We start from the raw sequence: 144,179 nt of genomic DNA, 5'->3' as shown, positions 1-144,179 counted from the left end.
TTTGGCTTCATGTAACCAGTGTGGGAATCGAACCCTTCGGCATGACGAGCGAATGCATTAACCACTCGGCTACCCCGTCGCCCCTTCTATTATGAAATAACCAATCACAAGTTGAACCCTAAAAAGTAGGTGCTTAGTCAAGTCAATCTATGAATGCTAACAGTTATGACAAGTTCACAAGACGTGTTTACTGATGCTAATTGAGTAACGCTATTCTTCAGAGCATTACCATTTGCAGTAGTCTGATGTCTGCCACTGACTGCCCGACGAAGGCAGCAGTTGAACAGAGTGAGATTTCCTTAAATAATAATGCCCTGGGTGATTGATGATCGTAAGCCTATGTTAAAGTATGGGAGTTACGATCACCTTAGCGATAAGATCGCTTTGCACTCTGAAAAGTAGTGTAACCTTTATTATATAACAAAAGGATGATATCAGTCACTGGACTGTTTGATCCAGGCTCTATTATTTACAGATGACGTCATACGGCTGGAATATTGCCTAGTGTAGCGTTAAACAACACAACAAACAAACAATAATACCAAAGAAAATATTTAGTAAGTTGTTCATTCACACGCAAATCACGAACGACTAAGGTCAGTGTGACACTGACTTTAGAAACACCTCATCAGCATAACGCGTAAGCTACGTGCAGACCTGACACACTTGCAAAACAGGTATAACAATAAATGCCTGCAGACGCGGATCTAGGATTATACTCAGATTGTGAGGCTAATAACCGGCAATTGATCATTCAAACCAATCAGAACAATAATTACATATTTTGCATTGTTAAAACAATTATTATTTTTAATATACTTATTTTATCTGTAAACATATAACGGACATGTGAGTAGATATGGGAACTTCCCCTTCAGCAAAGACGGCATATTGTGTCGCCAAGATCTATAGTGACACATTTACATGTACCTCCATATCTCCCAATATACCCATTGCCATTCATTTTGGAAAACCATGTGAACAACATCTGCAAAAATGTATACCATGTGATAAGGAATATGAGACCAACATATGGTATGGAGGCAAAGACTTTGTCAGCTTGGTGGCTTTGTCCAGGCATTTGTCAAAATCGTTTTGTCTCCTGCCTGGTCTTCAGCTAAAGCATCTGGACAAGCTAAAGCATGTGCAAAATTCAACTGCTATGCTTATCATAGGTTGTCGACCAATCATCAAAGATCTACATGGGCTACCAGTGAGACAGAGAATTATGTTCAAGATGCTGGTATGTGTCCACAAATCACTCAATGGTCTGATTGCAGTGTACCTACCAACCTGAACGGGCATGACGATCTGCATTCCAACAACCGATAGTGGTACCACCAGCCCAGAAACAACAGGAAACAGAACCTTTAGCAGAGCTGGCACTGCTCGATAGGAAGAGCTTCCAGTAGATGTCATGAGATCCAAGGTGGTCACCAGCTTCCGGTCAACCCTCAAGACCATCCTCTTGAAAAGAGCATATGACTGAGCGCTCTTGAGCAGGAACCACCTGGATAAGATGCACTGTATAACTCTATACTTTATAATTATTTCTGTTTATTAACCTAGACATCCATATGTATAAGATTTCTGTGCATCCATTTTATGCATTCGTTACCCTGTTTTCTTTAACGTTTCTGTCGTAAATAGAAGCAACAAAACCCTATCAATATTCATAAGAAATCTTCCCTAATAGCAGATTTGATTTCTAGATTCCGATTATATCATGAGCATGCATTTTTGAATCTCTATAGAAAAAGGCGTGAGGCTATCCTGACCTATCGGCGGCAGCTGTCGTAAACACATGCAAATATAAAACGTCAACGCCAGAGAATAACCAGCCTCGATTTTCCGACGAAACAGATAAAAACGCGAAATAGCTGTGCAAATTGCATGAATAGATGACTGAAAATCAGTGATGGCACACGGTGTGTTCCCGAAAAGAGTAAGCATGTCCTGTCCTACCGATAGCATCCGCCACTCACACAAATTGCATAAAATTGCTACTTGAACAGGTGATGTAATGTGGCTTGTGGCTTCCAACATTATAAACCTTCTGCTACTTTTGCCTATCGTATTGTTGGTATCTTGCTATCTCATAGTAACCGTGTGAGAGATCTTCACGGGTCATTTGTTGCAATGACTCATACATCACTGAACATTATGACTCACTAATCTATTATTTTTTGTTTTAACACATTGCATACAGTGTTCGTTTGTATAACGTTCCGTTTTTCATTTTCATTCAAACAATACCTTTACTGTAAAAGCGTTATTGCCGTTAAGAGTGCAAATATTCGTGAAATTAAATTTTGGGTGGATTTGTCCATATTTATTTATATATACTCAACAACAAAAGTTCAAGTGACACCAATATTTAAAGTAAAGTAAGTAAAGTTTGGTTTTCAATATTGTAGTACATGTATTGAATCAAGTCACAAAAACGCAACTGCTACAGAAAAGCATGCATTCCACGAAAAAATTGACTTTTACGCAAACTCCATGCATTTCACTACCCAAGAATGGGTATAAAAACATGTCCGTTAACGGGATTCCATATGCATTATTTAGCATCTTGCTGACAACAACCACTCAGAAAAACAGCAAAATTACGCAATTATTCAACATTTCGAAATGCCACACCTGTCCGAAAATGAGCGACTGCAAGCCATTGGTATGCTTGAAGCAGGATCGAGCCAGTATGATGTTGCAAGACAATTTAACGTCCACAGAAACACCATTTGGTGTTTATGGCAACGTTGGCAACAGACGAATGCAGTCAAAAACCATCCTCGGAGTGGCAGGCAATGCGAAACCAATAATCGACAAGACAACTGGATTCGAACAACACACCTGCGAAATCGATTCCAGCAAGCAACAGTGACTGCAAGAAGCATCCCTGGCCTTGACGAATATCTTCACAAACCGTACGTCGTCGCCTCAGATGTGCAGGGATTGTCGCCAGAAGACCTGCCAGACGTCCCATTTTGACAGGAAACCACCGTCAACCACGTCTACAGTGGTGCAGACAGCGTCTACGCTGGGCGGCCATCCAGTGGGGACAAGTTCTATTCACTGACGAGTCTCGTTTTCACCTCAGCCACAGCGATAGACGGATTCGAGTGTACCGGCGTCGAGGTGAACGTTACGTCAACCATTGTGTCATGGAAGAAGATTATCTTCAACAAAACAACGTGAATGTCATCCCCTGGCCGGCTCGCTGATCTCTCACCAATCGAGCACATGTGGGGTGAGATGGATCGGCGCCTTCAACGTCAACCACGTATTCCACAGACACTCCAGGAACTTCAAAACATGCTCCAGCAGATATGGACAGATATCCAACAGGACTTTGTGCGACGCCTGGTCCATTCCATGAGACGAAGATATGTTGCTTGCATCGCAACCAGAGGTGGACACACACGCTATTGATTTGTAAATTGACATTTTGGCATGTTTTTATGAAATCACGCATTTTCTGAAGTCAGTGTGGCAAATTAAACCATTTGAACACTTACAGAAGTCTATTATCTGTTGCAAACCGAAATTGTTTCAGATTTGGTAAAAAACATAACTTTGCATCACAGGAACTTTTGTTGTTCAGTATATGCATACGGTGTATGAAGAGACACCAGAGTATGTTTTGAGTATGGGAATTATTTCATATATGTAAACATATCGTCAGTTATCATTAGGAGACATACCTTTAATGTAGGGGTTTCGTATGTTGACTCCTTGGCTATAAGTTTCAAAGCGTAAAATCAGTAATAAATAAGATTAGTGTTTGAAATTGACTGTTCTCGTTCCTCGGTGTAAGCCACACTGTTTCTGAGTTTTTAATTGTTTTAGTGACACCTGTTATCTGTAAATGTATTTTCACCTGAAACACCTTGATAAATGAGGGTGAAACTCCTACTCTTGGTCTTGGAACGGCACTTTGAACAATAGTTCCAAGTTCAGATTGTATTGAGATTTCGAAACTTATCACAGCCTGAAAAATATCTCTTTGTAATCTCAAAGAAAACAAAACATCATAATATGATTAAAAGACTTAATAGTCAGATTGTTAAAACTGAAGGTAAATGAAGGTAGATCGTCAAGACAAGCGTTATTATCATGTACATGTACATGTCCTGTATGTAAACTTTGAGTAGAGGATGAATATCATTTTGTCTTATATAATATCTAATTATTATGGTGACCTCAGAAAATATTACCGAAAATGTATTTTCAATATCCAACCCTGAAGGCTATTATCTTGAAATTGTGAAATATTGCTAAAAATGTAATTTCTTGCCACAAAGAGAAGAAAACAGAAATGAAATTATACACGCAGGTTTACCATGATGTGTTAAAATTGTATGTATATATTTAGGTAAATATCATATAATTGGGACAGTGGCCTCTACACGAAATAACGACTTGACCTGTTACTTATAAAGACGTCGAAATTATTTTAAAATTCGAATCTGATTTATATATTAATTGTGTATTTACTTTTGTTTTGTGATATTTCGAATGATGACCTTGAAACAATAACAGCCTTTATGCGGTTTTGACACTATACACACCTCTGGCCGAAGCTGAAGTCTTGCACGGATGTTCTTTGTTATTTATCGTATTTCTTTGTTTAACACCACACTCTATAGCTATATGACATCGGTCTGTAACAAGCGTTAGACAAACGTAAAGTTTGTTACACATGAAAGCAATGAAGGACAAACATATTCAGGAGTGCACCGGTGGCTGAGAACAAACATTTCCCTTTGCAAACCTTTGAAATTACTAAGTATAACAACATTAAAGTATTATTGCAAACACCTGGTATTCCCACAATTTGATAATGATTGATAAATATAAGCGACAAAAACCTTTCCATAATCATAAGAAAACTGCTAAAAGCAGAGTCCTTTGTACGATTCCAACTATATAATACGTAAGCATGTCTTTATGAATCGTTTTGTGATTCCAGGTCTTACACATGCTTATGACAAAGTTGGGATCTGAGTGTGGTTTTTAACAGAGATTTCCTATAATTATGGAAAGGGTTCTTAGCTTTTATTGGTTTATGAAGCACTTCATAACACCGTCTCTGCAGTTCCACACGTCCTAGTCGCAGATTTAAGGAAATGTTGAAGTTTTGACCTAAAGACACTAATTATCTTGAATTTTTTTTGAATGTCTGAAACCAAACAGGAGAAAATGTTCGTATGATACATTTGCATACATTGATATCCATATACATGTAACTTTCTTTTATTTGGTCTTTTGGTTGAAACGCAAGAACTGTAGGTCTCTCAGGATAACAATGAGTGGGAAGAACATAATAAACCTCAGATCTGAACTGATTTTGAGTAAACTTTCTGATCTGAAAGCCATGGTCCGAAAGTCCGAAGACCATGTATCGGTCTCGAGTGTGAGTCATGTCTCTGCCCGACATGTTTGTTTATTTGTTTGTTTGTTGTTTAACGCCGCACTATATGCAAGCTATATGACGGCGATCTGTAAATAATCGAGTCTGGACCAGACAATCCAGTCAATAATATCATGACCATCGATCCACGCAATTGGAATTGATGACATGCATCAACAATGTCAGCGAGCTTGACCACCCGATCCTGTTTGTCGCCTCTTACGACAAGTATATTCGCCTTTTACGGCAAGCATGGGTTGCTGAAGACTTATTCTAACCCGGATCTTCACGGGTCTCTGTCCGACGTGAGATATACTAGGTCTCCAATTGTTACATCTGCAGGGTCTGAACGGAGATGCCTATATGCCTTGTACTTCCTGCTTGAAGGATGATTAAGTTGTCTGGAAAGCTGCGCCAGTAATCTGGTCACGTTGAGTGATCACCTCCCGCGATGACAGCCCGCCCTTTCTAATGCTTGTATTCAGGTTGGCTGTAGCTGAGGTTAGAGTAACTGGAGAAAAAGGACCGCCTTCTGGGCTCAAGTGGTGATATTCGACACCCAGTTCCTCAATAGCCCATTCAGCGACAGGGTTCTTGTTTACGCTTTTAGGGGATACCAAGTCTAGGTGAATACCATGCTGTGAAAATTCTGGTCTTTGGCCAGTGAAACGAATCCAGGGCCAGGATCCACACTGATTGTGCAACCATCTGGGCCAAGGTGCTTAAAATCAGCAGTAAGCATGAGAATGACATTGCGTAACTGATCTTGTCGTTCGATATGTACAAAACAGGTTTGGCTGAAGTATGAAACAACTTCCCTCAACACAAACACTAATTGTCCATAACGCTTCATGATATCAGCTGCAATGTGGGAGCCAACAGTGTCCGGGGAACAAGTTGTTGACTGTGGATACAATTGTGATGGGATCGATTTCAAAGATTCACAATGGTGATCAGTGATTGCCTTGTCAATGTCAAGTGCATAGATATGCCTGTTAAACAGTTGTTTCAGTTGGCAGCATGATGGATAGTTGAAGCGAATGTGCAGGGCATTGATGAAATCATTGATGACAGTCCTTGGTACGAGGGCCATTCAATATATAACCAGCCTAAGCTATTTATCAGATCTTAACGGTTGAATGTTTGTCACGTGTTGTGCACCAATGTATGTCACGTGCATAGACAAAGTTTCACTGAGGAAATTGTATTTGAAGTCACACACGTGATCTATTAAGATGGCAAGGGTAGATTCTGCCACATTTTCGTCAAAGGTTGAATACAGGGCTGTTATTAGGTACCTATACTTAAAAGGGAAACCGGGAAAGGAGATACATGATGAATTGTCAGATGTTTATGGTGACAGTGCACCTTTGTATGCACAGGTCAAATTCTGGGTTGCAGAATTTAAGAGGGGTCGGGTGAACCTGGAAGATGAGCCACGCCCTGGCAGGCCTGTAGAGGTCACCAATGACCAAACCAGTGAAGCTGTGAGACAACTGGTTGTCAAAGACAGGCGAATGAAGGTGTCAGAAATGGCCAAGACCTTGGACATTTCAGAGGGAAGTGTCCATACCATTTTGCATGATCGTCTGGGTATGAGGAAGCTGTCTGCCCGATGGGTCCCGAAATGTCTGAGTGATGATCAGAAGGCTGTACGTGCGTCAATGTGTCAGGCACTTTTGACGCAATGCAGTCGAGATGCAGACAACTTTATGGAGAGAATTGTTACTGGTGATGAAACCTGGGTACACCACTATTACCCAGAAACCAAAGAGCAGAGTAAGCAGTGGACTGGCTTTGCTTCACCCCATCCCAAAAAGTTTAAGACTGGCAAAGTCATGGCAACCATCTTTTGGGGTACCAAAGGGGTCTTGCTCATTGACTACTTGCCACGTGGCCAGACTATTACTGGAGAGTACTACTCCGATCTCCTGGACCGTTTGCGGACTGCTATTCTTGCCAAACGTCGTGGAAAGATCACAAAAGGTGTGCTGCTCCAACATGATAATGCCAGAGTGCACACCTGTCGACTTGCGGTTGCTGCAGTGAAGCGGAACGGGTTCAAAGTATTGCCTCATCCACCTTACTCACCAGACCTGGCACCAAGCGACTACTTTCTCTTCCCACACTTGAAGAAAGAATTGCATGGACGTCATTTCCGGTCCGATGATGAACTCACGACAGCAGTGGAGGGGTGGTTACACGAACAACCCCATGGTTTCTATCACAACGGGCTTTTAGCTCTCACACTTTGCTGGACAAAGTGCATAGACCTCAATGGTGATTATGTGGAAAAAGAAGAAGTGAGTAGTGGTAGCAAATAGGTTAGACTGGTTATAAATTGAATGACCCTCGTATTATAATGCGATCATGGTTTTGTTGATATGGTTTTTCATCTGGCACAATCAAAAGGTTATCACTGGCAATGGAAGCTACCCTCAAGTAGCGTTTGACATCCGGGATGTTTGTAATTTTCTTTGACGGTCTGGTTCCTTGTGACAGCTGTGTTCTGTTGAGGTCTGGGTATTCCTGTTGAGTGCTCTGCCATACTGCTGACCGCACGTTACTAGAACTGTCCAGTCTAGGTTCCAGAGCCTAATTTAAGTCAGAAGGGGTATTATGTGGAAGATTGGAATATACTCCACAGGGAGTATGATTGTCTCTCTGGATGTTGCTCTCTGTACGAAGGCCTGAGTACGTTGCACCGAAGCACTTGTGTCCGATTGCTGGCCGTAGTAGACGACTTTGGATCCTCCAATGACGATTTGGTTCTTGGCTGGTCTAGCCTCGATGTCGTTAAGCTTGAGGAATGGGTTTCCTGCAAGAACATCTACATCCAGCTGTTTCACAACAAGGGTGTCCAGTTGGAACTTGAAGTCTCCATGACCGAGAGGACACTGAACCTCGTCTACCACTTCTAATGGGGTGACACTATCGGCCTGATGGGCTCGTTGAGATGCCTTCGTGATCGGGAGGTTGATGGCGGATATTCATGGTAGCGCCAGTTTCCACAGTAAGACGAATAGGATGCCTTCCATAGAATGCATTCAGGTACGGTGAAGGTTTAACATTGACACGCTTGATACTAAGGTGGTCGAGGAGGAAGTTTAATCATGAGTCTCTTCCTCACCACTACGCTATGAATTCTCCTCTTCCTCCTCGGGGAGGAGACGGGAACTGCCATACAATACACCTCTGTCAGAGAGTATGTGTTATAAGAAGGACGCCCCTGTCCTGCAGAGGATGCATTGTGGCATCTTACTCGAGGATGCAGGCTTTCCTCCACGAGATTGGGTATTTTGCCTTGGGTAGCAACTTGGGGTGTACGCTCGTAAAGCCTTGGTGTCCTCAATACTGCGAATAATTCATCCAGCAATGATGATAAACCTTAAGGGAAGCCAAAGTTTGGTTGCGGAGTTGAGCTCCATATCTCTCTTTCACAATGGAAGGGATCCACAAAGCCACTGTCATATTTTCCATGGTAGGTGTGAGATCTTCATCAACAGTTATTGCCTGACCATGGTGTCTGATACTGCAGTTAGTTGTCAGGAGGTTATCCTCGAAAAATGCCATGATTCTCTGATACAGGGCCTCAGGAGGCTCATCCATTTATAACTTAATACCAGCAATGTCCAAGAAATAGGAACCAGTAGACTGGAAGCCATAATGTTGCCTTACTTTCTGCTAAATAACCTGAACGGATGTTGAGTTTTTGATTACAGAATTTTTGTTGTTTTGTTTTTTCGCTTCGTTAACTGCCACTGCTTTAGTGCACGTTGCTTGGCCATAATGCTAACACAACGCGAGTTCCTTCACTAGCAGGTACTGTAACGAACTTACGTGCACTACGATACAACGGTCGACTGACAGTTCGTTTGATGTATGAATTGCTCACTGATTGAAATAATTTGAGGGTGTACGGTTGAAAAGTCACTCCTGTGTGACGGAATGATATTCCGACGCGGATTCAAAGCCGCTGCCACCACGCCAAGGATTAGTCAACACCGCAGTCTCATCTCAATGCAGTTTATTCTGCAACCATAGCATCAACAGAAAAACCGGAAGGCCCGGTTTAAATAAACAAAAATATACAAAAGCGAACGCGGACGAATGTAGTGACGCTATAGGATGTCTTTCTGTGAAAGAGAGGTTGGTATCAGGATATATCTTGTAAGGATTGTGACCATCCTGGTACTGACTTGTTCAAGTCCATTATACATCTTGCATATATCTACTCCTCTGGAAGAGGAGTGGCTCAGGACCCAAATCGCTACCATCAGGACCCTCACACAGAGCATACCCAGGCGAGTTAGGGAGTTGTCTGGGGACAGGGGGGTTACAATCGTTATAAGCAATGACTCATTGATGCTACAAAGCTGTTTCCAATACCAATTACAAATGATATTTCATTCAATCCATGTGATCAAATGCAAAATTGTGATATTTTGGTTTTAGAATGCCCACACATCCACGTTTAGGTTAAGATATGATGTCCGAGATTGTCTGTGGCCAAGGACTTTTATCACTTGATACATCTGAGGTAAACGTGCACTATTATAAAATTTGACCTAATTATTAGGATGTGAAACACGCTATTTGTCTGATGCTGAGTATATCAAGAAGGGAAGACGAAGACTATTGAATACGTCTATAATATCACGAAACAGAATTTAGTCGAAAGAAAAGGTAATAGTGTGTGGAACAATGTCACAATTTGGAAATATATATTTTTTGCCAAATAGCTAAAATAGCTACATTAAATGAGAACCAAATAAGTCAAATAGAAAGATGATGTGTTTATCATTCGCGAAAACACATGCAAAGCACATAAACGTAGCGTTTGGGGATCAATTTTACAGCTTCATCCAAACGCAACCGTGCAACACAGGATCCTGCATTTAGGCATGCAGGCCTCCCTGCTGAATGGTTATAAATATCCACATCAACGGCTGTTCGTAACGTCCTTATAACGGTAGTAGAGTCGGTGACAGAATGCCAAGACTGAATGCAGCTCAACGGAACAACGCCATTGGGAGATTACAAGCTGGAGCAACTCAGCAAGAAGTGGCCACGCACTTTGGCGTATCCAGACAGACAATCTCCGCACTGTGGACCCGATACAACAACACCAACAGAGTTGACGACAGACCAAGGTCAGGAAGACCAAGGGTGACAACCCAAGCACAAGATCGATACATCCGGCTGCGACACCTCCGAGACCGCACTACCACAGCCACGTCTACAACCACACAGATCCCTGGGATACACAGAGGATCAAATCAAACGGTACGCAACAGACTGAAGGAGGCTGACCCCACGTCATCTGGCGGACCGTCTGCTTTGGTGCCAACAGAGGATTAGATGGGCACGTGCAAGGTGGAGAAATGTATTGTTTATTGACGAGTCCCGTTTCCTACTCACACGTGCTGGTGGGCGCGTACGTGTCTACAGACGTCGGGGTGAACGTTACGCCCCCAACTGTGTGCAGCAGGTTGTCCCATTTGGCGGCGGGAGTGTCATGGTATGGGCCGGAATTCATCACGGTGGTAGGACGCCTCTCGTGCATGTGGCAGGTACATTGACAGGTGTGCGTTACAATGACTTGATCCTACAGCGTTACGTTCTTCCTCACGTCAACGTTCAACGCTTGACCACATTTTGCACGTGTTTGTCAGGACTTCTTACAGCACAACAACATCCAGACATTACCTTGGCCAGCCGGTCACCAGATTTGTCCCCGATTGAGCATCTGTAGGACGAGTTGGATCGACGCGTTCGCAGAAGGAATCCACCGCCCCAAACACTTCCGGCGCTTCTTGATGCACTTCAGCATGAATGGCAGCACATCCAACAGCGTGTTATTGACAACTTGATTGCATCTATGGGTCGTCGGTGTCAAGCGGTGATTGATGCACCATTTTCTGTACCCCTGTGACAGACTATAGACCCCTAACTGTATCGTGTACGTGTGTCTATCTAGGTGACACGATTAATGTTTTGAACATTGTGTACATTGATCTTCAAACAGTGTTTCAATTATGGTTTCTGTGTCCTATTTTGAAACAATGGCCTTATATTACATTTTGAAAGTCAATGTCAAGTTTCTTTTTTTGAAGAGTATATATATATATATATATATATATATATATATATATATATATATATATATATATATATATATATATATCAGTGATTCAACTATTTCCTGTTTGGAGACATAAATAGTGTTATTGATTATGGCAATTCCAAGTGCAGAGATCTTAAGACATGCAACAGTATGCAAGTGCACCCAGACACAGATATGTCGGATCATTGCTCTCTGTTTGTGAATGTATCATTCCCTGGTTTACAACAGACCAAAGTCATGTCTCAGGCAAGTAAGAAGGATGATCCCATATTCAAACATATCTGGAAGAAAGACTCTAAATACCGTTATTCCCTTAAATAATGTTCAAGACAAACTTCCTTTCCGGCCAATTCATCATGACTCAACATGAGAGCTCACAAAGCTGTGTTGATGATGAAACAGCTTGTCCCACTAATACACTCATAAATGCTGCTAAAGGAGCATTAAAACCTGAGCCTTAAAGACGCCGACCGAAGTGAAAAATAAATGGTTCAACACGAACTGCATGGAAAATCATTCTCCCTGACCACGATCGTGAGAGCTTATCAGCAACTTCTTTCGCCCACACTGCAAACACGAAAACGTCGTTTTTTTCCGTATATGGTCATTGGACGGAAAAACGACTAAAAATTCATTAAAATTGATTAATTGGTCAGCGTCTAGAAAGTGTCCAGAAAAGGGTCGAGTTTTTCAAGCGTAAAATGGACGGAAAAACGATGCTTTTTGCTCCGCCTTGTACAACTGTTAACGGCCAATCAGATGGCGCTGGTCCCCCGACGCACGTGATATCCAAGGCTTCCTTTCGGAAGCTTAAGGTTTCGTATTTCTGGCATGCCTTGCTCTAGTATCTGTCGCGCGCAGTGCAGCGAGATTTGCTGATAAGCTAGTTTTAGGATATGTAACATGTTAATGGAATTCAGACACGCGCCAAGAAGTCAAACCAAACAATGTTACTAAGTTTATTGTGGTAACGGCTATGTACAGTTACCCTATCGGATAATGGGTTGTGTTTCATTTGGTTATAACAATAACTAATTTTTTAATGTGAAGTTTACAAGATATACGACTTGGACGCGAGGTCGGTCACATGACGTTCTTCACGTGACTGTATTCTTGAAAAGGCGCAAACACTGACTACTTCCACATTCCTGGGGAAAACCCTTGGAATTTCCTGGTACGAATTCATACAGAAGCGTGGTTGCAAGCCAATTTAAGGATACCCTCGCCACAACCCATCCCAGAGAGAAAAAACACGAAAAAAAATCCAAACTGTCGCAGTGACAATTTACAGAAATCTATGAATTTACCTTAGTATCTATTTGACACATCTTCACAATCACCTTTCAATGATCGGCCAATTGATCAGTGATGCCAAAGGCTTGAAATAGCCACAGGTTAATTAACAATTTCGGAAATATCTCCCGTCACGTTTATCGTGTCGGCCATTTTGACGTATTGTACTTGATGTAAATGTATTACAACGCTCTGTCATTGTAATTGACTTACTGAGGTAATTCTGTAAAAGATCTTCTCATCTAATGAGGATATTGTTTGGAATATATTTCTTGTAAACATACTAAAACATATGTTCCTCGCTTTGGGGGAACTATTTTATTCCGGGGTGGCCCATTAAATCTAGTAGTAAGTCAAGGCACCATGCGTGATCTGTTATTTTATGTGTTTAAATTACGATTTGGGGCGTTAATAAAATACACTGACGCAAGTATATTCTATTCAAATCAATTGGATAATTGAATATGCTTTCTTTTACATATTACATAACATCACTGCACAAAATATGAACAGTTGCAGTAACACACTACGGTAATCGCATTAACCATCTTTTTTAACTGTACAGTATTTCAGTATTTCAGTTATATCATGGTGTATCAGACTGATGTGGGATAAAAATCCGAAGTGGTTCAGGTAATCCAATGGGTGTTCGGGAAAAGGTGAGCGTATCCTGCCACACAAGTGGCACCCGTCACAAACACATGCAAGGACAAGTCAAATGTTCACCTGAACAAAACACGGAAACACACAGTGATGCCCGTCCTCACTTTTACCGAGCATGTAAATTATTTTGTCCGTCAAAAACATGGACGAGTATAAACAATATCTTCATTCACGTAATACATGTCATACATTTGACAAACTGTGTATTGACTCGGAGCTTTATTGTTAATCACAGCGTATGCAGTTGAACTCATCACCCGCCCCATTATTGATAACCCTTCTTGAAGATCTATGCAACACTCTATCTTTTAACTGGCATGTCAGACTTCTATTTAATAACTCAGTTTTATTTGCACGGATTACTATGGAAGGGACATTGTCTCGTTGTCGCATTGTCGCATTGACGCCTTTACAAAAACAAGCAAAACGTGTCAAAATTAACAAAAGCGCGACAATTGGCCATTTGTCGCATTGTCGCGTGTTCGCATTGTCGCTCTTTGATAATCCTTTTCTTTATTTTACAAAAGGGCGACGATGCCGTATCGCGACATTTTCAAGGTCAAAATATGTCTCGTTGTCGCATTGTCGCCCCATCCCAAATGTGTATAAAAGGCGTAAAGCTCAGTTATTGTTACAGTTGGGAAGTTCAACCTGATAAATGTACGTCTTGAAATGAAAACACAAGTCCGTCCGCGAGTCCATAACGGTTTATTGTGAGCTCTTCTCTAAAAGTGCTTAGTGTTCAACTCCCAGTTCCAAACACGTAGTACCTCCTCAATAATCCACATACCTCCAGTGCAGTGGTCTTCCGGAAGATCTTACTCTTGACCGTATTAGACAACTGACGAGTGCACGCCTGACCTGTGACCTCGTTGCAACCCTCGTGATGTGTTTGCCGAAGGGAGAGGTGTAGGAAGTGTGTGCTCCAGCCCAGCGCAGAGCTCGCGACACACGACATACTGAATGTTGTATACAGTATATTGCAGTTGATATACTGTATACTGCATGTGATACTTATTTGCGGAAATTTCAAGATTCAAGATTCAATTTGCATATATTTCATATACAACAGACCGCCGTCATATATCACTGGAATACTGCTGAGAGCGGCGTTAAAACAAATTGTTTTCATAATGGAGCGCTGCAGTCATTTAAAATAGAACCGTATACATATGTACTTGTAGTACCAACTCACTCTATTTGTTTCGAATATTCAGCAGAAAATATATTATTAACCAGGTCTTTGGGAAAAGATATCAGATTTTTATAAGCAGCCACATAGGGATGATAAAGGACCCCTCGCTGATTAGGTTCTTGTTTACTTAAGAGCAGAGTTGGCCATGTTAGATGATATAACCAAAATCCGGGAGCTCCGGCGGGGGTCAAACTGGTCTTGTTAGTGTATGGTATGAGCTGTGGCGTTGACCCAAGAGAATAAAGTAAAACATGAGACCAACTCAAGTCTATAATGATTGGGAAAGTCTAGATTTCCACAGCTCTAGCCTGAAATTAAGAATTGTTCTATGCTCCATTCTAATTGTATTGTTTTCATTTTGTAGACATGGATGGACCAACCAGGAAAGAAATTGATGGAATATTAATATCACATGTTACAACTGATCCAGTTAAATTCATCACACAATAATAAATTAGTATTTGACATTACGGCATTTGATTATTAGGGCATGATCATGTACATGTTCACTGTAGTAATGTACACACCAGTCAACTTGATTATAATTTTTATCAAAGTGTAGCGCGGCATCAACGATTACTTTATGATATCCTCATTTGTCATCGATGTATTGACATCGAACAATGGACGGCAATTCGAAATTCTTATAAATAGCTTCAATAGGGACAGCGCCGGTGTCAGTACAATTTTCCTAGTTAAAATAAGTATCTACAAAATATAATCTGAAGCAGACAAGAACAATATTTTTTTATTAATGCTTACTTTCATGGATAGAATTAAGGCAATCTAGGCTTGCCAAATCGTTCTAGACTTGAGCTGGATTCCTTTTAAATTTATTCTGTATGGTCTGGGAGACGAACGGGCGTCAGTATCGCATGGAGAACTGGGGCAGCCTTAATCAGTGTAATCGGATATGTTGTGGAGTTTCGGTTTTGGGCTGTTTGCTGAATATATAGAATTGCGAGTTATGTATACTCTGTATTCTTTCGTCATGGTAGCATATGTATTTTCTATGTTGCTTTTTGAATTATCCACAAATAATAAGAACTACAATGTAAACCTCTCTCTGGAGATATACAATAATACTACTGAAGGGCATATCTGAAAAATGGGACTTCTCGACAAATATTTCTTTCTTAAATACTACCCGTTACAGGCATTCTGATCATTATATCATACTTTGTACAGTTTAAAAGTCAAATAATGGCAAATTGTGTATCTTTCTACATTTTGAATTAATTATATTTTCTGAAATAAAACCTTAGCATCAGATAGTGGTATACACGAATATGATCTATACTATGATAAATGAATTATCAATTTCGTATTATGAATTAGATAAACAGAAATATGATAGTAAAACAAATTATTTTAATATATTCTTGTGAGTAGGTAACGAGAGATCTAGGCAACTCACTAACGTAGCCATTTATGAAAAATGAAATATTAAAAGTTTAGGGGTTTGAACATGCACATTGAATGACAGGGAAGAAAGCAACGTACGCAATAATTAAATTATGAATCAAATTATGTTATAAATATAATAGAATATTTAGAAAATATAAGTTTAATTTCTCTTTGTTGGAAGGTGTTTAATAATTATATAGATTTTGTTTGATTGTTTGTTGTTTAACGCCGGACTCAGCAATATACCAGCTATATGACGGTGGTTCGTAAATAATCCAGTCTGGACCAAACAATTTAGTTATTATCATCAAGAGCACCGATCTACGCATTTGGGATACGATGACATGCATCAACCAGGTCAGCGAGCCAAGTCGCCTTCGTACAAGCATGGGTTGTTGAATGCCTATTCTAACCCGGATCTTCACGGGTATTTTTTTAAATAATAAGGTACAATGAAATTCTGTATATGTCCATAATAAGTGTGTATAAGTAGATGGATAATATGTCCATACACGCCAAGTAAATGGTATATGCATTAATTTAAATGCAAATGATTCAATGATGAGTTCTTTCACAAGTCCATATTTCAAGACATGTATTTGATATTCATAATAACTCCACAAAAGCTACACAATGGCAACAAAACGGTACCAGCATCACAGATACCAATAATACATGAGATACATATAATTACTATAAAGTTAAAACATGTATCTAAATAGAAAATTAGAAGGATACACTTCCGACATTTTTCGTATTTTGTTTTCGTTTGGAGAGAGAAGTTGTGATTGGTATCTGATGGGTGCAAACAGGTGTTCCCTTCCGCCCAGGCCTTGCGGCAGTGCTATAGCCCAAAATGAAACAAGCCTTGTTCAACAGGTTCAGACTGAAATTTCCATCCCACTTGGGCTCCTTTTAAATTTAAATTATAGTTTCTCGTGTCGATATGTGTCAGAAGAAATGAAATATTACAGCACTGGTGAATAGGTTATATGCGCATGCCAGCGTCGATCCTATAATATCCTTTTATGCAAAATACATATATACTGATGAATTAAGGTAGTAATACTACACAGATATATGTCCAGATGCATACATCAGTATCATCTCGTGATCTTAATTCGTGCTTTGAGCCCTTTTTCTACCGGAGATTCTGGGGTGTTACATCACACCAGAAAGCCAGGTCCAAATTCAAGTCATAATTTCATGGTCCGTCTTGTATGTTGGAAACCAATATCGCAATATGGCTAAATATTGCTGAACGTGGTATTAACCCGATTACTCACATAATTATTCCACTTTCTACAGTCATCTACGAACACTATCTTTGAGGAGGTATATCTGTATCATCCAAATGTCCATACATATATGTCCACATTTATATGTATAAAGCAAGTCGTCCTGCACTCTTCCTTAAAAGATAAATGTTAAGTATTTCCTCTGTATAGATTTATATAATGTAATATCGTTCTAATGTAATGCTGATGCAGTAAACGTACCACAGACCTAATGCTAGAATAACATCTAATTTCTGAAATGAACATATTTTACAGAAAAAAACAGTTGTTTAAACAATAGTTATAAAATATAAGAACAAGGAGCCAAGAGCCAAATATTGGGCTGTGTTGGACATATTTGTTTCGGGGTCTTATGACAGACAAACCTGATGCCTTTAAGTATAAAGATAAGTAAGTATAGATGTTGTACATATTCAAATATGTTCGTGATTAACCAAACCTTGAAAAATATTGAAAGATGAGTGGTAACTATTTATGCCATTATTTCAAATTAGAATGAGAGCACATCAGGAAAGCATGGTACTTTAATATACGTATCTTGTTAACCCGATATTCTTTTTTAAGTAAGAGCAGCATGTATATCGAGAGTACAGGTTTGGTGCGTGACTTATCACACAGTACTTTCAGAAAGTGCGCATATTCTGTTTATCGGCAATAAATAACATAAGACGATTCATACGGGTAAATACGATTGACTTCGGAACTTGTATAGATTATTTAAGGTTAGGGGGAAATATATGTAATTAACAGAACTTTGGCCGGGTTTGAAGGATTTGGGTCCTGGCTTGGGCTTTGTGTTGGACGTGTAGACGGCATTTCAAGGTTTGACGTATCAATGACAAAAATGATGTTAGATGCAATTCTCTGCCTTTTCGGGTGAACAATTGGCTTGCCTTTGGATGTGTTTTTGGCGGGTGCCACTAGTGGATCGGAATGAGCTCGCGTTTTTGCGAGCATCCAATGTCATCATTTATTATGATGAATCATGAAACATGCCCCTGATGCTGTCGCAATGGTGCAGTTGGCGCTACTTTTGGCAAGGGTTTCTCATGATAATGGAAATGCTTATGTTGCTTTTGTTGACCGATACACATGAAAAGATATAATGTTAGTGTATGTGGTCATGTAATTAAGAAACAAACGACGAGTGGGAGTTGTTTATTGTACGATAAACAACGACAGAGACATGTTTATTTCTATATGAGATATCAACATTACTTACAGCCTCTTTGAGGGTGTTAAATTAGGAAAAAATACACGCTTTACAATATTTACCCGTACTTAAATAATGATGATTCCTTGAATAGAATCCGACAGCGGCCATGCTAGATAAATCCATTTTAGGATTTGAGTTTGGTCCCGCATATTCTCACAATTTTTCTCGTCAATCATCTGTACCTTTTCTCCCAATACCAATTGTCATATCACTCTCACTTTCGGATTCTCCAGCAACATCGCGTAGCTATCTTATGTCATCAAATGCCAATTTCTAATTGCTTTATCATGACGTATCCGTGTCATGTAGCAATAACATACACAAATATCGTTGACTTCGACGTTGAATAGTGTCATGAAATATGATTATCCTCTTGTTGGCAATATTTCTGGTTGATAAATCTAACATATTCTTACTTTAAGAATAGCGACTATACATTATTATATCCCTTATCAGGTCTCTGTAACATTTGCAAAATGATACAAATATAAAAATACAACTGAACCTAAATCTAATGTTTTAATATCCTTACGTTGCTGAGTGCAGCATTAAACAACAAACAAACAAAACATAATATCTTTAAGAATTATGTTAACAATTCCGATGCTAAAAATAATCTCACAATCTCCATACCTCTTTCTCTCTATGAAAACATAATAACTTTTTTTTAATAATCTGTAAGAATAATAATGGCAATACTATCATAATTATCATCATTATTTATGTTACTTATCCTCAAGTGAAGTAGTCCTCCACACTATACATTAAGTGAAGAAGCCCATGAACATATGAACTATGTAACATACATTCATGGAAATTAGATGAACAGTTGAAGTTAGCAAATGATATTATTCGGTCGAACGTCTATCAGCCATCTATTCTATTCATGAAGAACATTTCACGTGGGACCAACAGAGGGAATTATGACTATCGACTTGCTAATTATTTTTTTTATATTCATGCCAGCTCAAACGATCTATTGGCTTGATTTATTGTTATGGTATCCACAAAATAAGTAGGATCCGATTTTGTCCGTTTTTGTTGAAATAAAACTGAATTATATTTGCTGTTTACATATCAAAGTTTGCCAAATTGTTACAAAATGTTTGCCCACAGCAAGGCTACGTATCCCCAACATATTGTACTAGGCACAGTATCACTGGACTGAGGGAGGGCGGTATTCCTCCTTGTGGGTCACCTGCTTGGCAATATGGGACGGGAAATCTGCAGGGGGTGAGGGCAGTTAAGTTGATGGTACAGACAGATAAGAGAGATCATTTTACAAATGTGAAACCTCAGTCCACAAAGGAAGAGGCGAAAGCTGAAACTTGGTGAGGTTTACAGAACAAAGGAAGTTATTTCTAGTTTCTTACTGACTCTCGAAGATACATGTAATAAAACAATTAATGCGTGTGTGTGTGTGTGTGTGTGTGTGTGTGTGTGTGTGTGTGAATTGTACACCATAAAAATGGCTACGTATGTAGTTGGGGTAGATATGTTAAAAGCCCGGCCAGTATGACCTTTGAGTCACTACAGTTTCAGTCATTAAAATGCGTAAAACAGTATTTGAGTGAAAGAAAACACTATAAGTGAGTGAAACAAAAGATTCACATTCTTCTTTCCCCACCATTATGTCCACGTCAGCCAGCATGGATCTATGCGCATGCTTTCATACATAATCCATCCTCCCACCATTCCCCTACATCCATCGCAGTATAACTATGACTATAACCGCCTTCGTGCATCCGCACTTATGTTCACGTTGCATTGCATATGCATCGAATTACACGTTTAAAATATCGTAAATATTTTACACCATGTACATATTATATATCAGCAAACATAGAGTATTATAACGCAATAGATATCATCCGTCAAAACATCACAGAAAGAGGGGCAGCCTGGAATTTTACAATGGCATCTGAATGCACTAAGACGTTCAACTGGTCAGGAGGTGAGAGTTGCGGAAGATTACGGTAAACTTCAGTTACAGATCTCCATTACGAATATCGAAGTATGAATAAAGATCACAGCTTGCTATGACGTGTACTTCATTCCTGCAGAATTAGCAATGTCCTTAGCTCTAAATTATATGTCTAAATGCTTATGTAGACAAGGACCCAAATGTATATAGGCATGACCATATTATATTCTACGCAAATATCACCACATTTAAAAAGAAAGCTAGATTGAGTCTTTGAAGGGCATTAAGAACTGATACACACAAGGAAAAATATTTATGGATGTCAACGGAGGAACACTGCGTTTCGGAATATATACTTTCTCCTTCATCAGGTGAATATTATTAAATGCTATGAGGCAGAGAACATATATTTGTACCTGTAAAAACAACAAAAGTAAAAAGATAGCAAAGAAGGGAACGCAACAAGGGAAGCCAACAGATAACTGGCGCTGATTTACCCGCCTCCCGTTTGCCCATTGTCCATTTCCCATTACCAATCATTCATAAGTTAAGTTTTGGCTTTAATTTGTCCATTGATAATCAACCATCAACGTCTATTATCTCCACCCTAAAAATATGTAGTGTACTGAGAAAGTGGTATCCAAATATAATGTGTGTTACTGTTGACAACTTTCTTAAAGGCATTGTTGGTTCAAAGCTTTCGGCCATAGAAGCCGTGCCATTTTTCTCTTGTCAGAGGAGAACACAAAGTATACGTCATCTGGACTAACATTTTTGGTTCGGTGGCTGGGTTAGATTGCCAACTTTGTGTTCTGGCGATTGGGTGCCCCACTCACAGTGTGGGTTCAAATCCCGGACGGGACTCAACCCAAGAAAGTACGAGAATCTGTACTTTACTCCGAAAGTGTTATCCCATTTATAACATTTGTTGTCAAGAAAGCACAATAAATGTATATTCGGCTTTGGATAGGTAATGATATCACAGACATATACGGATATTGATGATGACTTGGAGGAGCTTCGTAGCGCACGTCTTCTCAATTCAGGGATTGGTAAATCCAAATATGTGTGTGCGCGTGCGTGCGTGCGTGCGTAAATGTGGGCCTGTTGGATGTTACATAAAACATTCATCTTGAGCGTGATGGTAGTTCGAGTTGGATAAGCATGTTAACTATATGATCTTCTTTAGGCAGAGAATGCCGCGCATGAATGTATTGATGAAATTCCTAGGTACATGGGGCCTTTTCGTCCCCAGGAATACCCACAGTGGAGACTTCAATGGGGATAGGGTGTACACAATATGCTGCCTGGTAGATTGTGTGTCATCAGACCGGACAACGTTGGTCTTTGACTGATTGTGGCGTAAAACACACTTATTCATTTACTTATATCGGAAATTGAATGTTCATCTTAATTGTTATTGTTGAACATGTATTATATTTTTAAAGAAATAAAACAGTGACATAATAACTACAACTTTATGTGAGTGCGAGTAGCTTTTTTGGAATGAGATGAATAAGTCTTATAAAGTTGGAAGCTACTTCACAACCGTGTAACTATGAATTGACTTTATTGGGTAATCAAAAAAGAGATAGGACCTAAAATAGCCAAATTTCATACGATTTCACTTGTCCACCATCTTGGATGCAAGGCGAAAACATTTCAGCGCGTTTGAAGCCACTGAGAATGCCCCCTGCAGAGTTGGACGAACATTCTGCGGTGGCGCGGCTGAGTTGACTAGAGGCTATCAGCAGTATTTACTGTCCAGGTTATTTAGGTCAGTTGTTTGTGTGTGTGTTTGTGTTTGTGTTTGTGTGTGTGTGTGTGCGTGCGTGTGTGTGTGTGTACGTGTTTGCGTGCGTGCGTGCGTGCGTGTGTGGGTTGGGGGCGTGGGGATGAGATGGGGGGGATAGATGATAGATTTAGCAACAAGTAAGGTCATCTTGAGTGGGAGGGTATTCGCAGATGGATTAACATATGAACTATGGTTCTCTTTAGGCAGAAAATGAGGACCCACGATGTTCGACCTGGTAAGAGTGTGTTATCAAACATCACAGCATTGTTTTTTTTACTGACTGTAGCGTCAAAACAAACTCATTCATTTACTTGAACTGAATGTTCATCTTAATTGTTATGGATAGTCACGGAGCAATGATCCAGAAAACAGGGTGTCATTAGATAGAAATAAACTAAGTAATAATAGGATTACCAGAAAAACGGGGTTTTACACATAAGCCAATAAACTTCGCTCATTAACACCAGATTAAGTCAGTACAAGATTGAAAACTGCCCCATAATTATGTATGACATGCTTGTCGGGTATTGCTACATACATATGTGAAAACACAGTTATTAAAATGAAGAGCAAAAGTGATGAAAGTTACCAATAAACGTGTATAAGTGTTATATCGTCACTGCAAAAATAATGATTGTTTGTCTTTAGTATTAACATTCAAATACGTTATATCTGTATTAGCGATATTGTCTTCGTTCCCCCGTGATTCAATCGTTAGCCGTACTATCTCGTAGCATAATAAATTGAATTTCTGAAGACATCACGATACAGTTTTTACGATGCATCACGTCTGCACTAGCGCTTGATAACAGCCTTGTGTTTGGGTGTATCAGTGGTTTAAATTGCTGCTCTTGATATTGTTGATTAAACTTTGATACTATGAACAATATAATGTTATGTGAGAGGTTGACTTTAGAACGGTAACATACTAATAGTATATAGGATGACATAAACAGAACAATGAGAAGTTCGTCCAGATTAGTGTATAGGCAACATTTAATAATTAAAATAATTACATTCAACAACTCCCCTTTTAAGTCTATTTTCCTGACTTATAAGTAAATGCAAGAACAATCGGCCGGAATACATTGTATAGTTCTTGTCCACTTCTATATGACTATATAGCATACAATAAGCTATCGGGTCCCGTTTAGATCGGTTTGGGTGGCAGCCTAGATAGCCATAGAATAGTTTCATCTTGGAATCTCCCATATCACTGGGGATCCTCTTCAATTTAAATGGAGTTACTTGTTACGATTCCGAACCTTCACGTGACTGTGTTTATGAAACATTGTCAAATAGTGGTGACATTAAATCTAGGAAACAATACGCAAAATCGCGCATGCACAGAACGGAAATTTGGTCAAGGCATTAAGTAATCAGCATGCGCAGAACGATTGATTTCAGTACTTCCGCTTAGCGCTTCGAGTGCAGCGTCAAACGCGGTCCTGTAATCTAACACGCGAGGACTGACCAATGAAATCTGAGAAGTAGAAATACCGGTAGACGCTGTTGCTTGATTGACAATGTCAATCAAGAAAGGGAGGAGCTTAACGGTATCGTTCTCTCCCAGTAAATTCCGATGTCAAATAACGACGTTATTCGGACGGAAAAACGATGGTTTGAAAACGTCCAAATAACGTCGTTTTTCCGTCCAATGACCATATACGGAAAAAAACGACGTTTTCGTGTTTGCAGTGCCATGGTCTTCAGTCTAAATTTGAAGCTTTATTCCTTTTTTAAAGTAATAAAATTTACAGTGGGAATAACAACAAACCCTAGGCATATGGGAAGTATACATGACAAATTCAATTTCAAAGTATACCTTTGTAATGTAAAATGAGAGGGCATCAAATTGCCCAGACCAAATTACGTCACAGCTGTGACAGTCTTGAACTAGAAATGTCAGACACCAGCAGACCTGACATTATGGTTAACTTTGCCATCCAAACAGGATAAAAGATGAAGCCCATTTTCTGTCAGTGTACAATATATTCTGCTTCTGTAAACTTTAAATGTAATAAATGCAGACAACAAGACTGAGAGTTCTGATACAAGATGATGGCCCATATTCAAAACTCAGGACCAGACCATGCCAGAGTCAAACCCAACAAAATGCATTACATATTTAATACATGAGCAGACTACATAGTCCAATAGTAAAATAGTAAATTACGTGCCTCCCTCTCTCTCTCTCTCTCTCTCTCTCTCTCTGTTTCTGTCTCTCTCCCTCTCTCTCTCTCTCATCTGTGCTGGTTATAAGCCATCTCTTCACTTTTCTGAGTATTCACAGATCCGCCTGCAGCGTTTATTCTTATACGTGTCTTGCGAGTGTGTCATTGTGTCATGTCCCATTGCCTGCTCGTGGCCTACATACAGTCCGACCCTGGATAGTCAATACACTTCCTCAACTGCCATCTGACAGTCTTCGAACGTCGATCGTCAAATTTGCTTCTATGGGTGGTGTACAAATTGGATGTGTTATCCTTACCCTGGTAACATTTTGTAAGTATGAGTTAACAAGATACTGTTCATGCTGACTTTATGACACACGGTTTTCTTCATCTAAGTGAACATTGCCTTATAGACGGGCCCAAGTCTCAAAGCCCACTTTCCACAAAAAAAAACTTAGCGCTAAAATGTTGGCATACTGAGTTAAGATCGTGATGAAGTTGTTTTGTGAAACTGGTGTTACTTCGTACTAACCTTAATCCTAACCTTACTTGGAAAAAATAACCTTACCAAAAGTTGTTTTGAGACACGTCCATCACGGAATGGCCATAGGGAACCCAGTATTAATAGATATGTACCATGTGTTTCGTAATCTGCATCGGTAGCTATAATGGATAGGATTATGATAGAACGTTTATCTATTATTGCTGATGAGGTGTGTCCACACCAGTGGCACACTTGCCTTAGTCTTTTGTGATTTTCTTGTGAATATCTCACCATACATTGTTGTTTGATTTTATTGGGTTGGTTCAGGGATATTACCATGGCAGGGAAACATTTGAACTGTAACTATGTCAACTGTAACACATTGAGCTCTCAGTCTGTCGGGCAGTTAATGGCACATGTTGAATGACAACGCCCTGAAGAACACATTTACCCTCATAACATCAGTAAACGCTCTTGTGAACTTGTCATAACTGTTATTAATATTACTAGATTGACTTGACAAAGCACCTGCTTTTAAGATACATGTGTTATTGATTACGTTGCTTTCATAATAGGTAGTCAATAATTGTAATATCACGTTGTTGTGAATAAGCTTATGAATAGCCGCGTAACATCTGTTATGTCATAATAGCATTTGTTATGTCGGTATGAACAACTGGTCTCGCGCTATCATGACTACATGAGTCATACAATGTACACCCCTCTTAATGTATTAATTTCTTGATCATTTGCAGCTTATGCCATTCAATGCTACGAGAAACAATTTGATGGGACTTCCAAGACAAAGTTGTGTCCTTATTTGTGCTGTGGCAGCAGCACATACTTTAGGTACTGTTGTGGCTCCTCGAGGTGAGTCTTCAATATCTGGTGTAGAGAACACTAGTCCCTGTAATAAAGTATAGTTGCACATAGCATTTTGTGATATTGTAGCTTGAGGTGAATTTTTAATATCAGGTGAATATTACACTCGGCTTCATACAAAGTAGAGTTCGCTTACACAAAACAGAGAGTGACGTTGTCATTTACATAAGAGCCCCACTTTGGGTTAATGTGAAGTTGGTAATGGGTCTGAAATAGGTAGCCCTTCTGGCCCCTTTCGGTTTGTCCAAGGGTTCGAACAGGGTCCCATATGAGCATACATTTTATAGCCCATTTGGGACCTGGATGGATTGTGTCTGCGAAGGAGTTTATGTTTTATCCCCTGCATGGATACGGTATGCAACCCTTTTGGGGCACCACTCGATCATACGTTCACATTTATTACTTATCATATGTATTTTATATATAACAAATTTAATGAGTTTAAAAATTAGGAATGAACATGTATAATTACTGCGCAGGCTGCTTTTTAAATTATTTATAATGTGCAACACTTTTTTCGAGCAAATGTTATAATTCAATAAATAAAAGTGACACGACCCTTTTCATATTTATCAGAAATCTCTGCCAAAATCAAATATGAATGTATAATGCCGACTATAAAATAATCATGACATTGTGTTTATCAATCACTATCAAAGAGTGATAATACCAAGTGTTCGCGAAAAGGTCAGCGTATCCTGCCCCATCGGGACACCCTTCACAAACACATGCAAAGGCAAGTCAATTGTTGACATACAGGAACATAATTATGGTACAGGTCATAATACACGGTTTTACTTATTCCTAGTTCAGATGGGTAAATCAGTGAACGATATCAGATCGTCGATATACATAAAGCTTGAGTTACCTTTTTTTGCGAAAATACCTTGTTTTGACTTCGAGCAGACATTACGATTCATATGCATAAGAATCATATCAGCAAAAAGGGGAGGACAATACGTGCCCCCCGGGATGCCTACTTCTTTCCTAAATGTTTTACCCCAAAATTTTACATAGATATTATCAAAGGGTATGTCAAGCATTTCACGAACAATGTGTTGTATTTTCAGGCAACTTTAGATGGCATCTGCTTTCGGTTTTGACAAATTGCCCTGAACCTCTGAAGATATATGTAACTGTATCTGTGGTCACCACGTCCTATACTAAGAAAAACATGTATCTAAATTGTTAAGAAATTGATAAATATCAAATGTTGTAACAGAATTGAACTCGGTTATTTCTTGAGATTGTAAAAAATCAAGCAGATCCTTTCAGTTTTTAAAAATTCAACACGATATGAATTCCACTTGTCTGATATTCTTTCTGTGATTATTAAGAAAATCCTTGATTATATTGAGGATTATGAGTAATCTTTGAGACATGGATTGGGTGGTGCATTTGCTAGACCCAGCAAAATGTCTCTCTTTCTACGGATTTTGATGCTTCTTAGGAATCGAGAACAGAAAGGGAATAGACATATCTTCATGTTGTATCTGTTTCAAATACGGCCTCGTAATAGGTGACGCATTAGATCGTTTCAAATACGGCCTATCTCGTAATACGTGACGCATGCGATCGTTTTAAATGAGAGGATCGACGTTGAGGTCGACAGTGCAGTCTGTGTGTGACGATCCCTTGACCACACTGCTATCTCTGATCATGTCCGTGTTTCAGCACCGTGGATGACACACTGGACACAGGAGCTATTGTCGGCATTTCCTTTGGAGTCATCGCGTTCACCGGCATCATTCTGGGAATCATCATCTGCCATTGTAGGTCACCGCGAGGACAGAACCAACAACAACTGAATGTAGTTTTAGGTATGACAACCGTTCATTTTTGACCTTATCCAAACCCTCCGCCGAGATATTTACTTTCTACTTCATATTTACACGTGTCCAATGATATATAACCAGGCTGATTTACAGATACAGTCTACCCACTAGGGTTGCTCAAGAGATGTGGAGACAATGCACTACACAAAGTCGACCAACAAGGTGTCATGTTTGAGGATATCACAGTATTGAGAAGGATACACGTAGACGTTGGTGGGAATGGTATTTTACCACCTCTTCATCTGGTTCACTTTGTCTGCATCACAAACTGTGCCAGATAATTCGTCACACACAATGCTCACTTTTAGTCCTTTGTATTTTTCAACTGGTTAAAATACTAAATAAACGTATTGTTGACATGTCTATGAAGTGTACAGCACTTTAAACAACGTATCTCCGGGTATTACTTAAAACGTTAATTGAAATGTTTTATGGCAACTATAACTGTTTAATATTTTACCATTGACACATCATGGAGATTGCAATTCTGGGTCCTGTTTGTGTCGTGTATGAAGAGACTGGCGACGACCAGAGAACTCTCACTCATCTCCTGGCTTAGTGTGTCGCATCGTGCCCGGCTGACATGGATCAGGTGTGTCCTGGTACCCAGAATACAATGATCACATGTCATTTTCTGGGGGTATTGATCATGCATGACGTTGTACCTTAATGGATTGGTTACTGTTTTATCGACTAATGTTGTGTCCGATCTAGGATTTTTACTACCGGTGTGAAAAAACATTCCCTTGTTCGCTTGATGGTTCTATATGTAATTATCGCCACTTTCAGGCACAAGAAACAGAGCCTATACTCCCGGGTATGGCTCCCCGGTTCAATCGACTTCAGGAGCATACCCGCCTGCTCCAAACGACCCTAAACCAGCCTATGCTCCATAGAAGCATGGAACACACCCGTACTAACAGAATGCAGTATACCCGACCCCACAGAGTGGAGTATATCCACCCCAACAAGGAACTGCTTCTGCCCCCACTGGGTGAAGTTTGCCATCCTCTTGTTTACAGCGAAAACACAAGACCCAGTTAATAATATGAATTATTAGTTTTGGCCAATGTGTGCCTTCACACTTCAGTGTGCTCTTATTATTGTATACAATTGTATTTATCACGTGTAAATGTGTAATCAACACGTCCCATTTTAATGGCAGGCCCATGGGTGACAATATGTTCCTTTACTTAAAACTCATGTTTTTGTTTCGCAAATACATAAATATATTTCTTTCAAGTATCATGACCCAAAACGTAACTCATTTTAACTTAATTCAACGATTTTATAGTGATTTTGAAATATTTCGCCCATGGGCGAGAAAAAAGGTTTGGCGCATGGGCGAGAATATGTTCCTTTACTTAAAACTCATGTTTTTGTTTCGCAAATACATAAATGTATTTCTTTAAAGTATCATGACACAAAATTTAACTCATTTTAACTATGTCAACGATTTTATAGCGATATTGAAATATTTCGCCCATGGGTGAGAAAAAAGGTTTGGCGCATGGGCGAGAATATGTTCCTTTACTTAAAACTCATGTTTTTGTTTCGCAAATACATAAATGTATTTCTTTAAAGTATCATGACACAAAATTTAACTCATTTTAACTATGTCAACGATTTTATAGCGATATTGAAATATTTCGCCCATGGGCGAGAAAAAGGTTTGGCCCATAGGCGGGAATATTTTCCTTTGCTCAACAGTTTTTGTTTCGCAAATACATTAAGGGATTATAAGCATGACACATGATTAAAATCATTTTAACTTAATTCAACTTATTTTTGGCGTTATTAAAATATTTCGCCAATTTTTTTTTCAATCCCTTTAAAGCATCAACTAACTGTGTGCAAAGTATATTGTATCATGTGAAGCATACTGTATATTATATCATTACATTACTATTTAAAAAGGCCTTTGGTTGGATGTTTCCTTGTAACGATCTTTAATGAACCCAGCCTTACGTCTCAAAACGTTTTGACAGTTTATCGTACGAATTCATGCGCGTGTACTCCAATTCATTGGAGTTATTTTCCACAAATAATTTTCCAGAGTTTAGTTAGTTTCTTTTTCATTTCCCATTTTATGTCCCGTTGATACATCACACTGGGCAATAACGTGACACTAGGTATGAAGTATACAGGTACACGTGCGCTTATTTTAATGGAAAAAACCCATTCGTCTCTTATTGCATAATGTCTGGCTGAATATCTCACATTCTAACGAAATCTCGAAATGATTATTTAATTACATGTAAATAAGGCCGATACTGTAATTCGATACGGTTCTGGGCCAGAACAGCGAAACCTAGCCATAATCAACTCTAAAATCTCTTCGCTTTCGAGAAGCTACAGTAAGACTGGTCACGCTACAGTAAACACAGGATATTGCTATACCGGGACTCTAAAATTACAAGAAAAACACAGAAATGCGTATACCGTAATCACAGTAGTATTTTAATAGATGCTGAAGTATAGTATAGTTGCACAAAAGTACTTTACATTTAACAAATTTAATAACTCTAATACTTTAATATTTCATAGATGTACATTGTAATTTCTACAAAAACAACAATAACTTATATCTTAAAATACAATGGTAAATGCATAAATACATTCTATAATAAATTTGCTGTTGCACTGGCATACACGTTGTGTTCAAGTCATTCACTCCAGGTGGATCAGGTCACCAACGTGATCTGTGTACTCAACTTCACCGATGACGTTGTTGACGAGATGGTCTTTCAGAGCCTGAAGACAGTTGTCAATCAGCGGGTATCTTCTCTTTCTGGGTGGTGCTGACCAGTGTGCTCCAATTCGTTGAATGGCGACTTCTACGTTGGATTGTTCTCTTCAATCTGTTCGGATGGCTCTTCCTGGCAAGTTTGTTGAGTTTGTGATTCCACCCCTCGACATTTTGTTAGTGCGATGCCCTTGGTTACGAAAATGGTTCCAGATCTCAGGTCCGAATTGGCGTCCTTGCACCCACGTTGTCGTGACGTAGTCCATGAAGGCTGCGACCTTGGGACCCTCGGGACTGTCAGCGATGGCTTGGAGCCAGACGTCGTCGACCCTGTCCAAGGGAAGCAGAGGCAAGGCTGCGGCTCTTCTCACCAGTCGTCGCACTTCATCATCGTTCTTGTAGTCCGTAGCCAGACCTACCTTCTGTACTCGACGCCAAATGCACTGGGTAAAGTGAAAATAACAGCCCCTGATCAAAGTGTTGGGAAAGGCACTCCGTACAGCATTGTGGGCAGCGACTTCAAAGTCTAACTGGAAAGTTCGAAGTGCTGTTTAGCCATTAGACGTAAATGTTCAAATGTCCTGGTGTACATATCTTCGGACTTGTTCGGGAGCAGACAGTACACAAGCGGGAACATGTGGCCTTGGAATTCAGCATGCATGTGTAGATCTGCTCAAACAGTCGTGGAGCCGAGGAGAAGGTGCCGTCACTTCATCTGCTGCACACAGGTGCTCAATGTTCTTGCTTGTGGTGAAGATGAGAATGTCGTTGTCGATGCGATGAAGGAGGTGTTCTCCTGCTTCGGTCAATGTCCACTGTCCTTCAAGATGAATCTCAGGTCGGGTGGCAGGAAGTTTAAGAAGGGTCTTGTGGCGTTGTCGGTACATAATGGTCTTCAGGGATGCAAAGGAAGAAATTTCCTTCTGGAACTACGTCGTGGTGGCGGCGAAGTCTGGAAAATTCATCTCCGTATATGGTTGGAACCGGCGTTGTTTCCGTCTTAGCACGGTGCATGAGCTTGGACTTGAAAGATTCCAATTCCATCTCATATGGGATAGGTTGGTGGGTATGGTTCACCTGCAATTAAATAATTGCATTTAAACTAATATTAACTATAAACAAATACATACATGTGACAAATACCTGTGGTATCTAAAAATAAGTAATAACAATAAGTAAAATAAATAACTGAATAGTTTGTTAAGCAAAGTCTTTTGAGTCCATGTCTTTAAGATTATTATCATCATGATCGACGCTCTGCAGGCAGCAACAACGCAGTTCTAATACTTGTTCTCACGGACCGTTTTCTTACAACGAAACTTGAATCCCTCATAAAACAAGTGCTGACCACCTCGCACGGTATCAACCATGGTCACTCGAACTTGTGCGTTAGCCAGTTTGACCATAGATAAATATGTTGTTGTTGTTGCATTAATTGTTTAAGAGGTCGCCTTCTGCCTAGGCAATTTCTGCTGACCTGTCCCTCTTTGGGACTCCTGTGTGTGAGTAGGGTACACATATCTATTGTGAGTTTGGTGTTCACATAATTTCTGTTTTTGTATTGATATGATTTCTATTTTCTTATATTGATATGATTTCATTTCTATCCTTGGTTGCTCTGTTTATATACGTTCGAGTAGCTGTCCATCTCTCAGAAAGTTTGGCCTTCAATATTGCATCTTTTGGCTTTAGGAGATCTATGACAGGTAGCAGATCTAACTGCAATTCTTGTTTTAACCTAGCCCAGGCTGGGGCATGGTCTTGACATTCTAGTAACAAGTGATTAATGGTTTCAGCCTGATTGCAAGATGAACAAACCTTGTCATAGTGCTTTTTGTGACCAAGTCTGAGGCGTGAGATAGCAATTTCAATTTTCCTTTCATTTGAGTATGAGTTTGGCTTTTGTTGGACCTTGGGTTGAATTTTGTATAGCCATCTGCCGATCTTACTTGCGTCCCATTGGGCTTTCCATCTTTCTGCTATGGAGGCTTTGATTTTGCTTTTTATCTCTAGTTTGCTAAGGGAATAGGCTGTATATCCGCTTTGTCTAGAGCTAGCTTCGCCAGTGAGTCTGCTTTTTCATTTCCATGAATATCTATGTGAGAGGGGATCCAACACAGCTCCACCTGTTGCCCTTGGTCCGATAGTATATTCGTATAGAATATTATTGACTGTGTTTGGCCTGGAGTTTGAGTTTCTGCCACTGATGGCTTGAAGTGCACTTAGCGAGTCTGATAGGACGACTGCCTTTGCTTCCGGAAGTTCCAGTATGAGTTTGAGAGCATGATGAATTGCCTCCAATTCAGCCGTGAATACTGACTGACCATCAGGCAGGCGAACTGAATGTGCTTGAAGTTTGGAGCTGTGGATATGGATCCTGTAACCAGCACTGTTGTTGATAGGATTCTTCGATCCATCAGTTTATATATGGGCCCAGCTGTCCCAGGTAGTTTGAATTTTAGTGATAGCTACTGATCGTAGTAGGGTTGGATTTTCTCTTTTAGTGACTTTTCATGTTAAAGCAGTGTCAACTTTGGGAGTTTTTAAAGTCCAGGGAGGGTGTCATCCTTTGTAGTGACTTTCTGGAGGCTGAATGTCATCACAATTGTGACTTCGGATGAGTTCACGTACTAATATCCCAGAGGGTTTTAGTGAGGGATTTTTTCGAGCTAGGGCTTCTCGAGTGTTTTTGTCTTGCCATATCTTTTTAACCAAAGGGTTTGATGTTCGTCCCCAGAACGATAATATTGCCTGCTCTCTTCTTAGTTTCAATGGGAGTTCCCCCGTTTCCACTTGTAGTGCTTCTAGTGAGGTGCCTGTTGCTGCGCCTGTGGCCAGCATTAGGGCTTTGTATTGTATTCTGTCAAGGCACCTCAAGACAGTATTTGATGCTGAATGAAAAGCCTCACAACCATGATAAATTTTTTATCTGATAGAGATTTGTAGATGTCCAGCTGAGTGTCCCTCGATGTGCCCCAAGATGTGCCTGAAATTGCCCGTAATACGTTCAGGTCTGTTTGACATCTGTTTTCCACAAATTCTATATGTTTGCGCCAAGTGAGGTGTTGATCAAGGATCACCCGAAGGAATATTGCAGATTTTTCGAATGTGATAGGTTTGTTTTTTTATGGAGACACGGGGTATCATAGCATCTTTCCCCTGGCGTTTGAATAGAACTCCAACAGTTTTTTCACTTGAAATGGGGAATCCCAATTTGTTGCACCATTGATCTACTCCGTCCAGAGCTGACTGGAGTTTTTTTTCTGATTTGTGAAATATTTCTGTGCTTTACCCATATTGCTCCGTCATCAGCGAATTTAGAAGTTTGGGAAGGAGAGTTGACATGGTCAAAACGATCATTGATCATGATATTAAACAAGGTTGGGCTTATAATGCTGCCTTGTGACCATAGATAAATAAGTTGCACTCTTTATATATACCATCAAATACATACTGTATGTATTCTTAAGAAACGACTCTCCTCTAAACTCATCGGTATCATAACCCATATCAACTAAGAAACTAATTGTTTGTTCAATTAAGAAACTGATCATCTGTTTTCCTGTGTTTAAACATCCAACTGTATTATTTTTACGAAACGACTCTCTAGTAAATCTCCTCTCCTCTCCTCTCCTCTCCTCTCCTCTCCTCTCTTTGAACAGCACGGGCGCTTATCTAAACTATGGTAATCCGGTGTTTTTATAGCAATTACTCATTTCTCACTTTCGTAGGACAAATACCCTAACTTGGGTTTCGCTTTACTGATACTAGGGAAAATTGGACTTTTGCTAACCAGGCACGACACCGGAAGGCTGCCAACAAAGAGAAGAAAATATCACAACCTCGTGGAAACCATTCCATCAAGTAAAAATGACTGCGTGACAAGACGAATCAACTATTTATACCCGATAAAAGGAACAGTGCTATAACATGACATTTGAAATTTCTAACAAGCAGATACATTAGAGACAGTGACCAGACTACATGTACATAATCCGTATCAATCAAAGGTGTAAAATAACTGAAAATCATATATGTCGGAGACCTACAAAATTTACCAAGTTTTATTATTACTATACTTATTACAATGGCAATACTATAGTGATACATTTTTCAGAGAAGAGGGCATACACACAAGTATGTTGCTTCCGTGTGTGAATGCAGGTTATACTTGGCATATCAGTTCTTAGTTTTGTACCGGTCGTATATCTGAATTTGTATATGGAACCATGCGTACAACATGACAATTACTTGCTAGTCGTCAGTCAGCAACGCACATAACACGGTCAAACAATTTTGGGCACCGCTTTTGCAAGTTATTTAGTACAATAGTGTTTTATTAAAATCTATTTCAATTTGTTTTCTACATTTTCCCTATTCCATTCCATGCATGTTTATGTTACTACATCTTATTGCTCATGTTCCCAAGTATTATAAAACACTTTAATGTTTCTCCTTCCTAATCTAACGTTAAAACATTTCAGGTCATTACCATCATCTAATACACAAGAGTTGATACCAAGACATATTTAATTCGGTTTAATGGTCTATGCGGTCTTACAATTGATTTTATTAGTCTTTAAATCTTATGTCTAGTGCATATTTTCACAAACAGGGCTGTTAGCTGATATAAGGAAGGTAACATCCAGTTGAATTCCCAGTTGACGTATTTACTTATTTTTATCAAACATGAGGACTGTATACGACATACGTTTGTCTCTTAACGACGTTTCTATAATTAATATTTTGAATAAGCCGTTATTATGCCAGTTGTGACAGGCATAGGGATGATGGTATGGTAGCTGTAGCAGACAGATTGACAGTCGTTGTTACGTGCGTCACTAGGTAATTAGTACGGCATTGACCTTGTTGATTGTTACTATACTTTGAGGATTTCTGTGGCCAGTGGCGGACGTAATTCAAACTCCTTCCACACTGACACCGCATCAAATTTATTTGTGTACCGATTACATAACTCTTACGGACAGGGTCGGGTGGTAGTTCACCGGACGACACTGTGTATATTGGGCGGCTCCTTTGATATCGCCTAACAACATACTTTTAATGAATGACCTATTAAACGATGATACACATCTCGTTGAATATATCAAGGCACTAATTCATCTTTCATAAACATTTTTTGTCTTTGTGCTTAATATATCCACATATCAACGAAAATATGTAATGCATGTATCCACAAACAAATATACATATATATGGCTAGGTATTTGCCCACAGCAACACCTGCATAACTGTTTATTCACGCGTGGTGTGGTAGATCGTAATTGACTGTGAGCAGGTATTGTAGAATCACCTGTAACTAATGCCGACACTGTAATTAGATTCAACGTACTAATGAGAATATGAAAATTATCATAAGAAGGCTGTTGTTTTTTCTGAACTGTTACCATTTTCATACCAATAGTCACAATGCATTTAAAAGTTGCTTTAGTGTCATTATATTCACTCAAGTTTTCCTCAATGGCCTGTAAACATCGCACCGCATATAATTAGATAATTATTTCGAGATTTCGTTTGAATGTGAGATATTCAGCTAGACGTTATGCAATAAGAGACGAATCGGATTTTTCCCCATTAAAATACGCACACGTGTACCTGTATATGCATATCTAGTGTCACTTAATTTCCCAGTGTGATATATCAACGAGACATAAAATGGGAAATGTAAAAGAAACAACCTAAACTTTATTTCGTTGAAAAATAACGCCAATGAATTGTTGTACACGCGCATGAATTCGTATGATAAACTGTCAAAACGTTTTAAGAGGTAAGGCCGGGTTCATTCAAAATCGTTGCAATATGTAAAAAAGGTGAAATTTGTAAAACTTCTGCAAAGGAAACATCCAACCAAAGCCCCTTTTTAAATAGTAATATAATGATATAATATAAAGTCTATTTTACATGATACAATATACTTTGTACACAATTAGTTAATTCTTTAAATGGACTGACGAAAACATGGGCAAAATATTTTAATAACGCCAAAAATTAGTTGAATTAAGTTAAAATGAGTTGAATCATGTGTCATGCTTATAATCCCTTAATGTATTTGCGAAACTAAAACTGTTGAGCAAAGGAAAATATTCTCGCCCATGGGCCAAACCTTTTTCTCGCCCATGGGCGAAATATTTCAATATCGCTATAAAATCGTTGAATTAAGTTAAACTGAGTTACGTTTTGTGTCATGATTCTTGAAAGATATACATATATGTATTTGCGAAACAAAAACGTGACTTTTGAGTAAAGGAACATATTGTCGCCCATGGGCCAAACCTTTTCCTCGCCCATGGGCGAAATATTTCAATATCGCTTTAAAATCGTTGAATCAAGTTAAACTGAGTTACGTTTTGTGTCATGATTCTTGAAAGATATACATATATGTATTTGCGAAACAAAAACATGACTTTTGAGTAAAGGAAAAAATATTCGGCCAAACCTTTTTTCGCCCATTGGCGAAATATTTCAATATCGCTATAAAATCGTTGAATTAAGTTAAAATGAGTTTAATTCTGTGTCATGATACTTAAAAGAAATACATTTATGTATTTGCGAAACAAAAACATGAGTTTTAAGTAAAGGAACATATTCTCGGCCATGGGCCTACCCATGGACCAATATTCGCCCACGGGCCACACTTCGCACGTGGGCAGGCCAATGGGTGACATAGTGTAAATATTGAGTTTTTGAACAATTTTTTTTCATTTTTTCTTCCTTGGTATGTTCCCATGAAAACAACATATTTAATTTTGTAAATACCTTTGACCGAGACTGGGCAAAGACCGTAGAGTTTCTGGACTATTGGGTTTCCAGAATTAAAATTGGACGTGTTGATTACACCTTTACACGTGATATATACAATTTTATACAATAATAAGAGCACACTGAAGTGCACACATTGGCCAAAACTAATAATTCATGTTATTAATTGGGTCTTCTGTTTTCGCTGCAAACAGGAGGATGGCAAACTTCACCCAGTGGGGGAGAAGCAGTTCCTTGGTGGGGTGGATATACTCCACTCTGTGGGGTCGGGTATACTGCATCTGGTGGTACGGGTGTGTTCCATGCTTCTATGGAGCATAGGCTGGTTTAGGGTCGTTTGGAGCAGGCGGGTATGCTCCTGAAGTCGATTGAACCGGGGAGCCATACCCGGGAGTATAGGCTCTGTTTCTTGTGCCTGAAAGTGGAGATAATTACATATAGAACCATCAAGCGAACAAGGGAATGTTTTTTTTACACTGGTAGTAAAGATCCTAGATCGGACACAACATTAGTCGATAAAACAGTAACCAAATCCATTAAGGTACAACGTCATGCATGATCAATGCCCCCAGACAATGACATGTGATCATTGCATTCTGGGTACCAGGACACACCTGATCCATGTCAGCCGGGCACGATGCGACACACTAAGCCAGGAGATGAGTGAGAGTTCTCTGGTCGTCGCCAGTCTCTTCATACACAACACAAACAGGGCCCAGAATTGCAATCTCCATGATGTGTCAATGGTAAAATATTAAACAGTTATAGTTGCCATAAAACATTTCAATTAACGTTTAAAGTAATACCCGGAGATACGTTGTTTTAAGTGCTGTACACTTCATAGACATGTCAACAATACGTTTATTTAGTATTTTAACCAGTTGAAAAATACAAAGGACTAAAAGTGAGCATTGTGTGTGACGAATTATCTGGCACAGTTTGTGATGGAGACCAAGTGAACCAGATGAAGAGGTGGTAAAATACCACAACGTCTACGTGTATCCTTCTCAATACTGTGATATCCTCAAACATGACACCTTGTTGGTTGACTTTGTGTTGTGCATTGTCTCCACATCTCTTGAGCAACCCTAGTGGATAGACTGTATCTGTAAATCAGCCTGGTTATATATCATTGGACACGTGTAAAAATGAAGTAGAAAGTAAATATCTCGCGGAGGGTTTGGATAAGTCAAATATGAACGGTTGTCATACCTAAAACTACATTCAGTTGTTGTTGGTTCTGTCCTCGCGGTGACCTACAATGGCAGATGATGATTCCCAGAATGATGCCGGTGAAGGCGATGACTCCAAAGGAGATGCCGACAATAGCTCCTGTGTCCAGTGTGTCATCCACGGTGCTGAAACAAGGACAGGATCAGAGATAGCAGTGTGGTCAAGGGAACGTCACACACAGACTGCACTGTCGACCTCAACGTCGATCCTCTCAAAAGAAACGATCGCATGCGTCACCTATTACGAGATAGGCCGTATTTGAAACAGATACAACATTACTCAGTATTGTAATGTTGAAAACATGAAGAAGTGTTTATTCCCTTTCTGTACTCGATTCCAAAGATCCATGAAAATCCATACAAAGAGACATTTTGCTGGGTCAAGCAAATGTACCACCCAATCCATGTCTCAAAGATTACTCATAATCCTCAATATAGTCAAGGACTTTCTTAATAATCACAGAAAGAATTTAAGACAAGTGGAATCGTGTTGTATTTTTAAAAACTGAAAGGATTTGCTTGACTTTTTACAATCTCAAAAAATAACCGAGTTCAATTCTGTTAAAACATTTGATATTTATCAATTTCTTAACATTTTCCTTGATACATGTTTTTCTTAGTATAGGACGTGGTGATCACAGAGGTTGAGGGCAATTTGTCAAAAATGAAAGCAGATGCCATCTAAAGTTGCCTGAAAAAACAACACATTGTTTGTGAAACACTGGACTTACCCATTGATAATATCTTTGTACAATTTGGGGGTAAAACATTTAGGAAAGAAGTAGGCATCCCCGTGGGCACGAATTGCGCTCCCTTTTTGGCTGATATGTTCCTTTATGCATATGAATCGGAATGTCTGCTCGAATCAAAACAAGGTAATTTCGCCAAGAAGTTAACTTAAGATTTATGTATATCGATGATCTGATATCGTTCCATGGCCTTAAGCATCATATAGCCAATTCACTTCCACTGATTTACCAATCTGAGCTAGAAATAAGTTAAACCGTGTATTATGATCTGTACCATATGTGAACAATTGACTTGCCTTTGCATGTGTTTGTGAAGGGTGTCCCGATGGGGCAGGATACGCTGACCTTTTCGCGAACACTTGGTATTATCACTCTTTGATAGCTAGTGATTGATAAAAAAAATGTCATGATCATTTTATAGTCGGCATGATACATTCATCTTTGATTTTGGCAGAGATTTCTGATAAATATGAAAAGGGTCGTGTCACTTTTATTTATTGAATTATAACATTTGCTCGAAAAAAGTGTTGCACATAAATGATTTAAAAAGCAGCCTGCGCAGTAATTATACATGTTCATTCCTAATTTTTAAACTCATTAAATTTGTTATATATAAAATACATATGATAAGTAATAAATGTGAACATATGATCGAGTGGTGCCCCAAAAGGGTTGCATACCGAATCCATGCAGGGGATAAAACATAAACTCCTTCGCAGACACAATCCATCCAGGTCCAAAATGGGCTATATAATGTATGCTCATATGGGACCCTGTTCGAACTCATGAACAAATCCGAAAGGGGCTAGAAGGGCTACCTATTTCAGACCCATTACCAACTTCACATTAACCCAAAGTGGGGCTCTTATGTAAATGGCAACGTCACTCTATGTTTTTGTGTAACCAAATTTGTATGAGGCCGAGTGTTGTATTCACCAGTTGTTCATACCGACATAATGCTATTATGACATAACATATGCTGTTGCGCGGCTATTCATAAGCTTTTTCACAACAACGTGATATTACAATTATTAACTACCTATTATGAAACGCAACGTAATCAATAACACATGTATATTAAAAGCAGATGCTTTGTCAAGTCAATCTAGTAATTTTAATAACAGTTATAACAAGTTCACAAGAGCGTTTACTGATGTTATGAGGGTAAATGTGTTCTTCAGGGCGTTGTCATTCAACATGTGCCATTAATTGCCCGACGAAGGGAGCAGATAAACAGGGCTAAATGTGTTACCGTTGTCATAACTAAATGGTTGAAATGTTTCCCTGCCAAGGTAATATCCCTAAACCAACCCAATAAAACCAAACAACAACGTATGGTGAGATATTTACAAGAAAATCACAAAAGACTAAGGTAAGTGTGGCACTGGTCTAGACACACCTCATCAGCAATGATAGATTAACTTATGTGACGTTCTATCGTAGTCCTATCCATGATAGATACTAATGCAGATTGCGAAACACATTGTACCTATCTATTAATATTGGGTTCCCTATGGCCATTCCGTGATGGACAAGGGCACGTTTCTCAAAACAACATTTGGTAAGATTAATTTTTCCAAGTAAGGCTAGGATTAAGGTCAGTATGAAGTAACACCAGTTTCACAAAACAGCCTCATCACGATCTTAACTCAGTATGCCAACATTTTAGCGCTAAGGTTGTTTTGTGGAAAGTGGGCTTTGAGACTTGGGCCCGTCTGTAAGGCAATGTTCACTTAGATGAAGAAAACCGCGTGTCATTAAGTCAGCATGAACAGTATCTTGTTAACTCATACTTACAAAATGTTACCAGGGTAAGGATAACACATCCAATTTGTACACCACCCATAGTAGCAAATTTGACGATCGACGTTTGAAGACTGTCAGATGGCAGTTGAGGAAGTGTATTGACTATCCAGGGTCGGACTGTATGTAGGCCACGAGCAGGCAGTGGGACATGACACATTGACACAATCGCAAGACACGTATAAGAAGAGGGAGAGAGAGAGAGGGGGGGGGGGGGGGGGGGGGGGGGGGGGGGCACGTAATTCACTATTGGACTATGTAGTCTGCTCATGTATGAAATATGTAATGCATTTTGTTGGGTTTGACCCTGGCATGGTCTTGTCCTGAGTTTTGAATATGGGCCATCATCTTTGTATCAGAACTCTCAGTCTTGTTTTCTGCATTTATTACATTTAAAGTTTTCTTTTAGCAGAATATATTATAGACTGACATAGAAAATAGGCTTCATCTTTTATCTTGTTTGGATGGCAAAGTTAACCATAATCTCTGGTCTGCTGGTGTCTGGCATTTCTAGTTCAAGACTGTCACAGCTGTGACGTAATTTGGTCTGGGCAATTTGATGCCCTCTTTTTACATTACAAAGGTATACTTTGAAATTGAATTTGTCATGTATACTTCCCATATGCCTAGGGTTTGTGGTTTTTCTCACTGTGAATTTTATTACTTTCAATAAGTAATAAAGCTTCAAATTTAGACTGAAGACCATGGGCGAAAGAAGTTGCTGATATGCTCTCATGATCGTGGTCAGGGAGAAGGATTTTCCATGCAGTTCGTGTTGAACCATTTATTTTTCACTTCGGTCGGCGTCTTTAAGGCACACGTTTTAATGCTCCTTGAGCAGCATTAATGAGTGTATTAGTAGGACAAGCTGTCTCATCATCAACACAGCTTTGTGAGCTCTCATGTTGAGTCATGATGAATTGGCCCGAAATGAATTTTGTTTGTCTTGAACATTAATTAAGGGAATAACGGTATTTAGAGTCTTTCTTCCAGATATGTTTGAATATGGGATCATCCTTCTTACTTGCCTGAGACATGACTTTGGTCTGTTGTAAACCAGGGAATGATACATTCACAAACAGAGAGCAATGATCCGACATATCTGTGTCTGGGCGCACTTGCACACTGTTGCATGTCTTAAGATCCCTGCTCTTGGAATTGCCATAATCAATAACACTATTTATAACTCCAAACAGGAAATCGTTGAATCACTGATAAATGTTTCCAAATTGTGACATTGTTCCACACACTATTTCCTCTTCTTTCGACTGAATTCTGTTTCGTGATATTATAGACGATTCAATAGTCTTCGTCTTCACTTCTTGATATACTCAGCAGCAGACAAATAGCGTGTTCCACATCCTAATAATTAGGTAAAGTTTTATAATAGTGCACGTTTACCTCAAATGTATCCAGTGATAAAAGTCCTTGGTCAGTAGCAATTCATCAGACAACAGACAAACTTGGACATCATATCTAAACCTTAAACGTGGATGTGTGGGCATTCGAAATCCAAAATATCACAATTTGGCATTTGATCACACGGATTGAATGAAATATCATTTGTAATTGGTATTGGAAACAGCTTTGTAGCATCAATGAGTCATTGCTTATTACGATTGTAACCCCCCCTGTCCCCAGACAACCCCCTAACTTGCCTGGGTATGCTCTGTGTGAGGGTCCTGATGGTAGCGATTTGGGTCTGAATCTGAGAAGAGATATGCAAGATGTATAATAGACTTGAACAAGTCAGTACCAGGATGGTCACAATCCTCACAAGATATATCCTGATACCAAACTCTCTTTCACAGAAAGACATCCTATAGCGTCACTACATTCGTCCGCGTTCGCTTTTGTTTATTTTTGTTTATTGAAACCGGGCCTACCGGTTTTTCTGTTGATGCTATGGTTGCAGAATAAACTGCATTGAGTTGAGACAGCGGTGTTGACTAATCCTTGGCGTGGTGGCAGCGGCTTTGAATCCACGTTGGAATATCATTCCGTCACACAAGAGTGACTTTTCAACCATACACCCTCAAAATATCTCAATCAGTGAGCAATTCAGACATCAAACGAACTGTCAGTCGGCCGTTGTATCGTAGTGCACGTAAGTTCGTTACAGTACCTGCTAGTGAAGGAACTCGCATTGTGTTAGCATTACGGCCATTACGTTGTAAGCAACGTGCACCAAAGCAGTGGCAGTTAACGAAACGGAAAAAAAAAACGAAACGAGAGACTATCAATTCCTTTGATAATTGGGGCCAGAATTTGACATAAATTTATCACTTGATGAATACTTTGCCCCATTTCCCAGTAACGAATTTACATAGGAGGAAAAGATAGCTACCAATCCAAACAGTGGTCTTACGAACGACGGTGAAAATGTCCATGCCGCTCGAAGAAAAACAGCGATTCAGAAAAATGCTCAACTAGACTTGATTCTAGGCCAGATTGCTAACTTCTGTCCTGCTATTTCAAGAAATTCTGTAATCAAAAACTCAACATCCGTTCAGGTTATTTGGCAGAAAATGCGGCAACAGTATAGTTTCCAGTCTACTGGTTCCTGTTTCTTGGACATTGGTAGTATTAAGTTATAAACGGATGAGCCTCCTGAGGACCTGTATCAGAGGATCATGGCATTTTTCGAGGATAATCTCCTGACAACTAACTGCAGTATCAGACACAATGGTCAGGCAATAACTGTTGATGAAGATCTCACACCTACCATGGAAAATATGACAGTGGCTTTGTGGTTGCAGTTAGTCCATCCAGGCCTCCCTTCCATTGTGAAACTCTGCAACGAAACTCTGGCTTCCCTCAAGTTTTATCATCATTGCTGGATGAATTTATTCGCAGTATTGAGGACACCAAGGCTTTATGAGTGTACACCCCAAGTGGCTACCCAAGGCAAAATACCCAATCTTGTGGAGGAAAGCTTGCATCCTCGAGTAAGATGCCACAATGCATCCTCTGTATGACAGGGGCGTCCTTCTTATTATAACACATACTCTCTGACAGAGGTGTATTGTATGGCAGTTCCCGTCTCCTCCCCGAGGAGGAAGAGGATAATTCATAGCGTAGTGGTGAGGAAGAGACTCATGATTACAGTTCCTCCTCGACCACCTTAGTATCAAGCGTGTCAATGTTAAACCTTCACCGTACCTGAATGCATTCTATGGAAGTCATCCTGTTCGCCTTACTGTGGAAACTGGCGCTACCATGAATATCCGCCATCAACCTCCCGAACACGAAGGCATCTCAACGAGCCCATCAGGCCAATAGTGTCACCCAATTAGAAGTGGTAGACGAGGTTCAGTGACCTCTCGGTCATGGAGACTTCGTGTTCCAACTGGACACCCTTGTTGTGAAACAGCTGGATGTAGATGTTCTTGCAGGAAACCCATTCCTCAAGCTTAACGACATCGCGGCTAGACCAGCCAAGAACCAAATCGTCATTGGAGGATCCAAGGTCGTCTACTACGGCCAGCAATCGGACACAAGTGCTTCGGTGCAACGTACTCAGGCCTTCGTACAGAGAGCCCAATCCAGAGAGACAATCATACTCCCTGTGGAGTATATTCAAATCTTCCACACAATACCCCTTCTGACTTAAATTAGGCTCTGGAACCTAGACTGGACAGTCCTAGCAACGTGGGATCAGCAGTATGGCAGGCCACTCAAAAGGAATGCCCAGACCTCCGCAGAACACACTCTCAGCTGTCACAAGGAACCAGACCGTCAAACATTACAAAATTACAAACATCCCGGATGTCAAACGCTACTTGGGGATAGCTTCCATTGCCAGTGATAACCTTTTGATTGTGCCAGATGAAAACCATATCAACCAAAGCATGATCGCATTATAATACTAAGCACTGTCATCAATGATTTCATCACTGCCCAGTTCATTCACTACAGTGTGTTCGCTTCAACCATCCATCATGCTACCAACTGAAACAACTGTTTAACAGGCATATCTATGCACTTGACATTGACAAGACAATCACTGATCACCATTGTGCATCTTTGAAATACATCCCATCACAATTGTATCCACAGTCTTTGCAGCTGATGTCATGAAGCGTTATGGACAATTACGGTTTGTGTTGAGGGAAGTTGTTTCATCCTTCAGCCAAACCTGTTTTGTACATAACGAACGACATGATCAGTTACGCAATGTCATTCTCATGCTTACTGCTGATTTTAAGCATCTTGGCCCAGATGGTTGCTCAATCAGAGTGGATCCTGGCCCTGAATTCGTTTCACTGGCCAAGGACCAGAATTGATATTGTCACAGCATGGTATTCACCTAGACTCGGTATCCCCTAAAAGCGTAAACAAGAACCCTGTCGCTGAATGGGCTATTGAGGAACTGGGTGTCGAATGTCTCCACTTGAGCCAAGAAGGCGGTCCGTTTTCTCCAGTTACTCTAACCTTAGCTACAGCCAACCTGAAAACAAGCATTAGAAAGGGTGGGCTGTCATCTCGAGAGGTGATCAATCAACGTGACCAGATTACTGGCGTTCAGCTCCCATTATGTGACCGCCAACTCGCATTCAATCAGCAGCTTTCCAGACAACTTAATCATCCTTTAAGCAGGAAGTACAAGGCATATAGGCATCTCTGTTCAGACCCTGCAGATGTACCAATTGGAGACCTAGTATATCTCAAGTCGGACAGAGACCGTGAAGATCCGGGTTAGAATAGGTCTTCAGCAACCCATGCTTGCCGTAAAAGGCGAATATACTTGTCGTAAGAGGCGACAAACGGGATCGGGTGGTCAAGCTCGCTGACTTTGTTGATGCATGTCATCAATTTCAATTGTGTGGATCGATGCTCATGATAATAATGACTGGATTGTCTGGTCCAGACTCGATTATTTACAGACCGCCGTTACATATAGCTGACATATTGCTGAGTGCGGCGTTCAACAACAAATAAACAAACATATCGGGCAGAGACAAGACTCATACTCGAGACCAATACATGGTCATCGGACTTTCGGACCGTGGCTTTCAGATCAGAAAGTTTACTCAAAATCAGTTTAGATCTGAGGTTCATGATGTTCTTCCCACTGATTGTTACCCTCTGAGACCTACAGTTCTTGCGTTTCAACCCAGAGACCAAATAAAAGAAAGTTACACGTATATGGATATCAATGTATGCAAATGAACCATGCGAACGTTTTCTCCTGTTTGGTTTCAGACATTCAAAAAATGTCTTCAAGATAATTAGTGTCTTTAGGTCAAATTTTCAACATTTCCTTAAATCTGCGACTAGGATGTGTGGAACTGCAGAGACGGTGTTATGAAGTGCTTCATACACCAATAAAAGCTAAGAACCCTTTCCATAATTATAGGAAATCTCTGTTAAAAACCACACTCACATCCCAACTTTGTCATAAGCATGTGTCTCGCAGAGACCTGGAATCACAAAACGATTCATAAAGACATGCTTAAGTATTATATAGTTGGAATCGTACCAAGGACTCTGCTTTTAGCAGTTTTCTTATGATTATGGAAAGGTTTTTGTCGCTTATATTTATCAATCATTATCAAATTGTGGGAATACCAGGTGTTTGCAATAATACTTTAATGTTGTTATACTTAGTAATTTCAAAGGTTTGCAAAGGGAAATGTTTGTTCTCAGCCACCGGTGCACTCCTGAATATGTTTGTCCTTCATTGCTTTCATGTGTAACAAACTTTACGTTTGTCTAACACTTGTTACAGACCGATGTCATATAGCTATAGAGTGTGGTGTTAAACAAAAAAATACGATAAATAATAAAGAACATCCGTGCAAGATTTCAGCTTCAGCCAGAGGTGTGTATAGCGTCAAAAACCGCATAAAGGCTGTTACTGTTTCAAGGTCATCATTCGAAATATCACAAAACATAAGTAAATACACAATCAATATATAAATTAGATTCGAATTTTAAAATAATTTCGACATCTTTATAAGAAACAGGTCAAGTTGTTATTTCGTGGAGAGTCCACTGTCCCACACATACGATATTGACCTAAATATATACATACAATTTTAACACATCATAGTAAACCTGCGTGTATAATTTCATTTCTGTTTTCTTCTCTTTGTGGCAAGAAATTACATGTTTTTTAGCTATTTCACAATGTCCAGATAATAGCCTTCAGGGATGGATATTGACAATACATTTGCGGTAATATTTTCTGAAGTCACCCCAAAATAATTACATATTATATAAGACAAAATGATATTCATCCTCTACTCCAAGTTTATATACAGGACATGTACATGTACATGATAATAACTCTTGTCTTGACGATCTACTTTCATTTACCTTCAGTTTTAACAATCTGGCTATTAAGTCTTTTAAACATTTTACGATGTTTTGTTTTCTTTGAGATTACAAAGAGATATTTTTCAGGCTGTGATAAGTTTCGAAATCTGAATACAATCTGAACTTGGAACTATTGTTCAAAGTGCCATTCCAAGACCAAGAGTAGGAGTTTCACCCTCATTTATCAAGGTGTTTCAGGTGAAAAGACGTTTACAGATGACAGGTGTCGCTAAAACAATTAAAAACTCAGAAACAGTGTGGCTTACACCGAGGAACGTCAACAGTCAATTCCAAACACTAATCTTATTTATTACTGATTTTACGCTTTGAAACTTATAGCCAAGGAGTCAACATACCAAACCCCTGCATTAAAGCCACAACAGGTATATCTCCTAATGATAACTGACGATATGTTTACATATATCAAATAATTCCCATACTCAAAACATACTCTGGTGTCTCTTCATGCACCGTATGCATAAACTTGATTCTTATATATGCAGACCAGGTACATGAAATTGTATCTCAGGCTTCGTCATGCCCTTTGTGCTTTAAACTCTTTTGTTTCAGAAACTATTTGTACATATACTGAACAACAAAAGTTCCTGTGACATCGAATACGATTTAATGCAAAGTTATGATTTTTACCAAATCTGAAACAATTTCGGTTTGCAACAGATAAAAGACTCCTGTAAGTGTTCAAATGTCTGTGGAACACGTGGTTGATGTCGAAGGCGCCGATCCAACCATCCCACATGTGCTCAATTGGTGAGAAATCAGGGGAGCGAGTCGGCCAGGGGATGACATTCACGTTGTGTTGTTGAAGAGAACCCTGAACAAGTCGAGCAATATGAGGCCGGGCGTTGTCATGACGACGCAAAAACGGTAGAACAACAGGGCCGATGATCTCGTCGCGGTAGCGCTGTCCATTGAGATTTCCCTCTACCACTATCAGAACGGGTCCTCTGTCTTGCTGTAATCCCCCACGCCCCCCCCCCCCCCCCCCCCCCCCCCCCCACCCATACCATAACGCTGCCGCCCCCGAACACCGATCTTCTTCCATGACACAATGATTGACGTAACGTTCACCTGGACGTCGGTACACTCGAATCCGTCCATCGCTGTGACTGAGGTGAAAACGAGACTCGTCAGTGAATACAACTTGTCCCCACTCCATGGCCGTCCAGCGTAGACGCTGTCTGCACCACTGTAGACGTGCTTGACTGTCAAAATGGGACGTCTGGCGGGTCTTCTGGCGACAATCCCTCTACATCTGAGGCGACGACGTACGGTTTGTGAAGATATTCGTCGAGGGCCAGGGATGCTTCTTGCAGTCAGTGTTGCTGTCTGGAATCGATTTCGTAGGTGTGTTGTTCGAATCCAGTTGTCTTGTCGATTTTTGGTTACGCGTGGCCTGCCACTCCGAGGATGGTCTCTGACTGCATTCGTCTGTTGGCAACGTTTCCATAAACACCAAATGGTGTTTCTGTGGACGTTATATTGTCTTGCAAGATCACGTTGACTCGATCCTGCTTCAAGCATACCAATGGCTCGCAGACGCTCATTTTCGGACAGGCGTGGCAGTTCGTAATGTTGAATAATTGCGTAATTTTGTTGTTTTTTCTGAGTGGTTGTGATCAGCACAATGCTAAACAATGCATATGGAATCCCGTTAACGGACATGTTTTTATACCCATTCATGGGTAGTGAAATGCATTGGGCTCGCATTTAAGTCAACTTTTGCATGGAATGCATGCTTGTCTGTAGCAGTTGCGTTTTTGTGACTTGATTCCATACATGTATTACAAAATTGAAAACCAAACTTTACTTGTTTGAAAAATACACTAAAATATTGGTGTCACAGGAACTTTTGTTGTTGAGTATATATAAATAAATATGGACAAATCCGACCAAAGATTAATTTCAATATTATTTGCACTCTTAACGGCAATAACGCTTTCACAGTAAAAGTAAAGGTATCGTTTGAATTAAAATGAAAAACGGAACGTTATACAAACGAACACTGTATGCAATGTGTTAAAACAAAAAATAATAGATTAGTGAGTCATAATGTTCAGTGATGTATGAGTCATTGCAACAAATGACCCGTGAAGATCTCTCACACGGTTACTATGAGATAGCAAGATACCAACAATACGATAGGCAAAAGTAGCAGAAGGTTTATAATGTTGGAAGCCACAAGCCACATTACATCACCTGTTCAAGTAGCAATTTTATGCAATTTGTGTGAGTGGCGGATGCTATCGGTAGGACAGGACATGCTTACTCTTTTCGGGAACACACCGTGTGCCATCACTGATTTTCAGTCATCTATTCATGCAATTTGTACAGCTATTTCGCGTTTTTATCTGTTTCGTCGGAAAATCGAGGCTGGTTATTCTCTGGCGTTGACGTTTTATATTTGCATGTGTTTACGACAGCTGCCACCGATAGGGCAGGATAGCCTCACGCCTTTTTCTATAGAGATTCAAAAATGCATGCTCATGATATAATCGGAATCTAGAAATCAAATCTGCTATTAGGGAAGATTTCTTATGAATATTGATAGGGTTTTGTTGCTTCTATTTACAACAGAAACGATAAAGAAAACAGGGAAACGAATGTATAAAATGGATGCACAGAAATCTTATGCATATTGATGTCCAGGTTAATAAACAGAAATAATTATAAAGTATAGATATATATATATATATATATATATATAGATATAGATATATATATATATATATATATATATATATATATATATATATATACAGTGCATTTTAACCAGATAGTTCCTGTTCAAGAGCGCTCAGTCATATGCTCTTTTCAAGAGGATAGTCTTGAGGGTTGACCGGAAGCTGGTGACCACCTTGGATCTCATGACATCGAATGGAAGCTCTTCCCATAGAGCAGCGCCAGCCCTGCTAAAAGTTCTGTTTCCATACGTTGTTTCTGGGCTGGTGGCACCACTATCGGTTGTTGGAATGCAGATCGTAATGCCCGTTCAGGTTGGTAGGTACACTGCAACCAGACCATTGAGTGATTTGTAGACACATACCAGCAGCAGCAGCTTGAACATAATTCTCTGTCTCACTAGTAGCCCATGTAGATCTTGGAGGATGGGTCGCACATTCGACAACGTATGATAAGCCTAGCAGCTGAATTTTGCACACGCTGTAGCTTGTCCAGATGCTTTTCCTGAAGACCAGGCAGGAGACAAAACGATTTTGACAAATGCCTGGAGAAAGCCACCAACCCGACTATGTCTTTGCCAATATACCATATGTTGGTCTGATATTCCTTATTACATGGTATACATTTTTTTCAGATGTTGTTCACATGGTTTTCCAAAATGAATGGCGATAGGTATATGGGGAGATATGGAGGTAGATGTACATGTGTCACTACAGATCTTGGCGACACAAGGTGAAGTTCCCTTATCTACTCACATGTCCGTTATATGTTTACAGATGAAATAAGCATATTAAAAAAATAAATTGTTTTAACAACGCAAAATATGTAATTATTGTTCTGATTGGTTTGAATGAACAATTGCTGGTTATAGGCCTCGCGATCTGAGTATAATCCTAGATCCGCCTCTGCAGGCATTTATTGTTATACCTGTTGTTCAAGTGTGTCAAGCCTCATTGTCTGCCCTTGGCTTACATTCAGTCCAACCCGTGGATAGTCAATACACTTCCTCAAATACCATCCTACAGTCTTAAAACATCGACGGTCCAATTAGTTGCTATGGGTGGTGTACAAATCGAATGTGTTATCCTTACCTTGATTACTTTTTGTAAGTATGAGTTAACAAGATATTGTTCATGCTGACTTAATGACACACGGGCTTTCTTCATCTAAGTGAACATTGCCCTGTAAACTGGCCAAAGTTTCTCAAAACAACATCAGCGCTAAGGTTGGAAAACAGAGTCAAGATCGAGATAAGGTTGCTTTGTGAAAGTGGTGTCACTTCAGACAAAGGCAAAAACAGCACTCAACAAATCTGTGACACCACTTCTTATTCCATACAGTGATTATAAACCCGTGATTAGATCTTACATCCGTGATCTAATGCAAAAGAAGTGGGACACTCAAGTGGGTATACATTTGTAAATAAATTACATGAAATTAAACCAACTATTGGCTGTTCCTACTTGGGTTTGTCAGTCCACATTTGAAGAGGTCATAATGCGACGATGTCGTATTGGCCATAGCAGATATACTCTTGAATATATATTGAAAGGCGAGGATCCTCCATTTTGTGTCCCGTGTGATGAGAGAATCACGGTCAAGCATGTCCTGCTTGACTGTGTTGATTTTGCCATCACAAGGGATAACTATTTCAAAGTTTCATCCTTAAAGGATCTTTTTAATATCAGTGCTCGTTTAATTATTGACTTTTTAAAAGAAATTGAATTGTTACTTAAATTTTGATCGATATGTTTTGTATATAATATAGTTTTTTATAATTGGTAAAATAAATTTGATAACTTTCAAAGTGTATTTATTGCTACCACGTTTTTAATCGTAGAATATGTGTTTTTTTTAATGTTCGATTAATTGTGTCAGCCATCGCCAACACCTGAAGGGATGGTGTAAAACCTGCTGGAGTCCATGCAGGTAGCAAAAGTACTGTAAGTCCCCATCGTCCCTAGTGAGGTGATCTATCTTCAGTTGCTGGCAATCTATAGCCTTATTTATATTGTATCGTTAGGTATAGTGAAATCTTTTCATGGCTGTATACTAGTTTTAAATAATATTCTGTGATCTTCTAGTTAGTTTACTGTCCTTTGTTGACAGGCTTTTATTGTTTAAATGTATATATTAGGTATAACCTTTGGTAGTCACGATATCACTGAAATACTGCCGATGTGACTATAAATTTTAACTCAATCACTCACTCACTCACTCACTCACTCACTCACTCACTCACTCACTCACTCAGAAAAAGACAACATTAGCTCTAACCTTAGTGGTTAAACTTAACCTAACCCCAGGCTGTTTTGTTGAACGTATCTCTGTCCATAAGAGGACGGCCATGGACCTATAACACTGTTGTGTACATCCAAGTAATAGGAATGCGTGTTACACAATATTATTAGTGAAGTACCCTATGTAACATTTTCTGCATTCATAGCTAAATGGATTGAATTATGATAAAGCGTCAAACAAGTTACCTGTTATTGCTGATGAGGTGTTTCTAAAGCCAGTGTCACACTGACCTTAGTATTTCGTGATTTGCGTGTGAATGAATAACTTTCTAAAAATATTCTTTGGTATTATTGTTGGTTTGTTGTTGTTTAACGCTACACTAGGCAATATTCCAGCTGTATGACGTCATCTGTAAATAATCGAGCCTGGACCAAACAGTCCAGTGACTGATATCATCCTTTTGTGATATAATAAAGGTTACACTACTTTTCAGAGTGCAAAGCGATCTTAGCGCTAAGGTGATCGTAACTCCCATACTTTAACATAGGCTTACGATCATCAATCACCCAGGGCATTATTATTTAAGGAAATCTCACTCTGTTCAACTGCTGCCTACGTCAGGCAGTCAATGGCAGACATCAGGCTACTGCAAATGGTAATGCTCTGAAGAATAGCGTTACTCTTAAAGCATCAGTAAACACGTCTTGTGAACTTGTCATAACTGTTAGCATTCAAAGATTGACTTGACTAAGCACCTACTTTTAGGGTTTAACATGTGATTGCTAGAATATTACTAAAAGCGGCGTAAAGCTATTTGCTATGTCGGTAGCAACAAGTGGTCTCACACTATCATGACTACAAGAGTCATACACTATACACATCTGTTTAATCTTATGTTTTTTGTACTGTTGTAGCTCCACGAGGTGAGTCTTCAATATCTGGTGGAAATACAACTCGGTCCTGTACTAAAGTAAGGTCACACACAGCATTAAGTGATGTTACTGGTGTACGTAACATTTGGCCGTGTACCTAATAAATATGGTCACATGAAGCTTTAAGCACTGTTATCATACTTCTATCTCAGAATGATGAGATCTGATTGGTCCACGTGATCTTGTTAAAATACCATGTCACCCGCCCTGGAGGGTAATAAATGTCTCAGCGGGGAATAAATCTTTCCACGCTGCCAAGAGCAAGTAATTAGGCTGCACGTGGATTTCGGAGAGGGAGTATAAATATATCACTTATAATCCGCTTCAAAGCCAAAAGCCGCACGTTTTTCCTCGTCAATGGAAGTTACGTGACACAGCCATTGACGGTTTTGAGTTTGAAATGACTGGTCCTGAGCAGCAAACAGAAAGCCTTCTGTTTCACTTTTCAGGCCAGACGACTTTATCCAAGCGAAGGATTCTGCGGGATTGCTGATCTTCTCAACACACTGCACATAAACTCGATGCAGTGGTCGTTCAGAAAGCCTCTCCTTGGGCCTCGAGTCTGGGCCGTTTTGATATGGCAATTCGCTTGGTTGACACTCATTTCTGTACCGTCCAGCAGTACAGAACCATCAACAAAATAAACACCAACATTGAGATTATGTCCCACATCCTTGGCTCGTTTTAGAAAACTGTGGAATTTGTTCAAGGTTCGAACGACTAATTGCTTCACTGCATAAAAACAAAGGATCTCTCCATAACCCGACTGATCTGTCTACTGCTGTGGGCCGACGATTTGCATCTGGGCCTATTCATAATGGCTCCATCCTTTTTGTGACGCCATGCATTTGTGCAGTACGTGCAGACGGATCGGAAGGATATGTCGCCTACTATTTTTTATTACTGGTGTAATGTATTTGTTATCTTTATCCTTGTCTATTTGGCTTGTTGCAGCCCAATATCAAGAATAAAAGCAAACTTTACTACTGATGGGAGAGTGGAAAGTGTTCGGTGTTCGATCCCCGGCCGCGGCATACCAAAAGACGTTTAAAGATGGTACTTGTTGTTACCCTGTCTGACGCTCGGCATTAAGGGCTAAAACAAGGACTAGTCGGCTCTGAGTACTGTGTCTAATTGGGGTATTCATGTTAAACTGCGGCATGGTATCTCAATGTGGTAGCACTATAAATCAGCATCAGTCCGGACTTGTACAAGCAGACACACACACACACACTCACACACGCACGCACGCACGCACGCACGCACATATGCACGCACGCACGCAAGCACGCGAGCATGCACGTCACTTTCTATATAAGTGCAATAATCTTGGACGCGACGTTAAACCCCATTTCACCTCACCTCGAGCTCACCTACTTCTGAAAGAGGTGTCATATTCTCCAGATCGGATCCGGTTTACAAAAGAGTTGAGTTATTACGATGTTCATATCACCATGGTAGCCTGTTATTTTAGTATTTACGTCATATACATATACACCTACATTTCAGGTGTGCAGGTTGGAAACCTCATAACATTATTTGTTCAAGATATTTAGGGTGATTCACTTAAACAGCTGAAGCATTTGGAAACATCAGCTTATATGTTTTCTTCAAAATATTTGATGTAAACGTGAACCCAGTTTTTATGAATATATTTTAGCTGTACAAAATATGATCAGCTGCTTGTCAGCAATCTCTAGATCCGCCTCGGCAGGCCTTCATTGTCACACCTGTTTTGCAAGTGTGTCATGTCTCATTGCCTGCCCGTGGCCTACATACAGGCCAACCCGTGGATAGTCAATACACTTCTTTAACTGTCATCTAACAGTCTTCAAACATTGATGGTCTTATTTGGTACCATGGGTGGTGTAAGAATCGGATGTGTTATCCTTACCTTGGTAACATTTTGTAAGTATGAGTTAACAAGATATTTTCACGCTGACTTAATGGCAAGCGGGTTTTCTCCATCTAAGTGTACACTGCCCTGCAGACGGGCCCAGGTCTGAAAGCCTCTTCCACAAAACAACCATAACAGAAAGGTTGGCATAGCGAGTCAAGATCGAAGTAAGATCGATGTAAGGTTACTTTGTAAAACTAGTATCACTCCAGACAAACGTAAACTTAATTAGTTTAACCTCTGTGGTTAAACTTTACCTGACCTAATTCTGTTTTGGGGAACGGTCCCTCGTCCATCAGAGAATGGCCATAGGTCCATTACACTGTTATGTACACCCGTGTAATGGGAACCTAGTATTATTAGTTTAGTAGCAGCTGTTGCATTATCTGCATTTGTAGTTATAATGGATTAGAATTATGATAAAACTACCCCTACTACTATCTATTACTGTTCACGAGGTGTTTCCTGGCCAGTGTCACACTGACCTAATAATTATAACTGATCGATATTGTTTGTGTGAATAACTTACAATGCGTTGTTGTTTGATTTTATTGGGTTTGTTTAGGGATATTACCATGGTAGGGACACATGCCAGCCATTTTAGCTATGACTGTAACTGTAACTCCTTTTTTAAGAAACCCCTCGGTTTGTCCATCTGCTCTCCTCGTCAGGCTGACCTGACTGACAACGCCCTGAATAATATGGTTACCCTTACAACGTCAGTAACCACGTCTTGTGAACTTGTGATATTAATATTCCCAGATTGACATGACTAAGCAGATGCTTTTCATGACACGTGTGTGATGGATCACTTTACGTTTTGTAATAGAAAGTCAATAATTGTTGCGCCATGTTGAAGTAAATAAGCTTATGAATAGCCGCGCAACAGCTTCTACTTTACTTGCCATGTCGAGATCTACCATGGCCACATGAGTCATACAATGTACACACCTCTTTAATTCAATGTTTTGATTTTCTTGATCATTTGCAGCTTATGCCTTTCTAATATGCACCGAGAAACAATACGACGGGACTTATAAGACAAAGACCTGCCCTAACTCAAAGTACTGTTGTAGCTCGAGGTGAGTCTTCGGTACCTGTGTACATAACAATTACGCAACAGTAAGGTTTGTTATGGCTCGAGGTGGTGTATAAAACAATTACACAGCAGTACCTATTGCTGTAGATCGAGGTGAGACTTCATTAGCTGGTGTACATAACAATTACACAGCAGTAACTATTGCTGTATATCGAGGTGAGTCTTCATCAGCTGGTGTATATAACAATTACACAGCAGTAACTATTGCTGTAGATCGAGGTGAGTCTTCAGTATCTGGTGTATATAACAATTACACAGCAGTAACTATTGCTGTAGCTTGAGGTGAATTTTCATCAGCTGGTGTATATAACAATTACACAGCAGTAACTATTGCTATAGATCGAGGTGAGTCTTCAATATGTGGTGTATATAACACTCGGCTCTGTATGAAATAAAGTATGGTTACACCTAGCATTTAGTACTGTTGTAGCTCGAGGTCAGTCTTTAATAACCAGTTTATATAACACCCAGTCCTTGACTAAGGTATGGCCGCACACAACACATAAATACCGTCAGAGCTGAATGCGAGCTGAATAGCTCGTGGATATAAATAACACTCCGCTGGTTGTACTTGAAATATATTACCCAACACGTAGTTCATGACCAGCGGAGATGTTGTCAAGCTTTTGCGAAGATGTTTGTGTATTGCTCATTAAAGTTTTATCTATTCGAAACAACATTTTATGCAGTTAAAACTTTTGTCACATAAACACATCGTGTGGGATGGACTTAAAACCGTTTAACATCAACCGAAAGGTTTTCCCTCAAAAGGTCATCCATGCCCAGGGATTGCAATTTATTTGATGCATGTGTGCTAACTGTTTTAACAACCGTTCCCGATATATAATTGATATATGCATTTGAAATACTTGATGTATTGGACTGAAGTTCGCTCAGCCATAATGTATGACTACTACTAATTTTGTGATGTGATGAGAGAATTGCGTAAAAGTGAAATCCTTTGTTGAAGATATTACATGTCATAGAGGTATATCCACGAAAACGAGTCAGTTGAGCAAATTAATTTTCTTTGACAAGTAAGTACAATTTGCATGGGTCTGTGACCTTTACAAAATGTACAAAACTTGAGAAACGTGGAGGAACCACAGAATCGCAGATCACACAGAACTGAATTAACACATAAACATGCATACACATTATATAAGATAGATGCATGTATGTACATTTGAGGTGAACAAATGAGAGTTAATTAAAATCCAGTTATACGGGTATTCCTTCACTCCATGTGATTATATTCATAGTTGGGCGTACTTCAATGACAAATCCAACGTTTGATAAGATAGTGTCCATGGTGAGGTCGATACCAGTTGTCAGTATGTGTAGTTCAAGACCACAATGGTATCTCTGATCCTGACCGTGATCACTGTGTTTCAGCACCAGCTACTACACCAAATCCTATACGTGGACCACAGGAGCTATTGTCGGCATCGTCATTGGAGTCCTCGCGTTCATCGGTCTCATTGTGGGAATCATCATCTGCTGTGTCTGCTGTTGTAGGTCATCACAAGTACGAAGAGGTCACGTAGTGCAAGACCAACAACAACTGACCGTAGTATCAGGTATGACAATCGATTGATTTTACCAAAACCCTCCGCTAGGTTATTCAACTGGTCCTCCATATTTGCACGTATCCAATGATATATAATCAGGCTGATTTACAGATACAGTCTATCCACTAGGGTTGCTCAAGAGATGTGGAGACAATGCACAACACAAAGTCAACCAACAAGGTGTCATGTTTGAGGATATCACAGTATTGAGAAGGATACACGTAGACGTTGGTGGGAATGGTATTTTACCAACTCTTCATCTGGTTCACTTGGTCGCCATCACAAGGTGTGCCAGACAATGCGTCACACACAACGCTTAATTTTAGACCTATGTATTTTCAGCTGGTTGAATTACTAAACACATTATTAAAATGTGTATGGAGTGTATTATTACAGAATAAAAGAGTCTTGAGTCTTGTATGTAGTGTACAGCAACCAAGTGTATTAACTTCAAGCTACGTGTGTACGGGTATGAAGGTTGTATGTTATAACTTTTCCTGTTTAATAATTAACACATCGTACAGATTGTGATTCTGGGTCCTGTTGTGCTGTGGGTGAGGAGACGGACGACCTCCTGAGACCTAGCTGAATATGTGGCACCGTGCTATGTTGACATGGATCACATGTGTCCTCGTACCCTGAATACAATGATCACGTGTTCTCGTACCCTGATGGCATCAATCATGCGTGACATTGTACCCTTATGGAGTTGATTATTGTTTCACTCGTTAGCTGGGGCGGTCGGGTAGCCAAGTGGTTGAAGCCATGCTATTGCTGGAATATGCTAAAAGCGGTGTTAAACCATACTCACTCACCCACTCGTTAGCTTAATGATTCTATTCCCTTTTCAGGCACAACAAACACAGCATATACTCCTGGGTATGGCTACCCGGTTCAATCGACTCCAGGGACATACCCGCCTCCTCCAAACTACGCCCCACCAGCCTATTCTCCAGAGATGCAGGGAACACACCCTCAAGGTGCAGCATACCCACCCCCACAAGGTGGAGTATACCCATCCCCACAAAGTGCAGCATACCCAGCCCCACAAGGTGGAGTATATCCGCCCCAACAAGGTGGTTTATAATCGAGTGTAACTGCCCCAACAAGGAGCTACCTTTTCCCTACCAAGGGCAGTTTCCACCCTCAAGCTTTCGAAGATAACCCAATACCCAATTATATAATTAGCACCATAAAAGAACGTTACGAAATTCAAATGCTATCACATATCCCACATGCTGTTACACAATATCATCACTTACGTATCGAACGCTTCATCTCATGGCAGCAATATTTGTCGGTGACAAGAGCTTCATATTTTGTAACTTTCTTCCAGTGTCTGTACATTTATAACCCGTAATGTATAATGCTTATTCTTCCGACCAACAAAGGTAACTGATGTGTTTCTTTTCACAAAAAGGGAGAAAGGCATATTAAAGATGTGTACCAGTGCTTGGTGTATATTTAATATGTTTTTTTAAGTTTGTTTGTCCATATAATACATATCATATCGACTACTTTTCTACACTGTAATTAGACAAATCCATTTCAACCTTCAACAATAAAAGTATTTTTCTACAATTTGAATTCTTGAATTGTTTTCTGTTAACACCCCAGTCAGTGGTACCTGCACAACACTTTGGAAGTGTGTGTGTGTGACGACAGTCAGTTATACTTGTGCAACACGTTGTACGCGGGGGACCTCCTCTGTTGTCACTACAGTCAGTGATACTTGTGCAACACGTTGTACGCGGGGGACCTCCTCTGTTGTCACTACAGTTAGTTATACTTGTGCTACACGTTGGACGTGGGGGACCTCCTCTGTTGTCACTACAGTCAGTGATACTTGTACTACACGTTGGACGTGGGGCACCGCCTCTGTTGTCCCTACAGTCAGTGATACTTGTACTACACGTGCGACGTGGGGGACCGCCTCTGTTGTCACAACAGTCAGTGATACTTGTACTACACGTTGGACTTTGGGGAACGCCTCAATTGTCACTACAGTCACTGATACTTGTACTACACGTTGGACGTGGGGGAGCGCCTCTGTTGTCACTACAGTCAGTGATACTTGTACTACACGTTGGACGTGGGGGACCGCCTCTGTTGTCACTACATTCAGTGATACTTGTACTACACGTTGGACGTGGGACACCGCCTCTGTTGTCACTACAGTCAGTGATACTTGTACTACACGTTGGACGTGGGGCACCGCCTCTGTTGTCCCTACAGTCAGTGATACTTGTGCTACACGTTGGACGAGGGGCACCGCCTCTGTTGTCACTACAGTCAGTGATACTTGTACTACACGTTGGACGTGGGGCACCGCCTCTGTTGTCACTACAGTCAGTGATACTTGTACTACACGTTGGACGAGGGGCACCGCCTCTGTTGTCCCTACAGTCAGTGATACTTGTGCTACACGTTGGATGTGGGGCACCGCCTCTGTTGTCACTACAGTCAGTGATACTTGTACTACACGTTGGACGTGGGGCACCGCCTCTGTTGTCACTACAGTCAGTGATACTTGTGCTACACGTTGGATGTGGGGGAACGCCTCTGTTGTCACTACAGTCAGTGATACTTGTCCTACACGTTGGACGTGGGGCACCGCCTCTGTTGTCACTACAGTCAGTGATACTTGTACTACACGTTGGACGAGGGGCACCGCCTCTGTTGTCACTACAGTCAGTGATACTTGTACTACACGTTGGACGTGGGGCACCGCCTCTGTTGTCCCTACAGTCAGTGATACTTGTACTACACGTTGGACGAGGGGCACCGCCTCTGTTGTCACTACAGTCAGTGATACTTGTACTACACGTTGGACGTGGGGGACCTCCTCTGTTGTCCCTTCAGTCAGTGATACTTGTGCTACACGTTGGAACTTAGGGATGGCCTATACATGTTTCACAGCCATAAATTACACACAAAACACATGACTTTCAAACGAATAATTTCGAAATGTGAAAAGGTACAGTCTTACAGAAAACGTTTACGGTCACTCTTCAACTTGTATTAACTAAATTGTACAATTATTCTAGCTTATTAAATCTGTAAAAGACAACAGTAAACTACGTTTATAACAAACATGCCTATAACGAACTTACGGATAAAATGAACTCTTGGTCCCGTCCATTTGATGTACATGTATGTATGCTGTACATATGCGTATAACGAACAACGTATATAACGAATTAAAATTGGTGGTCCCTTTGATTTCGTTATAACCGTAGTTAACTGTATATTATTTCCAGGCAATTCATTCAGTCGAATACGAACTTTAATAATAGAACTGTAGTATTCTATATCCAACACATACAAACGTAGTAATTACATCAGTTGTCTTAGCGCTTAGCCAAAGTGTGTTTCTTAACATGGGTTAAACACAACTAGCAAACTAACTACTATATCCAAGCGGAAGATATAGTATCAAAATGAAGCTCTGAACATTAGCTATCCAACGGTATGATTAACTATTTACAACAAGCTATGTACAATTATTGAGGAGGCAAAAACGAGCATAAATACATTCGAAACATCTGTAACTACATGGATCTTCCCCTAATGTTTCAAAATCATAGTCACAAAAACAATTTCAAAACATGAATAAGGCAGCAAACATAAATGAGATAACATACATCAAGTCTATAAATGGTAAGAGTGTGCCATTAAATCACCTGGGAACAAAATATAATGGTAATTAATTCTCCAACAAAGAAAGCAAAGACACTGATCAACGACGACAGCCGGACTTTGCCGAACGATGTCGGAAATTGGACAATAAAAGCCGGATAGCTGTGTGGTCGCTAGAACGTGACAAGACCATTTTATGACCCGGTGACAATGAGATTGTAGTTGTTGTTTTTTCAAACACCTTACATTCCAACCAGCCCCGCACCCCGCACAAAGGTGTTGTACACGTGTCTCTAACGGTAGTGACAACTGAGGCGATGCCCCGCTCCATGATCGCGGGCTGTAAGTTATCGGAACTTGTCCAGACAAACCAGTGAGCCACCCACCATCTAGGCTGTCGGAGGACGATAAGGTGAGGTGAGGTGAAATTGGGTTTAACGTCGCGTCCAAGATTATTGCACTTATATAGCGACGTGCATGTACGTGTATGTGTTTGTGTGGCTGCTTGTACTAGTCCGGACTGTTGCCGATTTACAGTGCTAGCTCACTGAGATACCATGCCGCAGTTTAACATGAATACCCCACTCAGACACAGTACACTGACTCCGTTAATGCCGAGCGCCAGACCGGAGGACGATGAACCAAATCACCAAGCCTGATCACCCGACGCAGTGAGTGAGTGAGTGAGTGAGTGAGTGAGTGAGTGAGTGAGTGAGTGAGTGAGTGAGTGAGTGAGTGAGTGAGTGAGTGAGTGAGTGAGTGAGTGAGTGAGTGAGTGAGTGAGTGAGTGAGTGAGTGAGTGAGTGAGTGAGTGAGTGAGTGAGTGAGTGAGTGAGTGAGTGAGTGAGTGAGTGAGTGAGTGAGTGAGTGAGTGAGTGAGTGAGTGAGTGAGTGAGTGAGTGAGTGAGTGAGTGAGTGAGTGAGTGAGTGAGTGAGTGAGTGAGTGAGTGAGTGAGTGAGTGAGTGAGTGAGTGAGTGAGTGAGTGAGTGAGTGAGTGAGTGAGTGAGTGAGTGAGTGAGTGAGTGAGTGAGTGAGTGAGTGAGTGAGTGAGTGAGTGAGTGAGTGAGTGAGTGAGTGAGTGAGTGAGTGAGTGAGTGAGTGAGTGAGTGAGTGAGTGAGTGAGTGAGTGAGTGAGTGAGTGAGTGAGTGAGTGAGTGAGTGAGTGAGTGAGTGAGTGAGTGAGTGAGTGAGTGAGTGAGTGAGTGAGTGAGTGAGTGAGTGAGTGAGTGAGTGAGTGAGTGAGTGAGTGAGTGAGTGAGTGAGTGAGTGAGTGAGTGAGTGAGTGAGTGAGTGAGTGAGTGAGTGAGTGAGTGAGTGAGTGAGTGAGTGAGTGAGTGAGTGAGTGAGTGAGTGAGTGAGTGAGTGAGTGAGTGAGCCTTGGTCTAACGCCGCTTTGAACAGTATTCCAGTTTTATCACAGCGTGGCGATGTGGAAGGCAGGCACCCAGTTAGCCCAAAGGCCGTAACTCTGCACGCTTAAGACAACTAGGCCACCCGTGCTCCAAGTTTTGGTAAAGAGGCGAGGCGAGGTGAAATGGGGTTTAACGTCGCTTTCCAGCACTTATTTTGAGACGTACATGCACGTGTGTGTATGTGTGTACGCGCACATGTATGGGGATGGCGTGTGTGTGTGTGTGTGTGTGTGTGTGGAGGGGTGGAGGGGTGGGTAGGGTGGCTCGGTGGTGTGGGTGGTTGTACCAGTGTATAGTGCTAGCCCACTGAGATACCCTTCCGCAGATTAACATGAATACCCCTGATTCCGAGACGACCAGTCCATGAATGCATAGCGTTAACTTTAAAACGATTATGGATGCTGTCGAACACATGCCAAACAATGGGCCAAAACTGAAGCTGAACCTGTTGAATGTCTTTCAGGGTGCGTTTACCCAGAGCGTAATGTCATTGGTAGAATGCATAAACTGGAAAGGGCAACAAAATCAGAATTGGAATAAACCCATTCTATCCCACACAGATGGGATCTTGTCTGTCTGTTTGTTGTTTAAAGCCGCACTCAGCATTATTCTAGCTATAAGACAGCGGTCTGTAAATAATTGAATCTGGACCAGACAATCCAGTGATTGATATCATGAGCAGCGATCTACGCAAATGAATATACATGTCGGGTTTGGTGCTTGTAAACAGACAACGGATTACAATCGGTCCCTGATCTTGAGTTTTAACCTACAACCAACGGATCCAAACAGCTGCACATACGGCCCATTATTATTATCATGTAACTTTTAATCAAATCCTTTCCTTGTTTAAATGATACATGCACTGTCACATTAAACATATCAAACACTATAATATTTGTATTTTGAATGGATATTAAACAGAACAGTATAGGAAATTATACCCCAGTTCCGGTCTGGTTGCATGAATTCCTGGGTTACAACCGTCGGTAGAGTCACTAATAAACCTCTCCTTATCACGTATAAGTGTAAATATGGTTCACAATAACACTCCTGCACTTGCCTTGCCATGTAAATACCCTTCACGTAAATACATGCTCACATTTCTTGAACTGAATTGAGTCCAAGAGTGTTTCTGATTGTCAAGCCACTGCAACTTTAGTGAGCGGCGATGAAGTCATACAGAATGAATATTTTATGTCCTTTAAGTTACTTGGTCACCTAAAAAGCAAAGGTAAACACATATTTAATAGCTCGGATTGGCGTAGAATAAAGGTATACACATATATTCCTCGTTGAATCAGCCAATACACCTACAGTTTCATTTTGTACAGTTTCAATGGATGCATTGATTGATACACCTAGAACAGTATGTTATACCTGATCCCCAATCAATGAGGAGGAGGTTGTTTCTTAAAGCTATATATGTCTGTCTATGAACCTCAAGTGTGGTTTGACGCCATTCTCTTTCAGCTCCTCGCTGTTACAGTGTGTCGTTCCCATCAATCAATGAATTTTGAGTGTAATAGTTGTAAATATAGTTAGAGAGTTATAGTTACTTGTTGCAAATGGTCTCTGTGTAGCTATGGCAACTTGCACCGCCAAACGTGACTGCAGCCATCGGGAGGCATCCTTTTTCTTGGCTTGGTTATGTTTTCTTTCCTCGTGGTCGCTGGTCGAAATCAAGTTTGTTCTTGTCACAATATAAAGTATTTCCAACGTGACTTCCTTTATCCATGGTGCTTTTGTCACTGAACGTGGTGACCATGGATATAGTAAAAAGTATATCATCAGGGGGTGAGGACAATTTGTCAAGGATTGACTTTGTATGTTTTTCATTTCATTGAGGTATGAATATAAAAGCCGATGTGCAAATTGCATAAGTCCGCGTAGTGGATTGTCAGAAAGGTTGCACATCGGTTTTTAATGAAAAATACATTATATTAATCAAAGCAGAAAAAAATAACGAGATTGATCAACATTCCAGGGGAAGGGATACATACTGTGGTGTGCCATGAATCAAGTGATTGTTTAGTTTATGTAGATAACTTTACACGCCCACACAGTCAGTAACCAATCAATGAAGAGTAGATCAAACAAAGTTCATCGGGCCAGTCAATCAAAGCAAGAGGCGAGAAGAACTGCAAACGTATGTAACGAACCAGAACAAATATCTCAGGGAGAAGGCGGCTGTTTCAAATGACAATGACAATGACAATAACCGCCAGATCCCAGAGAACGGAAAAAACACAGTTAGAAAACCTCGAGTTAGAAATGAAACCCGAACACAGGAATCTTGCAGAACCCAGGCAAGCGAAACAAATTGGCCTTCGATCTCCAAGGATAGTTTGGACAATGAATATGCACGAATTTCATTTACAAAGTCTTGGGATTGATTATACAGATGAGCAGAAAGGCAATTCCTTCGATTGTAATTGAAAATCACCGACATTTCCTCTATGATGGGAGTGGCTTAATTTTTTTAATTAATACGATCACACTTGACCTATTCAGCTAATCCTAAGGCAGGAATTAAAATGAACAGAACGAAAATGTGTTTGTACAGAAAAGAAAGCAAATGCTATCTGATGTTTGCTGAGAAAGAATATGTGAAATGTTGGACTTCATCATTGATAACATCTCTGTAAAATGTAGGGGAAAGACATTTAGGCAAGAAGTAGGCATCCCCATGGTCACCAAGTCTGCTACCCTTCTTGCCGATGTGTTTCTTTATGCATATGAATGGGAATGTCTACAAGCAACAGGACACATTCCATAGCCACAGGAAATCTCTGTTAAAAGCAGAGATGATTGTCCGTTACCGACGGTATCGTATCGTTAGCATTTGTTTATGAACTTGTATCCAATAATGATGATAGCAGGTGTCCGCAAGACGTTGAGTGTCTCCTGCATCATCGGTGGCACCCGTCACAAACACATGCAAATACAAGTCACCTAAAACAAACACGGGAACATAAGGTACACGTCAAATAAGGAACTGCATCATACATAGTTTTTGTTCATGATGGGTCACATCTGGAAATTTCCTCCATGTCAACCATAAAACGTTTTTGACACTCTTTGGAATCTTGGTAAAAATTGCATGTTCGATTGAGCCCCAAAAGATGTGAAATGTAGACACCAAATGCTGGAACTGCTGGAATATTGCTCGACATAAAGGGAAAGTTGACTGTTGGAAAGTGGAAGTTATCCCTCTTGTAATACAGACATGTGGAGACTGTTTTGTCACTCTCACTCTTTATACATAGAACTAAATGTGAAACAGATGAGGTGGTTTCACTGGTCTATTATTGTTAGGTTCAGGCGGGTAAATCAGTGGAAGACAATTGTCTCTATGACCGTTATTGAACGATACATATATATATATAGCACATTTTATCCAGATAGTTCCTGCTCAAGAGCGATCAGTCATATGCTCTTTTCAAGAGGATGATCTTGAGGGTTGACCGGAAGCTGCTGACCACCTTGGATCTCATGACATCCACTGGAAGCTCTTCCCATGGAGCAGTGCCAGCCCTGCTAAAGGTTCTGTTTCCATACGTTGTTTCTGGGCTGGTGGTACCACTATCGGTTGTTGGAATGCAGATCGTAATGCCCGTTCAGGTTGGAAGGTACACTGCAACCAGACCATTGAGTGATTTGTAGACACATACCAGCAGCTTGAACATAATTCTATGTCTCACCAGTAGCCTATGCGATTCTTTGATGATCGATGTCACGTGGTCGCGCATTCGATAACGTATGATGAGCATGGCTGCTGTATTTTTCACACCCTGTAGCTTGTCCAGACGAGTTTGCTGAATACGATGCAGGAGACTGTTGCAATAGTCTAACCTTGAAGTGACACATGCGCTAAGTATTTGACAGCATTATTGTCCACATTGCAACTTACACGTCTGATATTCCTTATCTGATGGTATACAACTGAATGTTGACTCTATTATCATGCCTAGATTCCTTGCATGACTGCTTGACTGATCAATATTATCCTCATCCTCCCTGTATATTCGGAGTTGAAACCAGGGCGGCATTAGTTTTGGATTGATGATCAAAATTTCATTTTTGTCTTCATTCATTCTGAGGAAATTGGTCATCATCCTATTTTTGTGTCAATAATGCAGGCTGTGATTCTCCAGAATGTCCCTCTAACCGAATGATAGGATGTACATAATGAAAGGCATTGGGCCAAAAACAGATCCCTGTGGCACTCCAAATTTCATTTCCCTTATACAGATAGATAAATAGATAGCTGTAGCGGTAGATTACATATATAGATGCAGAGACAGATACAAAATATATATAGATGTACAGGTATATAACTTATAAAGACATATAATCAGATAGACATGTATAGAAGTATAGGCCAGTAAGCATAAATAGAATTATAAATTAATCATATGTAGATAAACAGATAACTGTACATAAGATTAACATGGAGATGCACAGGTAGATGTATATAGATATGTGTAGATATTCACCTAGATGTACTTGTTTTGCTACAGATCTTGGCAACACAAGGCCGAAGATGAAGTCCCTTTTCTCCTCACATGTCCATTATGTGTTTATGGAAGAGATAAGCAAATTTAGATAAAAACATAACGTTTTTACCAATACATGATATGTGAAGGGTTTCTGACTGGTTAGTTACGGGTCTAAATAACCTTAACCTAACTTACTGGGGTCCGTGGCTCGCATGAACAGTTGTTGTTTAGTAGCTGTCACTACCTAAGCGTTATGTCCACAGTTACGTGTCATGTTGCATGGACGAACAGCTTTAGCTTGTTTGAGTAAATATATTGCAGTTGTATTTACATTTCGTTAGTTTTATTCTTGTCTAATCTGGCTTTGTGCAACCCTTAATCAAGAAGAAAAACAAACACAATGCGCTCCTGGTGGCCGTGTCATGTTCTCCAAGTTGGTTTTAGATTTTACAAACTATGTAACTATGCTGTTGCTATTCCTGTGAGAGCAAAACAAAAACACTATTTGTTTCAAAGTGTGGGCTGTTATATATATTGTAAAAGGTCTATATCAGTAGCGCAAACATTCACGCACACACAAACACACACACACACAGACACATACAGACACACACACACACACACATATATATATACATGTTTATATATATATATATATAATTTGACGTTTAAACGATATACGGCTTTTCCATTGGACGAGAGGTCGGACACATGACGTTTTTCATACGTTTTTCACGAGACCGTGTTCTTGAAATGAGGTAAACACTGACGGACTACTTCCACATTCCTGGGGAAACCCCTGGGAATTCCCTAGCACGAAATCATACATAAGCATTATTTCTGATCATTTAGAACCTTTAATCTTGGTCTCAGCATTTCAGTACACATTTAGAAACGTAAGAGAGCTTGACGAATTTCCTCGCTGCGGCCCATCCTAATGTACAAACGAAAAAGTGCACATCCAAACTATCGTCAGTATCGACTCGATCTGTGTCTAGGCTGACAGTGACCATCTCCGGCAATCTACGAATTTACCCTAGTGTCTGTTTGACGCACCTTTAATCACGTTTCAATAATCGGTCAGTTGATAAATGATGACTAACACATGTAACCGCCACATGTTCATAAACAACTTCGGAAATCTTTCCCGTCACGTTTATCGTGTCGGCCATTTTGACGTCTTGTACTTGATGTAAATTTATTACGACTCGCTGTCATTGTGACTGACTTACTCAGGTAGTTCTTTACAGACCTTTCTAATCTAATGGTGATATTATTTGAACACGTGTTGCGTAAGATGTTTCTGAAGAGCAAGTTATGCATCCATACGCTCATGTCACCTCTCTTTTTGAGGAACTATTTTATATTGATAAAATATTATAAGTAATGACTTTCACTTTGTGTGAGTACATTGGAGTATGAACCTTCATAGAGTGATGACCAAACTGTATGAACGTTTTCGCAAGTTCCAACGTTCATAGAGTTTGGCCCGCAAATATATGATACAGTCATATATGAAGTTTTTGTGTTTATTAAGGGCGTTTACCATTACAAAACATGAAAACGGTTTCAGTTAAACTGATAAATTGGTTGCTATTAGCCGTCGCTATCTGAGTGTCATTCTAGATCCGCGTCTGCAGGCATTGATTGTTATACCTGTTTGTTTGCGATAATGTCATGACCGATTGCCTGCCAGTGGCTTACATGACGGCCAACCCGTTGATAGTCAATACACTTCCTCAACTTCTTCCCTACAGTCTTCAAACATCGACGGTCCAATCAGCTGCTATGGCTGGTGTACAAATAGGATGTGTTATCCTTACCTTGGTAACATTTTGTAAGTATGAGTTAACAAGATATTGTTCATGATGACTTCATGACACGCGGGTTTTCTTCGTCTAATTCTACCCTTAGTGGTTAAATTTGACCTTTCCTAAGGTTGTTTTGTGGAACATGGCCCAGTCCATCAGGCAGCCGCCAAACGTCTATTACACACTTGTGTATATCCTAGTAACTGGAATGCGTGTTACCCAATATCTTTTTTGGTACCCTGTGTACACTATTTTCAGGACATAATCATTTGCAGAAGCCTCGGTCTGTTCAACTAGCCTCCTTCGTTAAAGGCAGACATAAATGATAATGCCCTGAAAATAGCGTTACTCTCAGTAAACACGTTTTGTCAACTTGTCATAACTGTTATTAAGAGTCATAGATTCACTTGACAAAGCGCCTGCTTTTATGATACATATATGATTGATAATTTCATAATAGAAGGGGGTAGCCTAGCTGGTGATACCGATTCCCCACATGAGTACAATGTGTGAAGCTCATTTTTGTACAAGACCGAGTGTCCCCCCCCCCCTCCCGTAATATTGCTGGAGTATTGCGGCGTAAAACCATACTCACTCACCCACACGCTCATAAAATAATTTTTTTATCAGACCTGAATGACAATGCCCTGAAAAATAGAGTTACCCTTATAAAATCAGTAAACACGTCGTGTGAACTTGTGATGACTGTTATTAATATTCCTAGATTGACTTGACTTAGCACCTGCTTTTCATGATACATGTGTTTTTGATTAATTTACGTTTAGTAATAGAACGTGAATAATTGTATTATCACGTCATGGTAAATAAGCTTATGAGCAGCCGAGCAACAACTACACTATTTGCTATGTCGCTGTCAACAACATGTCACGCGCTATCATGACCACATCAGTCATACATTGTACACACCTCTTTAATTTAATGTGTCCATTTACAGCTTTTGCATTTGAAATATGCTCCGAGAAACAATCAGACGGGAGTTAGGAGACAAAGACCTGCCCTGACTCGTGCTGTGGCAGCACGTACATTAAGTACTGTTGTAGCTCCTCGAGGTGAGTCTTCAATATCTAGTGGAAATACAACTCGGTCCTGTACTAAGGTATGGTCACACAAAGCATTAAGTGATGTTCCTGGTGTACGTAACACTTGGCCCTGTACCTAATAAAGTATGGTCACACGCAGCTTTGGGCACTTCTATCATACCTCTATGTCAGAATGATGCGATCTGATTAGTCCACGTGATCTTGATAAAATACTATGTCACCCGTCCTTGAGGGTAATAAATTTATCAGCTGGGGAATGAATCTCTTATACTTTGCCACGAGCATGTGAGGCTGCACGTCGATTTCTGAGAGGTAGAATACATAAATCCCTTATACCCCACTTCAAAGCAAACAGATCGCTAGACGCACGCTTTTTCCGAGTCACGTTACACGGCACAAGTTAACGTCAGCTCAATAGTAGAGCTGTTTTCAATCAATTTTGTATTTGTCTTAATTCTTTTGCAATGACACATAAAAATTGTCTGTAAGATAAATTCGTTGTACCTCTAGGTGCGTCTTTAATAGCTGGTGTATAGAACACTCGGTCATGTACTAAATATAGTATGGTCACACACAAGTACTGTTGTTGTTCCAGGCGAGTCTTTAATAGCTGGCGTATATAACACTCGGTCTTGTACTAAATAAAGTGTAACGGTGTCTGACTATTTGTCACAGTCATATGTGTCTTTGCTTTTAAAACGTTTCCAAAACCATACTCATTCACGTGAATAAAACATTTTCTGATACATTTCCGGAACATTTCGCAATTATTTTTTTCACTACCTTACATTATCGTGTGCGTGCTCGCGCGCGTGCGTGCGTCTGTGCGTCCGTGCGTCCGTGTATGTTTGTATGAATGATAGTTGATTGATAGGTTCTAAGACTAACATAGAAGTAATTGCGTAATAGTGAAATACTTAGTTTTGGACATTACATGATGTCATAGAGGTATATCCACAAAAGCTTGAGTCAGTTGAGAAATTGTTTCGCTGTGACCCGTATTTATATTTGAGATGGGATGAAATGAGAGTTAATTGTGCACAAAGGTGGGAATTCCCACACTCCCTATTATAAAAGTGAAATAAAATAAAACATTTGATCAAATGTCATGTGATAATCCCAATGAATAGTCCACTCCTTGCAGTAGGATTTCGAATTAGTTGCGATCGTTTCTCATGAGAGGGTCGACGTTGAGGTCGATACGTGTAGTCAGTGTGTGAAGTTCCCCTGACCTAACTGGTATCTCTGAACCTGTCCGATGACTGTTTCAGCACCGTAGACTTTCATTACCCAAACCAACTTTACCCACGAGTTCATGTGTCCTCGAAGTCTGATGGTATTGCTTATGCCATTGTACCCTAATGGAGTTGGTTATTGTTTTTTCGGCTAATGATCTATCGCTTACTTTGGAAGTTGCATGGATGTAGTTGTAGTATTGCTATCTACTGTTGCGAAAACAATATTCACTGGTTCCCTTGACGATTCCATACCTAAGTATCTCCCCGTTTCAGGTACGGCTAACACAGCCTATACTCCTGGGTATGGCTACCCGGTTCAATCCACGCTAGGGGCATACCCGCTTGTAGCAACCCATGCTCAACCATCCTATCCTCCAGAGCAGCAGGAAACATATCAGCAGGGTGGAGCATACCTGCCCCCACAAGGTGCAGTAAATCAACCCACACAGAGTGCAGCATACCCACCCCAACAAGGCGATGCCTCTCCCCCCACCGAGTGAAGTCTGCTAGTCTCCAGCTTATGGTGAAAATATATAATCAGCACCATAAAATAAATAAAGAGAAAAATCCCTTTCCATATCCAATAGAAACCTCTTCATAAAGCAGAGTCGGTTGTACACAAACACATACAAAGGCATGTCAATTGATCACATAAAAGACATGTTTGATGAAACTAATGCTCTCAAATATCCCAAATGATGCCACACAATATCATCACTTAATTATCGCACGCTTCATTGCATAACAACAATGTTTGTCTTCACAAAATACGGTGACAAATGATTCCTTTTTGGTAACATTGCTCTAGTGTATCAAGATTTAAAACCCATTATGTATGGTACTGAGTGTTCCGACTTACAAGGGGCGGTCGGGTAGCCTAGTGGTTAAAGCGTTCGCTCGTCACTCCGAAGACCCGGGTTCGATTCCCGACATGGGTACAATGTGTGAAGCCCATTTCTGAAATCGAACCCGGGACTTCGGCGTGACGAGCGAACGCTTTAACCACCAGGCTACCCGACCGCCCCTTAACCCTAGGGGATGTGTGTATGAGATCTCATGCAACTGTGGAGACAAATATATTGGAGACACTTCACGTCCCATTGCCACCAGAATAAAAGAACACAAGACCTCTGTTGAAAAATCTGACATGAAATCTGCCCTTTCAGAACATCTCATCAAAAATCCTAACCATCAATATTTCCTGACAACAAACTAAGGTTCTCTGTATCAGTCACTGGTAAAAGGAAATTATATTGTTATCTTTGTATTGTATTGTTATCTATTAATCCTACCTTGTGTAAACATATCATCATATATTTATATAACATGCAGTTCACACGTGATGTGACTTGTACATTGGACCAGAGTCCAGTCACATAACAGCGAAACTGACGTTCATAAGAGTCTGAATGACACATTTTGATGTTTACACGGTTTTCACGAGGTTATATTCTTGAAATTATGTAAACAGCAATGGACTACTTGCACATTCCTGGGTGAATGTGTGAGTGAGGTTTTACGCCACTTGTAGCAATATTCCAGCAATACCACTGCGGGGGACACCCAAATGGGCTTCACACATGTCGGGAATCGAACCTGGGTCTTCAGCGTGAGGAGCGAACGCTTTAACCACTAGGTTAACTGACCGCCCCTTCCTGGGGCAATCCCTAGCATGAATACATATGGATGCATGTTGTTTCTGACCATTGTAGACCAATTAAACTGGAACTCAGCGTTTTAGCCCACATTAAGAGAAGTCAGTGAGTTTGCCTGTGTATGAGCATTCACGAACCATCCAAGTGATCAAAAAGAAACAAATGCACATCCAGACTATCGTAGTATGGACTCGGTCTGTGTTAAGACTGAGAGTGACAATCTGCAGCATCTACGAATTGCCTCAGTATCTATTTGCCACATTTTTACAACCACCTTTTAATGATCGACCAAATGATCAATGATGACCACCACTTGTAATTTCCACAGGTTAATTAACAACTTTGAAAACCTTTCTCTGCTGTCGGCACTCTTGACGTTTTGTACTTGATGTAAATGTGTTGAGACAGAGTTACTGAAGTACTTCTAAACAGACCTTTTCATCCAATGAAGTCTTTATTTATAAATATATTTGTTGGAAACAAACAAAATATGTCACTGCAGAACAAAAATGTGAGTACAAATACATATGTATAATACTCATGTCACCTCTCCTTTTGAGGAACTTCATTCCACGATACAGCTGTTTGTTGTATGGCTGTCAGTGTAAACATGAAATCACACCTACTAAATGGAATTGAGTCAAACATCCCTCAAGGTATAAAATAGTGATATAAAAATTAAAAGAACTGTCACAAGCTCCGACGTTCATACAGTTTGACCGTCACTCTATGAAGGTTCATACTCCAATAAACTCATACAATTTTTATGTATATATATATTAACTCTATATGCTTACTCTGTATCCACCTGTTACACAGTATAGAAGAAGTTGGTATCCATAAAAAGTGTGATGTATTTGGATTGGTAAGTTTTAGTGTGTGATGATACCTCAGATTCAAAGAACATAGTTTCGAATTAGCCTGTCGATACTGGATAAAAAACAGTCTAAGATTGTTTAAAGTTGACAGAAAATCTGACCCAAAAGATGACGTTGTCTAGGTCACACAGAGACTTTTCAACTTTAATTTTCCCTGTACCTTGTCCATTAAGCTTTCGAAAGTGATCCCAAATGGAAAGACATTGAAGTTATTAAGTCCGTAAGAAGCAAAAGCAGTTACATGATTAAGTTTCGGATCCATTTTGACTTGCCAATATCCGCGAGCTAAATCAAGGGTAATAAACAATTGACAACCACTCTCCAGAGTTTTCTCTATTCGGGGCAAAGTAAAGGCACCTCGTAAAGCGATGTCATTTAACTGCCTAACATCAATAAAGAACCTGCAGGATCAATCTCTCTTGGTTACTAAACAAACAGGAGCAGGCCAAGGGCTAGCTACTTCTTGAGTCACCAAGTAACTTAAAAGGACATAAAATATTCATTCTGTAACATTTCTATGCCGCTCACCCAGGATAAAGTGGCTTGACAATCCGAACACTCTTGGACTCAATTCAGTTCAAGAAATGTGTGCATGTATTTACGTGAAGAGTATCTACATGGCAAGTGCAGGAGTGTTATTGGGAATCATATACACTTATAGGTGATAAGGAGTGGTTTATAAGTGACTATACTATGGTTTTAACCCAGGAAATCATGCAACCAGACCGGAACTGGGGTATAATTTCCTATACTGTTCTGTCTGTTTAATGTCCATTCAAAATACAAATATTATAGTGTGTGACATGTTTAATGTGACAGTGCATGTATCATTTAACAAGGAAAGGATTTGATTAAAAGTTACATGATAATAATAATGGGCCGTATGTGCAGTTGTTTGGATCCATTGGTTGTAGGTTAAAACTCAAGATCAGGGACCGATTGTAATCTGTTGTCTGTTTGCAAGCACCAAACCCGACATGTATATTCATTTGCGTAGATCGCTGCTCATGATATCAATCACTGGATTGTCTGGTCCAGATTCAATTATTTACAGACCGCCGTCCTATAGCTAGAATAATGCTGAGTGCAGTGTTAAACAACAAACAAACAGGTACGATTCCAGCTGTGGGATAGAATGGGTTTATTCCAATTCTGATTTTTTTCCTTTTCAAGTTTATGCATTCTTACAATGACATTACGCTCTGGGTTAACGCACCCTGAAATACATTCATCAGGTTCAGCTTCTCTTTTGGCCCATTGTTTGGCATGTGTTCGACAGCATCCATAATCGTTTTAAAGTTAACACTATGTATTCATGGACTGGTCGTCTCGGAGTCAGTATACTGTGTCTCAGTGGGGTATTCATGTTAAACTGCGGAATGGTATCTCAGTGGGCTAACAAAACAATCGACAATAGTCCAGACTAGTACAACCATCCACACCACACCTCCACCCTACCCACCCCTCCACACACACACACACACACACACACACACACCATTCCCATACACGTGCGCGTACACACATACACACACACCCTCAGGGCGTTCCCTCATGTGAGGGTTTACAGTCTCTAGTAATCCCTCAGAGACATGATTTCTCCTACACGTACAACACCTATGTGCGGGGTGCGGTGCTAAACAACAAAGAATCTTTAATATTCAAAGCTGGTTGGAATGTAAGGTGTTTGGAAAAAAATACAACCACAATCTCATTGTCATCGGGTCATAAAATGGTCTTGTCACGTTCTAGCGACCACACAGCTCTCTGGCTTTTATTATCCAATTTCCGACATCGTCTGGCAAAGTCCGGCTGTCATCGTTGATCAGTTCTTTGCTTTCTTTGTTGGAGAATTAATTGCCATTATATTTTCTTCCCGGGTGATTTAATGGCACACTCTTACCATTCATAGACTTGATGTATGTTTTGTCATTCATGTTTGCTGCCTTATTCATGTTTTGAAATTGTTTTTGTGACTATGATTTTGAAACATAAGGGGAAGATCCATGTACATGTAGTTACAGATGTTTCGAATGTATTTGTGATCGTTTTTGCCTCCTCAATAATTGTACATAGCTTGTTGTGAATCGGTAATCATACCGTTGGATAGCTAATGTTCAGCGCTTCATTTTGATACTATGTCTTCCGCTTGGATAAAGTAGTTAGTTTGCTAGTTTATGTATGTGTTTAACAGCATACATACATCAAATGGACGGGACCAAGTTCCCGTTAAGTTCGTTAAAGGCATGTTTGTTATAAACATTGTTTAATGTAGTCTTATACGGATTTAATAAGCTGGAATAATTGTACACTTTAGTTAATACAAGATGAAGAGTGACCGCAAACGTTTTCTGTAAGACTGTACCTTTTCACCTTTCGAAATTATTCGTTTGAAAATCATGTGTTTTGTGTGTAATTTATGGCTGTGAAACATGTATAGGCCATCCCAAAGTTCCAACGTGTAGCACAAGTATCACTGACTGTAGTGACAACAGAGGAGGTCCCCACGTCCAACGTGTAGATCAAGTATCACTGACTGTAGTGACAAAAGAGGCGGTCCCACGTCCAACGTGTAGCACAAGTATCACTGACTGTAGAGACAAAAGAGGCGGTCCCACGTCCAACGTGCGGTTCAAGTATCAGTGACTGTAGTGACAACAGAGGCTGTCCCACGTCCAACGTGCAGTTCAAGTATCAGTGACTGTAGTGACAACAGAGGCGCTCCCTCACGTCCAACATGTAGTACAAGTATCACTGACTGTAGTGACAACAGAGGAGGTCCCCACGTCCAACGTGTAGTACAGGTATCACTGACTGTAGTGACAACAGAGGCGGTCCCTCACGTCCAACGTGCAGCACAAGTATCACTGACTGTAGTGACAACAGAGGCGGTACCCCACGTCCAACGTGTAGATCAAGTATCACTGACTGTAGTGACAACAGAGGTGGTCCCCCACGTCCAACGTGTAGTACAAGTATCATTGTCTGTACTGACAACAGAGGCGGTCCCCAACGTCCAACGTGTAGTACAAGTATCACTGACTGTAGTGACAACAGAGGCTGTGCCCCACATCCAACGTGTAGTACAAGTATCACTGTCTGTAGTGAGAACAGAGGCGGTGCCCCACATCCAACGTGTAGTACAAGTATCAGTGACTGTAGTGACAACAGAGGCGGTCCCCCACGTCCAACGTGTAGGACAAGTATCAGTGACTGTAGTGACAACAGAGGCCGTCCCCACGTCCAACGTGTAGGACAAGTATCACTGACTGTAGTGACAACAGAGGTGGTCCCCCACGTCCAACGTGTAGTACAAGTATCACTGACTGTAGTGACAACAGAGGCGGTCCCCCACGTACAACGTGTAGTACAAGTATCACTGAATGTAGTGACAACAGAGGCGGTCCCCCACGTACAACGTGTAGTACAAGTATCACTGAATGTAGTGACAACAGAGGCGCTCCCCCACGTACAACGTGTAGTACAAGTATCACTGAATGTAGTGACAACAGAGGCGGTCCCCCACGTACAACGTGCAGTACAAGTATCTCTGACTGTAGTGACAACAGAGGCGGCCCCCACGTCCAACGTGTAGTACAAGTATCACTGACTGTCGGCACACACACACACTTCCAAATTGTAGTGCAGGTACCACTGACTGTAGTGTTAACAGAAAACAATTCAAGAATTCAAATTGTAGAAAAATACTTTTATTGTTGAAGGTTGAAATGGATTTGTCTAGTTACAGTGTGGAAAAGTAGTCGATATGATATGTATTATATGGACAAACACACTTAAAAAACATTAAATATACACAAAGCACTGGTACACATCTTAAATATGCCTTTCTTCCTTTTCGTGAAACGAACACATCAGTTACCTTTGTTGGTCGGAAGAATAAGCATTATACATAACGGGTTATAAATGTACAGACACTGGAAGAAAGTTACAAAATATGAAGCTCTTGTCACCAACAAATATTGCTGCCATGAGATGAAGCGTTCGATAAGTAAGTGATGATATTGTGTAACATCATGTGGGATATGTGCTAGCATTTGAATTTCGTAACGTTCTTTTATGGTGCTAATTATATAATTCGAAATAATATTATATCTTCGAAAGCTGGAGGGTGGCAACTGCCCTTGGTGGGGAAAAGGTAGCTCCTTGTTGGGGAAGTTACACTCCGATTATACACCACCTTGTGGGGGTGGGTATGCTGCACTTTGTGGGGGTGGGTATACTCCACCTTGTGGGGGTGGGTATGCTGCACCTTGCGGGTATGTTCCCTTCTGAGGTTGAGCGTAGTTTGGAGCAGGTGGGTATGCCCCTGGAGTCGCTTGAGCTGGGTAGCCATACCCAGGAGTATATGATGTGTTTGTTGTTCCTGAAAAGGGAATAGCATCATTAAGCTAACGAATGGGTGAGTGGGCATGGTTTAACGCCGCTTTTAGCAATATTCCAGCAATAGCATGGCGGGGGACACCAGAAATGGGCTTCACACATTGTACCCATGTCGGGATTCGAACCTTGGGTCTTCGGCGTGACAAGCGAACGCTCCAACCACTTCGCTACCCGACCGCCCCAGCTAACGAGTGAAACAATAATCAACTCCATAAGGGTACAATGTCACGCATGATTGATGCCATCAGGGTACGAGAACACGTGATCATTGCATTCAGGGTACGAGGACACATGTGATCCATGTCAACACAGCACGGTGCCACATATTCAGCCAGTTCTCAGGAGGTCGCCCGTCTCCTCACCCACAGCACAACAGGAACCAGAATCACAACCTGTACGATGTGTTAATTATAAAGCAGGAAAAGTTATAACATACAACCTTCATACCCGGACACACGTAGCTTGAAGTTAATACACTTACACTACATACACATTTTAATAATATGTTTAGTAATTTAAACAGCTGAAAATACATAGGTCTAAAATTGAGCATTGTGTGTGACGCATTGTCTGGCACACCTTTTGATGGCAACCAAGTGAACAAAATGAAGAGTTGGTAAAATACCATTCCTATCAACGTCTACGTGTATCCTTCTCAATACTGTGATATCCTCAAACATTACACCTTGTTGGTTGACTTTGTGTTGTGCATTGTCTCCACATCTCTTGAACAACCCTAGTGGGTAGACTGTATCTGTAAATCAGCCTGGTAATATATCATTGGATATGTGTAAATATGGAGGACCAGTTGAATAACCTAGCGGAGGGTTTTGGTAAAATCAATGGTGAGCGGTTGTCATACCTGATACTACAGTCATTTGTTGTTGGTTTTGCACTACGTGACCTCTTTGTCCTTGTGATGACCTACAACAGCAGACACAGCAGATGATGATTCCCACGATGAGACCGATGAACGCGATTACGCCAATGACGATGCCGACAATGGCTCCTGTGGTCCACGTGTAGGATGTGGTGAAGTAAGTGGTTCTGGTGCTGATGCTGAAACACAGTGATCACGGTCAGGATCAGAGATACCATTTTGGTCTGGAACTACACACACTGAAAACAGGTAATGACCTCACCATGGACACTATCTTATCAAACGTTTGATTTTTCATTGAAGTACGCCCAACTATGAATATAACCACATGGAGTGAAGGAATACCAGTATAACTGGATTTTAATTAACTCTCATTTGTTCACCTCAAATGTACATACATGCATCTATCTTATATAATGTGTATGCAGGTTTTTGTGTTAATTCAGTTCTGTGTGATCTGCGATTCTGTGGTTCCTCCACGTTTCTCAAGTTTGTACATTTTGTAAAGGTCACAGACCCATGCTTATTGTACTTACTTGTCAAAGAAAATTAATTTGCTCAACTGACTCAAGTTTTCGTGGATATACCTCTATGACATGTAATATCTTCAACAAAGGATTTCACTTTTACTTCATAAACATCACAAAATTAGTAGTAGTCATACTTTATGGCTGAGCGAACTTCAGTCCAATAAGTCAAGTATTCAGAATGCATATATCAGTAATATATCAGGAACGGTTGTTAAAACAGTTAGCACACATGCATCAAATAAATTGCAATCCCTGGGCATGGATGACCTTTTGAGGGAAAACCTTTCGGTTGATGTTAAACAGTTTTAAGTCCGTCCCACACGATGTGTATATGGGATAAATGTTTTAACTGCAGAAAAGTTTTTTTTCGAATAGATAAAACTTTAATGAGCAATACACAAACATCTTGGCAACAGCTTGACAACATCTCCGCATGTAAGTGCTCGTGAGAATGCACTTCTGGTCATGCCCTTCGTGTTGGTAAACATAATATTTCAAGTTCGTCGCCTACATTGAATAACAAAAGCAGTTGCGTGTCTACAGTGTGAGTACAACCCGCAGAGTGTTATCAATACCCACGAGCTATTCAGCTAGCATCCTGCTCTGACTGCATTTATGTGTTATTAAAGACTCACCTCGAGCTACAACAGTACTTAAAGTACGTGACGCCACAACACGAGTTAAGGCAGGTCTTTGTCTTATAAGTCCCGTCGAATTGTTTCTCGGAGCATATTTCAAAGGCATGAGCTGCAAATGATCAAGAAAATCAAAACATTGAATTAAAGAGGTGTGTACATTGTATGACTCATGTGGCCATGGTAGAACGAGTCCAGTTATTGATACCGATCTCGACATGGCATGTAAAGTAGAAGCTGTTGCGCGGCTATTTATAAGCTTATTTACTTCAACGTGACACAACAAATATTGACTTTCTATTACAAAACGTAAAGTAATCCATCACACGCGTGTCATGAAAAGCAGGTACTTAGTCATGTCAATCTAGGAATATTAATATCACAAGTTCACAAGACGTGATTACTGACGTTGTAAGGGTAACCATATTATTCATGGCGTTGTCAGTCAGGTCTGCCTGACGAGGAGAGCAGATGGACAAACCGAGGGCTTTCTTAAAAAAAGGTGTTACAGTTACAGTCATAGCTAAAATGGCTGGCATGTGTCCCTACCATGGTAATATCCCTAAACCAACAAAATAAAATCAAACAACAACGCATTGTAAGTTATTCACACAAACAATCTCGATCAGTTATAATTATTAGGTCAGTGTGACACTGGCCAGGAAACACCTCGTGGACGGTAATAGATAACTTTGGGGAAGTTTTATCATAATTCTAATCCATTACAGCTACAAATGTAGATAATGCAACAGCTGCTACTAAACTAATAATGCTAGGTTCCAATTACACGGGTGTACATAACAGTGTAATGGACCTATGGCCATTCTCTGATGGACGAGAGACCGTTCCCAAAAACAGCATTAGGTCAGGTAACCACAGAGGTTAAACTAATTAAGCTTACGTTTGTCTGGAGTGATACAAGTTTCACAAAGCTACCTTACATCGATCTTACTTTGATTTTAACTCGCCAACCTTTCTGTTATATTTGTTTTGTGGAAAAGGCTTTCAGACTTGGGCCCGTCTGCAGGGCAGTGTACACTTAGATGGAGAAAACCCGTTTGTCATCAAGTCAGCCTGAACAATATCTTGTTAACTCATACTTACCAAATGTTACCAAGATAAGGATAACACATCCGATTTGGACACCACCCATAGTAGCAAATAGGACGATCACAGTTTGAAAACTGTTAGATGACAGTTAAGGAAGTATATTAACTATCTACGGGTTGGCCTGTATGTAGGCCACGGGCAGGCAATGAGACATGACACACTTGCAAAACAGGTGTGAAAATGACGGCCTGCCGAGGCGGATCTAGAGATTGCTGACAAGCAGCTGATTATATTTTGTACAGCTAAAATATGTTCATAAAAACTGGGTTCACGTATGCATAAAATATTTTGAAGAAAGCATATAAGCTGATGTTTTGAAATGCTTCAGCTGTTTAAGTGAATCACCCTAAATATCTTGAACACATAATGTTATGAGGTTTCCAACCTGCACACCTGAAATGTAGTTGTGTATGTATATAACGTAAATACTAAAATACACTTGCCTTTCACAATAACAGGCTACCATGGTGATATGAACATTGTAATTACTCAACGCTTTTGTAAACCGGATCCGATCTGGAGAATATGACACCTCTATCAGAAGTAGGTGAGGTGACATGGGGTTTAATGTCGCGTCCAAGATTATTGCACTTATATAGTAAGTGACGTGCATGCTCGCGTACGTGCGTGCGTGCGTGCGTGCGTGCGTGCGTGCGTGTGTCTGCTTGTACAAGTCCGGACTGATGCTGATTTATAGTGCTACCACATTGAGATACAATGCTGCAGTTTAACATGAATACCCCAATTAGACACAGTACTCAGAGCCGACTAGTCCTTGTTTTAGCCCTTAATGCCGAGCGTCAGACAGGGTAACAACAAGTACCATCTTTTAACGTCTTTTGGTATGCCGCGGCCGGGGATCGAACACCGAACAAATTCCACGCTCCCATCAGTAGTAAAGTTTGCTTTTATTCTTGAAATTGGGCTGCAAAAAGCCAAATTAGACAAGGATAAAGATAACAAATACATTAAACCAGTAATTTAATATAGTAGGCGACATATCCTTCCGATCCGTCTGCACCTACTGCACAAATGCATGGCGTCACAAAAAGGGTGGAGCCATTATAAATAGGCCCAGATGCAAATCGTCGGCCCACAGCAGTAGACAGATCAGTCGGGTAATAGAGAGATCCTTTGTTTTTATGCAGTGAAGCAATTAGTCGTTCGAACCTTGAACAAATTCCACAGTTTTCTAAAACGAGCCAAGGATGTGGGACATAATCTCAATGTTGGTGTTTATTTTGTTGATGGTTCTGTACTGCTGGACGGTACAGAAATGAGTGTCAACCAAGCGAAGTGGCATATCAAAAACGGCCCTGACTCGAGGCCCAAGGAGAGGCTTTCTGAACGACCACTGCAGTTTATGTGCAGTGTGTTGAGAAGATCAGCAATCCTGCAGGATCCTTCGCTTGGATGAAGTTGTCTGGCCTGAAAAGTGAAACACAAGGCTTTCTGTTTGCTGCTCAGGACCAGTCACTTCCAACTCGAAACCGTCAATGTGTGATTTTGCATCAAAATGTGAATGCGAAATGTAGATTATGTAATGAATTTAATGAGACTGTCCAACACATTGTCAGTGGATGCCCAGCTTTGGCACAGACACAGTATCTTAAGCCCCATGATGGGGTGGCTCGATCATTTTATTACCGTATTCGCCATGCTTGTGGTTTTGACACAGAGGTCCATCCATGGTACGACCCACAATATATAGAGGGCGTCATGGAAAATTATGAATACAAAAATATGGCAAATATGCAGACCTCGCTTTCGAAATGTCACGGTTGCATCCCAAGTACCAATTTTCCGAGTCCCCATTGTCCTCGGTGCCTTAGGTTTGGTACCTCCCAATCTGTTGGCTGACATCGGGAGAGTACCCGGGTTTTCTACCAGGAATACATCCCTTCTGACAATCTGGGTAATGCAGAAGGCTGCAGTGTTGGGGAGTCTTAACATTCTCCGAAAAGTTCTGGGTGGGTTTGACTAGGCAGCGCTTCCTGGGAGTAGTCCCATTCGCTGTCTTGGCTGCGTGTAGAGGGGGCAAGGGCCCTGAGCTGATGATGAGCCTAACCAGCCTGACTGTGCCAGGATCACAAAACCCTTGTAACTTGTAATAACAACAACAATAATAATAATAATAATAATAATGAGTCCATTTGTATGGCACCACACACCATACCAGCTCGTGTGCTCATATGGCGCTTACGTTATTATACCAGTCAATAGATCAGCGAGCACTCGATTTTCATTCTCAGCCCCCCGGAGAGTATACAACCCAAGCTGCCTCTGAGGCGCTAGAAGGTTAACAGCCACATTACCATCTTACCTCATCCTACCGGGTACTCTCTCACTGCTTGGTGAACAGAGGCACATTTCGAACAAGGTTACTTGCCAAAGGAGACACCACATGTGGTACATGTGCTTCAGTGTGCCGCCATCAACTATGTGGATGTGTTCATGTGTTCATCTCTCTATTGATAAAATGGGAAATAAAAACATGTTAATAATGTATGTATGTACGTACGTACGTACGTATGTATGTATGTATGTATGTATGTATGTATGTATGTATGTATGTATGTATGTATGTATGTATGTATGTATGTATTAATGTTTAGACTGAGCAAACGGCTCACAAGCACACAAATACCAGGTATTTAATAAGAATGCACTGCTAGCCATGCATGCACTTCCTGTTGGTTTACATATTTCAAGTTCGTCGCCTACACTGGATAACAAAAGGAGTAGCTTGTGAGTACACACTGCCGACTAAATATTCATACCAACGAGCTATTCAGCTCGCATCCAGCTCTATGTGTTGTGTGTGACCATACTGTATTTAGAACAGGGCCGAGTGGAGCTGCATCACCTGGAGCTGCATCACTTAATCTGTGTGAACCATGCTTTATTTAGTACAAGAGAGAATGTTCTATACATCAGCTATTGAAGACTCATCTGGAAGTACGACGAATTCATCTTTCCGACAATTTCTAATGTAACATTGCAAAAGAATTCACACAAATTTAAAATTGATAGAAAACTGCTCTCCGATTGAGGTGAGGTTAACTTGGACTGTGTCACGTGACATCCACTGACTAGGAAAAACGTGCGGCTTTTGGCTTTGAAGCGGGTTATAAGTGATTTATTTATTCTCCTTCTCTGAAATCCACGTGCAGCCTTACTTGCTCGTGGCAAAGTATAAGAGATTTATTCCCCGCTGAGACATGTATTACCCTCCAGGGCGGGTGACATGGTATTTTAACAAGATCATGCGGACCAATCAGATCTCATCATTCTGACATAGAGGTATGATAACAGTGCTTAATGCTGCGTGCGACCATACTTTATTTGATACAGGGCCAAGTGTTACGTACACCAGTAGCATCACTTAATGCTTTGTGTGACCATACTTTAGTACAGGGCCGAGTTGTATTTCCACCAGATATTGAAGACTCACCTCGAGGAGCTACAACAGTACTAAGTTAATGTACGTGCCGCCACAGCACGAGTCAGGGCAGGTCTTTGTCCCGTCTAATTGTTTCTCGGAGCATATTTAAAGGCAAAAGTTTCAAATGATCAAGAAAATGAAAACATTAGATTAAACAGATATGTACAGTGTATGACTCGTGTAGTCATGATAGTGTGAGGCCACTTGTTGCTACCGACTTAGCAATAGCTATCATAATTCTATCCATTTAGCTATGAATGCAGAAAAAGTTACATAGGGTATTTTACTAATAATATTGTGTAACACGCATTCCTATTACTTTGATGTACACAACAGTGTAATAGGTCCATGGCCATCCTCTTATTGACAGGGATACGTTCCACAAAACAGCCTGGGGTTAGGTTAAGTTTAACCACTGAGGTTAGAGCTAAGGTTACCTTTGTCTCAAGTGACACCAGTTTCACAAAGCAACCTTATCTCGATCTTGACTCGGTTTTCCAACCTTAGCACTGATGTTGTTTTGAGAAACTTTGGCCAGTTTACAGGGCAATGTACACTTGGATGAAGAAAGCCTGTGTGTCATTAAGTCAGCATGAACAATATCTTGTAAACTCATACTTACAAAATGTTACTAAGGTAAGGATAACACATTCGATTTGTACACCACCCATAGCAGCTGATTGGACCGTCGACGTTTTAAGACTGTAGGATGGTATTTGAGGAAGTGTATTGACTATCCACGGGTTGGACTGCATGTATGCCAAGGGCAGACAATGAGGCGTGACACACTTGCACAACAGGTATAACAATAAATGCCTGCAGAGGCGGATCTAGGATTATACTAAGATCGTGAGGCTGATAACCAGCAATTGTTCATTCAAACCAATCAGAACAATAATTACATATTTTGTATTGTTTAAACAATTTAGTTTTTTAATATGCTTATTATATCTGTAAACATATAACGGACATGTGAGTAGATAAGGAAACTTCACCTTCAGCAAAGACGGCATATTGTGTCGCCAAGATCTATAGTGACACATTTACATCTACCTCCATATCTCCCCATTTACCTAACGCCATACATTTTGGAAAACCCTGTCCATATTCATAAGAAATCTTTCCTAATAGCAGAGTTGATTTCTAGATTCCGATTATATCATGAGCATGCATTTTTGTTCTCTAAAGAAAAAGAGGTGAGCCTATCCTGCCCTATCGGTGGCAGCTGTCATGAACACATGCAAATATAAATCGTCAACGCCAGAGAACAACCAGCCTCGATTTCCCGACGAAACAGATAAAAACGCGAAATAGCTGTGCAAATTGCATGAATGGATGATTGAAAATCAGAGATGCCACTAGGTTTTCCCGAAAAGAGTAAGCATGTCCTGTCCTACCGATAGCATCCACCAATCACACAAATTGCATAAAATTGCTACTTGAACAGGTGATGGAATGTGGCTTGTGGCTTCCAACCTTATAAACCTTCTGCTACTTTTGCCTATCGTATTGTTGGTATCTTGCTATCTCATAGTAACCGTATGAGAGATCTTCACGGGTCATTTGTGGCAATGACTCATACATCACTGAACATTATGACTTACTCATCTATTTTTTTTTTAACACATTGCATACAGTGTTCGTTTGTATAACGTTCCGTTTTTCATTTTAATTCAAACAACATCTTTACTTTTACTGTGAAAGCGTTATTGCCGTTAAGAGTGCAAATATTCGTGAAATTAAATTTTGGGTGGATTTGTTCATATTTATTTATATATGTACAAATTGTTTCTGAAACAAAAGTTTAAAGCACAAAGGGTATGACGGAGCCTGAAATACAATTTCATGTACCTGGTCTGCAAATATAAGAATCAAGTTTATGCATACGGTGCATGAAGAGACACCAGAGTATGTTTTGAGTATGGGAATTATTTCATATATGTAAATATATCGTCAGTTATCATTAAGAGATATGCCTGTTGTGGCTTTTATGTAGGGGTTTCGTATGTTGACTCCTTGGCTATAAGTTTCAAAGCGTAAAATAAATAAGATCAGTGTTTGGAATTGACTGTTGACGTTCCTCGGTGTAAGCCACACTGTTTCTGAGTTTTTAATGTTTTAGCGACACCTGTCATCTGTAAACGTCTTTTCACCTGAAACACCTTGATAAATGAGCGTGAAACTCCTACTCTTGGTCTTGGAACGGCACTTTGCACAATAGTTCCAAGTTCAGATTTTATTCAGATTTCGAAACTCATCACAGCCTGAAAAATATCTCTCTGTAATCGCAAAGAAAACAAAACATCGTAATATGATTAATAGACTTAATAGTCAGATTGTTAAAACTGAAGGTAAATGAAGGTAGATCGTCAAGACAAGCGTTATTATCATGTACATGTACATGTCCTGTATGTAAACTTGGAGTAGAGGATGAATATCATTTTGTCTTATATAATATGTAATTATAATGGTGATCTCAGAAAATATTACCGAAAATGTATTGTCAATATCCATCCCTGAAGGCTATTATCTGGACATTGTGAAATAGCTAAAAAACATGTAATTTCTTGCCACAAAGAGAATAAAAAAGAAATGAAATTACACACGCAGGTTTACTATGATGTGTTAAAATTGTATGTATATATTTAGGTCAATATCGTATGTGTGGGACAGTGGTCTCTCCACGAAATAACAATTTGACCTGTTTCTTAAAAAGACTTCGAAATTATTTTAAAATTCGAATCTAATTTATATATTGATTGTGTATATACTTATGTTTTGTGATATTTCGAATGATGACCTTGAAACAGTAACAGCCTTTATGCGGTTTTGACGCTATACACATCTTGCACGGATGTTCTTTATTATTTATCGTATTTCTTTGTTTAACACCACACTCTATAGCTAATTGACATCGGTCTGTAACAAGCTTTAGACAAACGTAAAGTTTGTTACACATGAAAGCAATGAAGGACAAACATATTCAGGAGTGCACCGGTGGCTGAGAACAAACATTTCCCTTTGCAAACCTTTGAAATTACTAAGTATAACAACATTAAAGTATTATTGCAAACACTGGTATTCCCACAATTTGATAATGATTGATAAATATAAGCGACAAAAACCTTTCCATAATCATAAGAAAACTGCTAAAAGCAGAGTCCTTTGTACGATTCCAACTATATAATTCTTAAGCATGTCTTTATGAATCGTTTGGTGATTCCAGGTCTATGCGAGACACATGCTTATGACAAAGTTGGGATCTGAGTGTGGTTTTAAACAGAGATTTAACAGGGTTCTTAGCTTTTATTGGTTTATGAAGTACTTCATAACACCGTCTCTGCAGTTCCACACGTCCTAGTCGCAGATTTAAGGAAATGTTGAAGTTTTGACCTAAAGACACTAATTATCTTGAAGACATTTTTTGAATGTCTGAAACCAAACAGGAGAAAATGTTCGTATGGTTCATTTGCATACATTGATATCCATATACATGTAACTTTCTTTTATTTGGTCTCTGGGTTGAGACGCAAGAACAGTAGGTCTCACAGGGTAACAATCAGTGGGAAGAACATCATAAACCTCAGATCTGAACTGATTTTGAGTAAACTTTCTGATCTGAAAGTCCGATGACCATGTATCGGTCTCGAGAATGAGTCTTGTCTCTGCCCGACATGTTTGTTTATCTGTTTGTTTGTTGTTTAACGCAGCACTATATGCAAGCTATATGATAGTCTGTCTTACAGACCCTGATACAAATATATATCAAATACAGCCAATGCAAGTCTATAATGTTTGGCAAGTCTAGATCACTGCAGTATGAAGAGAGTCACTGGGCTCCTTTTTATTATATTTTTTTTAAGATAACTGAACAACTGTTTTTTTATGTACGATATGTTCATTTCAGAGACTAGATTTTAGTCTAGCTATATGACGGCGATCTGTAAATAATTGAGTCTGGACCAGACAATCCAGTCATTAATATCATGAGCATCGATCCACGCAATTTGAATTGATGACATGCATCAACAATGTCAGCGAGCTTGACCACCCCGATCCCGTTAGTCGCCTCTTACGACAAGTATATTCGCCTTTTACGGTAAGCATGGGTTGCTGAAGACCTATTCTAACCCGGATCTTCACGGGTCTCTGTCCAACGTGAGATATACTAGGTCTCCAATTGTTACATTTGCAGGGTCTGAACGGAGATGCCTATATGCCTATATGCCTTGTACTTCCTGATAATTCTGGTCCTTGGCCAATGAAACGAATCCAGGGCCAGGATCCACACTGATTGTGCAACCATCTGGGCCAAGATGCTTAAAATCAGCAGTAAGCATGAGAATGACATTGCGTAACTGATCATGTCGTTCGTTATGTACAAAACAGGTTTTGACTGAAGGATGAAACAACTTCCCTCAACACAAACACTTATTGTCCATAACGCTTCATGACATCAGCTGCAATGTGGGAGCCAACAGTGTCCGGGGAACAAGTTGTTGACTGTGGATACAATTGTGATGGGATCGATTTCAAAGATTCACAATGGTGATCAGTGATTGCCTTGTCAATGTCAAGTGCATAGATATGCCTGATAAACAGTTGTTCCAGTTGGTAGCATGATGGATAGTTGAAGCGAATGTGCAGGGCATTGATGAAATCATTGATGACAGTCCTTGGTATTATAAGGGGATTATCTGGGCATTCCTGTTGAGTGCTCTGCCATACTGCTGACCCCAAGTTGTTAGGACTGTCCAGTCTAGGTTCCAGAGCCTAATTTAAGTCAGAAGGGGTATTATGTGGAAGATTGGAATATACTCCACAGGGAGTATGATTGTCTCTCTGGATGTTGCTCTCTGTACAAAGGCCTGAGTACGTTGCACCGAAGCACTTGTGTCCGATTGCTGGCCATAGTAGACGACCTTGGATCCTCCAATGACGGTTTGGTTCTTGGCTGGTCTAGCTGCGATGTCGTTAAGCTTGAGGAATGGGTTTCCTGCAAGAACATCTACATCCAGCTATTTCACAACAAGGGTGCCCAGTTGGAACTTGGAGTCTCCATGACCGAGAGGACACTGAACCTCGTCTACCACTTCTAATGGGGTGACACTATCGGCCTGATGGGCTCGCAGAGTGCCTTAGTGATCGGGAGGTTGATGGCGGATATTCATGGTAGCGCCAGTTTCCAAAGTAAGACGAACAGGATGACGTCCATAGAATGCATTCAGGTGCGGTGAAGGTTCAACATTGACACGCTTGATAATATGGTGGTCCAGGAGGAAGTTTGTTTAATCATGAGTCTCTTCCTCACCACTAATATGAATTCTCCTCTTCCTCCTCGGGGAGGAGGGGGGAACTGCCATACAATGCACCTCTGTCAGATTCTGGAAGGAACCGACAATACTTCAGAGAGTATGTGTTATAAGACCGACGCCCCTGTCATACAAAGGATGCATTGCGGCATCTTATTCGAGGATGCAGCCTTTCCTCTACGAGATTGGGTATTTTGCCTTGGGTAGCCACTTGGGGTGTACGCTCGTAAAGCCTTGGTGGGCTCAATACTGCGAATAATTCATCCAGCAATGATGATAAAGCCTGGGAGATTTCAGGCTTAAGGGAAGCCAGAGTTTGGTTGCGGAGCTCAGCTCCATATCTCTGTTTTACAATGGAAGGGAGGCCTGGATGGACTAACTGCAACCACAAAGTCACTGTCATATTTTCTATGGTAGATGTGAGATCTCCATCAACAGTTATTGCCTGACCATGGTGTCTGATAGTGCAGTTAGTTGTCAGGAGGTTATCCTCGAAAAATGCCATGATCCTCTGATACAGGTCCTCAGGAGGCTCATCCGTTTATAACTTAATACCAGCAATGTCCCAGAAATAGGAGCCAGTAGACTGGAAACCATACTGTTGCCTCATTTTCTGCCAAATAACCTGAACGGATGTTGAGTTTTTGATTACAGAATTTCTTGAATAACAGGACAGAAGTTAGCGATCTGGCCTAGCATCAAGTCTAGTTGAGCATTTTTCTGAATCACTGTTTTTCTACGAGCGGCATGGACATTTTCACCGTCGTTCGTAAGACCACTGTTTGGATTGGTAGCTATCTTAATCTCCTATATATGTGTATTCCTTACTGAGAAATGGGGCAAAGTATTCATCAAGTTATAAAATGTAACTGACAGTTCGTTTGATGTATGAATTGCTCACTGATTGAGATAATTTGAGGGTGTATGGTTGAAAAGTCACTCCTGTGTGTTGGAATGATATTCCGACATGGATTCAAAGCCGCTGCCACCACACCAAAGATTAGCCAACACCACAGTCTCAACTCAATGCAGTTTATTCTACAAACCATAGCATCAACAGAAAAACCGGTAGGCCCAGTTTAAATAAACAAAAATAAACAAAAGCGAACGCGGAGGCATGTAGTGATGCTATAGGATGTTTTTCTGTGAAAGAGAGTTTGGTATCAGGATATATCTTGTAAGGATTGTGACCATCCTGGTACTGACTTGTTCAAGTCCATTATACATCTTGCATATCTCTTCTCAGACTCAGACCCAAATCGCTACCATCAGGACCCTCACACAGAGCATACCCAGGCGAGTTAGGGGGTTGTCTGGGGACATGGGGGTTGCAATCGTTATAAGCAATGACTACAAAGCTGTTTCCAATACCACTTACAAATGATATTTCATTCAATCCATGTGATCAAATGCAAAATTGTGATATTTTGGATTGAGAATGCCCACTCATCCACGTTTAAGGTTTAGATATGATGTCCAAGATTGTCTGTTGTCTGATGAATTGCTACTGGCCAAGGACTTTTATCACTGGATACATTTGAGGTAAACGTGCACTATTATATAATTTTACCTAATTATTAGGATGTGGAACACGCTATTTGTCTGCTGCTGAGTATATCAAGAAGGGTAGATGAAGACTATTGAAACGTCTATAATATCACAAAACAGAATTTAGTCGAAAGAAAAGGAAATAGTGTGTGGAACAATGTCACAATTTGGAAATATATATCAGTGATTCAACGATTTCCTGTTTGGAGTTATAAATAGTGTTATTGATTATGTCAATTCCAAGTGCAGAGATCTTAAGACATGCAACAGTATGCAAGTGCACCCGGACACAGATATGTCGGGTCATTGCTCTGTTTGTGAATGTATCATTCCCTGGTTTACAACAGACCAGAGTCATGTCTCAGGCAAGTAAGAAGGATGATCGCATATTCAAACATATCTGGAAGAAAGACTCTAAATACCTTTATTCCCTTAATTAATGTTCAAGACAAACAAAATTCATTTCGGGCCAATTCATCATGACTCAACATGAGAGCTCACAAAGCTGTGTTGATGATGAGACAGCTTGTCCCACTAATACACTCATTAATGCTGCTAAAGTAGCATTTAAACGTGTGCCTTAAAGACGCCGACCAAAGTGAAAAATAAATGGTTCAACACGAACTGCATGGAAAATCATTCTCCCTGACCACAATCATGAGAGCATATCAGCAACTTCTAAATTTGAAGCTTTATTCCTTATTGAAAGTAATAAAATTCACAGTGAGAATAACCACAAACCCTAGACATATGGGAAGTATACATGACAAATTCAATTTCAAAGTATACCTTTGTAATGTTAAATGAGAGGGCATCAATTTGCCCAGAGCAAATTACGTCTTGAACTAGAAATGTCAGACACCAGCAGACCTGACATTATGGTTAACTTTGCCATCCAAACAAGATAAAAGATGAAGCCCATTTTCTATGTCAGTGTACAATATATTCTGCTAAAAGAAAACTTTGAATGTAATAAATGCAGAAAACAAGACTGAGAGTTTGGATACAAAGATGATGGCCCATATTCAAAACTCAGGACCAGACCATGCCAGAGTCAAACCCAACAAAATGCATTACATATTTAATACAAGAGCAGACTACATAGTCCAATTGTGAATTACGTGTCTCTATGTCTCTCTCATCTGTACTGGTTATTAGCCATCACTTCACTTTTCACAGATCTGCCAGCAGCGTTTATTCTTATACGTGTCTTGCGATTGTGTCATTGTGTCACGTCCCATTGCCTGCTAATGGCCTACATACAGTCCGACCCTGGAAAGTCAATACACTTGCTATCTGACAGTCTTCAAACGTCGATCGTCCAGTTTGCTACTATGGGTGGTGTACAAATTGGATGTGTTATCCTTACCCTGGTAACATTTTGTAAGTGTGAGTTAACAAGATACTGTTCATGCTGACTTAATGACACACGGTTTTCTTCATCTAAGTGAACATTGCCTTACAGACGGGCCCAAGTCTCAAAGCCCACTTTCCACAAAACAACCTTAGCGCTAAAATGTTGGCATACTGAGTTAAGATCGTGATGAGGCTGTTTGGTGAAACTGGTGTTACTTCATACTAACCTTAATCCTAACCTTACTTGGAAAAAATAACCTTACCAAATGTTCTTTTGAGAAACGTGCTCTTGTCCATCACGGAATGGCCACAGGGAACCCAGTATTGATAGATAAGTACCATGTGTTTCGTAATCTGCATTAGTAGCTATTATGGATAGGATTATGATAGAACATCCCATAAGTTTATCTATTATTGCTGATGAGGTGTGTCCAGACCAGTGGGACACTTGCCTTAGTCTTTTGTGATTTTCGTGTGAATATCTCACCATACATTGTTGTTTGATTTTATTGGGTTGGTTCAGGGATATTACCATGCCAGGGAAACATTTCAACCATTTAGCTATGACAACTGTAACACCTCAGTCTGTTCATCTGCACCCTTCGTCGGGCAGTTAATGGCACATGTTGAATGACAACGCCCTGAAGAACACATTTACCCTCATAACATCAGTAAACGCTCTTGTGAACTTGTCATAACTGTAATTAATATTACTAGATTGACTTGACAAAGCACCTGCTTTTAATATACAGGTGTGATTGATTACGTTGCGTTTCATAATAGGTAGTCAATAATTGTAATATCACGTTGTTGTGAATAAGCTTATGAATAGCCGTGCAACATCTGTTATGTCATAATAGCATTTGTTATGTCGGTATGAACAACTGGTCTCGCGCTATCATGACTACATGAGTCATACAATGTACACCCCTCTTAATGTGGTCAATCTCTTGATCATTTGCAGCTTATGCCATTCAATGCTACGAGAAAAAATTTGATGGGACTTCCAAGACAAAGTTGTGTCCTTATTTGTGCTGTGGCAGCAGCACATACTTTAGGTACTGTTGTGGCTCCTCGAGGTGAGTCTTCAATATCTGGTGCAGAGAACATTAGTCCCTGTAATAAAGTATAGTTGCACATAGTATTTTGTGATGTTGTAGCTTGAGGTGAATTTTCAATATCAGGTGTATATAACACTCGGCCTCATACAGGCTAGCGTTTGGTTACACAAAACATAGAGTGACGTTGTCATTAACATATGAGCCCCACTTTGGGTTAATGTGAAGTTGGTAATGGGTCTGATATAGGTAGCCCTTCTGGCCCCTTTCGGATTTGTTCAAGGGTTCGAACAGGGTCCCATATGAGCATACATTTTATAGACTGGTTGGGATCTGGATGGTTTGTGTCTGCGAAGGAGTTTATGTTTTATCCCCTGCATGGATACGGTATGCAACCCTTTTGGGGCACCACTAGATCATACGTTCTCATTTATTACTTATCATATGTAATTTATATATAACAAATTTAATGAGTTTAAAAATTAGGAATAAACATGTATAATTACTGCGCAGGCTGCTTTTGAAATCATTTATAATGTGCAACACTTTTTTCGAGCAAATGTTATAATTCAATAAATAAAAGTGACACGACCCTTTTCATATTTATCAGAAATCTCTGCCAAAATCAAATATGAATGTATAATGCCGACTATAAAATGATCATGACATTGTGTTTATCAATCACTATCAAAGAGTAATAATACCAAGTGTTCGCAAAAAGGTCAGCGTATGCTGCCCCATCGGGACACTCTTCACAAACACATGTAAAGGCAAGTCAACTGTTCAAATACGGGAACATATGGTACAGGTCATAATACACGGTTTTACTTATTCCTAGTTCAGATGGGTAAATCAGTGGAAGTGAATTGGCTATATGATGCTTATGGCCATGGAACGATATCAGATCATCAATATACATAAAGCTTAAGTCAACTTCTTGGCGAAATTACCTTGTTTTGACTTCGAGCAGACATTCCGATTTATATGCATAAAGAATCATATCAGCAAAAAGGGGAGGGCAATACATGCTCCCGGGGATGCCTACTTCTTTCCTAAATGTTTTACCCCCAAATTTTACATAGATATTATCAAAGGGTATGTCAAGCATTTCACAAACAATGTGTTGTATTTTCAGACAACTTTAGATGGCACCTGCTTTCGGTTTTGACACATTGCCCTGAACCTCTGAAGATAGATATGTAACTGTATCTGTGGTCACCATGTCCTATACTAAGAAAAACATGTATCAAGGAAAATGTTAAGAAATTGATAAAAAATCAAATGTTTTAACAGAATTGAACTCGGTTATTTCTTGATATTGTAAAAAGTCAAGCAAATCCTTTCAGTTTTTTCAAATTCAACACGATTTGAATTCCACTTGTCTTAATTTCGTTCTGTGATTATTAAGAAAGTCCTTGACTATGTTGAGGATTATGAGTAATCTTTGAGACAGGGATTGGGTGGTACATTTGCTAGACCCAGCCTTATGTCTCCCTTTGTACGGAGTTTGATGCTTTTTCGAATCGAGAACAGAAAGGGAATAGACATATCTTCATGTTGTATCTGTTTCAAATACGGCCTATCTCATAAAAGGTGACGCATGCGATCGTTTCTTATGAGAAATTGCAATTCTGGTTCCTGTTTGTGTTGTGTATAAGAAGAGACGGCCGACGACCAGAGAACTCTCATTCATCTCCTGGTTTAGTGTGTCGCATCGTGACCGGTTGACATGGATCACGTGTGCCCTCGTAACCAGAATGTAATGATCACATGTCATTGTCTGGGGACATTGATAATGCATGACATTGTACCCTAATGGATTTGGTTACTGTTTTATCGGCATATGATTTGTCTGATCTAGGATCGCCTACTTTAAAAGTCGCTTTGATATTGTTATCTAAAGGTGTAAAAAAACATTCCCTTGTTCGCTTGATGGTTCTATATGTAATTATCTCCTCTTTCAGGCACAAGAAACAGAGCCTATACTCCCGGGTATGGCAACCCGGTTCAATCGACTTCAGGAGCATACCCGCCTGCTCCAAACGACCCTAAACCAGCCCATGCTCCATAGAAGCATAGAACACACCCGTACCACCAGAGTGCAGTATACCCGGCCCCACAGAGCGGTGTATATCCACCCCAACAAGGAACTGCTTCTCCCCCCACTAGGTGAAGTTTGCCATCCTCCTGTTTACAGCGAAGACCCAATTAATAATATAAATTATTAGTTTTGGCCAATGTGTGCCTTCACACTTCAGTGTGCTCTCATTATACCGTGCCATACAATGCATGTAAGAGTTTGTATTTTATCGTAATTATATTTTTATTTCCCTTTTGTTTATATATAATCAGACCTTCCACTGAAAACAGACGGACTGCAACAACAACAAAAACTGCCATATAAAAAACTACAATACACAAGGAATCGGCAACATAAAACAATGTGAACGTAATACCAAACTAAGAACACAGGTTCAACAAACAGCGAGTACATTTACATCTTACAGCCGTAATACAACAATACACATCTAAAATATTCTACATTGGCGCTGTAAAATGTGCATATACTCGCTGTTTGTTGATCCCTATGACATGACTGTCAACTTCTTTCTTGCTCTGCGCATGTCTAGTTTGGAAGGCTGCGGTCTGTGTTTCGGTGTTGCCGTTTTCATACTTTGTGGTTTTAGATTTATGATGTTCTTTCTTTGTTTTTGGTTACGTTCTCATTGTTTTATGAGTGGATCACTATTATTCTCAAAAGTCACACAATATCATTTACGCATCGCACGCTTCATCTCACAGCACATATTATTTGTCTTTATAAGACAACATTGACAAATCATTCACATTTTTGTTACTTTTTCCCATTTTAATAGCAGGCTGATTCTGAAACTTCTGACAAGTACTTTTAATATATTGTATACAATTGTATATGTCACCTGTAAATGTGTAATCATATTTTAGGGGGTACATATGACCCAGTCGTCAAACGCGTCGCGATTCGCTCAGCAGAGTTGTGTCCCTTGGGCACGCCAGAAACCTATGATTGTGGGTTCGAATCCCGGTTCGCTCCGATTATGTTTTTATGTTTGTCAGCACCATACCCGTGCTCGTGGGTTTCACCGAAGTGGTAACGTCTGAGACCTACATCACTTCGGGCATTCCTCCCACATGAAACTGCCACGCCGTGATATAACTGGAATACTGTTAAAAGCGGCGTTAAACCAAACTCACTCACTCACTCACTCACTCACTAATCATATTTTATATTTTACTGATTAGTATTAATTGTCTTAGTGTCTCGTAAGCTAATTTATTGTTGGATGTTAGTTTCTTAAACACACTGCTCCTTACTGTATAACTTATTGTAACTGACTTAGTTGTCATCTTGCCTGTCATCGAATGGGCGTCACGCGCTGTATAGAGATTGAGCATTTGTTTTCTAGACTTTACTTAAAACTATTGCACCATGTTATGTGGCAGTGTAAAAAGTAGCTTCTTCATGATTATGTGGGGCAGTAACTTGATTGAAGCGCTCGTACACCGTTGACCTTGGTAGTGACCTTGATATAGAGTGATCTCCCTTGGGTGCTTATGGTCAAACTCCATCCCAGTGCTTGACACTATAGCCGACAGAACGATTCCGATTATATCATAAGCAACTGTCCATGAAGCACTATTGAGTAGCAGGTGTTCGCGGGAAGGTGAACCTAAAGCCTTACGGTTTATAAAGTGGCAATTATACAATTGTTTAGTCACATGTAACCATATTTGCTGAATGAATGTACTGATACATCAGGATATATGGTACTGCAATATGTGCTTGGTGAATGGAAGAGATAGACATATCAGTATTATTTCATCGTGCCACAGGAACAGATGACTGATGTATCTGTCTTTAATGTGCATTTAATGTATGATGTTATAAGCTGCACAGGTCATTCCTTGCTTGATATGACAATAAATGTGCTGAGAAGTAAACCGAGAATCAAGGGTCAAACCTCCTTGAACCACGCCAGTTCATTGAAATTACAGCGAGATGTAATTGTTAAGTTTGAAGAAAAACTGTATGAAGAAAACGAGGCAACGGCTACCTATTTACAGAATTTATTCATGATAACCAAGCAGAAGAAAGTGCATACAATCAATACTAACAGTAACTATTGACACTCGCATGGATCTAAACCCTACTGGTCGGATGACTTGCAGTCAAGGTGGAACAGCGTGTCTTCAAAGGAGAAGAATTGCCCATCCTTCAAAGGAAGCACTCGGCAGAAGCGCTCACTGAAATATGTGTATGTTAGTGAGGGAAACGTTTTCAAAAAGCAGCTCAGAAAATCTAAACGTTGATTGCAGCTAGAACAACAATCAGAACATTTAAACTTACATAAAAGTCACAAGGAGAGATATTTGTTGAAGAAAAATGGTCGTTTAGATTTAGCGAATGACAGAAAATATTTCAACGTTATTCTTATGGCACCTACAGGGTATGACGGCTCACTCAAAACAACACGCTTTATAACGGTATTGATAACAGCTCGGTTGATGAAGTCCCCTAGGACGAAGTGTGTGAACGTGTAATTAACGGTACAGAGTACGTGCAAGCGGATACGCTCGAGCTGAATATGCCTATCAGAAGGTAGAATGAGCGATTTTACTCACCAAGAAAGGCAAAGCCGTTGGTCTGGATGGTGTACCAGTTGAAGTTTTACAAACTCTCACTGATATGTATTGTAAGTACTTTGTGTTTAAAATAGCGTGTTAGCATTGATGATGACAAAATCAAAACTGTCAATTTTAGAAGAAATCTGTTAGATCTTGTTAGCAGTTTTAGTGTGGAAACAATCTCATTTCTTATGATAGGGATTATTGCTATCAAGAATTGTGTGTGTGTGTGTGTGTGGGGGGGGGGGGGGGGGGGTGGGGGGGGGTGGGGTACGGGTGGCCCAGTCGTCTAAGGCGCCGCGATTCGCTGTGCAGAGTTGCGTCCCTTGGGCACGCCAGAAACCTATGATTGTGGGTTCGAATTCCGGTTCGCCCCGATTATGTTTCTAGGTTTGTCAGCAGCATACACGTGCTCGTGGGTTTCACCGAAGTGGTAAACGTCTGAGACCTGCATCACTTCGGGCTTTCCTCCCACATTAAGCTGACACGCTGCGATATAACTGGAATATTGTTAAAAGCGGCGTTAAACCCAACTCACTCACTCAAGAATTGTGTTAAAACGAATATCTGCAAGTGCACAAGACTGCAAAAGAGTTATGTGAGTCCGCTAAGAGAGGGTTATCTGGTCTGTACACTAAATATATTAATGAACTTGTATAAGTGGCTGGCTGAACCAGGTTGTTTATGGTGCCAGTATATGGGGTTGAAGTTGTGCCGAATAATGCTGCCCGAATGTTTCTTGGTTTAAGTAAATATGCACCTGTTCTTGCAAGAAGAGAAGATATGGGCTCGTGTTTCGGTTACACAGAAGATGGAATGTTTCAAATATCTTTTCAGATTTAAGTCTATGCAGCAAGATCGCCTGCCTAATATTATTCATCGATGGTCTGGATGTTTTACTACTTCTTGACATAATGAACCTTTTGAATCAGTATCTATCTGTAATCACTTACTGGAAATTAGATGGGGCGTCTAACGCTGTGTTGGGTGTATTAGAAACGTTTTAATTCAGGATGATAGAGTTAAATGACACGCTTTGCTTTGAAAATGATCAGGCAAGTGCAAATGGAAATAAGTTTCGAACTTACAGAAAATAAAAGTTACACCTACTGTTGATGTCTATCCTTACAAAAATATGTATGGAGACCATCGCCATATTTTAGCCAAGTTTAGATGTGAGTAGTATAAAAGTAATACCTCCAGCACCTTCCGTGGAAGGTGCCCTATGAATATTCATGAGCCTAGTGTTATGCTAATAGACATCCGTGGAAGGTGCCCTATGAATATTCATGAGCCTAGTGTTATGCTAATAGACATGCATGATGTCACAATGAGAACGGCGTCATTATGCATGAATGTTAAGAATGTGAAGAATGCCACCTTTGTTAAAAAATGTCATAGTTGAGGAATTCTTAAGGAATGCCAGCTATTTGGAATTCTTTAGGAATGCTAGCTATGTGGAATGTACTCCGGGTAGATACCTTCAGATGTATACTAGAATGATCGTCATCAAAGGGAATGTCACCCTATCGTGAAAGAATGAAACAGTCCTCGATCTCTTGATATAGCTTCTCAATGAATAAGTAGAATGTGGTCATCGAGACGAAGAGGAGAATGTACGAGTTCATTCACCATTTGATCATCAAGTCGACTGCGAGGAAATATATATTTTTTGTTTTGTCTTACAAAATACAGACGTACCTTTCATTTTTTAATGGAAAAAAGTTGATTCAACCAATACCATCAATCATGTTCACTAGAATTAATGAATAAAAGAGTATAGCTTTTTTTTAAATATTTCTCTACTTTATTCACGCCGTGATATATTTCGTTGTAAAAAGTAAGTCTTATTCTTATTTTCAATCTTAATTTCAAACTCTGAAAGATTTCCTTCGCTCATATCGTACAGACACAGCACATTCCTTTATGGATAAGGCTTTAGAAATAATTCTTTTAATCGTCGTAATCCATGATTCAACCAATACCATCAATCATTTTCACTAGAATTAATGAATAAAAAATAGTATAGTTTTTAAAAAAAAATATTTCTCAACTTTATTCACGTGAAATATTTTGTTGTAAAAAGTCAGCCTTATTCTTATTTTCAATCTTAATTTCCAACTCTGAAAGATTTCCTTCGCTTATATCGTGCCCTAAGTTTCCCATCTAAACCCTAAATCCGACCATACACGTTCTTCTTAAATTACATCTGGTTCACATCACATATTATTCACCGAACATATGATAAATGAATGTTAGTATGTTGTATAAGCTAGGTTGAAATGAAACATCCCAGGTTCTTATTAAGGATACATGAACAGTTTCAGAATAGTGTTATCTCACCGATAGTGTTTTCCAAATCCTGTTGAAATTCACGAAAAACATATCTTCCGTATAGCATTTATCCCTTATTCCACACGGCTTTAAGAACTTTTACCCATCTCAACCCTATACTGTGATGTACCACCGTAAATGGTCTTATAGAAATAACCGTCCCCCCTTATCAGTGTGCGAGCTTAGCCTCAATTTTGTAATTGATATCTTTTCCCGTAAAAACCAAGCCTCGTTCTCAAGTGCGACCTACAAACAGTAAATACAATTTGCTAGCAGATGACATATTCACTCTATAGTCTCTGTCAACTGGAGTTTTTAAACAGAGGTTTCTACTGAAACAACTTTTTTGTACTTTTATTAGCTTTCCATGTTACAAAATATATTCACTGGATATTAATGCTTTTCACCTGGATAATAAGGTTTATTCATTTCATGATGAGGATCATCTTTTTTTAAATTGTCCCAACTGTATGCATACCTGACAAGGACGACATTGGCTACCATTATGTTACGATGTCTTACATTTTTCTCAGGTGGAATGCCATTATTTTTTCTTTTGTTTCTATTTTTTCTGACTTGTTGGATGGCATAAATGCACATATATTCACAAGATGCAAAATTCTACTAGCGTTTAAACTTCTATATAATATTAATGCATACACAAGCCTTATTGGTATAAATGTACTCTTGATATTTTCCACTTGAAAATTCATTAGTTATTGAGGTGCCAGAATTCCAATATGTTCATACCTTTCTTGACAAATCTCCAGTGGTGTCACTTGGAAGTCGCATCATGATAAATAGTTAGTAAGAGACTGGTATTCCAAGTGAGTTCCAAGAAAATAACAGTTGAAACACACAATTTAGCCATGACCGAGCATAAAAATGCAATAGCCAAGGTATAATCCAAAAGTAATCGTCCACCACAACAGTAAAAGAAGTATACTGCTACAGCAGACGATAGGTTTGAGCCAATCATTTTACTGATAGAGGTCACGTGACTAAAATCTTGACAACTTCCGGTGGTGTGAAGGGTTACTTTCCCTAATTAAAACTAACAAACCAATACATATTTGAGATTTAAGTTCTGATTTATTTAAGCGCAAATGTCTGTTCAGTGTGATAACACTGACAAACTATGTCCAGACAGCTTAAGACAGAAAGAACCAAATGTCAAACACCACAACCTGTAAACCATCAGTTTAGACCCCTGACACACAAATTAGTCCCTCAATGACATATCAGTCAACTCAATTTAAACAAACGGTGTTAAACTGCCCTAAAGTAACATATCTGTCACTAGAATGTGATGCTATCAGTAAGATGCCAGATTTATTTATGTTTCTGGCCGCTCTGTGTGGGACTTCTTGGTCACTTCGAGGGGGAAACTGGGGACTGTCTTTTATCCAATTAAAAACATGTTTACATTTGTAGCTCCTCCTGTTTTAAGTTGGATATAGTAAGCTTAGTGATCAGTGATTGCAGGAAACATAGGAATTGGCCCCTCCTCCCTTTAAGATCGATGGAACCCATATTTTTGTGAATGACTTCTACCCTGTGAGAGAATATTTTGAGGTCACGTGACTTCAATAAACATGTTCTCACAGCCTCTACAGTGCATGGATGGGTTATATTTAGGTATTATTTTGGTAAATTGACATATGTGGAAATGGGAAATATATGAAAACATTACATGTACATATAGGATTTGTAATAAAAGGTTTATATGAGGTAGGTGTAGAGCCCAGGATTTTTTACTTCCTGTGACAGGGGCTGTGACGTCACTATGGGGCCTTTAGCATTGAATCTATTTATAACCTGTGTGAAAGCGAGGCTTGGTTTTCATCTATAAGCGGTAACATAGCCTGAGCTCGCACACTGTATGCTAACCCATGTTTAAGTTACAGTACCCTAGTTAGAGATAATACGTTAGTGTGTACTCTGAAAATAATGTTTACCTCATCCGATATCCGGCTGTATGAATGGGCGGGACACGCGTTGTACTGATTGGCCTAGATGGATACATTACCTCAGGCATTCCTAAACCCTGTGTGAATTTAGGCTGCCGCTTTGGGAGACGATGTGGGTCACACGTGACGTGTCGAACAAATGTTTTATCATTTCGCTCTGAATAGTTTATCCCAAATTCCAACTTTCTCTTCATGTAGAGTGGCTGAGCGAAGTGGAATGTCACTTTGAATAGTTTATCAGGAATTCTAAAGTTCTCTCTAGACTGAAGTGTTGACCAGTCAACCACGCAAACTTGTCTCGTTGGTAGCAAATGATCGTGAGGTTAACCCTTTTCATCCAACGATATTATAATGCATTTAAATGACACGCATCAAACGTTTCAAGGGTTAAAAGAGCGCGCGAACCCATAGTATTTCACAAGAAGTTCTGGGACTGGGAAGGGGAATGTAGGAAGAGCTTTACAACTTTAGAAGTGTATTTACACCTAGCTAGGTATGTACATGTACATTTAAGGACATACGTGATAGTTTAATTCCAGTAATTTAATTTCCCATTTCATTCCATTCTACTAAAGGACAAGTTTGAAATAGATAATGATCGTAGGTCAATGAAAGTAATAGATTATTTGTCATAAAAGGAAAAATATATTCTTAATTGGTATTGAACTTCGAAACTTTAACCAGCAAAATGGTTTTCAGTTATTATGTCTTTCCTTTTTTTCTTAATTTTGGCCAAGCTAAACTACAGCTTGGAGGGAAGATATACAAATTAAAATGGTGAAAAAAGAACCACAAGAATGCTTTGACTTTGCTCTTTGACAAATATTATTTTTAAAAATCTATTTCATACTAAGGATACAAAACAAAGTAATTACTGCTATGTCACTGATCGAAGTATTTGGTAATTTTGATAATGCAGAGTGAAAAAAGACATAAATAAAACTATATAAAACATCAAAACGAAATCACTTTTACACGGAAAACATTTTGTCTTTCAGAAATCGATTATCTATATATTGTGAGTAGATCTAATTACTTTACTGTTGATGTTATAAATTGAACCATTCGAGATTCTAATAGATGAAGCTAAAATATTAAAAATCTAGGTTGTTTAATATTGGATCCATTTTGACAGCTTTCTCACTGTAAAAAAATACATTCCCTTACTCAACTAAATACACATTATTTTTGGGGAATATCAAGCCTTCAAACAGATATGAAAAGCACATGTCAACATACCAAAATTAGAAACTGCGCCAAATATTCTAAAATTGTTGGTCAAATGATAAGCGGTCTAATTCACTCGTCGGTCGCCGTAAACATTTTCCAATCCTGATGTACTAGATATGCTTTCTAGTTCAGTCAAAGAGAATGTTGTTATTTGGAAAATGAAACCACTTGTATCCATATACTACCACAACATTAGACCCGTGAAGATCAGGGGTAGAATATAGGTCTTCAGCAACCCATGCTTGACGTAAAAGGCGACTATGCTTGTCGTAAAAGGGGACTAACGGGATCGGGTGGTCAGGCTCGCTGACTTGGTTGATGCATGTCATCGATCCCAACATTGCGTGGATCGATGTTCATGATGTAAATCACTGGATTGTCTGGTCCAGACTCGATTATTTACAGACCGCCGTCATATAGCTTGAATATTGCTGAGTGCGGCGTTAAACAACAAAAACAAAAAAAGACACAACATTAGATCAGCTGTTTCATTTGACGTCATCCACGTCACAGAACGCGAGGTCAAATCACGCGCACCTGTCCAGACAACAAATTCAGCGGCGGGAAATCACCGACCGTCTATAAGCCTATTCGTATAAAATTGCAGATTGTAACGAAATAGAATTAAGTTTACTCATTGCTGACATTTCAGATGGCATATCAAATAAGAATTGAAGACTTGAAATAGATTATCATACGTTAATCGAGAGTACAGTGTACATCAATAATTTGTAAATCTAATATTAATATTAGATCTAATATCCATGGCAGAATGTTGGAATATACTAGCTGATAATATATTCTATTTTCTGAAGAGATTAGTAATGTGTATTTGATGATATATATGCATACACAATTGGTTATCAATTATCTTGAACAATCACAGCATGTACGATGTACATTTGACACACGGAAAATACTATTTCAGCAAACCAATCATAGCGCCATCATCACAGTTTCAATAAAAGGAAAAACAAATCCAAATCGAACTTTAAAGCACATCGTATCCATAAGCGGTTAATCCAAAATTAATGCAAAAAGGTATTGCAGTCATCATTGTAGAAGTTATGTTAATGTTTTCAGGAGTATTATGTTTGTATCGGGTGTACCATCGACAGAAACGGGGACCGAGCTACCACAATCGGAACCGGCCTTGACACAGTTTGTTTACAATATGGCGTCGACTCACGTTAGATGTCGTGGCCACGTACACTTTTGAAATCTCCTTTTGCGACAAAATGTGAAACAGTTAGGGCAAGTCATTCACACGGTCGGGTAGTTTGAGCTATGACACATGACTCTTAAGTCATTTCATATGAAAAAGGTAGCAGTTATTTGTCTAAACGAGAGATCGAGCATGTAGGGCAACCGGTAGAGAAGAAATCGCGGCACAGATATGATGCGAACGTGCCCTGTCGATCACTTCGGGCTTGGCCATTGAATGTTTAGGTTTTGATTATGAACTTCCTGCCCCTAAATATATACTAAACCACCATAATATTAACGATCATAGCTATCTTTCCATATCTTTGATTTGAATATTTTCTGTAAATCAACATCATAAACAGAAGGACAATCTGCACTGTCGTTTCGTCTCTAGCGCGGAGCTAAATCGCCATGACAAATAGTTGATAAACATACTATGCAATATTTGAACAAAAAAACTTCCGTTGCGGACTAAACGTTGGTAGTCTAACGCCAATAACTGTACAGTGGGGAACAGTAAATCTTTCTGACAAGTCTTATGGATTTCTTTTTTCAAATTGGCTGTCTGATATTATAATAGTTGCGTGTTTGTGACATGGGTGCATAATTAAAAAATCGCCGTCATTAGCATGAAGTGCAACATGGCAGAAAAAGGTCCAGAGGCGCGGTAACCACTTAACTATAATCTCGCCATATTTCACGTTCCGTAGCACTGCATAAAATATGATTTACACGATATTAATGCTGAGATGATTAGGATGATGATGGTTAAAATTTCATTCAATGAACGTCAAAAATGTAATGGAAATATACACTGTCGTTTTCTCATGTGTACCGACCATCCCGCCATTTACCGATAGTCGATACAAATATAAAAAACGTGTAAATAAACTTGTTCGTAAAGGACTGAACAGAAATGTATGTGAGCAAGTGGAATCTAAGTTTTAATAATATCTTCCTTATTCCGTTTCCGCACAAACTAAGATTCACATTTCGGTTGTTATTGCCTGGCCGAGTTTTTTTTATAAAACACCCATCACCAAGTACGCCGCTTGATTTACTTTCTGCCTCAAGATATTCCAAGTAAGCATTTCAATAATCACTATATTTATTCCTCTGCTAAATAATGATGTGTTGGGACCATGTACATAGGTATTTTACATTGTTGCAGGATAGTTTAGTGTTTATCATAAAGTTAGACTTTTGGGTACCGCAAGGTCAATTTTCCCTTCTTACGTTAGCGGTATTTGTATGTTTACGAGTTGATTGATAATGGCAAACACTGTAAGCTACTGTTTCAGTGTTGTTATTGGTATAAGTAGATATCAGCACAAGTTAACTGCCCCATGTAAGACATAAGACTGACCAGCGTACTGCTGTGTTGCCGGTAAATGAGGCACACAGCTATGTATATCGAGTGGATGACATCATGCGTGATGTTTAGCTGGCATAATTAGAGTTAAATGTCTGTAGCAAGATGGCATTTAATTTTCGTGACTGAATGTTGATGTATATTATCAGATAGCATCCTTAAGTCAGTATATCTCTAGTCTAGGTAGTATTGTCAGGTATTTTATGGAAGTTATAGGCCTAAACTTTCATGTAGATGAATATCAGCGTCAAAGGTCAGATGTCACAGAGGTTATGGCGTTATGCTCTGTATCAATATTGTGCAAGCCATTTAACTAATATGTAATATTGGTTGCCATTATCTTTCTGGTACTTTGAGAGGGATGAATTGTCTTTGTTATTTGTGTTATATAGCCTAGCTGTACATGTACTAGATTAGATGTCTTAATTATAGGTTAAGACATTATGCTCTGCTTCAATATTTCACAGGCTATTTTAATCAGTATGTAATGTTTACTGGTATTATCATGATTATGTAGTTGGTACTTTGAATTGTGTTGTCATTAATACTATTGAGCTTAGCTACACTAGAGTACAATGTCAGAATATATTTGTTAGTTATCTGATGCTAAGTCATTATCTAATTGTTTTTTTGTGCTTTCAGGTTTTCTTGTCAGAGGCAGGCTAGTGAACTGCCGCCCTTATCTAACCCTGTCATTCACAAATTCTTATAAGTGGTTCTACTAATGAACAGACATTAAATTCAAGTGATGTGTGTTGTGACTATTAAGTGGACCTGGCTACGTGTATTTACGTGAATAAGTATACAGTTGGGAAAAATATGTCTTTCTGACCACTCAGGTCATATTTTTTCTTATGAACAAGGATTTTGTCTGAAATTATTTACGTGTATGTGACATGGGTGCCTAATCAAAATTCGCCGTCATTCGCTTAGTGTTCAAACATGGCAGAAAAAGGCCGAGAAGAGCGGTAGCTACTTTACTAATCTCGCCATATTTCGCAATCCTTAGCATTGTATAAAGTATGAGTTACACGATGTTAAAGCTAAGATGATTTGGGTGATGATGGTTATAGTTTTGACTTTGCGCACTCAGTGTTAAATATCAAAATTCACAGTTTAAAAAGGGCATTTCCTCGGGACCATATATGGTCCCTTGTCACTATGCGGGTGTGAAAAGTGAGGGACTATATATGGTCCCGTGGCACCAAGAGAGAGAACTTTAGAATTCCTGATAAACTATTCAAAGTGACATTCCACTTCGCTCAGCCACTCAACATGAAGAGAAAGTTGGAATTTTGGATAAACTATTCAGAGTGACATTTCAATTCATTCAATGAATACCATTTTCAAAATGATAGAACATTTGTTCGACACGTGTGACCCACACTGTCTCCCAAAGCAGCAGCCTTAATTCACACAGGGTTTAGGAATGCCTGAGGTAATGTATCCATCTAGGTCAATCAGTACAACGCCCATTCATACAGCCGGATATCGGATGAGGTAAACATTATTTTCAGAGTACATACCAACTTATTATCTCTAACTAGGGTACTGTAACTTAAACATGGGTTACCATAAGGGGGGACGTTTATTTCTGTAAGACTATTTACGGTGGTACATCACAGTATAGGGTTGAGGTGGGTAAAAGTTCTTAAAGCCTTGTGGAATAAGGGATAAATGCTACACGGAAGATATGTGTTTCGTGAATTTCAACAGGATTTGGAAAACACTATCGGTGAGATAACAATATTCTGAAACTGTTCATGTATCCTTAATAAGAACTTGGGATGTTTCATTTCAACCTAGCTTTTACAACATACTTGCATTCATTTATCATATGTTCGGTGAATAATATGGGATGTGAACCAGATATCATTTAAGAAGAACGTGTATGGTCAGATTTAGGGTTTAGATGGGAAACTACGGCACGATATAAGCGAAGGAAATCTTTCAGAGTTGGAAATTAAGATTGAAAATAAGAATAAGACAACGAAATATTTCACGGTGTGAATAAAGTAGAGAAGTATTTTTTTTGATAACTATACTATTTTTTATTCATTAATTCTAGTGAAAATGATTGATGGTATTGGTTGAATCATGGATTACGACGATTAAAAGAATTATTTCTAAAGCCTTATCCATAAAGGAATGTGCTGTGTCTGTACGATATGAGCGAAGGAAATCTTTCAGAGTTGGAAATTAAGATTGAAAATAAGAATAAGACTGACTTTTGACAACGAAATTTATCACAGAGTTGGAAATTAAGATTGAAAATAAGAATAAGACTTACTTTTTACAACGAAATATAACACAGTGTTGGAATTTGAGATTGAAAATGAGAATAAGACTTACTTTTTACAACGAAATATATCACTGCGTGAATAAAGTAGAGAAACATTTTTTTTTAAACTATATTCTTTTTATTCATTAATTCTAGTCAACATGATTGATGGTATTGGTTGAATCAACTTTTTTCCATTCAAAAAATGAAAGGTGCGTCTGTATTTTGTAAGACAAAACAAAAAATATATATTTCCTCGCAGTCGACTTGATGATCAAATGGTGAATGAACTCGTACATTCTCCTCTTCGTCTCGATGACGACATTCTACTTATTCATTGAGTAGCTATATCAAGAGATCGAGGACTGTTTCATTCTTTCACGATAGGGTGACATTCCCTTTGATGACGATCATTCTAGTATACATCTAAAGGTATCTACCCCGACTACATTCCACATAGCTAGCATTCCTAAAGAATTCCAAATAGCTGGCATGCCTAAAGAATTCCTCAACTATGACATTTTTTAACAAAGGTGGCATTCTTCACATTCTTAAAACATTCATGCATAATGACGCCGTTCTCATTGTGATGTCATGCATGTCTATTAGCATAACACTTGGCTCATGAATATTCATAGGGCACCTTCCACGGAAGATGCTGGAGGTATTACTTTTGATGTGGAATTTTACCTTTGTTGTTGAGACAGGATGATATTCCAAATCTTCTGTCATTATTTGAGATGTTCTGTAAATATTGTGATTGTGATTTTGAGTAAGATGAATGTCACTCTTTACTACTCTGCAGTTTTGTAGAGATTTACGGTTTCATTTCTTTTGTGCAGAAAACAATCCAAATTTTAATTTCACAAAAATTGCTTGAATCGTTAAAATTTAAGAGATGATCATGATCATTTAATTACATCATTACATTTTCCCTCTTTCGCTATCTACACTTTCGTTTACTTTCGTCATTGAATCAAGGAGTTTGTTACTGTTTCCTATGAGTCTTCTGCATTCTTATCTAAACTTCTCACCTCACCAATGATATGTATATACGTTTCTATTGTATAAAGTGTCTCATAATCCTATAATCAGACTGGACGCACTTTGTATGTCTTTTGTGTACGACTCACTGCTTTAAATCAATACTTCAGCTTGGTTTATTGCTCAGAGTTAATAAACCCTTCAACTTGAGGCTAGTTTATCTTTGTAAATGCGACCCAATTCAATCTGTCTGTCTTATTGATATTTTCAACTCTTCACGTCTGCATACTATTCATACCTCTGAGTCGTTGTCTACAATCTAGGTGACGTAATCGTTTGTAAAGCACCGTGACAATATGCAAGGAAGTAATTACCGTGGGTATTATTAGTGAATCCCGGTGTCACTGCGTGTTGTATGGAAAAGACATACGCAACAATATTTATTTGAAGAAATCTGGTATATGCAGCGTAGTCGTGGTCTTGTGAAGTGCGTTACACAAGGCCATAACAACGTGTGTGTACATGTGTGTAATGACACGCAATAGCTAAACCATTATATATATATATATATATATATATATATATATATATATATATATATATCACACTCAGATAATCCTGCATTTTGTAGGTTGCATGTGCGTCGTGCCCAAGTCTTCCGGATATACCAGGAACATGAAAGCTTGATATTTCATCGTCACATTCAACTCGAAATGGGAGACGTGGAGGTAGTGATATTTCTGGCTGTTGTTATCTCGGTCATACTTGTCATCATTTTCTGCTGTCTTCGAGTTTGGTAAGTTATATTACTAATAATAAAGTATATTGGATTTAACGCTGCTGTGAACAACATGTTAGTCATATCAATTCAAGCAGCGACAGTTTAGTGTTTGGATGGGAGGACCTCAGGATGAAACAGGGTGTAGAGTGAGTGAGTTGTGTTTGAAGCCACTTGAACATTATTTCAGTGATATTGATTGATGCTGTGACAGCTTAGTGTGTGTCTTAACGCCGCACTCAGCAATATTTCAGGTGGATGACGGTGGTCTGTAACTAATCGTGCATTTGCACACAGGTTTTTGTGGCCTCTGCAGTCCCTAACAGTTTTGTTTCGTTTCCTCTAACTGAACTAGAAGTCCAGATATGGTCGGATAGTTTTGGGAATGCACAGCTAGTCATTGTCAGGGAAGCTAGAGAACACAAACTCTAACCTGGTGTCCTCTTCTTGACTGTTTAAGAATATCAGCTATTCAAATCACTAAATACTGATTTCTAAAATCTGTATTGTCTACATGAATCAAATGAACATACAACTAACTTGATAGTAAGATCTTTCAAGTCCCAGAAGTTGGTTTTCCCAGCCTCAAAATTGTTTGTTGTATTCAGCAATTGGCATATCACTGGCATATCTCACCTCAGCTCTAGAATTTGCCTTGCCTTGTTGCGGGTAGCCTCCTTTCGTTTCGAAGTAGGGCCGGGAGTGAAAAACGCCCGTCTTGCTCACCCTGTCCATGGTGTCGTCAGTAGTTCTTTCTTAGATAAGGCTGCTTTCCAGCACATGGAGCTCGAGGTTTCCATGACGATTGCGCCTGCCTGCTACTGCAGTCCTTCAACCAAGCCAAGAATGTTTTAGAGTCGGTGATGTCATTGAATTGTTTACCATGGTCATTTCCGCTGATCTGTGACGGGTTTAGCACGTGAGCAGAGCTTTTTGAAGGCATCCTTTAAGTCAAGTTGAAATTGACTTTTCTGTGGTTCGTTAGTTCAACAATGGCACCAGACATCAGTCGTAAAGAATCGCATGACTTTTTGACCAACTGTTTGGGCCCTCCATGTTAATGTTTGTCCTCTGAAGCGTTCAGGACTTCGTTTGTCAACTCAAGTACAGGGCAGAAAGCCTTAGCAAAAAGGTTTTGTATTTTCTGCAGTTTAACATAAGTCAGTATATGCTGTGTGGTTTTGCTTCAATCCACATTTGACTGTTCACCCAAGGGGCGGACACATTTGGGCAGTTCTCAGGTTTGTTGCACCTATCCCCAGTCTTGGCAGGTGTATCTTTGGCTGGGATCTGAGTCCTTCGTTTAGTGTTCTACCAAGGGCATCTTTACAATTGGGTCCAAATTTGTCTTGGGTTTTGAAAAAATCTTTCAATTCAGATATTACTTTCAACCTGTGACGATCCGGAGTAGAATAGGTCTTCAGCAACCCATGCTTGTCGTAAAAGGCGACATTGCTTGTCGTAAGAGGCGACTAACGGGATCGGGTGGTCAGGCTCGCTGACTTGGTTGATGCATGTCATCGGTCCCATTTGCGTTGATCGATGCACATGAAGCCAACCACTGGATTTGAATGGTCCAGACTCGATTATTTACAGATCGGCGTCATATAGCTTGAATATGCGGCATTAAACAACAAACAAACAAAAAATACAAAAAGATATTACTACTTTAATGACATCCTTGTCAGTTTCATTTTCGTCCTCAGTTGAAATGTTGTCCACAAAGTCAGCAACTGCATCTTCAGGTTCATGATCTGACTTGTGATCGGTAATGCCGCCCCTGCAGGCACGGCTCAGCTTAATTTAATCACTGGCACCTGCGACTTTAAGCTTGAATGACGTACCTCGCTGGTCCCCACCGTGCCCTGACACCAGACTATCAGTGTCATTTTCATGGCACGGAGTAGACACTTGTGTCCGTTGATTTTAGTTAGTATCCGTCAATAATTTGATTGGTACAGCCGTTGGTGTTGTTCAGCCAGGACTTGAGCATGTCAGCGTTGAGGCTTTGGCCATGAATCTGCTCGTCTGTCTCTTCAGCTAAGGAACCTAGGGAACCTAACTCTGCCGCCATCTTGGTCTTCTTGGAAGGTCTTAACGTGCAGTTTTGGCAAGTTATCCTATGAAAATCCAAGGAAGGAGATGAACACCAATCTCCGAGTTCTTAACTTGAGGCCACGCTAGATGTAATCTATGAAGTAAACGCTAGACTACTATGAATACAATGGATCACATGAAAATTCCGTCAAGACAAATTAGGAATACATTCACTTCTGACTGACTAGTTTTGAATTGATGTTTGTACAATTTGTTTGCAGCAGACGCACAGTTCGAAAATTTAATGGATCAGAGATAAGTTTAGATTCAACTAGGTTTACCGGGTACCCCACACTCGATCTCCGTGGGAATTCTGTCAGTAGTGCGATTGACATGTTAAACCGGCACCTTAATTACGGTAAGTGATTCTTAAGGAACATGCTAACATTAACGTTTTCTTTCTTCCTAAGAACACTGCTTCCAAACGGCCGAAGAAAACATCGTTAAACAAGTGCTTTAGGGTGTTTCAAAGTCCACACTTTAATTTTTCATTTTTGTTTTTCATGGAATTTTCTCTTTTCTGTGTTGTCTATGCATAGTCCAATCAAAACCGCGTAACGAAATCGAAATCCGGTTCGTAAACTGTCGTGCAGATTTCGGTCGAGTGCAGGATTTGCAAAGCATGTGCATCGCCAACTAGTTGTCAGAAGATATTTTCCCAATCTTTTCATGTTTTTAATCAAGGTGCTCGTGTGATTTGATGCATTTCGCGATATAAGATCCGATTTATCACAATATAGATCTTGATTATAGATCAGATCGTCCTAACTGGACGTTCTGTGTTGTTTGTTTCCATACACAACTTTCTTTGTTTAATGCTGTCATTGAAGACAGAGAATTTTGTATCACTTGTGATGAAAGGTTCTCTGTCAAGCATATTTTGTTTGACTTCGAAGAGTTGATAATCTTAAGGCGAAAAGATCCATTAACCAATTTCAAAATAAAGAAATTGGTCTGCGTTATAAATTGTGATTGTGTGCTGAAATTACATGTTTATGTTATGTTTATTATCAGTTCATATATTTGTCTTGGTTTTTCTTGGTAGAAAGAGCATGCTACATTGTACCTCAAAAGTTGTGAAATGTAGACACCAAGGGCTGGGGCTGCAGGTAATATAGTTTGAAGACCTGCCTCTTGTCACACAGTCTTACGGAGACTACCATACCATACCAGTTATGTATGGCATGTTATGGATACAATACTAAATGTATAAGCAATCTATGAGATCGTTTTTATAACATAAAGAATCCATATATGTACCTGAATGTTATATCTTTTACAAAGGTCGGCCAATAACTGTCATCACCGGTCAAGGTCACCACAGCCAAGGTGGTATTGACAAGATACGACGAGCTGTCATTGACTATCTGGATGACCGTTCGTATACTTACAGGTATGTACTACTCCTTACACATGTAGACATATCTGAAGTGTCTCGTAATTTTCGATTAGGATGTAGTAACATGTAGCTAGAGCATTAATTTGAATTAAATTGCATTTTGGGGTCGACCATCTAATATTCTGGGATGTTTTTGAATAAAAGAAATTGTTCCTGGGAATACTGAAAACATAGGCCTCAAAGTAGGCATCAAATATTAGAGAAAAACATATTGTTCACTGAATGTGTCCTGCAAAGATGTGTTTTGAAAATATATATTGTCTTGCAGCAATGACCGTAAACATATACTCTGTTTGAACAAAAACGCTCTTCTTCTAAGAAAAGTAAATTATGGATACCGTATTCGACGTAATAAGCGCCCAGGGCGCTCTCAAAATTAGAAATGGGGGGCTCTTATTAGAATATTATTTTAGTGAAAAAAAAACAGAGTTAAAAGATAAAGTTTGTGGTGTATGCTGACAGCCTGAAATGTTTATATACGACAGATATATTTTTCCAGAATTTATTTGCCCATAAAGGATGCATATAACACACAAGTGAGTATTATACGCGAATAAAAAAGTCTTGTGTACATTGATCAATCGGAAGGGGTGCTCATTGGGTTTGTTCACTAGCCAATATATTAGCAACTATCGCCGTGGGCGCTTATTACGTCGAATACGGTACCTGAAAACACAGAACTAGTACAGAGGCATCTGACGGAGGTCATGCTGTATTTTGCTAACAATGGGTGGTTTTCTGTTCCCTTAATTGTTAACAAAACCTAGTTGCGTATTTACAAGTATTTTTTTATATTTTTCAGTTATGTTATTGATGACTTGAACCCGGGACGTATTCACATCCGTCGGAGTTAAAAATATTGATACATCTAAATGTAGTGGTTGTGTTCACAACAGTCACAAATAAATATATTAATACAAGTTAATAATCAAGTTGCAGTGTTTATATACACAGCTAAATATATTGTTAAAATGAAATGCATAGGTGAATTCCATCGAGTGTGTATGAATGAAAATATGAGCAAGTACAGAGATTCATGAACGGAAGTGTGTTCAACGCCGAATGCAATTAATGGTAAAGGGAGACAATAACTTAAACATGAATAATAACGCCAAGGTCACCCGAACTCAGTTACAATTTTGACCATCGTCAGAAATAATTGTTGCTTGGCATCGTCTTCCCATGGACTGAATCAAATTCTCGATGACAGGTTGGTTGGTTGGTTGGTTTGTTGTTTAACGCCGCACTCAGCAATATACCAGCTATATGACGGTGGTCTGTAAATAATCGAGTCTGGACTCCAATGATTGACATCATGAGCATCGATCTACGCAATTGGGATTGATGACGTGCTTCAACCAAGTCAGCGAGCTATGACAGGTCTTGGAATGTTCTGATAATCCTTCCGCGGGCCCCAAAAAGAATGATAGATATCGTGACCAGGAGGGACAGGGAAGGACCTGGATATTGTTTTGAGCTGGGAAAGCCGTGGTTAGTCTAGTCGTATGTGGTCTGGCATTGTGTTGTTGGTGGATGACGTTTTGATTGTTCATGAACGGAATTACATGAGATCTAATGATCAGGGTAACGTTGTGCTGTGAGAATAACGTGAACACAATCCGTTCCCATAACACCCCCACCTCCAAATCTGTCCACTTCTTTCCAGAGTAGAGGTCATACTGCTCATTAGACACGCGACCTTCCGTCAGGAGTATAAAAGCGACAACTTTCCTTCACTACTGAGGCCATTGGCGATGGTTGACGCCGAACTGTCGACGAAGGTGTCGATGTTGTCGATGTCAATGGTCTCCGGGGACGAATGCGAGCCTCGGGTTATGAGATCCTTGTGGTTTGATCGGAGATTCTACGGAGCCCAGGTACTACAGATGCGGTGGTTGTGATGCGGTTGTAAACCTGTTGTGGAAGGGATGAACCTGAGCGGGCGTGGTGTACAAGAACATGGCCGATCACGTATTGTTCCTTGTTGTTAAACACTGTTACAAAGTCCCCCTCTAGTGCTCTGGAACACGTTTAGACTCCTTGTCAAAGGCGGTCTCGATATTGTCCAATCGCGTTATTGCGCTGAGGAGACCGCCTCCGTGGCCTAGTGGTAGAGCGTCTCCCGGAGAACAGAAGGTACAGGGTTCGATCCCAGGCCGCGTCATAGACGTTAAAAGATGGTACTTGGAGTCAGTATACTGTGTCTGAGAGTGGGGTATTCATGTTAAACTGCGGCATGGTATCTCCGTGGGTAGCACTATAAATCGGCATCAGTCCGAACTTCGTTATATATGTGCAATAATCTTGGACAGGACGTTAAACTCAATTTCACCTCACCTCTTACGCTGAGCCTCAATGAGTCTAGGCATAACTTCAAACTTGTTTGTGCTTATTAATACTGTTGCTAGAACAGTACAATTTCGCGGTTTTATTGCTAAAGGCGTGCATGCACATGCAAATTCTGCGTCAGGTGACATTACTCATTTTTATTGCATTAACTTGATTTTTGTTGTGTTTTGGAGCTGCAATCAAATGGAAAAAGGATCCAAAATCGTAATCACCAAAAAAAAAAATACAATTGCTTATCAATATATGCATACAGGCCGGGGTACATTATTATAGTTTGTTTTTGTTTTGTTTGTTTGTTGTTTAACGCCGCACTCAGCAATATTCCAGCTATATGACGGCGGTCTGTAAAATAATCGGGTCTGGACCAGACAATCCAGTGATTGACATCATGAGCATCGACCCACGCAATTGGGATCGATGACATGCATCAACCAAGTCAGCGAGCCTGACCACCCGATCCCGTTGGTCGCCTTTTACGACAAGCATAGTCGCCATTTACGGCAAGTATGGGTTGCTGAAGACCTATTCTAGCCCGGAATTTTTCACGGTCTTCAGCAACCCATGCTTGCCGTAACAGGTAACTATGCTTGTCGGAAGAGGCGACTAACGGCATCGGGTGGTCAGGCTCGCTGACTTGGTTGATGCATGTCATCGACCCCAATTGCGCGGATCGATGCTCATGATATTAATCACTGGATTGTCTGGTCCAGACTCCATTATATTCAGATGGCCGTCATATAACTGGAATATTGCTGAGTGCGGCGTTAAACAACAAACAAACAAACAATATATGCATACTGTCTATACCCCCTCCATGATATTAATCTGCATTGCGTTTCTTTTTTTAGTTGTATATATTGATATATCAAGTGGTAGTGTTTATTTACTGCATAGTCACGAATTCTACTAAAAAGAGGGCGGTCACCATGCAGTCAATAACATATATCAGTGTAGGGTCCATGAACCGAACGTCAAGGGAACTGTATCTTGTTTACTCAAGGTATCGTAAATCGTCTATCTTGCGAGTTACGTCTAATCAATAGGGTGTACTGCTCATGTGACCCAAATGGGATTTGGGCGTATTTTAGGTAACATGTCAATTAGATCTTCCTGCTTTTCTCGGTGACTCGACAACTATCTTTATAGACAAATGTGTACTGTAAGATCGATTCATATATACCTGCTAAAAAATAGTGCAGAAGTCATGAATTGATTTTTGGAAACACGACTGAAATGAATGGGACAAAGTCTTTTCCATAATCATAAGAAATCTCTGCTAAACGTAGAGTCGATTGTACGATCATGAGTATGTCTTTATAAAACACCATCAAATAGTAATGATACCAGGTGTTCGCGAAAAGGCCACCGTATCCTGCATCATTATTGGCTCTCAACACAAACACATGCAAAGGAAAGGCAATTGTTCTGCTTAAAAAACAAGGGAGCATATATCTTACAAAACAAAATAGGGCAATGTATCGGACATGATTGAAACACCTTATACATGTGCTAAGCGAAGCACAGTGTTGTCAGCTTGACCTCGTTGCCGTCCTGTTTAAACATGCTGGGTGTATCGCATGGAACACTCTTATAATAGGTTTCAACAAAACGCCAGTGAGAGCTGATTCCATGAAAGGAGAGTAAAAATAGCAGCTGATTCATCTAATTCCAAGAAAGGTGAGTAAAGATCGCTGATTCAACGAAACTCGATTGATCCGTTTTACTTTCGTTTTGCGCGAAACCGTGCGACAGTAATTCGCCTTTACCGGTTTATACAAAAAAGAGCGCATTGTTGTGTTAGACAAACAATGGGATCGTGTATACAGAAATGTTGCTCATGTGAAAGCGCCGCTGTTTACAGTGATTCAGTATATCACGGTGTCAGCTGCGTGTTGTGGGTTTGTTTTGGGTTTGTTTAACGCCGCACTCGGCAATATTCTTATGGCACCTACAGGGTATGAAGGCTCACTCAAAACAACACGCTTTATAACGGTATTGATAACAGCTCGGTTGATGAAGTCCCCTAGGACGAAGTGTGTGAACGTGTAAGTAATGGTACAGAGTACGTGCAGTCTGTTTGCTCGAGCTGAATATGCGTATCAGAAGGGAGAATGAGCGATTTTACACACCAAGAAAGGCAAAGCTGTTGGTCTGGATGGTGTACCAGTTGAAGTTTTACAAACTCTCACTGATATATATTGTAAGTACTTTGTGTTTAAAATGGCATATCAGTATTAATGATGACAAAATCAAAACTGTTAATTTTAGAAGAAAACTGTTACATCTTATTAGCAGTTTTAGTGTGGCAATACTCCCCTCTCTTCTGATAGGGATTATTGGTATCAAGAATTGTGTCAAAACGAATATCTGCAAATGCACAAGACTGCAAAAGAGCTATGTCAGTCCGCTAGGAGAGGGTTATCTGGTCTGTAAACTAAATATATTAATGAACTTGTATACATGTAAGTGGCTGGTTGAACCAGGTTGTTTATGGTGCCAGTATATGGGGTTGAAGTTGTGCCGAATAATGCTGCCCGAATGTTTCTTGGTTTAAATAAATATGCACCTGTTCTTGCAAGAAGAGAAGATATGTTGAATGAGAAGATTGAATGTTTCAAATATCTTTTTAGTTTTAAGTCTATGCAGCAAGATCGCCTGCCTAATGTAATTCATCGATGGTCTGGATGTTTTACTACTTCTTGGGATAGTGACATAATGAACCTTTTGAATCAGTATCTATCTGTAATCACTTACTGGAAACTAGATGGGGCGTTAAACGCTGTGTTGGGTGTATTAGAAACGTTTTAATTCAAGATGATAGAGTTAAATGACACGCTTTGCACCTGTTCTTGCAAGAAGAGAAGATATGTTGAATGAGAAGATTGAATGTTTCAAATATCTTTTTAGATTTAAGTCTATGCAGCAAGATCGCCTGCCTAATGTAATTCATCGATGGTCTGGATGTTTTACTACTTCTTGGGATAGTGACATAATGAACCTTTTGAATCAGTATCTATCTGTAATCACTTACTGGAAACTAGATGGGGCGTTAAACGCTGTGTTGGGTGTATTAGAAACGTTTTAATTCAGGATGATAGAGTTAAATGACACGCTTTGCTTTGAAAATGATAAGGCAAGTGCAAATGGAAATAAGTTACGAACTTTGTTACGAACTTACAGAAAATCAAAGGTACACCTACTGTTGATTTCTATCTTTACAAAAATATGTATGGAGAACATCGCCATATAAAAGCCAAGTTTAGATGTGGAATTTTACCTTTGTTGTTGAGGCAGGAAGATATTCCAAATCTTCTATGTCACTATTTGAGATTTTGAGTAAGATTTTGAGTAAGATGAATGTCACTCTTTACTACAGTGCAGTTTTGTAGAGATTTACGGTTTCATTTATTTTGTGCAGAAAACAATCAAAATTGTAATGCTCTTTGCGACGAGGTAACATTTGTTTACTTCAAACGTTTCTCAAAAATTGCTTGAATCGTCAAAATATAAGCGATGATCTTGATCATTTAATTACATCATTACATTTTCCCTCTTTGGCTATTGACACTTTCGTCTTCATTGAATCAAGGAGTTTGTTATTGTTTCCTGTGAGTCTTCTGCATTCTTATCTAAACTTCTCACCTCACCCATAATATGTATATACGTTTCTATTGTATAAAGTGTCTCATAATCCTATAATCAGACTGGACGCACTTTGTATGTCTTTTGTGTATCAATTATATTTGTACATGTTGTGCGTGTGACACCCTAATAAACCCCCTTCCTCCCCCCTCCTTCCTTCTACTACTGCTAATCGCATGTTTGACATATCTCACGCTGTGTGTTCAACTGCTATCTGCTTACTGTGAGCAGGGAGACTGTGCAAAGACTACATCGGCTCACTGCTTTAAATCAATACTACAGTTTGGTTATTGCTCAGAGTTAATAAACCCTTAAACTTGAGGCTAGTTTATCTTTGTCAATGCGACCCAATTCAATTTGTCTGTCTATTGATATTTTCAACTTCTCACATCTGTATACTATTCATACCTCTTGAGTTGTTGTCTACAGCCTAGGCGACGTGATCGTTAGTAAAGCACAATGACAATATGCAAGGAAGTAATTACCGTGGGTAATATTAGTGAATCCCGGTGTCACTGCGTGTTGTATGGAAAAGACATACGCAACCATATTTATTTGAAGAAATGCGGTATATGCAGCGTTGTCGTGGTCTTGTGAAGTGCGTTACACAAGGCCATAATAACTTGCTGAACTATCACACACATATATATATAGCCCACTCAGATAATCCTGCATTATGTAGGTTACTTGTGCGTCGCGCCCAAGTCGGCGGGACATACCAGGAACAAGAAAGCTTGATATTTCATCGTCACATTCAACTCGAAATGGGAGACGTGGAGGTAGTGATATTTCTGGCTGTTTTTATGTTGGTCATAATTATCATCGTTTTCTTCTGTCTTCCAGATGGGTAAGTAATATTACTAATGATAAAGTGTATTGGATTTAACGCTGCTGTGAACAATATGTCAGTCATATCGATTCCAGCAGCGACAGTTTAGTGTTTGGATGGGAGGACCTCAGGATGAAACAAGGTGTAGAGTGAGTGAGTTGTGTTTGAAGCCGCTTGAACATTATTTCAGTGTTATTGATTGATGCTGTGACAGCGTAGTGCGTGCGTGCGTGCGTGCGTGCGTGTGTGTGTGTCTTAACGCCGCACTCAGCAATATTTCATTTACATGACGGTCGAACCTAACTCTGACGCCATATTGGTCTTGGTCTTCTTGGAAGGTCTTTTATGTGCATTTTAGCAAGTGATCCTACGATAATCCAAGGTCTCTCTCTCTCTCTCTCTCTCTCTCTCTCATGACTCCGAAGGAAGGATGGTGAAATGGAATTGATGTTTTTACAATTCTTTTGCAGTGAACGCACAGTTCGAAATGGAGGATGGTATAGTTTACAATCAATCAGATTCAGGTCCCTCCGTCAGTGATGCGATTAATACGTGAGAGCAGAACCTTAATATCCGTAAGTGATTCATAAGGAACATGCTAACATTTACGTTTTCTATCTTCCTGAAACAATGCTTCCAAACTGCAGGAAAAGCAACGTTTTAAGTCCATACTTTTCGTGTTTGGTTTACATGGAATTTCATGTTGTTTGTTTCCATACACAACGTTCCTTGTTTAACGTTGTCAGTGAAGACAGAGAAAGGGATTTTAACAACAATTTCCTGTTGGCAATTGTCACAAACTAACAAGGTAGAACCTACTGCATGTATCACTTGTGATGATAGGTTCACTGTCAAGCATATTTTGTTTGACTTCCTAGAGTTGATAATTGCAAGGCGTTCCTGTAATAAAGCAGAATATCGAAAAGATACGTTAACCAATGATTTTAGAATATATTGATCTGTAATATGAATTGTGATTATGTGCTGAAATTGCATGTTTTGTTATGTAAAATACAATTACATATATTTGTCTTTCTTTGTTTTTCTTGGTAGAAAGAGCATGCTACATTGTACCTCAAAAGTTGTGAAATGTAGACACCAAGGGCTGGGGCTGCAGGTAATATTGCCCTGCATAAAGGGAAAGTTGACTATTGGAAGTTTGAAGTCCTGCCGCTAGTCACACAGTCTTACGGAGATAAACCAGTTATGTATGGCATGTAATGGATTCAATACTAAATGTGTGATGCAATCTATACAATCGTTTTTTTATAACATAAAGAATCCATATATGTACCTGCATGTTATATTTTTTACAAAGGTGGGCAAATAACTGCCATCACCGGTCAAGGTCACCACAGCTATGGTGGTATTGACAAGATACAACGAGCCGTCATCGACTATCTGGATGACCGTTTGTTTACTTACAGGTATGTACTACTCCTTACACATGTAGACATATCTGAAGTGTCTCGTACTTTTCGATCAGGATATAGTAACACGTAGCCAGAGCATTAACTTAAATGGAATTGCATTTTGGGGTCGACCACCTAATATTCTGGGATGTTTTTGAATAAAGAAATTGTTCCTTGGAATACTGAAAAAATGGGCCTCAAAGTAGGCATCAAATTTTAGAGAAATACATATTGTTCACTGAATGTGTCCTGCAAAGATGTGTTTTGAAAATATATTATGTCTTGCATCAGTGACCGTAAACATAGACTCTGTTTGAACAAAAGCGCTCTTCTTCTAAGAAAAGTAAATTATGGATACCTGAAAACACAGAACTAGTACAGAGGCATCTGACGGAGGTCATGATGTATTTTGCTAACAATGGAAGGTTTTATTAATTCCCTTAATTGTTAACAAAACCTAGTTGCGTATTTACAAGTATATTTTTCTTATTTTTCAGTTATACTGTTGATGACTTGAACCCGGGACGTATTCACATCCGTCGCAGATACTAGTATATATATTGATACATCTAATTGTAATGGTTGTGTTCACATCAATCACAAATAAATATATTAATACATCTAGTTGTAGTGTTTGTATTCACAGCTAAATATACTACTAAAAAAGAAATGCATAGGTAAATTCCATCAAGTGTGTATGATTTGTTTGTTTGTTGTTTAACGCCGCACTCAGCAATATGACAGCGGTCTGTAAATGATCAAGTATGGACCAGATAATCCAGTGATTGACATCATGAGCGTGAGCAAGTCCAGAGATTCATGAACAGAAGTGGGTGCAAGGTCGAATTCAATTATTGGTTAAGGGAGACAACAACTTAAATAATGTCATGGCCACACGAACTCAGTTACAATTTTGACCTCCACCAGAAATAATTGTTGCTTGGCATCGCCTTCCCATGGACTGAATCAGATTCTTGATGACAGGTCTTGGAGTGTTATGATAATCCTTCCGCAAGCCAAAAAGAAAGCTGGCAACGTTTGAGGTACGGAATGATAGATATCGTGACCAGGATGGACAGGGAAGGACCTGGAAATTGTTTTGAGCTGGGAAAGCCATGGTCAGTCTAGTCATATGTGGTCTGGCATTGTGTTGTTGGTGGATGACGTTTTGATTGTTCATGAACGGAATTACATGAGGTCCAATGATTTCATCAGAGTAACGTTGTGCTGTGAGAATAACGTTAACAAGATCCGTTCCTCCACTGTGTGAGATGGTTGCCATGCCATAACACACCCACCTCCAAATCTGTCCACTTCTTGCACGCAGTAGAGGACATACCGCTCATTTGACACGCGACCTTCCGTCAGGAGTCTAAAAGCGACAATTTTCCTTTACTACTGAGGCCATTGACGATGGTTGACGCCGAACTGTCAACGGAGGTGTCGATGTCAATGGTCTCTGGGGACGAATGCCAGCCCCACGTTATCAGTTCCTTGTGGTTTGATCGGAGATTCTACAGAGCCCAGGTACTACAGATGCGGTGTTTGTGATGCGGTTGTAAACCTGTTGTGGAAGGGATGAACCTGAGCGGGCGTGGTGATACGTGGTGTACAAGAACGAGGCTGATCACGTATTGTTCCTTGTTGTTAAACACAGTTTCAAAGTCCCCCTCTGGTGCTCATGTACACGTTTAGACTCCTTGTCTTGTCTTGTCTTGTCTTGTCTTGTCTTCAAATGTCCAATCGCATTATTGCACTGAGAAGACCGCCCCCGTGGTCTAGTGGTAGAGCGTCCGCCCTGAGAACGGAAGGTACGGGGTTCGATTCCAGGCCGCGTCATAGACGTTAAAAGATGGTACTTGTTGTTACCCTGGCTGGTCGGCTCAGAGTCCGTATACTGTGTCTGAGAGTGGGGTATTCATGTTAAACTGCGGCATGGTATCTCAGTGGGCTAGCACTATAAATCGGCATCAGTCCGGACTTCGTTATATATGTGCAATAATCTTGGACGGGACGTTAAACCCAATTTCACCTCACCTCACCTATTACGCTGAGCCTCAATAAGTCCAGGCATAACTTCAAACTCGTTAGTGCTTATTGTTGCTAGAACAGTACAATTTCGCGGTTTTATTGCTAAAGGCGTGCATGCGCATGCTGCACGTGCAATTAATGCACATGCAAATTCTGCGTCAGGTGACATTACTCATGTTTTAGTCTGTTTTCAGTCGTACAAATGGGTATCTCATACCTCTAGTCGCACGTTAAAAGGAAGCCAGAAGCTCGAATGTAGACAATAAACTTGTTTCCGTCCGGTTGCGCACGCACCTCCCTATGATATGTCACAAATCTCTCAGCGCGCCTCTGAGCTGGTCGCTCGAGAAGGACTTTCGCGATAGACTGCTAGTTTGTTGTCTACTAGTACTTATAGTGTGTCTACAGTTGTTGTTCTAATAAAGTAATGATAATATGTCTTCCCTGTAGACTCCTGGAATGTAATCCTTGCATGGTAATCCATTGTTTGTGTTCAACACGTGTTTCACTGTTTGACTTGATTATACACGTGGCAACATGTCGGGCATTTGTGCCTCGTGTCAACGAAAACTGTCTAAAGTAGATCCCCACAAGTATTGTCCTTCCTGCATAATTAAGGACGGGTTTTCAACGTGTTCGGGGGATAAACGTTGTAAAGAATGTGAGCACTCGTCTTCTATCAACTTTAACTTGTATCTTCGTGCGTTGGCGAAGCGGGCTACTGACCAGCGCTACAAGCAGAGAAGGTCATCGGGTGGATCCTTGGACTCTGCACCCTCTACATCTGGCCCTGGGGGTGGCGCGTCGGCCACACCCAAGAAATCAGTTGATAAAGACCCGCCTCAGTCAACTTATGTTTTCGACAAGACACGTGACCGTTCGCCTGCTGTTGATACTACCCGCACGACTGATCTTCGTTGATCGAGAGCGTCACTCAGCCACCCCCGTTACGACGGGACCGGGTGGTGACGAGGACCACGAGGGGACTATGGTCCCCAGTCGGTCCGTCTCTCGTCTTGCCAACTACGATAGGAACGTCGTGCGGGTCGACAGTGAACACAGATCCCTCTCTAGAAGTCGTTCCCGTTCACGGGACGACAGGTCGAGGGCCTCGTCGAGAGACAGTAAACGACACGAGGACGTTCGTCGCCTTCGTGGACGTCGTGAGTTCGTTTCGGACGATAACTACGATGGGGATCGTAGTACTTCTACAGTAAGAGATCGTAGCCCTCGCCCCCACGGGGACGTGCGACGCTCTCGAAGGGAGTTTTTTGGAGATCAGCGTCGTAGAGCTGATGACCGATCGACACCCTCGTCTCACTTTCCTATCGACCCGACTTTGATAGCCCAGATCTCGACGGCGTCGACCAAGAAGAATTTGACTACGTTGGAGGTCCATGGACCATCGACCAGTACACCAGTTCCTTCATCTACGCCTACACAATCGACGTCGACGATGGATTGTGACGACAGCCCTCCTAGGCCTCCCAAAGACATTGAGTTGTTTGCTTGGCTATCTAACTTTCTGCCTGAGTTATCAAATGATGCCGACAAACTGACGCGTGCTGGCTTTAAAGTCGGAGATACGCCACAGTCTCTTCAGTTTTCACCTCCCGATGTCTTCAGAGCCATGGCTCACGATATGGACCAGAACTTTGCCTCTGCTCTCGGGACAGAGTTTCAACAAGCCGCCTGGTGGATCTAGTTACCCGATCTATGGCATGCCGTTTTCGTCACCCATGAGTAGGGACTTGGATTGGGGGCTACTCTTCAAGACACCAGCGCCCTCCAAGATTCTAGTAGAAGACAGACATTTGGAATCCATGGACACTGCTGTTCGTCACCAGCTACAACCGCTTGCTATGCTGTCCACAGCGATCGAGGCCCTCTCAGTGTATTTTGAGGAGAAAGACCCCCTCGACGAGGACGAAAGGACGGTGCCATCAATCCTCACCTGTATGCAACGGTGGATCTCGGACGTCCTCGCCCGATATGTATCGGGCCAGATTACTACGGCACGTCGTCATGGTTACATCGCCTGCACTGACCTACCTGATCGTCATGGCAGGACACTCTTACGGGCCCCGTGGTCATCGCAACAGTTGTTTGACGGTCGTACCAACGATGTTCTGGACAAGTACTCCAAGGAAGCCGAGCGTGACATCATCATTTCGGCTTCACACAACATGTCCAGGCGGCCACCGGTTTCGAACGCCCCACGACGCCGTTATAGAAACGAGAATGTGCAACGGGCCTTCCGTAGGGACGTGCCTCGACAGCCGTCCCGCAAGAGAGATTCCGACAGGAAAGGTCGCCAGGTCTCCTTTTCCAAGTATCCCAGAGGGGGAAAGGGCCAGCGGGGGAGGAAGTGAGGTCCCTTCCCCCGCCGTCGCCGTGGTTGGAGTCCCCCCCCCGGTGACACTACCTTTAGACGAGCTACCGGTAGGGGGGAGACTTCATCACTATGCCCACAAGTGGGTTTTCCTCAACGACCCTTACGTTCAGAACATTTTGACAACAGGCTACGCCCCACGTCTGAGATCGACGCCACCACTGACGTCATCCCCGACATTCCACATTCCACCAACAGATCGGCTGACGGAGGCCATCGATTTGTTGGTGGAAAAGGCGGCCGTACTTCGCCTAGGGACATCGGCACCATCGCCGGGGTACTACTCGCCCATCTTTCTAGTACCCAAGAAAAACTCCACAAAGATGCGGCTTATTTTCAATCTCAAAAAGTTCAACGCAACATACCTCCAACAACCCGACACATTCACCATGATATCCCTCAGCTCTCTGCGTCGGATGATATTACCGAACGACTTCCTCGTCTCGATAGACCTTCAGGACGCGTATCTACATGTACCAATAGCTTCCGAGTTCCAGAAGTACCTCCGATTCGAATACCAAGGTATTCATTACCAGTGGGCGGCCCTCCCGTTTGGAATTTCTACGGCCCCGTGCATTTTCACACGGATCATGAAGACGGTCGTAGAATGGCTCCATCGGCAGGCGATCAGGGTCGCCTTCTACCTAGACGACGGGCTCCAAGCTCACCAATTCACAGAAGCCCTTCAAGAAGAGTTGGCGACCACCCTGAGTCTACTACGGTACCTCGGGTGGATCGTCAACTTTCAAAAGTCGGACTTGGTTCCAACTCGGGATCTACAGTACATTGGGATACGCTTCAAGACGGGAGTCAATCTGGTCATGGTACCTCAAGACCGTTGGGACAAGATTGTCAGCAGCGTTCCGAGACTTCTACATGCCCCGGCGTCGGTGCACACGTGGCAGGAAGTCCTCGGTCTGTTGACATCGGCCAAAGACCTGACTCGCCGAGGTCGTCTTCAACTTTGTCCGCTGCAGAGATTGCTGTACCCCCACCTGGAGTTTCCCAATCTCCTGGTTCCACTTCCGGCGCAGCTACGTTGTTTTATGGAGTGGTGGCTCCAGCCGTCGAACGTTTGCGAAGGCGTCTTTATGAGCAAGCCTCCGTTCATACTACACCTATTCGTAGACGCGTCATTGGAAGGCTGGGGAGCGCACTTCGCGGACGACCAAGCGGCCGGGCTGTGGTCGCCAGTAGAAAAGGTCCTCCACATCAACTGCCTCGAGATGGAAGCAGTGATTCGGGCGGTCGAGTTCTGGAAACTTCGACTCCGTCGGAAACGGCTGATGATACAGTCGGACAACTCCACAGTCGTCCACTGCGTCAACAAACAGGGAACGACTCGGTCGGCGGCCCTTCTGGACCGGACATTCAGGTTCTTCGCCCTCGTCGACGACTTGGACATGGGCGTACGCGCCCGTCACATCCCGGGGGCCAAGAATGTGATAGCCGACGCCCTGTCGAGACCATCGAGGCCGTCTCCCACGGAGTGGATGATCCATCCGACAGTCTTTCATCTGCTGACAGATCGACTCTGGTTGCCCCAAGTAGATCTCTTTGCAACCCGGTACAACAACCGCCTCCCTCGATTCGTGTCGCCGGTTCCAGACCCACGGGCATGGGACCACGACGCTCTAGCGATATCGTGGGAGGGTCTAGACGCTTACGCGTTTCCGCCAACGGTGCTGTTACCATCGATACTGGTGAAAGTTCGTCAAACGGCCAACCTACGTCTGCTTTTGGTCGCGCCTTATTGGCCGGCCAGAACGTGGTTCCCGGAACTTCTTCAGATAATCGATCAACCACAGTTCCCGTTGCCAGATCGAGACGACCTCCTTCTTCATCCTCACACCGACGACTTGCATCCGGGGATAAAGAACTTCCAGCTTCACGCCTGGGTTTGCTTAAGACCTCGTTAATGAAGAAAGGCTATTCGGCTAAAGCGGCAGCGCTTGTCTCGTCGGCACATCGAGTTAGGACTCGTAAGCTGTACGATGACAAGTGGACCACTTTCTCCATTTTCGCCAGGTCTCATGGCTTCAACCCGGCGGTAGCGACCCCACCACAGGTGGCGGAGTTCCTAGTCTCTCTCCGGTCATCTCGGCGTCTGAAAGGGTCGACGATCTCGACATATCTGGCAGCTTTGGCTTCGGTGGTGCCGTCTCCTACGGGCGACAAGCTCACTAAAGTACCGGAGTTGCAGAAGATTCTACGTGCCTTCATGGTTGAAGATCAGTCACGTAAATTCCGACCGCCGGCCTGGGACCTCGATGTCGTTCTGCGCAACCTGTCTAGTCAGGCTTACGAGCCTCTCGATCAGGTCGCGTTCGACTTATTGTCTCAGAAAACGGCTTTCCTTCTCTCGCTGGCTACGGCTGCGAGAATTTCGGAAATTCATACCATTGACGTCGGTCGGATTACGTTCGATCAGCGTAACCATGGCAACGTCCATCTTGGCCTCAGATGGGATTTTTTAGCGAAAAATCAACTTCCTGGCCAAGATCCGAGAATGTTCCACATTCCTTCCTTGTCTGCCATTATGGGCCCTCATGATCACGCTGATCTCACCTTGTGCCCAGTTCGTGCGCTTCGTATTTACCTGCAGCGTTCTGAACAGCGACGACAACATTTTCGACGGCTGTTCATACCGCTCTCAACCAATGCAAAGAAAGAGATTACACGTAATACTCTCTCATTTTGGTTGAGAGCGGTAATTCTCAGAGCTTACGAGGCGCAAGGACTCGCACCTCCCACCTCCTCTCATCCGCACGAAGTTCGAGCCATCGCTTCAACATTAGCACTCCACAGTAATTGTTCGCTACAAGCTATTATGGAGGGCTGCTTTTGGAGATCTACTTCTGTGTTTGCTTCGCATTATCTTACTATAGAGATATCTCCACAGAAGATGTTGAAGGACTCAAACAGTTTGGTCCACTCGTGGTGGCACAACAGATCTCTCAGAAAAGACAGTGAATTTGTGTTTTATTCACTTTGGAGTTTTTGCTCGACACTTCGTGACATATAACAGGTTACAATAAAAGTTGTTGGTGAATGTACGCATTCTTATGGTTTTTTGTTGCGTGCAGTACTTCTGCTTTTTATTATGGTTATTCGGTGTATGCATCGTCTTCCCATACATTATAGTACTGCTCGTATTTTTTAGTTACTTTGTATACTGCGAGTTGCTCTGTAACTAAATTATGCGCCGACCTCACTTCGATCCGGGTTCAACTGACGTGTGCAGTTGTACTGTCGTATCGATAATTAGTTGTGTGTCGAAGAGCATTAACCATGCTATTTTAGTTACCTTGTCTACGGCGAGTTGTTCTGTAACTAAATTATACGCCGACCACACTTCGATCGCAATTCAACTGACGTGTGCAGTTGTCCTGTCGCTTCGATAATTAGTTGTGAGTCGAAGAGCATTAAACATGCTGTTTTAGTTACCTTGTATACTGCGAGTTGCTCTGTAACTAAACTATTCGTCGACCACACTTCGATCGCAGTTCAACTGACGCGTGCAGTTGGCCTGTCGCATCGATAATTAGTTGTGTGTCGAAGAGCATTAACCATGCTGTGCGTTCGTGATAAACAACTTATCTCTTCCGTGCATCTGGTCGAATGTTCTATTGTCACTACAGGGGTGAGGAACTTGGTACATTCGACGTGAAAGTGGTCACTGCCTGATTACTTTCCCGACCCTCCTTCCAGTGTTCCGTCGAATTCTACCCATTTGTACGACTGAAAACAGACTAAAACATGGGTTTTTCAGATTAAAAACGATGTTTTATTGGTCTGTTTTCAGTCGTACGTTCCCACCCAGCCATCCCCACAGGGAAGTAATCCAGTCCAGTCCTGCTCGATGGCTTATTCTTCGAGATTTGTGACATGTCATAGGGAGGTGCGTGCGCAACCGGACGGAAACAAGTTTAATGTTTACATTCCAGCTTCTGGCTTCCTCTTAAACGTGCGACTAGACGTGAGGGTATGAGAGATACTAATTTGTACGACTGAAAACAGACCAATAAAACATCGTTTTTAATCTGAAAAACCTATTTTTATTGCATTAACTTGATTTTTGTTGTGTTTTTGAGCTGCAATCAAATCAACAAAGGATCCCAAATCGTAATCAGCAAAAAAAAAAATACAATTGCTTATCAATATATGCATATAGCCCGTGAGGATTCCGGGGTACAATATTATAGGTCTTCAGCAACCCATGCTTGACGTAACAGGTGACTATGCTTGTCGTAAGAGGCGACTAACGGGATCGGGTGGTCAGGCTCGCTGACTTGGTTGATGCATGTCATCGATCCCAATTGCGCGGATCGATGCTCATGATATTATTCACTGGATTGTCTGGTCCAGACTCCATTATTTACAGACCGCCGTCATATAGCTGGAATATTGCTGAGTGCGGCGTTAAACACCAATCAAACAAACAAACAATATATGCATACTGTCTATCCCCCTCCATGATATTAATCTGCATTGCGTTTCTTTTTTTAGTTGTATATATTGATATATCAAGTGGTAGTGTTTATTAACTGCATAGTCACGAATTCTACTAAAAGGAGGGCGGTCACCATGCAGTCAATAACATATCAGTGTAGGGTTCATGAACCGAACGTCAAGGGAACTGTATCTTGTTTACTCAAGGTATCGTAAATCGTCTGTCTCTGCTCATGTGACCCAAATGGGATTTGGGCGTATTTTAGGCAACATGTCAATTAGGTCTTCCTGCTTTTCTCGGTGACTCGACAACTATCTTTATAAACAAATGTGTACTGTAAGATCGATTCATATATACCTGCTAAAAAATAGTGCAGAAGTCATGAATTGATTTTTGGGAACACGACTGAAATGAATGGGACAAAGTCTTTTCCATAATCATAAGAAATCTCTGCTAAACGTAGAGTCGATTGTACGATCATGAGTATGTCTTTATAAAACACCATCAAATAGTAATGATACCAGGTGTTCGCGAAAAGGCCACCGTATCCTGCATCATTAGTGGCTCTCGACACAAACACATGCAAAGGAAAGGCAATTGTTCTGCTTAAAAAACAAGGGAACATATATCTTACAAAACAAAATAGGGCAATGTATCGGACATGATTGAAACACCTTATACATGTGCTAAGCGAAGCACAGTGTTGTCAGCTTGACCTCGTTGCCGTCCTGTTTAAACATGCTGTATGTATCGCATGGAACACTCGTATAACAGGTTTCAACGAAACGCCGGGGAGAGCTGATTCCATGAAAGGAGAGTAAAAATAGCAGCTGATTCATCTAATTCCAAGAAAGGTGAGTGAAGATCGCTGATTCAACGAAACTCGATTGATCCGTTTTACTTTCGTTTTGCGCGAAACCGTGCGACAGTAATTCGCCTTTACCGGTTTATACAAAAAAGAGCGCATTGTTGTGTTAGACAAACAATGGGATCGTGTATACAGAAATGTTGCTCATGTGAAAGCGCCGCTGTTTACAGTGATTCAGTATATCACTGTGTCAGCTACATGTTGTGGGTTTGTTTTGTGTTTGTTTAACGCCGCACTCGGCAATATTCTTATGGCACCTACAGGGTATGACGGCTCACTCAAAACAACACGCTTTATAACGGTATTGATAACAGCTCGGTTGATGAAGTCCCCTAGGATGAAGTGTGTGAATGTGTAAGTAACGGTACAGAGAACGTGCGGTCGGGTAGCTCGAGCTGAATATGCCTATCAGAAGGGAGAATGAGCGATTTTACACACCAAGAAAGGCAACGCTGTTGGTCTGGATGGTGTACCAGTTAAAGTTTAACAAACTCTCACTCATATATTGTAAGTACTTTGTGTTTAAAACGGCGTATCAGTATTAATGATGACAAAATCAAAACTGTCAATTTTAGAAGAAAACTGTTACATAATATTAGCAGTTTTAGTGTGGCAATATGATAGGGATTATTGCTATCAAGAATTGTGTTAAAACGAATATCTGCAAATGCACAAGACTGCAAAAGGGCTATGTCAGTCCGCTAGGAGAGGGTTATCTGGTCTGTACACTAAATATATTAATGAACTTGTATAAGTGGCTGGTTGAACCAGGTTGTTTATGGTGCCAGTATATGGGGTTGAAGTTGTGCCGAATAATGCTGCCCGAATGTTTCTTGGTTTGAATCAGTATCTATCTGTAATCACTTTCTGGAAACTAGATGGGGCGTTAAACACTGTGTTGGGTGTATTAGAAACGTTTTAATTCAAGATGATAGAGTTAAATGACACGCTTTGCACCTGTTCTTGCAAGAAGAGAAGATATGTTGAATGAGAAGATTGAATGTTTCAAATATCTTTTTAGATTTAAGTCTATGCAGCAAGATCGCCTGCCTAATATTATTCATCGATGGTCTGGATGTTTTACTACTTCTTGGGATAGTGACATAATGAACCTTTTGAATCAGTATCTATCTGTAATCACTTACTGGAAACTAGATGGGGCGTTAAACACTGTGTTTGGGTGTATTAGAAACGTTTTAATTCAGGATGATAGAGTTAAATGACACGCTTTGCTTTGAAAATGATAAGGCAAGTGCAAATGGAAATAAGTTACAAACTTACAGAAAATCAAAGGTACACCTACTGTTGATTTCTATCTTTACAAAAATATGTATGGACACCATCGCCATATAAAAGCCAAGTTTAGATGTGGAATTTTACCTTTGTTGTTGAGGCAGGAAGATATTCCAAATCTTCTATGTAACTATTTGAGATGTTCTGTAAATATTGTGATTCTGATTTTGAGTAAGATGAATGTCACTCTTTACTACAGTGCAGTTTTGTAGAGATTTACGGTTTCATTTATTTTGTGCAGAAAACAATCAAAATTGTAATGCTCTTTGCGACGAGGTTACATTTGTTTACTTCAAACGTTTCACAAAAATTGCTTGCATCGTTCAAATAAAAGAGATGATCATGATCATTTAATTACATCATTGCATATTCCCCCTTTCGCTATTGACACTTTCGTTTTCTTTCGTAGTTGAATCAAGGAGTTTGTTATTGTTCCCTGTGAGTCTTCTGCATTCTTATCTAAACTTCTCACCTCACCCATAATATGTATATACGTTTCTATTGTATAAAGTGTCTCATAATCCTATAATCAGACTGGACGCACTTTGTATGTCTTTTGTGTATCAATTATATTTGTACATGTTGTGCGTGTGACACCCTAATAAATCCCCTTCCCCTTCCCCTTCCCCTTCCTCCTTCCCCCTTCCTCCTTCTTCCTTCTACTACTGCTAACCGCATGTTTGACATATCTCACGCTGTGTGTTCAACTGCTATCTGCTTACTGTAAGCAGGGAGACTGTGCAAAGACTATATCTACTCACTGCTTTAAATCAATACTACAGTTTGGTTATTGCTCAGAGTTAATAAACCCTTAAACTTGAGGCTAGTTTATCTTTGTCAATGCGACCCAATTCAATCTGTCTGTCTATTGATATTTTCAACTTCTCACGTCTGTATACTATTCATACCTCTTGAGTCGGTGTCTACAACCTAGGCGACGTGATCGTTAGTAAAGCACCGTGACAATATGCAAGGAAGTAATAACCGTGGGTAATATTAGTGAATCCCGGTGTCACTGCGTGTTGTATGGAAAAGACATACGCAACAATATTTATTTGAAGAAATCCGGTATATACAGCGTAGTCGTTACACAAGGCCATAACAACGTGTGTGTACATGTGTGTAATGACACGCGATAACTGAACCATCACACTGTGATGACTTTGGCAGCTACAACAAACACTCGGCTTTCCGGGGAAAGGGTGTATTCTCTCATTACATGTCAATATACACTCAGTCAAGTGCAGTCGGCTAGCGCACACACACACACTTCCGGCGCTGTTACACGTGTGCACTCATTTATCTAGAGACATTGTATGGATAAAGCAAGTGACTGGTTATATCATACTAAAACGCTACACACACACATATATATAACACACTCAGATAATCCTGCATTTTGTAGGTTGCTTGTGCGTCGCGCCCAAGTCTGCAGGAGATACCCGGAACAAGAAAGCTTGACATTTCATCGTCGCATTCAACTCGAAATGGGAGACGTGGAGGTAGTGATATTTCTGGCTGTTATCTTGGTCATAATTATCATCGTTTTCTGCTATCTTCCAGATGGGTAAGTTATATTAATAATAATAAAGTGTATTGGATTTACCGGTGCTGTGAACAACATGTCAGTCATATCGATTCAAGCAGCGACAGTTTAGTGTTTGGATGGGAGGACCTCGGGATGTAACAGGGTGTAGAGTGAGTGAGTTGTGTTTGAAGCCGCTTGAACATTATTTCAGTGTTATTGATTGATGCTGTGACAGCTTAGTGTGTGTCTTAACGCCGCACTCAGCAATATTTCAGGTAGATGACGGTGGTCTGTAACTAATCGTGCATTTGCACACAGGTTTTTGTGGCCTCTGCAGTCCCTAACAGTTTTGTTTCGTTTCCTCTAACTGAACTAGAAGTCCAGATATGGTCGGATAGTTTTGGGAATGCACAGCTAGTCATTGTCAGGGAAGCTAGAGAACACCAACTCTAACCTGGTGTCCTCTTCTTGACTGTTTAAGAATATCAGCTATTCGAATCACTAATTTTTGAAAAATCTTTCAGTTCAGATATTACTTTCAACCTGTGACGATCCGGAGTAGAATAGGTCTTCAGCAACCCATGCTTGTCGTAAAAGGCAACATTGCTTGTCGTAAAAGGCGACATTGCTTGTCGTAAGAGGCGACTAACAGGATCGGGTGGTAAGGCTCGCTGACCTGGGACGCATGTCATCGGTCCCATTTGCGTGGATCGATGCACATGAAGCCAACCACTGGATTTGAATGGTCCAGACGCGATTATTTACAGATCGCCGTCAAGTAGCTTGAATATAGATGAGTGCGGCATTAAACAACAAACAAAACAAAATATACAAAAAGATATTACTTTAATGACATCCTTGTCAGTTTCATTTTCGTCCTCAGTTGAAATGTTGTCCACAAAGTCAGCAACTGCATCTTCAGGTTCATGATCTGACTCGTGATCGGTAATGCCGCCCCTACAGGCACGGCTCAGCTTAATTTAATCACTGGCACCAGCGACTTTAAGCTTGAACGACGTACCTCGCTGGTCCCCATCGTGCCCTGACGCCAGACTATCAGTGTCATTTTCATGGCACGGAGTAGACACTTGTGTCCGTTGATTTTAGTTAGTATCTGTCAATAATTTGATTGGTACAGCCGTTGGTGTTGTTCAGCCAGGACTTGAGCATGTCAGCGTTGATACTTTGGCCATGAATCTGCTCGCCTGTCTCTACAGCTAAGGAGCCTAGGGAACCTAACTCTGCCGCCATCTTGGTCTTCTTGGAAGGTCTTTACGTGCAGTTTTGGCAAGTAATCCTATGAAAATCCAAGGAAGGAGATGAACACCAATCTCCGAGTTCTTAACTTGAGGCCACGCTAGACGTAATCTATGAAGTAAACGCTAGACTACGGTCCGTCTTTTGAATACATTGGATCACATGAAAAATTCCGTCAAGACAAATTAGGAATACATTCGCTTCTGACTGACTAGTTTTGAATTGATGTTTGTACAATTTTTTTGCAGCGGACAAACAGTTCAACAATTTAATGGATCAGAGATATATTTAGAATCAACTAGTTTCACCAGGTACCCCACACTCGATCTCCATGGGAATTCTGTCAGTAGTGCGATTGACAAGTTAAACCAGCGCCTTAATTACGGTAAGTGATTCTTAAGGAACATGCTAACATTAACGTTATCTTTCTTCCTGAAACAATGCTTCCAATCGGCCGAAAAAACATCGTTAAACAAGTGCTTTAGGGTGTTTCAAAGTCCACACTTTAATTTTTCATTTTTGTTTTTCATGGAATTTTCTCATTTCTGTGTTGTCTATGCATAGTCCAATCAAAATCGCGTAGCAAAATCGACATCCGGTTCGTAAACTGTCGTGCAGATTTCGGTCGAGTGCAGGATTAGCAAAGCATCTGCACCGCCAACTAGTTGTCAGAAGATATTTTCCAAATCTTTTCATGTTTTTAACCAAGGTGCTCACGTGATTTGATGCATTTCGCGATATTAGATCCGATTTATCAAAATATAGATCTTGAGTATAGATCAGATCGTCCTAACTGGACGTTCTGTACATGTGTTGTTTGTTTCCATACACAACTTTCCTTGTTTTACGCTGTCATTGAAGTGAGTGAGTGAGTATGGTTTTACAGCGCTGTTAGCAATATTCCAGCAATATCACAGCGGGGGGACACCAGAAATGGGCTTCACACATTGTACCCATGTCGCTGTCATTGAAGACAGAGAAATTATGTATCACTTGTGATGAAAGGTTCTCTGTCAAGCATGTTTTGTTTGACTTCCTAGAGTTGATAATCGCAAGGCGAAAAGATCCATTAACCCATGATTTGAAAATAAAGAAATTGGTCTGCGTTATAAATTGTGATTGTGTGCTGAAATTACATGTTTATGTTATGTTTATTATAGGTTCATATATTTGTCTTGTTTTTCTTGGTAGAAAGAGCATGCTACATTGTACCTCAAAAGTTGTGAAATGTAGACACCAAGGGCTGGGGCTGCAGGTAATATTGCTCCGCATAAAGGGAAAGTTGACTATTTGAAGTTTGAAGTCCTGCCTCTTGTCACACAGCCTTATGGAGATAAACCAGTTATGTATGGCATGTAATGGATTCAATACTAAATGTATGATGCAATCTATACGATCGTTTTTATAACATGAAGAAGCCATATATGTACCTGCATGTTATATTTTTTACAAAGGTGGGCCAATAACTGTCATCACCGGTCAAGGTCACCACAGCTATGGTGGTATTGACAAGATACGACGAGCCGTCATCGACTATCTGGATGACCGTTTGTATACTTACAGGTATGTACTACTCCTTACACATGTAGACATATCTGTAGTGACTCGTAGTTTTCGATCAGGATGTAGTATCGTGAGCCAGAGCATTAACTTAAATTAAATTGCATTTTGGGGTCGACCACCTAATATTCTGGGATGTTTTTGAATAAAAGAAATTGGGAATACTGAAAACATAGGCCTCAAATATTAAAGAAAAACCTATTGTTCACTGAATTTGTCCTGCAAAGATGTGTTTTGAAAATAAATTATGCTGTGACCGTATACATACTCTGTTGAAAAAAACCCGCTCTTCTTCCAAGAAAAGTCAATTATGGATACCTGAAAACACAGAACTAGTGCAGAGGCATCTGACAGAGGTCGTGCTGTATTTTGCTAACAATGGGTGGTTTTCTGTTCCCTTAATTGTTAACAAAACCTAGTTGCGTATTAACAAGTATATTTTTCTTATTTTTCAGTTATACTATTGATGACTTGAACCCGGGACGTATTCACATCCATCGCAGATACTAGTATATATATTGATACATCTAATTGTAATGGTTGTGTTCACATCAATCACAAATAAATATATTAATACATCTAGTTGTAGTGTTTGTATTCACAGCTAAATATACTACTAAAAAAGAAATGCATTGGTAAATTCCATCAAGTGTGTATTATTTGTTTGTTTGTTGTTTAACGCCGCACTCAGCAATATGACAGCGGTCTGTAAATGATCAAGTATGGACCAGATAATCCAGTGATTGACATCATGAGCGTGAGCAAGTACAGAGATTCATGAACGGAAGTGGGTTCAAGGTCGAATGCAAGTATTGGTAAAGGGAGACAACAACTTAAATAATGTCATGGCCACACGAACTCAGTTACAATTTTGACCTCCACCAGAAATAATTGTTGCTTGGTCATCGCCTTCCCATGGACTGAATCAGATTCTTGATGACAGGTCTTGGAGTGTTATGATAATCCTTCCGCAAGCCAAAAAGAAAGCTGGCAAAGTTTGAGGTTCGGAATGATAGATATCGTGACCAGGATGGACAGGGAAGGACCTGGAAATTATTTTGAGCTGGGAAAGCCGTGGTCAGTCTAGTCATATGTGGTCTGGCATTGTGTTGTTGGTGGATGACGTTTTGATTGTTCATGAACGGAATTACATGAGGTCCAATGATTTCATCAGAGTAACGTTGTGCTGTGAGAATAACGTTAACAAGATCCGTTCCTCCACTGTGTGAGATGGTTGCCATCCCATAACACACCCACCTCCAAATCTGTCCACTTCTTGCAAGCAGTAGAGGACATACCGCTCATTTGACACGCGACCTTCCGTCAGGAGTCTAAAAGCGACAATTTTCCTTCACTACTGAGGCCATTGACGATGGTTGACGCCGAACTTTCGACGGAGGTGTCGATGTTGTCGATGTCAATGGTCTCCGAGGACGAATGCCAGCCTCACGTAATCAGTTCCTTGTGGTTTGATCGGAGATTCTACAGAGCCCAGGTACTACAGATGCGGTGGTTGTGATGCGGTTGTAAACCTGTTGTGGAAGGGATGAACCTGAGTGAGTGAGTATGGTTTTACGCCGCTTTTAGCATTATTCCAGCAATATCACGGCGGGGGACACCAGAAATGGGCTTCACACATTGTACCCATGTCGGGAACGAACCTGGGTCTTCTGCGTGACGAGCGAACGCTTTAACCACTAGGCTACCCGACCGTCCCGGATGAACCTGAGCGTGCGTGGTGATACGTGGTGTACAAGAACATGGCTGATCACGTATTGTTCCTTGTTAAACACGGTTTCAAAGTCCCCCTCTGGTGCTCTTGTACACGTTTAGACTCCTTGTCACAGCCGGTCTCCAAATGTCCAATCGCATTATTGCACTGAGAAGACCGCCTCCGTGGTCTAGTGGTAGAGCGTCCGCCCGGAGAACGGAAGGTACGGGGTTCGATATCTGGCCGCTTCATAGACGATAAAGATGGTACTTGTTGTTACCCTGGCTGGTCGGCTCGGAGTCAGTACACTGTGTCTGAGTGGGGTATTTATGTTAAACTGCGGCATGGTATCTCAGTGAGCTAGCACTATAAATCGGCATCAGTCCGGACTTCGTTATATATGTGCAATAATCTTGGACGGGACGTTAAACCCAATTTCACCTCATCTCATCCATTACGCCGAGCCTCAATGACCTAGGCATAACTTCAAACTCGTCAGTGCTTATTAACACTGTTGCTAGAACAGTACAATTTCGCGGTTTTATTGCTAAAGGCGTGCATGCGCATACTGTACGTGCAATTAATGCACATGCAAATTCTGCGTCAGGTGACATTACTCATTTTTATTGCATTAACTTGATTATTGTTGTGTTTTGGAGCTGCAAACAAATCAACAAAGGACCCAAAATCGTCATCAGCAAAAAGAAAATACAAATGCTTATCAATATATGCATAGAGGCCGTGGAGATTCCGGGGTAGAATGATAGGTCTTCAGCAACCCAGGCTTGCCGTAAAAGGTGACTATGCTTGTCGTAAAGAAATGCATTGGTAAATTCCATCAAGTGTGTATTATTTGTTTGTTTGTTGTTTAACGCCGCACTCAGCAATATGACAGCGGTCTGTAAATGATCAAGTATGGACCAGATAATCCAGTGATTGACATCATGAGCGTGAGCAAGTACAGAGATTCATGAACGGAAGTGGGTTCAAGGTCGAATGCAAGTATTGGTAAAGGGAGACAACAACTTAAATAATGTCATGGCCACACGAACTCAGTTACAATTTTGACCTCCACCAGAAATAATTGTTGCTTGGTCATCGCCTTCCCATGGACTGAATCAGATTCTTGATGACAGGTCTTGGAGTGTTATGATAATCCTTCCGCAAGCCAAAAAGAAAGCTGGCAAAGTTTGAGGTTCGGAATGATAGATATCGTGACCAGGATGGACAGGGAAGGACCTGGAAATTATTTTGAGCTGGGAAAGCCGTGGTCAGTCTAGTCATATGTGGTCTGGCATTGTGTTGTTGGTGGATGACGTTTTGATTGTTCATGAACGGAATTACATGAGGTCCAATGATTTCATCAGAGTAACGTTGTGCTGTGAGAATAACGTTAACAAGATCCGTTCCTCCACTGTGTGAGATGGTTGCCATCCCATAACACACCCACCTCCAAATCTGTCCACTTCTTGCAAGCAGTAGAGGACATACCGCTCATTTGACACGCGACCTTCCGTCAGGAGTCTAAAAGCGACAATTTTCCTTCACTACTGAGGCCATTGACGATGGTTGACGCCGAACTTTCGACGGAGGTGTCGATGTTGTCGATGTCAATGGTCTCCGAGGACGAATGCCAGCCTCACGTAATCAGTTCCTTGTGGTTTGATCGGAGATTCTACAGAGCCCAGGTACTACAGATGCGGTGGTTGTGATGCGGTTGTAAACCTGTTGTGGAAGGGATGAACCTGAGTGAGTGAGTATGGTTTTACGCCGCTTTTAGCATTATTCCAGCAATATCACGGCGGGGGACACCAGAAATGGGCTTCACACATTGTACCCATGTCGGGAACGAACCTGGGTCTTCTGCGTGACGAGCGAACGCTTTAACCACTAGGCTACCCGACCGTCCCGGATGAACCTGAGCGTGCGTGGTGATACGTGGTGTACAAGAACATGGCTGATCACGTATTGTTCCTTGTTAAACACGGTTTCAAAGTCCCCCTCTGGTGCTCTTGTACACGTTTAGACTCCTTGTCACAGCCGGTCTCCAAATGTCCAATCGCATTATTGCACTGAGAAGACCGCCTCCGTGGTCTAGTGGTAGAGCGTCCGCCCGGAGAACGGAAGGTACGGGGTTCGATATCTGGCCGCTTCATAGACGATAAAGATGGTACTTGTTGTTACCCTGGCTGGTCGGCTCGGAGTCAGTACACTGTGTCTGAGTGGGGTATTTATGTTAAACTGCGGCATGGTATCTCAGTGAGCTAGCACTATAAATCGGCATCAGTCCGGACTTCGTTATATATGTGCAATAATCTTGGACGGGACGTTAAACCCAATTTCACCTCATCTCATCCATTACGCCGAGCCTCAATGACCTAGGCATAACTTCAAACTCGTCAGTGCTTATTAACACTGTTGCTAGAACAGTACAATTTCGCGGTTTTATTGCTAAAGGCGTGCATGCGCATACTGTACGTGCAATTAATGCACATGCAAATTCTGCGTCAGGTGACATTACTCATTTTTATTGCATTAACTTGATTATTGTTGTGTTTTGGAGCTGCAAACAAATCAACAAAGGACCCAAAATCGTCATCAGCAAAAAGAAAATACAAATGCTTATCAATATATGCATAGAGGCCGTGGAGATTCCGGGGTAGAATGATAGGTCTTCAGCAACCCAGGCTTGCCGTAAAAGGTGACTATGCTTGTCGTAAAGAAATGCATTGGTAAATTCCATCAAGTGTGTATTATTTGTTTGTTTGTTGTTTAACGCCGCACTCAGCAATATGACAGCGGTCTGTAAATGATCAAGTATGGACCAGATAATCCAGTGATTGACATCATGAGCGTGAGCAAGTACAGAGATTCATGAACGGAAGTGGGTTCAAGGTCGAATGCAAGTATTGGTAAAGGGAGACAACAACTTAAATAATGTCATGGCCACACGAACTCAGTTACAATTTTGACCTCCACCAGAAATAATTGTTGCTTGGTCATCGCCTTCCCATGGACTGAATCAGATTCTTGATGACAGGTCTTGGAGTGTTATGATAATCCTTCCGCAAGCCAAAAAGAAAGCTGGCAAAGTTTGAGGTTCGGAATGATAGATATCGTGACCAGGATGGACAGGGAAGGACCTGGAAATTATTTTGAGCTGGGAAAGCCGTGGTCAGTCTAGTCATATGTGGTCTGGCATTGTGTTGTTGGTGGATGACGTTTTGATTGTTCATGAACGGAATTACATGAGGTCCAATGATTTCATCAGAGTAACGTTGTGCTGTGAGAATAACGTTAACAAGATCCGTTCCTCCACTGTGTGAGATGGTTGCCATCCCATAACACACCCACCTCCAAATCTGTCCACTTCTTGCAAGCAGTAGAGGACATACCGCTCATTTGACACGCGACCTTCCGTCAGGAGTCTAAAAGCGACAATTTTCCTTCACTACTGAGGCCATTGACGATGGTTGACGCCGAACTTTCGACGGAGGTGTCGATGTTGTCGATGTCAATGGTCTCCGAGGACGAATGCCAGCCTCACGTAATCAGTTCCTTGTGCTTTGATCGGAGATTCTACAGAGCCCAGGTACTACAGATGCGGTGGTTGTGATGCGGTTGTAAACCTGTTGTGGAAGGGATGAACCTGAGTGAGTGAGTATGGTTTTACGCCGCTTTTAGCATTATTCCAGCAATATCACGGTGGGGGACACCAGAAATGGGCTTCACACATTGTACCCATGTCGGGAACGAACCTGGGTCTTCTGCGTGACGAGCGAACGCTTTAACCACTAGGCTACCCGACCGTCCCGGATGAACCTGAGCGTGCGTGGTGATACGTGGTGTACAAGAACATGGCTGATCACGTATTGTTCCTTGTTAAACACGGTTTCAAAGTCCCCCTCTGGTGCTCTTGTACACGTTTAGACTCCTTGTCACAGCCGGTCTCCAAATGTCCAATCGCATTATTGCACTGAGAAGACCGCCTCCGTGGTCTAGTGGTAGAGCGTCCGCCCGGAGAACGGAAGGTACGGGGTTCGATATCTGGCCGCTTCATAGACGATAAAGATGGTACGTGTTGTTACCCTGGCTGGTCGGCTCGGAGTCAGTACACTGTGTCTGAGTGGGGTATTTATGTTAAACTGCGGCATGGTATCTCAGTGAGCTAGCACTATAAATCGGCATCAGTCCGGACTTCGTTATATATGTGCAATAATCTTGGACGGGACGTTAAACCCAATTTCACCCCATCTCATCCATTACGCCGAGCCTCAATGACCTAGGCA

General features: G+C 40.6%; 7 protein-coding genes and 1 long non-coding RNA gene across 12 annotated transcripts; 7 read left to right on the top strand and 1 right to left on the bottom strand.

Moving 5' to 3' along the window:
* The first annotated feature begins 6,648 nt into the window (after window positions 1-6,648).
* On the top strand, window positions 6,649-7,737 carry LOC125376098 (histone-lysine N-methyltransferase SETMAR-like). The gene has a single exon (XM_048387710.1). The coding sequence runs from the start codon at window positions 6,649-6,651 to the stop codon at window positions 7,735-7,737; it is 1,089 nt and encodes a 362-aa protein (XP_048243667.1).
* A 16,995-nt stretch (window positions 7,738-24,732) lies between these two features.
* LOC124114823 (cysteine and tyrosine-rich protein 1-like) lies at window positions 24,733-28,876 on the top strand. The gene is made up of 4 exons (XM_048388272.1): window positions 24,733-24,836; window positions 25,745-25,859; window positions 27,546-27,691; window positions 28,496-28,876. Exons 1-4 carry the CDS (start codon window positions 24,788-24,790, stop codon window positions 28,600-28,602), a joined length of 417 nt encoding a protein of 138 aa, XP_048244229.1. The 5' UTR covers window positions 24,733-24,787; the 3' UTR covers window positions 28,603-28,876.
* A 26,052-nt stretch (window positions 28,877-54,928) lies between these two features.
* Window positions 54,929-59,358, top strand: LOC124114839 (protein shisa-4-like). Its single transcript, XM_046475627.2, has 4 exons — window positions 54,929-55,118; window positions 56,099-56,189; window positions 57,602-57,786; window positions 58,629-59,358. Exons 1-4 carry the CDS (start codon window positions 55,052-55,054, stop codon window positions 58,862-58,864), a joined length of 579 nt encoding a protein of 192 aa, XP_046331583.2. The 5' UTR covers window positions 54,929-55,051; the 3' UTR covers window positions 58,865-59,358.
* Window positions 59,359-77,668: 18,310 nt separating this feature from the next.
* LOC124114836 (protein shisa-4-like) lies at window positions 77,669-81,683 on the bottom strand. Of its 2 annotated transcripts, XM_046475622.2 has the most exons (5): window positions 81,525-81,683; window positions 80,421-80,532; window positions 79,238-79,434; window positions 78,221-78,358; window positions 77,669-78,172 (listed from the first exon to the last, which is right to left on the bottom strand). In XM_046475622.2, the coding sequence occupies exons 1-5, from the start codon at window positions 81,571-81,573 to the stop codon at window positions 78,162-78,164; spliced, it is 507 nt and encodes a 168-aa protein (XP_046331578.2). In that variant the 5' UTR covers window positions 81,574-81,683; the 3' UTR covers window positions 77,669-78,161. The 2 variants fall into 2 exon arrangements, with proteins under 2 accessions (XP_046331578.2, XP_046331577.2); XM_046475621.2 differs by having other exon boundaries at window positions 77,669-78,358.
* A 24,931-nt stretch (window positions 81,684-106,614) lies between these two features.
* LOC124114832 (NEDD4-binding protein 2-like) lies at window positions 106,615-123,421 on the top strand. Of its 2 annotated transcripts, none has more exons than XM_048387497.1 (5): window positions 106,615-106,737; window positions 110,923-111,087; window positions 113,388-113,524; window positions 114,451-114,559; window positions 123,295-123,421. In XM_048387497.1, exons 2-5 carry the CDS (start codon window positions 111,005-111,007, stop codon window positions 123,347-123,349), a joined length of 384 nt encoding a protein of 127 aa, XP_048243454.1. In that variant the 5' UTR covers window positions 106,615-106,737; window positions 110,923-111,004; the 3' UTR covers window positions 123,350-123,421. The 2 variants fall into 2 exon arrangements, with proteins under 2 accessions (XP_048243454.1, XP_048243453.1); XM_048387496.1 differs by lacking the exon at window positions 106,615-106,737 and adding an exon at window positions 108,370-108,526.
* Window positions 120,496-122,697, top strand: LOC124114834. Its single transcript, XR_006857903.2, has 3 exons — window positions 120,496-121,403; window positions 121,856-121,960; window positions 122,439-122,697. It is a non-coding gene; the product is annotated as an uncharacterized LOC124114834 (long non-coding RNA).
* Window positions 123,422-126,549: 3,128 nt separating the features above from the next.
* Window positions 126,550-129,139, top strand: LOC125376097. Its single transcript, XM_048387708.1, has 2 exons — window positions 126,550-127,146; window positions 127,334-129,139. The coding sequence occupies exons 1-2, from the start codon at window positions 126,550-126,552 to the stop codon at window positions 129,137-129,139; spliced, it is 2,403 nt and encodes an 800-aa protein (XP_048243665.1).
* A 3,295-nt stretch (window positions 129,140-132,434) lies between these two features.
* LOC124128781 (NEDD4-binding protein 2-like) lies at window positions 132,435-138,761 on the top strand. Of its 3 annotated transcripts, none has more exons than XM_048387494.1 (5): window positions 132,435-132,527; window positions 135,240-135,401; window positions 136,868-137,004; window positions 138,074-138,182; window positions 138,635-138,761. In XM_048387494.1, the coding sequence occupies exons 2-5, from the start codon at window positions 135,322-135,324 to the stop codon at window positions 138,687-138,689; spliced, it is 381 nt and encodes a 126-aa protein (XP_048243451.1). In that variant the 5' UTR covers window positions 132,435-132,527; window positions 135,240-135,321; the 3' UTR covers window positions 138,690-138,761. The 3 variants fall into 3 exon arrangements, with proteins under 3 accessions (XP_048243451.1, XP_048243450.1, XP_048243452.1); XM_048387493.1 differs by lacking the exon at window positions 132,435-132,527 and adding an exon at window positions 132,553-132,895; XM_048387495.1 differs by lacking the exon at window positions 132,435-132,527 and adding an exon at window positions 133,030-133,048.
* The last annotated feature ends 5,418 nt before the right edge of the window (window positions 138,762-144,179 follow it).

This window comes from Haliotis rufescens, unplaced genomic scaffold, assembly GCF_023055435.1.
Source record: "Haliotis rufescens isolate VD_foot unplaced genomic scaffold, xgHalRufe1.0.p SCAF_7, whole genome shotgun sequence".
Classification (NCBI taxonomy): domain Eukaryota; kingdom Metazoa; phylum Mollusca; class Gastropoda; order Lepetellida; family Haliotidae; genus Haliotis; species Haliotis rufescens.
Note: the sequence above shows the minus strand (reverse complement) of the source record. Positions and strands in the feature narration are given on the sequence as shown.

Excerpts from the sequence above, each read along its gene's own strand:
- LOC124114823 (XM_048388272.1), top strand. The coding sequence starts at position 24,788 with ATGGGTGGTGTACAAATTGGATGTGTTATCCTTACCCTGGTAACATTT. Across the intron at positions 24,837-25,744 it reads CCTTACCCTGGTAACATTTT|CTTATGCCATTCAATGCTAC; the intron begins GTAAGTATGAGT and ends GATCATTTGCAG. Across the intron at positions 27,692-28,495 it reads ACAACTGAATGTAGTTTTAG|GCACAAGAAACAGAGCCTAT; the intron begins GTATGACAACCG and ends CGCCACTTTCAG.
- LOC124114839 (XM_046475627.2), top strand. The coding sequence starts at position 55,052 with ATGGTCTTATTTGGTACCATGGGTGGTGTAAGAATCGGATGTGTTATC. Across the intron at positions 55,119-56,098 it reads CCTTACCTTGGTAACATTTT|CTTATGCCTTTCTAATATGC; the intron begins GTAAGTATGAGT and ends GATCATTTGCAG. Across the intron at positions 56,190-57,601 it reads AAGTACTGTTGTAGCTCGAG|CACCAGCTACTACACCAAAT; the intron begins GTGAGTCTTCGG and ends ACTGTGTTTCAG.
- LOC125376098 (XM_048387710.1), top strand. The coding sequence starts at position 6,649 with ATGGCAAGGGTAGATTCTGCCACATTTTCGTCAAAGGTTGAATACAGG.
- LOC125376097 (XM_048387708.1), top strand. The coding sequence starts at position 126,550 with ATGCCGTTTTCGTCACCCATGAGTAGGGACTTGGATTGGGGGCTACTC. Across the intron at positions 127,147-127,333 it reads CCGACAGGAAAGGTCGCCAG|AACATTTTGACAACAGGCTA; the intron begins GTCTCCTTTTCC and ends CCTTACGTTCAG.
- LOC124114832 (XM_048387496.1), top strand. The coding sequence starts at position 108,456 with ATGCCTGAGGTAATGTATCCATCTAGGTCAATCAGTACAACGCCCATT. Across the intron at positions 108,527-110,922 it reads ACAGCCGGATATCGGATGAG|GTTGCATGTGCGTCGTGCCC; the intron begins GTAAACATTATT and ends TGCATTTTGTAG. Across the intron at positions 111,088-113,387 it reads TTCTGCTGTCTTCGAGTTTG|CAGACGCACAGTTCGAAAAT; the intron begins GTAAGTTATATT and ends ATTTGTTTGCAG.
- LOC124128781 (XM_048387493.1), top strand. The coding sequence starts at position 132,792 with ATGGCACCTACAGGGTATGACGGCTCACTCAAAACAACACGCTTTATA. Across the intron at positions 132,896-135,239 it reads AGGATGAAGTGTGTGAATGT|GTTGCTTGTGCGTCGCGCCC; the intron begins GTAAGTAACGGT and ends TGCATTTTGTAG. Across the intron at positions 135,402-136,867 it reads TTCTGCTATCTTCCAGATGG|CGGACAAACAGTTCAACAAT; the intron begins GTAAGTTATATT and ends ATTTTTTTGCAG.
- LOC124114836 (XM_046475621.2), bottom strand. The coding sequence starts at position 81,573 with ATGGGTGGTGTCCAAATCGGATGTGTTATCCTTATCTTGGTAACATTT. Across the intron at positions 79,435-80,420 it reads AAGTACTGTTGTAGCTCGAG|CATCAGCACCAGAACCACTT; the intron begins GTGAGTCTTTAA and ends ACTGTGTTTCAG. Across the intron at positions 78,359-79,237 it reads ACAAATGACTGTAGTATCAG|GAACAACAAACACATCATAT; the intron begins GTATGACAACCG and ends TTCCCTTTTCAG.